Raw genomic sequence first — 131,961 nt, 5'->3', positions numbered from 1 at the left:
AAGTGATTTAAGTTGTTAATTTGTTTGGTAGGATATAAAACATGAATTCTCTCATATATAAACATGCAAGGTTAAAATTAGTATGAAGATTAAATTATTGCTTTAATTATTTTTATATACCCAAAGGGAGAAGAATTAGTAATTTAAGATATACAAAATATTATGGAAGATCGTAATTACGTAATGTTTTCCCAACCTATAATCTTTGGTCAATATTAGCACGCAACGTAATAAGACTAAATAATCTGTTTAGTGTTCACTTTATTTAGAGAAAAGGAAAAGGAAAAAAAAAAAATAGAAAGTTTAAAAAGATTGAATTTAAAATATTGGTAGACAATATTCTAAGTAAAGCTAATATTGTAGATGATCATAGCTAATCGTTTGTGTACTAACAATAATAATTTAATATGTCAAATAAATAAGATAGTCATAGTTTTTGTGATTTATTTTCTTTAATACCAATTTAATACCCATCTCCATTCTTTTTGCCAAATAATCCGATTATTTTTTTTCTTGGGATTTGTTGAAAATAGTGTTTCTTTTATGAGTGTATTCATTGATTTTTAGCATACAATCCAGTGTATTCATTAATTTTTTAGCATACAATGCAATGTTTGGGGTGTATTTTATTTCTTGTATTCCGTATTTGAGTGCATTCGTTAATTTTTAGTGCAAAAAAGTGTTTGGGGTGTATTTTTGTTTCTTGTATTTTGAAGGATATTATTTTGTATACAACTAATTTTAAATATAATAAAGTGAATACAATGTAAAAAAGTAGATTTTTTAATACCTACAAATGAATACGCGTTGAGTTGAATACATTGACAATCTCTACAATATTATTATGACTGACTTGAATACAACTTAGTTGAGTTAATTTTTACATTTAACTTGAATACTAATTTTAAATATAATAAAGTGAATACAATGTAAAAAATACGAATTGAATACCATTTAAAATACGACTCAAACAAATTTTGAATACAATTCGATTTTTGAATACATTCTACTGTAGCGCGCGAATACAATCAACTGTAGCTACGAAATATAATTAGCTAAAATGTAGCTATGTCCAATTAAAAACCCCTAAATGTTAGTTATTTATGTAAAATTCCCAAACATATTTGTCCTTTGTCGGCCCAATTCATCTTTTGCGTGTATGTGTGACCGCCACGTATTGCTTACACGGTTTACATTTGACATAAGGCAAAAGACATAGATTGACCCCTAAACTATACCCCAAATGTCGATATCACACTTAAACTTTACTAGTGACCTATTACACACCTAATATATGAAAAAGTGACATTATTTACCCCCTAAAAACTGATGTGATATAAAATATAAAAATAATTTTGAATTTATTTATCTTTTTTTTTTTTTATATACATATTTAGATCCCCTCTAAACACCCCCCCCCCCCTCGTTCAGCTCCTCCTCCTCCTCCCCACCGCCCCCTCTACCCCCCGCCCTCCCTCACCGCCGCCCTCCACCTCCTCGTCACCCCACTCCCTATTCCCGGACGCCCCACACCCTTCTTCTTCATCTGAAATATGCCAACTTTCTTCTCTGTGTTGTCAAAGATAAAATGTATCCAGCAATTGTTTAATTAATCATTCTAAACTCCAAACACCACACAAGACAACCCACTGCTATGGCCCATGAACAGCCACAAAATCCCTCTTTTATGAAGGAGATCACCTTTCATCTTTTATAAAGGGACAACATCCAAATGTGGCCAGAAAATTTATCTAGAAAAATTTCTTCGTGATTTTTTTGCCTAAATCCATCGGAGAAGACGATTACTCCCATCGGAAAATCCATTATTTTGCACACAGAAAATTCCGATCTTCGAAGAAGAAAAAAATTACAAATTGTGAGCAAAAGTGGCCAGACTTTTCAATGAGTTTGAGCAGAAAAATCATGAACTTTTCTATGGAAGTCATCATCTTTTCCACTCCTTTCAATTTTCTTCCATAAAATTTCTCTCTCAAAGTTTCAAGGGAGAGGTCTAGAGATGCTTCCATGGGGGACGAAGTGAAGAAACATGGGGAAGACAACTGTTGTTGAAGAAGACACAAAGAAAAGGGAAAAAGTTTTTTTTAAAAGTGGGGCCCACAAATAAATAAGAAAGGGAAAAAAGCAAAATTGTGAAAAAATAAATAAAAAAGAAAAATTGTGAAAGAATAAATAACGTGTCGCGCGCATGTGGAACATTTCCACACCTGAGACTGGTTATATGTGCGTCGGGGGTAAATAATATCACTTTTTTATATATTAGGTGTGTAATATGTCACTAGTAAAGTTTAAGTGTGATATCAACATTTGGGGTATAGTTTAAGGGTCAATTTATGTTGGAATTAATTATATCTCCGATGTATCGGAGAAGGCGAAGGAAACAAAGCCACCATTAAAGACCTTTTGCAGAGAAAAGGAAATGCAATAGAGTACTGTGAAGACATTTGATTTCCTCCAAAGACACGTGGCCACAAATAAAGCAAAATGATCACATGATGTGCACGAGGTCTTTTTAAAGAATTCTCTAGAACTATGCTGATGTAAATATTAGTAGTATTCAATTTCCATTTTATTTATTAAGTGTAAATATAGTTTGTTATGGCAAAGACCAATAGTATAGGGACAGGTGTATAGTTAGTTGCTCTCAATTATTCCTTTTCATTGCTATATAAACATGTACTGTGCAGATGAATAAAGACACAAAGAAAATTCACTTCAATTTGTTTCTTCGTCATTTTTTATTTCTATCATGGTATCAGAGCTTTCGATCTAAATCTGCTCTCATTTCATTCCTTTTGTGTTTTTTTGTTTTTATTACTAATTTCTTGACTTTTACAAATCTGTTACAATGGCAGATGATAGTAGTGTTGCTTCTGGGACCCAAGTTCCCACTACAGTGACCAATACTAATCAAAATGAATTTAACAATACCTCTCATTCTTACTTCATCTCACCATCAGACTCTCCTGGCACACTGCTAACCAATGTAGTGTTTGATGGGAGAAGTTTTGGTGGATGGAAGAGAGGTATGTGGATAGCCTTGACAGCAAAAAATAAATCTGGCTTTGTTGATGGTTCATCCCCAGAACCAAGTGCAGGAACTGATAAGCACAGAGCTTGGTCTAGGGCCAACAACATGGTTATTTCTTGGCTTTTAAATTCTCTATCTAGAGAAATTTCAGAAAGTGTTCTATATTACTCTACTGCTAAAGATATCTGGACAGAGCTGGAAGCCAGATTTGGCCAAAGCTCAGGTGCTAGGCTCTTTCAACTCCCAAAGGAGCTTAGTGACTTAACCCAAGGTGCTTCTGATATTGCTTCCTATTTCACCAAGATGAAACAACTCTGGGATGAGTTGGATACCTTGGACACGACTCTGGAATGAGTTGGATACCTTGGACTCTTTTTCACCATGCCTTTGTGTTTGTTCCTATGGAGCAAAAGAAAAAAACGTCAAGTTCAAACAAGATGAAAGATTGCTTAAGTTTTTGATGGGTTTGAATGATACTTATTGTGGTGCAAGAGGAAATATTCTCATGATTTCACCTCTGCCCACTGTATCAAATGCCTATGCACTACTAATTCAAGAGGAAAAACAAAGAGAGGTCCAAAACACACCTAGATTCCCAGGGGAATCATCCTCTTTTGTTGCTGCAAATGCAAATAATGGAAACAAGACTTTTACTACTGATTTTAGGACACAAAGGCAAACTTATGAGAATAAGAAATCTGGGATGGTTTGTAAATATTGCAAGAAAACAGGACATCTGATTGATAAGTGCTATAAACTACATGGTTTTCCCCCTAATTTCAAGTTTACTAAGCAAAGGAATTTTCAGAATAATGTACAAGGAAATGTTGTCTCATCAAATGATTATTCTGGGGAAATTTTTGCTAACAACACAGATGAAGGAGTTCAGGGAAAACTCTTATCTACTGAACAACTTGCTCAGGTTATGCAGATGCTGCAACATATGAACAAAGGTGATCAGGATTCTACCTCTGAAGTCACTGCATCTGCCAATTGCACTGGTATAAAATTCACTCCTAGTCCATTTTCCTTAAATTCCAAAATGTATTCCAAGGTCAATCATAGATTATTCACAAAACATAGTTGGATCATAGACTCGGGTGCAACAGAACACATGAGCTATAACAAAGAATTTTTCTTTAATCTTATGCCTCTGCCTAAGTCCATTACTGTTAGTTTACCCAATTCTCAAAAGGTTAAGGTTTCTTCCTCAGGATCCATCAAGCTTTTCTCTAATTTTATCATACACAATGTTCTATTTGTCCCTAGTTTTCATTTTAATCTTCTATCTGTCCATAAGCTGTGCAAACAGTTTTCCAAGTTTTTATTATTCACCACTTCTCATTGTTTTATGCAGGGCCCTTCAATGAAGAGCCCAATAATGCAGCTTGGTGAAGAACAAAATGGCCTCTATGTCCTCAAAGATAGAATTCCAGCTGTTCCAGCTTCTAGCAGTCTTATTTCTAGTCTTTCTAGTTCTAATTTTTATTCAAAGAAGGATGTATCATCCACTCTATCTTGTAGTTCAATTTCTGATGTTCAAGGCCAATTATGGCATGTAAGGTTGGGCCATATGCCCCTTTTAAATATGAAAAATATCAGTAATGTTCCTTTTAATGTGTGTTCAAAATTTTCTGTTCCATGTCCTGTTTGTCCATTAGCAAAACAACACAAGCTTCCTTTTCCTAATAGTAATATTTCCACTAAATTACCTTTTGATCTAATACATATTGATACATGGGGACCTTATCAAACTCCTACCTATGATGGTTATAAATATTTTCTTACTATAGTTGATGATTTTACTAGGGGAACCTGGACTACCTTATTGGCCACTAAAAGCAATGCTTTCCCAATTCTCAAAAGTTTCTTAGCCATGACACAAAGACAATTCAACAAAAAGGTTAAGGTTATCAGATCTGATAATGCTTGGGAGTTAGGGTCAAGTTCAGAAAATTCCAGTTTCTTGTCTTCTCAAGGCATTTTACACCAAACATCTTATGTGGCAACACCACAACAAAATGGTGTTGTTGAAAGAAAGCATAAACACATTTTGGAAATTTGTAGGGCCCTACTTTTTCAATCTAACCTTCCACATAAGTTTTGGGGCGATGCACTCATGACTGCAACCTACATCATTAATAGATCTCCTACAAAATTGTTATCTTTTAAAACACCTTATGAAAAGTTATATGGGACCAGTCCCTCATATTCTCATTTAAGGAGTTTTGGATGTTTTGCTTTCACCTCTACACTGTCACAAGGTAGATCAAAATTGGACCCTAGAGCTGAGCCATGTGTTTTTCTTGGGTACCCATTTGGAAAAAAAGGATATAAGTTGTTTAGTCTCAAAACCAACAAGTTTCTTGTTTCGTAAATGTTATCTTTTATGAAAATGTTTTTCCATTTGCTTCCGCTACTCCTACTGTGCCTCTGTTTCCTTTGGTTCCTCATATTCCTCCTATAGATTATGCAAATGATACTCCTATCAGTGTTCCTGCTCAAGAAAATGTCAATGTCCTACCTTCTGCTAGTCATCCTTCTACAACTACTTCTCCCTCAGTTTCTCCTAGTTGTTCATCTTCTCCTAGTTGTTCATCTTCTCCTATCTCTACTCTTCCCACTGATGTTTTAGAACCTGATAACCCTGCTATTACCACTATTCCCAATGCTTTCAGAAGATACATTAGGTCAGTTCACACTCCTGCATACTTGGAAGATTATGTTTGCAACAGTATCCAACTCTCTAATGTATCAGATTTCTGTTTTATTCCACCTGAAAAATCTCCTATTGCTTTTGCTGCCCTATCTAATCCTAACCAATGTTACATAAATTCTTTATCACACATTCAAGAACCCACAACCTTTTCCCAAGCAATTTTATATCCAGGATGGAAGGATGCTATGACTAAAGAGTTAGAAGCTTTAATCACTAATGATACTTGGGAAGTGGTCACTTTGCCTCCTGGCAAGAAAGCATTGCCTACAAAATGGGTCTACAAGGTGAAATTAAACTCCAATGGCAATGTGGAGAGACTCAAGGCTCGTTTAGTTGTTAGGGGAGATATACAGATAGAGGGTATTGATTTTACAGAGACTTTTAGCCCTGTTGTTAAAATAACCACTATCAGATGTGTTTTAGCATTGGTAATAAAGAAAGGTTGGGGTTTATATCAATTAGACGTAAACAATGCGTTTTTACATAGAGAGTTAGAAGAAGAAGTTTATATGCAGTTTCCTGCTGGTTTACAAGTTACTGATCCAACTCAGGTGTGTCGACTTAAGAAATCATTATACGGTTTAAAGCAAGCATCGCGACAGTGGTATTCGAGATTAACGGCTGCTTTAAAGTTCAAAGGGTTTTACTTATTCGTTGAATGATTATTCATTATTTTACAAGACTCATGATTCTTCTATTTCCATTTTAGCCGTTTATGTCGACGACATACTTCTTACAGGGAACAACAAAGAGGAATTGGATGCCTTGAAATCATTTTTAGACTCAGAATTCAAAATCAAGGACCTTGGGGACTTACATTATTTTTTGGGAATTGAGATTATCCGTGAGCCTCAGGGATTGATTCTAAATCAACGCAAGTTTCTTCTTGAGCTCTTTTCTGAGTATGATTCACTTGGTTTGAAACCCTTTCTTCACCTCTAGATCCTTATCACAAACTCCAGGCTAACATGGGTGATCCTCTCTCCGATGCTACTGCTTACCGGAGGCTCATCGGTCAACTAAACTTTCTTACCCACACACGCCCCGACATCTCTTTCTCCGTTCAACACTTAAGCCAATATATGCAATCACCCCACAAAGCATACCTTGCAGCAGCACATCATGTACTCCGTTACCTTCTCAACGATCCCGGTCTTGGCATTTTCCTTAATTCCTCTCCTTCTCTTTCTTTACTTGCTTTTTGTGACTCCGACTGGGCCACTTGCCCGGATTCCCGACGATCCATCAGTGGTTTCTATATAACCCTTGGCGGCAGTCCTATTTCTTGGAAATCTAAAAAACAAGCCTCTCTCTCCCTTTCCTCCGCCGAGGCCGAATACCGCTCCATGAGACGTGTTGTCGCAGAGCTTACTTGGCTCGTTCGTCTCTTTTCCGATCTAGATCTACCCATTTCCCTTCCTATTCCACTATTTTCCGACAGTCAGGTGGCGATTCACATTGCTAAAAATCCCGTCTTTCATGAACGGACGAAGCATGTTGACTTGGATTGTCACTTCGTCCGTCAACAGTACTTAGATGGCCTTATTTCCCTCTCTTTTCTTCCTTCCTCTTCACAACCAGCCGATCTCTTTACTAAACCTCTTCCAGCATCTTCTCATCGTTTTTTGTTGAGCAAATTGGGTGTCCGTTCCTTCCCCTCCAATTTGAGGGGGGGTGTTGGAATTAATTACATCTCCAATGTATCGGAGAAGACAAAGGAAACTTTTGCAGAGAAAAGGAAAGGGAATAAAGTACATAGTTGAAGACATTTGATTTCCTAAAAAGACAACGTTAAATCTCAATTAAATAAAAATTAGTAGTGTTTGTGTCACGAGGTCTTTTAAAGAATTCTCTGGAACAATGCGTATGTAAATATTAGTAGTTATTCAACCACATTTTATTTATTAAGTGTAAATATAGTTTGTTATGGCAAAGACCAATAGTATAGGGACAGGTGTATAGTTAGTGCTTTCAATTATTTCTTTTCATTGCTATATAAACATGTACTGTGCATATGAAAAAGACACACAGAAAATTCATTTCAATCTGTTTTCTCAGTCATTTTTTATCTCTATCAATTTATGTCTTTTGCCTTTGACATAATAAGAAAAGTAATTCTGTGGCTCTTTTTTCCCTTGCATATTTTCTTCTGAGAGCAAAATTGCCAAACATACTTTTGGTATAGCACAGCGCGCATAACATTTCTGTATAGAGTTTACTTATGTATTTTAAGTTTGATTAATTATATAACTTATATGCTAAACTGTAAAGATGACATATCACATCAAATTAATTACTCTCAATTTGCTATTTTACATGTAGATTTATTTAAAGACAAATTAAATTCGGTGTTATGCATAAAAACTTGTACACATTTATGTAGCATTTACAAAATAAAATCCAAAATTTCTTCAAAATAATAACTTCTTTAAAGTGCAATTTATAATACAAAATAAAGATTATCTTACAGTATCATCGAAAATTCATAAAAAATTTAATCATCGATTTACATTTTCACTTGCGTTGGGCCCGTGCACAGCACGGGGTTTTATATCTAGTATATTCAATAACTATGAAGTTAAAGACACCTGTTTATCTTCTTTGTGATTTCGTACATGACTCCTCCACAAACAAAAGAATTACCTGCCATTTTGAATTCATCCTAGAGCTAATATAATTAGGTAGGGTAGAGAGAGTAAATTATTTTAGAGCTTCTGCTATCGGCTAAAATAGTAAAAAAAGACTTCAAGAATAATTTTTATACAAAAATGTAAATACACATTCTAAAAAAATAACAAAAAATGTGTTAATTGAAATGAGTACAAATGTCATGCCCTTTCATCTGATCAGTACCAAGGCTTTTGATTTTCTCTATCTTCTAATGATGATGATAAACAAAAATAACTATACATTCAATTAAGTTGGAGGAAAGGGAAAAATCTTTATCTACTACTTAGGGTGTTCCCATTTTTAGTATAATATGCTTTTTCGGGATTTCAAATTGCTTAAATAGTAGATAATCCTTCAGAATGTTTGATTTAGTCGAGACATCAAAACTCAAAGAGTCGGAGATTATCGAGCAGAGAAGACATATTGAGATATTATGCTTCTTTTTTTTTCTTTTTCTTTCACGCTGATATTTCCTTTAAATCAAGTGGTTGGATCTATTTTGCAAGATTAAATCATGATTTGCTCACATTGGGGGCTTTTTCCATGCACTTGATAGCTTCTAATTGATAATAAGTACTTTGCCAAACACATCCGGTAGCCAGAAACTTCATGTTTGATTGATCATAAATGATGATAATCACCTGCATCCATATTTGAGCAATGTATCTATCTGACATGCCCAGTTAGCTACGAAATCGTAATATTTGGTGTCCATCTTAAGATAAGTTGTTTCCTTAGGCTGAAGTTTTTGCATACATGACTTTGTAATGTGGATGTCATTGCTATGCCACTAGGAATTTACAGTGATAGTAACATTGTAAAAATTTGACATTAAAACTTAGATTGGTAATGCTGATTATAAGCACATGATTGAAATATTTGATTGTCAGACCTTGTAAAAGACGAGGATATAATTAATCTGAAGAGCCCCATTTATTTCAAGAGAAAAATCTGATAATTTGACTTTGGTGGTGTAGACTCCAGTGTCACTGCATTTAAGCAAAGTGAATAGTAAACTTTCACTCCTTTCCTCAGCTCAATTCTTTCTCTTTTCCTCCGAGGTACATAGAAGAAGAACCTGTATCTTCGACATCTCCGATTGATGACTTCAAAAATACTAAGTCCGAAGGTAGCATTTCCACAAACTTGCCCAACTGATAAGCATGGATGCCACAAACGTCCTGGTCTTTTCTTGATCGTTCTTTAAGTTGTTCCAGTTTGCTTACTGCATCATCCGCAAGGCTTTGATCCAATCGACTTCAACTCCGAAATCACCAGGCCCGGACTTTGCACCTGGAACTCCACCTTCTGCGTTGACAGATAGAGACATACCAACGATTCGAGCTGGATTCATCTCCATCTTTGCATTTATTATGTTCCCTCTCCACGTAGGTGCATAACGAGTAAGTGGGATCTACACAGCCAATAAAATCAATCTACTTATCATTCTCTTTCCCGCAAATTGAACAAGTATTTTATTTGAACCTTCAGCAATGCGATATAGCTTCCATATCACATGAAGGATGAAAGAAGTGAAGAACTTACTTTTGCGATATACCAGTTTTCTTTTGGCACAAAAACGAATGCTTGCCATGAATTATCTTCATCTTGTCCTGGATGATTGACCCAATTCTCTGTGTATATCTGCAGTTAACTTTGAGTGAGAAAAGATTATTCCCACAGTCCATTCACATACCAATACCAGCAGTTCAATGAAAACACAGACATCTGAAGCAGGCAAGCATCCAAATAAAAACGTGCTCAAACATCTCCAAATAAAGACAAGACGCGGGAACTTACTGTAGAAATATAGCATCTTCCATCCCCTCTAAGTTTAAGAGCTATTGTGTCATATCCATCCAAATCAATGAAACCATCAAACTGCAAGAAAAAAGAATTAGAAGGAGAAGCCACGCTACTAACAGATAAAACAAACCATTTCCTCTATATAGTAATATCGTGTTAAGGGCAGTAAGAAATGACATGTGAATATTATACAAAAGGCATTAAGGCTAAGGCTTTTTGTGAAGATTCACCACTAGTGCCTGCTATATGAGAATCACTCTTCTGATAAAGCCAACTAAAGACATAAGAAAAAGAGAGAAAGCATATATTAGGATGATTAAGCAGCATTCACCTTTTTAGACCGCATTCCACAAAAGCCACTGCGAGTCATATTCCATTTTGATCCTTCCATAACATCCAAGGAGAGGTTTCCAGAGAAAACACCTGTCAAAAAAGCACCAGAAATGTGTCCATATTCCATTTGCAAAATGCAAACCTCAAGAAAAGTAACACTAATTATCTTTTAATATATACATTCACAGTTCCACAATAGAAAAGATTGAAGGGGGCAGGTGTGACAGAACAAAGAGATTACTTAAGCGGAATTTTAGGCTCAGGGGAATTCTCAGAGGTCAATGGCTTTCTCCACATACAACACTGAAGGCCCCAAATAATGCTATTCCAATTTAAGTACTTTTATAGCAGCCACATGGAAGAGATCAATCAATTAATTTTTCTTGATCACAAAGTAAGTTGGGTCAGCTATACAAATCATTGGAATTTGACTATTTTTACGCTGCCTGTCAACCTACTACAATGCTGTTCCCAAATCCGGGACTTGAGACCAGCTATGCTCTGCGGGTATAGGTAGAAATAGAAGAGGTCATGGTTTAAATATTTTTCACCAATTAATTCTCTGCACACCCTAGATAATTCAGTCAGAGAATTAAGTCAGTCTGCTTCCAAGGAGATGAATTTGCACATATAAACACTAACACCAAATGCAACAATATCATTCCAACAAACTAAAAATTAAATATTTTCAGTGTCATAGGAGCAATTAAAGCCTAATATTTAAAGTCCACCAAGTGGCGATACAAAATCAACTTATATATGTTTGATGCAGAAACTAACCAAAAGAAAAATTCAGACATCTAGAGAAGCCACTGTGTCTCAATACTTTAATAAAGTCTAAGATAAAGGCTCAAGGTTTTAGCTTACTACGACAAATTTCAAACTGCTTGCAAGCAGTGTATCTATAGTTTCTTACCTGCGAGGAATTTGAGATTGTAAAAGCTCTAATACTTTTTTTTCTTTTTGTTAAGGATAAGAAGAAAAGCTCAAATACTTGCATCGATATTTTGGCTAAACATCACCTCCATACATAAAAAAAGGTCAGATGCTTGTGGCTAAATAAATCTATGCTAAGATAAAGGTTCAAGGCTTTTAGCTTACTACGACAAACTTCAAATAGCTTGCAAGCAGTGTATCTATAGTTTCTTACCTGCAAGGAATTTGAGATTGTAAAAGCTATAATACTTTTTTTCTTTTCTTTTTCTTAAGGATAAGAAGAAAAGCTCAAATACTTGCGTCGATATTTTGGCTAAACATCACCTCCATATATAAAATAGGTTAGATGCTCGTGGCTAAATAAATCTATGCTAATCTTTTCATTATTAAATCTAACCAACAATAGCATTTGTCAACCAAGGAATCATTCCAGCGGTGGGAATCTTCAGACAGTTAAATCACGTGTTTGTTTACCTAGGTATGATTTTAGAATATCTTACCTTCCCTTGTTAGACCAAAGGGAACCAAAAACAAACAAAATAAAAAACAAAGATTTTTTTGACGGACTCAATTTATTGTGGTATGGAAATCATACAAAGTTCTTTATTGATGGTTTGAGAGCACTATTGCATAAAACTATAAACTTTGATGGGTTGAGAGCACTATTGCATAAAGCTAGCAGCTTTTCGCTCTGACAAATACCACCATAGCCAACATAATTAACCGTTTGATTTTCCTTTCCAACCAAGTGAGAACTCACTACACTCACTACCTCACAGCAGTACTTTGAAAGCCTAAATGCTCGTCTAAGCCTCGAAGTCAGCTGGATGCTTCACCTTTCAGGTGGCCCTTTAGTAGAGCCTCAGCACATCGAAATGAGCGTCATGGGCTTTTCTCAAAGCAATATATCTACAACAAATATAGTTGTCAATTTAATGTATTAATTTAACAAAATGTTAGTACGGAAAAAATTAATCACTGAAAACTTGAAACTGCATCTTTCCATCTACATCAGGAATTTAAAATGCTTTTTGGTTGATATGATTTTTACTTCATCTATATCGCTTGATTATAGTTTTTCAATTCTTCGTCCAAATTATTAATTTTTCTGTTTTAGTTATTTTTCTAGCATTACGTATATTGTTATAATTTTGTTTATTAGTGTCTTTCTTTGCTAAAATCTTCTAATTGTGCTTTGTGCTAAAAGTGCCAGCAGATTTTGGCGCTTTTTTACAAGTTTTTGGCCAAATACATACCTAAAGTATACCCATCCTCAAAATATTCCTGCAAACAAAAACATCCTTAAGGTTTTCCGAAATGAGCAGGTTCATCCTTCTATTATCCATGGTTACAAACTAATGGAATCCCATAAAATAATGCGCAAGACATGTTATATTTGCCAAAACACCCTGCTTTACAATTCCCTTGCCCAATTAAAAAGGGAAGCCCGGTGCGTGAAGCATCCTCGGTTGATGCAGAGTCTGTGGAAGGGCCGCACCCAAAGAGATCTTGTCATGTAGGCAGCCTACCCTAATGCAAGTGTCAGTGCTTGATTCCACAGCTCGAATTGGTGATCTATAGGACACATAGAGACAACTCCCTTGCCCAATCTTGAACTAAAAACAAAAAATTACGGCACACACGGGGATGTTTGAAGTCTGTACTTGTAAAACCATTAGAACCACATAATCATGCTTTCAATTGACTTATCACTACTGAATTTTAAGATAGAGATGGTAAAGATGAGGTCTCAAGAGATTGATCTTTCAAATTGTTCTAGAATTTATTGGAACTAATTCATCTTTTTCATCACCAGCAATGTGAACAATTAGAACATGCAGTACAGTTGTAGCAAAACCAGAAATCTTTTTCATCCTTTCCAGTTTTCACCATTATTAGTCACCAAAACAAAAGTTAGAACATATTCACAAAAAAAAAATTCATAGTTAAACCATAAACACCAACAAATTTCAGAGATTTTGTAACAAGCTTCCACCCCATCCCATCCTAAAAAATTTAACTGATAGTCCAGAAATGCAGAAAGTGCAACAGAACCAGAATTGCAGAAAATTCAGAAACCAGAAATGAACTCCGGAAATACAGAAACTCCAGGAACCACAAAAACAAGAATCAGAAACTCCAGAAACAAGCTACAGAAACGAGAAATAACACTAAACACAGCTTCATGTCATATAAACAACAGTATTTTCTTCAGTAAGAAGAGCAGACCTCTTAGGTTCTTGTTCACAGTGCGCCATAGTTTTTTAGTCAACAATCGGGAATACCAAAGCACGCTTAGTTTTTTAGTCAACAATCTGGAATACCAAAGCAAGCGATGCTTTGGCAAATGAGACATCTATGTTTTATGTGTCTTCCGCGTGGTACTGTTGGGGTGGGGGGTTGACAGTTTTGTAGTGGTGAATTATGGAAGGATGAACTTGGTGGACATAGTTATCCGGTATCTATGCTGATGGGAGATAGCAGATACCCCGTGGAATTAGTCGATGTGTGCACAAGCTGGTTCGACCAGTTATCAAGATAGAAAAAATGGAAGGATGAAATCTCTCACTTTGAAACTCTAAGAATGTTTTTAAGAAAACACAGCTCGAATTGGTGATCTATGGGACACATAGAGACAACTTCCTTGCCCAATCTTGAACTAAAAACAAAAAATTATGGCACACACAGGGATGTTTGAAGTCTGTACTTATAAAACCGTTAGAACCACATAATCGTGCTTTCAAGTGACTTATCACTACTGAATTGTAAGATAGTGGTAAGATGAGGTCTCAAGATATTGATCATTCAAATTGTTCTAGAGTTTATTGTATATGATACCAACCAATTCATCTTTTTCTTGTTCACTATGCGCCATAGTTTTTTTTCAGCGATTGGAAATAGCGAAGCAAGCAATGCTTTGGCAAATGAGACAACTATGTTTTGGGTGAAGGGGTTGTAGTGGTGAATAATGGAAGGGTGAACTTGGTGGACATAGCTATTCAGTGCATGTGCTGATGGGAAATAGCAGGTACCCATGGAATTAGTCGATGTGTGCATGACCTGGTCCGACCGGTTATCAAGAAAGAAAAATGGAAGGACGAAGTCTCTCACTATGAAACTTTAAGAATGTTTTTTGCTCACAGGGATACTTCAAGAATGTAATTTAGGTTATGGTTATACTTTAGGGATGTTTTTGGCCAAAAGCTCCATATTTTCCGATTTTAGCCTTTGACATCTCTATCTTGAAGGTTCTTTTCATAGGAGACACTAACTCTTTTTCAAGGTTATGAGTTAACAAAGTTATTTGGACGGTAAAAATAATTGCTCGTATGTTTTCAGGGGAAAACAAAAGTTCTACAGCAAAGAACTATATGGTTTCTAGAGGGCATCTATCTAGCACATGCAGTCAATAATCCAAGATAAAAGTGAGAACTAACCATTAGCAGTTGAGGTTGGAGAATTAGGCCTCATTTGTTTGCACTTATTGGAGGTCTGAATCTAAATGGTTCAGACCTTAAGCCATTAAGTGCATTTGTTTGCATTAAGATCTTAGCACTTATTAGGTCTGAATAGGTCTTAATCATTAAGATCTTGAATAAGGTCTTAATATCATTAAGAGGTATTTTTGTATGGAACTTTTTTATCACCAGCTCCAACCCCAACCCCACCCCCACCCACTCTCCACTCCAACCCCACCACCCACCCACCCTCCCCTCCAACCCCACACTCCCTATAACCTCCACCCCACCACCAAACTCAATCCCACCCCACACCACCCACTCCCCACCACCAATCCCTACCCCACATCACCCACCCCCACTCCCCACCACCAACCCCTACCCCACTCCCCACTCCCCCCCCCCTCCCCCCGCAGCCCACTCACTCCCTTGAGTGAACATAAATGTTTTATTTTTTTTATCAAATAATATTTTATTTTATTAAATTTGTATTTATTTTCTACTATTTAGTTACTTTTTAATTTGAATTGTATATTTATTATGTTTAAATAAATACATTATGCACACGTATATTGAAAAACAAAAGTCTTAATCATTCGGTGTTCGGACTTAGAGACAGCATCTTAATCATTCAGATGTGCATTTAGATTCAGACGTCTTAATCTTAATGAAAACAAATGAGGCCTTAGAACACTTAAGACTTTATAAGTGATTAAGAACAATTAAAAAGGAAAGCGAAGATCAACAAAAATAACCCAGCACAGAAAAGGAAGAATAAAAAGGAAATAAAGAAGACAGTATGCATGCTAAAAAAAATTTACCAACACTAGTTGACCCATTTCCAGTATCCTTAATCTCCAAAGTTGCTGAGGATAGACCTGAGATATTATCATCAGGATATTTATTAGTCACTAACTTAATCTTTGATTTAACGAACACTTGTACAAAAGAAAAGTAATTCCTCATTCTATAGATGTCTAGCATGATTCTTGGACACTGTAGTCATTGATTAACTTTGTAACTGCTCCATTTCTTGGGCATTCTCCTTAAGTAACATCATTCCGGTATTAAAAATAACAATTACGAGCACCTCACATAATAGATGCTGATATGAAAAGACAAGTGCATTGAGTAAACCCAAAGAATCCAGGCTTCGTAATTAGATGCTCAAGAAAATAAAGCAATTTTCCATTATTTTTATCTTTTTTTTTAATTGGAGTAATCAAATAATAGATTCATCTCAAATGGAAAACAATTTGTTCAGTAAAGCTGAGAGTCCACCTCCACTAAGAACCCTGTGCAACATAAGGCAATGAAATCTATAACTAAAGGAGAATAAGGGTGTGTTTGGTATGAAGGAAATTATTTTCCATGGAAAATGTTTTCCTTGAAAAATGTTTTTTTGGAAAATAAGTGAGTTTTTTACCTTATTTTCTACTATTTTGTAAGTAAACGAAAAATATTATCACAACAACATTTATATGTAATCTAGCAAAACACTATAGGGGTGGGATGGGGTGGGGAGCGGGGGTGGCAGGGGTGATATGATCAAGTTGTGGGGGTGGGGAGCGGGGGTGGCAGGGGTGATATGATCAAGTTGTGGGGGTGGGGAGCGGGGGTGGCAGGGGTGATATGATCAAGTTGTGGGGGTTGGGAGCATTGGGTGGGTGGGGAGGAGACAATGAACTTGGAATGTATGTTTCCCTACTTCCAATAGGGAAGTCATTTCCCTCATTTTTAAGGAACTTGTTTTCCTAGAGAAAAAGGTTTCGAAAACATTTTGACCTCACCAGACATGGGAATTTTGGAAAACACCGTACCAAACACACCCTAAATCAGGAAAATTAATTCCACTAAAGCAACAGGTTGGAATATACCCAAAAAAACTCTTGCTTGGCTGTTACCAAGTACTCGCATTACATGTAAGAGAAGTATGTATGTTTGTGTACCTCCATATTCTGAATCTGAGTATAAATGCCAATTCTTGAGCTCATCCTTTGAACTAAAGTTGAAAATATATCTTTCACTGGGTGGAACTAGGTCTTCAATGTTCCACGTGAGTGCTACAGGTGAAGAAAGTCATTACCAACTGAAAGTTATTATAATTGATAGAAACAAAAGTAATAAAGAAAGAGCACCATTTTACTTGTATGCTGATTCAATGAAGAATATACTGTACATGCTTAGCATAAGACTGGTCAATTACTAGTCAATTTGAGGAAGCTAGATAGGGATTATTGCAAACCCAAAAGAACAACAACCACCATGAACTAATGAAGCAAAAACGGAGGAAAAATAACAGAACATGAAAAGCAAGTTGATTAATCTCTGCGGCTAACCACGTCAAAGGAGTTGTGCAGCTCAAAGAGGTTCTCTATGCTCTTGTTCTTCTTCCATTTACATTAGTTGCATAAATGCTGTAAAAACTCCTGGGGGCTGGGTCAATCATTTCGTTTCTTTAAACCTCATTCAATTCTTTTAATACATACAGGCCTCTCCATTGTACATCAGTACATGTGAAAGGATACCAGAGCAGAGAGATCTCTAAGTTTCTAAAGATGACGGGAATTCTCGCGGATCACCCAGCCATTTTAACAACTTATGTCAACTAATCTGTGAGAAATGGTAAATGAAAAGAAAGGATGACCCATCTTAACTGTCAGACTACCAAGAAAAGACTTATGAAGCAAAAATTCCATATATTTCAAAGTGCTCTGACTAGCTGAAATTAAAACGGCTTCCAAAAAACATAAACTTGTTAAAATAACTGAACAATCAGAATCTGAAAGGCAAACAAGCTGATGGGCCAAAATAAGATGGTGAATGCAATTAATAAAGATGTATCTCAAGTGCAGCACATAAAAGGTTTGTTAGTGGCAGTTCGGTGAATTTGGACGGAGAAGTGGTTAGGAGTTGGTTGGGATTTCATTTGTAACTAAGTGTAGATGTCAATCTTTATTCTTAGTTGCTCTGTTCTGTTGTATAAATACCATTTCACATCAATAAAACTCATTCTTTGGCTGCCAATTTAGATTTCCTTAGCTCAATAGTCAGTTCATAGCTTAGTCATTCCGAAATCTCATTGCTTTTGGTCTTTTTCTGTGAGTTTTTCAACTGCGATTCTGTATTCTTGCATCACAAGCTGGGATGAATATATATTACTCCCCCCGTCCCAATTTAAGAGACACTCCTTCCTTTTTAGTCAGTTCAAAAAAGAATGACACCTTTCTATACTTAGTAACAGTTTAGCTTTAAAATGCCCATTTTATCCACACAAATATCTATTACTCCCCTATGTTCCAATTTATATCGTACACTTTCCTTTTTAGTTTGTCCCAAAAAAGAACGATACATTTCTATAATTAGAAATAATTTAACTTTAAAATTCCCCTCTAACCCTTAATGAAATGATTTACAGCTACACAAATATCTATGCCTTGCACCACAAGTTTCAAAAGTCTTTTTTTTCTTAGACTACGTGCCTAGTCAAACTATATCACATAACTTGGGACGGAGGGAGTATTTATTTTAGACCACAGGTTTCAAGAATCTTCCTTTCTTTCTTAAACTCCCAGTCCAGTCAAACACCATCATATAAATTAAGACGTGGGAATATCTCTCATGTCAGCTAAGAGGATAAAGAAATGGGTCGAACATCAAATCCTAGGAGCATTTGGTAACAGCAAATAGAAATGAAAAACATTTGCTATAATAGAAAGGAAGCAACATAGGGATATTGATGACAAAGTTCAAGAACAATCAGGTTGGTTATGATGTGAAATACCTCTTTTGGTAGCATTCAATGATGCTTGCAATAATGAACGAAACCTGGACATATCTAACTCCTGTAAAACATTGAATTGTAAATTCCATCAAATTTCAGCTATTAGAAACAGGAAACTACACAATGAAAAGCAAGGCATGGTTACTGTGAAATTAAAGCCTTAGATTTATACCAATCTAATGAAGGCAAGCCTTGTCTCTCCTTACTTTACTGTACCTCAAAGTTGAACTAGTTGAAAGTAGTATGCAAAGGATCGCTGAATCTTTTCAAGAAGGAGACGGGGTTGTGAATGTGAAAAAAGAGAGGAAATGATCAAAATGGTCCCTAATGTATAGGAGTTGACTAATTTGGTCCTTAATATATGCGAGGTAACAGATATATCTCCCTCAATATCAAAAAGAAAAAGTGTTCACAGTCATTTCAACATTCTTAAGAGATTACTAACTCATTAAAAAATAGTTAATTTAACTAAATTATTTTTAATTAAATAGGTATTAAAATTTAATCACATAACACTTAATAGAAGCAAATCTGAAAAAATAAGGTTAATTCTTTCGTAATTTGATAAATGGACACTCTTTTTTACCCAATAAAAAAAGCCAAGTGGATACTTTTTTGATCCGGAGGGAGTACTATTCAATGTATGCAAGAAAATAGACACTTTTTGTACTCCCTAAGAGGCTGTTTAGATTAGCATATATTAAGTTTTTTTTTTTTTTTTTTTTTTTTGCTTTGTAAGCTCTGTTCTATTTTTGTGGTTTTTTTAGAAAGATAAAAGTGTTTTTAGACATTCATTTTTAGGTAAAAAATATAAAAATAAGCTAAAAGTTGAATATTCCAACTTATAACTTTTAGCTTTAGCTCATCGATTACTTTCCAAACCACCCTGTAATGGTTTCCCTCAAAACTGGGCCAGCCTACCCCTAAGATAAAATGGACAATTTGCACGATTGGCCTTATTCGGGGGTGGTCTTTAATTTTTGTCCCTCACATTGGTGGTCTTTAATTTTTGCATTTCACTAGAACCTTTTGGTTTCAGGTTCGAACTCCCGCTCAGTCAAAAATTAATTACTCAGTTGAAATTTTATAAAACTCTATCTTAAGGCCTAACTTTGCTACAAAATGCTGCCTTGCGAAATTGTCATTTCTTTTTACTGAGCCGGGATTCGAACCCCAAACCTCATGATATTAAGTTAAGGACAAAAATTAAAAACCACCAATTTGAGGGGCAAAAATTAAAGACCAGTGCATTTGAATGGCAATCCGCACAAAAATAATAAAATATTAATCACTATTATGGGTCATTTGCATGATTGTCCTTCAAAGGCACTAGTCTTTAATTTTTGTCCCTCAAATTGTTGGTCTTTAATTTTTGTCCTTCGCTTAATATCCCGAGGTCCTGGGTTCAAATCCCGACTCAATAAAAAAAATGAATTTCGCAAGGCAGAGTTTCATAGTAAAATTAGGCCTATTCGGGCAAAAGTTAGGCCTTAAGGCAGAATTTTACAAAATTTCAAGTGAATAACTAAAAAGTTAATAATTCCTTAATGCAAACCTTTTGCTTCAGGTATAAGGCAAAACTCTACTTTAAGACGGAAGTTTGTCTCAAACTCGCCTAATCGTGAGAGTTTGCGATCAAACTCGCGCCGATCAAGAGTTTTAAGTGAATTTGCTTTAAAACTCGCCCGATCGAGGCGAGAGTTTGCTAAAAACTCGCCTTGCGAATCCAAACGCTATCTTGCGAATATTTTTTTTTAATTTTTGACTAAATGAAAGTTTGAACCAAGAATCAAGAGATTTTTAGCGAAGGCCAAAAATTAAATAACACCAATTTAAGGGACAAAAATTAAAGACCAGTGCCTTTGAAGGACATTCCGCACAAAAAACATGAGATGAAATTACACGGGCTCACTACTATAAGTAGGCCGAAGGCTAATGATAGACTATTTGGATAAGGACTTCAGAAGGGACAAAGCTCAGCCTTTTAGAAACATTGTTTAGCACGGATTGACCTTCAAAGGCACTGGTCTTTAATTTTCGTTCTTCGCTTAAAAAAGTGATCGAAAATATTCTAAGATTCTGCTTTCGAATCCCCGTTTGTTTAAAAAAAAAATCGCAAGGTAAGGCTTCGCGAAAATTCTGCCTAGTAAGACAGAATTTGTCTTAAGGCAAAAGTGTGCCTTGCAAAATTTTGCAAGACAATTTTTATTTTTACTCTGCTAGAATTTACAAAAGTTAGGCCTTCTAATTTTGCTACGAAATTTTGCCTTGTGAATATTTTTTTTTTTAACTGAGCAAAGGTTCGAACCTGGAACTTCGGGATATTTGACGAAGGACCAAAATTAAACACCAGCAATTTGAGAGACAGAAATTAAAGACCATCCCCCAAATAAGGCCAATCGTGCAAATTGGCCTTTTAGAAATTGATTAATTGAGATCTATAGTACGGAGCTAGTGTAAAATGGAGAGGGAACTCGGGAAGTACTGGACTTGGGCTTCTGAATAAGAATTAGTGTTGGGCTAAGGCTAATGATAGGCTATTTGGCAAAGGAGTTCATAAGGTACAAAAGCTTAATCTTTTAGAAAAGGCCAAACCCATCGACAGACTGCCGTCCACTTTGGGACTCTTGTTCCATTTAGACACTTCAAAGTGGGTCATTCCTATTCCACTTAGACACTTTTGTACCGTTGTCGGAGCAAAACCAACACTAAAGGGGCGCCACCTCATTGCGCATCCAACAAAACCAAAAAGCCCCAATTTTTAATGGTCAAAACTCCACGAATTTACAAATTAGTGCATTTACAATTAAAATGAGTTGGCACAATTTAATTGAGTTGACACAATTTAAATGAGCCGGCACAATTTAATTGGCCACTTAATTAAGTTGGTTTTGCTACGATTGCAAGCAAAAGTGTCTAAGTGGAATAGGAATGGCCCACCCGAAGTGTCTAAATGGAATAAGGGTCACTTTAGGTGCTCAAGTGAAAGAAGTGGACGACCACAGGTGTTTGTCGATGGGTTTGACCTTTAGAAAAATTCATGGGATTACTACATGACATAACTAACATTAGTACATATTTATATTTAGTAGCTATAGTTTAGATAAATTACATCCTATAACTAAGAGTAATATGTTAAATACAATTAATAGCTACATATATATTTAAAGTAGAATACCTTATTATTATTATTATTATTGTTATTATTATTATTTATAAAAAAATTTGAAGGCTTCTTCGCTCTCGCCGTAGCACTCCGGCGAACAAGCTCGCCACCCTCCTCTCTCTCTCTCTAACGTCTACTTTCTCTCTCTAACCTCATCGTTCTCTCTTCCTCTCCATCTTCGCGTGAGTCTAATAGTTGAACTTTTGTGCCGTCGAATCTAACCTTAGGTTTTGGATTATTGTAATATCATGATTTTGTTGAAGGATTTGTGTGGTAGACAACAAAATAAATGAACGGTGAAGTATAAACTCCATCATTAGCCAATATTGTGGATATTTCTTGTACTTGGGAATCACCGATTAATTCATGTTGTTGCGTTGTATAACCTTAATTTATCTATCCGTGGAATCTCATATATGTTGTGGTTCGCCGAAAAAAAAAAACACACAAAAAAGCTCATAATAGCAACAATTTTATTAAACTGAATTCGAGAATTTTTTTGAAATCTTTGTATTCATTTGGAGACGGTGGTGTTGTTGTTGTTGGAGAAGTTGTTGTTGTTGCAACGTCTCTCTCTTTATTTGGAAATACTTTGGAGGATTGTTGTCGACGGTTGTTACAAGTGGCGGTGGTCGTGGAGGAAGATCCGGAGGTGTCGTATCCGATCCACCGAAATCTTTCTATTTTTGAATAAATACAATGTATTTTTCGTATGACGACGACGGTGAAAATACAATGTATTTTTCATATCTAACCGGAAAATACAGTGTATTTTATTTCTTTTTGTGGTGTATTTTATTTCCTATATTCAGTATTTGAGTGTATTCGAAGGAGATCTTTTCGTATACAAATGAATACAGCGAATTTGAAGTGTATTTTATTTCTTGTATCTCAAATTCGAGTGTATTTTATTTCATGTATTCAATATTTGAGTATATTTGTAAATTTTTAGTGCAAAATTCAGTGTTTGGGGGTGTATTTTGAAGGATTTTTTTTTTGTATACATCCGATTCTAAATATAATAAAGTGAATACAGTGTAAAAGTAGCTACAAATGAATACAGTTGAGTTAAATACATTTGACTTGAATACAGCTGACTTGAATACAGCGAAATCCGACTCAACTGAATTTTGAATGCAATCCGAATTTTAAATATAATCTACTGTAGCGCGCGAATACAATCTACTATAGCTACGAAATGTAATTAGGTAAAATGTAGCTATGCCTAAAAAAAAAAAAAACCCTCAAAATGTAGTCATTTATGTAAGTTGGCCTAAACTATACCCCAAACTTAGACCACATTTAAAACCCCTAAATGTTAGTCATTTATGTAAAATTTCCAAAATTCATTTATTGATTAATCGAAAAATCGGATCCATGAAACCAACAACCGAATCAAAGAATCAAAAGTTTAAAAAATTAACCATGAATAGATTGAATAAACCGAAAAATCGAAACAGAAAAAAAAATTGATTGGATTGTTTGTGATTATACCCACCGAATCTTCATTATCTATAAATGTCATGTAATCTTCGACCTGAGTATCACGCGTCATTAACACCTTCGTACAGAGCTCTAGCCACATGGATGACCACAAAAGTGATCGTTGTCTACAAAAAAAATTACATCAGTATAACCCTTATGAAAGTCTTTTTGATGTAACAGATGCTCACTCTTCAAATTTTTATCAACGCTTTTTTCTTTTTTTCCTTCATAATTATATTCACACACAAACGAACAGTCGTTACAAACTGTTAGTATGTCCTTTTCCAAAATCGAAACAACAAAATTAAGTAGCTGGCGCAAGACAACTCCATTAGTCTCTCTAAACTTGTGATTTAATGGAGAGAATTGAATGGTCTACGTTTTGCTTTATTCTTTACAATAAGGTTTCAAATTGAAGGATCAACTTGGCCAAGCATTAAATAATAGAGATTCTGGATAGATTTTAGATGAGGTATTTTAGTACAAGTCTTTGTATGTTTATAATATTATATATGGTAAGATCAAGTGAGATTATGAGCACGAGTATGACCGTCTTTTCTTCAGATCGGGGATTGCACCGTATGTGGCCGATCCGAAGAAAAGATAAGTACATCTGTTGGTCGGGTGTCTCCGGACCAAACTCTGCGTTGCCGTTAGTTCGGTTTCTCCAAGTCAAGTTCTCGTGGCCGTTAGTCCGGTTTCTCCATGTCCGAATTGATCGTGGCCGTTGGTCCACACACACACACCATTCCTGGAATCGCCACGCGTCAAGACCGTTCGCCATTTTGTACTGACAACCGTACGGTGTCGACCGTACGGTCCTATCTTATCCTTTTAGGGTTTCTTTATTCCAAAAGGGCTTTGTGTAGTATGAAAGGCCCATGAGGCAAAACTATAAATAGAGGACATTTCCCTACTTTGAGGGGTTGATTTTTTGAGATCTAGAACATTGTAATAGAAAATATATCGAAGCACTCTCTCACTCTCTTTCCCTTTTTAGTCCAAATCAGTGGATCCGAATCGTTTATGGCGTCTTAGCTTTGTTTGTCGTTCAATATGATTAGCTTAATCATCATATATATATATATATATATATATAACACATATATTTATACATACATATTATTGCATACGAATCCAAATCCATACATATTCCACATCAACCCAAGATAGATTAAAGTTTACCACATATCCTATACCTCACTTACAAATTCAATTTTTACCCAAAATTCGGGGTAAACAATTTGGCACCTACTGTGGGGCTAGGATAATAGTGATTTTTTAATCTTAGCTTCTATCTCCTACCCCTTGGATTAAGGAATCTTTTGTTGATTTCTGTGAAAACGGACCAAATGGCAAGCACTGGACAACTGCCATGTTAACAACAACGAGATTGTGGCCGAAAACGAGAACGGTGGGTTACGGACCTACCGGATCCCATCGACCTAAATTCTGTTGATTTGAGGGAAGGCCTCAACCGGCAGAATACCGTGAACCAGGAGAATGCCACCCAGCCGGCCACTGATCCTTTACATACTCATAATTCAATTACTTTGTCTCGTGCACAAGGCCGAAAAGTACCGGACACCCCGGATGAGGTTAACTTACGTTTAATTTTTGAAATGTTGCAGGAACAGAGAACCGCCATCGCCGAACAAGGAATCGCAATAGCTCAGCTGCAAAGTAAAAATGATAAAGCGGCCCCGGAGAGGTCGAAAGGCGTCGCCGAACCAAGAAGGGACGAAACACGGATAGTCGAGAGTAATGGATCGAGAGCCGGTTCATCCACCGAAGTTCTGACAATGTTCGAAACATTGGCAAAACGGGTAGATTCAACTGAGAAGAGGGTGGAAAGATATAACTCTCGGGTAGATCAGATCCCGGGCTCTCCTCCGATTCTAAAAGGCCGGATTCGAAAAGAGGTACATCCAAAGGCCTTTCCTCCAAGTGCGGCTCCGAAATTGATCCCGAAAGGTTCAAAATGCTGGATATCTAAAAATGCGAATAACGGACCCATTGGAGCACGTGACTTCATACACCTGTGCCATAAAAGGCAATGACGTCGAAGAAGATGAAATTGAATTCGTGTTGTTGAAAAAGTTTGGGGAAACCCTATCGAAGGGAGCATTGACTTGGTACGACAATCGGCCCGAGCATTCAATCACTTCTTTCGAAATGCTTGCGAATGCGTTCATAAAAGCCCATGCTGGAGCTAAAAAGGTGCAGGCCCGGAAGGCGGATATTTTCCGTATAGCCCAAAGGGACGATGAGTTACATGAATTTGTCAACCGGTTCCAACGGGAACGGATGGAGCTCCCTCCGGTTCCGGAGGAATGGGCTGCATAAGCTTTTACCAAAGGGCTTAATCCTCGGAGCTCGACGACCTCATTCAAACTAAAAGAAAACTTGCTGGAATACGAGGCTGTGACCTGGGCAGATGTCCATAAAAGATACAAATCAAAAATTCGGGTAGAGGATGACCAACTGGAACTTCTCCCGGGGCCCGTAAATATGAGCAAAAGCTTTGAGAGATCGAGGAAAAATTATGAGCTGAAGTCAAAACTATCGAGGGAAAGTTATCGGCCATACTCTCATTCGGAAAAGCTAAGCTTCAGGTCCGAAAAATCAAGGGTTGGTCCCAGTCAATTCTCCGGTAGGGGTGATAAACGGACCGAGCTCCCGTCGAACAGTCGAGGTCTATCATTTAGAAGTGATGTCGGGAGTTCAGTTAGCAACAAAGACCTACCGAGGATATCGGAGTACAACTTCAGCATCAATACCTCAGATCTCATCTCGGCCATTGGTCGTATCGCAGAAGCAAGATGGTCGAGACCATTGAGATCAGATCCGGGTCAACGGGACCCGAGCTTGATGTGTGAGTATGACGGAACTCATAGGCACAGAACTGAAGACTGTCGCCAATTGAGGAAGGAGGTGGCTCGGTTACTGAAAAATGGCCTCCTTCGAGAATTCCTGAGTGAATGAGCTAAAAGCCACCACAAAAAAAGGGAGTCCCACAAACGAGCCGAACCGGTGGAATCTCAGCATATAATCAATATGATAATCGGAGGTATAGATGCTCCTCGAGGGCCGGTGATGAAACGGATAAAGTTTTTCGTTGTGTGTGAGAAGCGTAGCCGAGATTACGTACCCGAGGGATCCATCTCCTTCAGCAATGAGGATGTAGAGGGCATCATTCAACCACACAATGATGTGTTCGTAATTTCTATTCTCATTTTTAAATCACAAGTTAAACGTATTCTGATTGACCCAGGTAGCTCGGCCAATATCATCCGGTGGAGAGTGGTTGAACTGCTAAGGCTACTCGATCAGATTGTACCGGTAGCTCGAGTGCTCAGTGGATTCAATATGGCGAGTGAAACCACGAAGGGGGAGATTTCTTTGCCGGTCAACATTGACGACACCATTCAGCAGACGGTGTTCTATGTCATCGAAGGAGATATAAAATATAATGCATTACTTGGTAGACCGTGGATACATAGCATGAGGGCCGTGCCATCGATATTACATTAGCTGCTGAAATTCCCGATACCGGAGGGGATAAAAACCATCCGAAGTAAACAACCCGCTGCAAGGGAGATGTTCGCGGTCGAGGAAGCGCCACCCCTTCCCAAAAAATCGGATAAAAAAAGATGATAATCAAGTCGGAGGCAAGGACGCCCAATAGCAACTAAAGGGTACGGGTTCGGGACGGAGCGTATGGGTCGGACTTGGGGAATGAAGAGGATGATTTCGGCGTACCTGCATCGTTCGTCTTACCGAGATGACTCGGATGCAACCAAATCTACCGTAGAGAGAGAGTTAAGTCATCTTGTTCGAATATCTACCGGATAGAAAGGTATACCTAGGCACTGTTAACCTCGGAGCTCGGGAATAAGTTAATTAAATTTCTTCAAACTAATGCCGATTGTTTCGCATGGTCCCATATAGATATAACGGGTATGCCACCGTAAGTGACGACTCACAAGCTCAGCCTTGATGGGACATTTCCCCCGGTGAAGCAGAAAAGGAGGCCCATGGCAGAGCCAAAACACGCCTTCGTATAGGATGAGGTAACAAAGCTTTTACAAATAGGCTCTATCCTGGAGGTAAAATACCCGGACTGGTTAGCTAACGTAGTGGTAGTGCCGAAGAAAGGTAATAAATTTAGAATGTGCGTTGATTATAAGGATTTAAACAAAGCATGCCCGAAGGATTCATTTTCGATGCCTCACATCGATAGAATGATTGATGCGCAGTAGGGCATGAGATGTTAAGCTTTCTCGTGCTTACTCCGGCATAACCAACCGGATGCATCGGGATCAAGAGAAAACATCCTTTATTACCGTGCGGACGGACTTACGTTACAATGTCATGCCCTTCGGGTTAAAAAATATCGGTTCAACTTACCAACGCCTAGTTAATGGGATGTTCGAAGAACAGATAGGGAAAACAATGGAAGTTTATATTGATGACATGGTAGTCAAGTCTCTGGAAACAGAAGACCATTTAAAACATTTGCAAGAAACCTTCGATGTACTCCGTAAATACAATATTAAGCTTAACCCGGAGAAATATGCCTTGTCCGATCGACAAGTTCTTGGGTTTCATGGTGTCGGGATTGAAATTAACCCGACAAGATCAAAGCCATCGAGGATATTGAGGTGGTAAATAACGTCGAAAGGAGTGCGAAAGGCTCGAAAGAACAATAGCCGAGCCGTTTCATTTGAGTTCTTCTGATAAAAGTCATCGTTTCTTCTCCTTATTAAGGAAGAAAATGACTTCGTTCGGATGCCAATCGAAATGCCAAAGAGTCCAACCCACCTTGCGCACACGTGAGCGGTAGGCAATTGTTTCTCTACCTTAAATAGCAAAAATCGAAAAATCGAATCGAACCGATACCGAACTTTGGGGGATGCGAGACCCGTTAAAACCGAACCGAAATAGTTTGGTTCGGTGTTCGGTGTCCACCTTCAAAAAATCGAAACCGAAATAGCCGAACCGAACTTTGGACTAAACCAAATGGAAGAATCGGAAAATTTAAACCCGAAATTTAATACATTACCCAAAAAAAATTAAAATAGTCCACGCCCATTAAGTTTAAGCCAAAAAAAAAAATCCAATTGTAACAAGCCCTCTTTTGCTTTTATATCCCTAATTTTTCACTTCAATTGAGAAAATCAAATATCCTTAACAAATAAAGGTGACTAAGATGTGTCTTTAGGATTAATGTATGTCTTTTATGTGTTTTAATGTATGTCCTTTATGTGTTTTCTTAATTATTCTTCTCGTATGTATATAACACACTAGTAATCATATATTATTGTTATGGTTTTCTATTCTTGTGTATCTGTTTGTATATATATATATTGATTTTAATTTGTCGAGCATTTTATGTTTTGTTGCTTTTGAGAATATGAATTAGTGTAAATGGAATCGCTTCTAATATCACATCAAAAAAACCGAATTGAAAAAAGCATGAAATCAAACCGAACCAAACTTGTAAAATCGAAATTTCACGAAGAACTTGAACCAAACTAGTTTGGTTCGGTGTTTAGCATGTCCATCTTGAAAAACTAAAACCGAAATAGACCGGATATTCATGAAATAAGTTCGATAAAATCGAACCGATGGAATACAACGCTTTTCCCTTGCGAGGAATTGAAAAGATACTTGTCAATTCAAGCATAATATGCCGCACATCATGAGCATAGTATAGAATGAAAGCAGTTTTGTGTTTCTCTACCTTACCGTATCCGACGTAGCGGTAAGTGGTGTTTTGGTCCAATAAGAATCAGGTACACAATTTCCTATATACTATGTGAGTAGGACTTTGGGGGATGCGGAGACCCGTTATCCCACCTTGAAAAGTTGGCTTTGGCATTGGTAAGTGCTTCAAGAAAGCTCAGGAAAACACCAAGTTTGCTCAATGCCATCCGATATGCGTAGTCAACTTTTTACTATCCCTAGGGTAAAGAATATCATGCATAAAGGCGATAAATTGAATACAAGGTGGGTAGACTAACGAAACCTTGGGCCATAGAGATTGAAGTGGATATGATATCGAATATAAACCAGTGCACGGTTCTTAAGTCTCAAATCTTCTTAGGGTTTAGATTTTATGGCGATTTTACCAATAATAAAATGATCCCGAGGTTGAGAAAGAGCCAAAATGGCTCGCACCCGGGATAGTAAAGAGGTATTTGGTCTTTACACACTCCGGGACGGGCCTTTCTCGAACCATCAAGAGGTTGCGGCTAGGCATCGTCCTTAAAACCCCGCCGGAATACCATTAGACAAATCGATTAGAACTATTAAATTGACTAACAATGAAGCCGAGTATGAGGCTATGATTGCAAGTTTGGAATTAGCTCGGAGTATGGGGGCCAAAAATAATCGAAGCAAAATGTGACTCTCTCAGTCGTTAACAAGTGAATGGCGTCTTCGAGTTAAGGATGAACGAATGCAAAATTATCTTGGAGAAAACCCAAGTCATACTACACCGGTTTAAAGAGTGGATGTGCGATGTACCCGGGGAGCGAGAACAACGGCTCGACGCGCATTGGCAATTTGGGCTCTTCGATCGAAGAGGAGGAAATCAACCCCGCGACCATAGTGCGATTGATGAATTCGGCGGTAGAAAAACGGGCGTCTTGAGATAAACACGATGGGTCTAACTTGGGATTGGCGCGATAAATACATCGACTGCCACAAGATGGAAAGCTCGAGTGACAAAGAATCGCGGTCGCCTAAGGACAAAAGCATCACGGTTTTGTTAATAGACAGTCAATTGTATCGGCGGTCTTTCTTCGGACCCCTAGCCAAGTGTTTGGGTCCCGAAGAAACCGATTATGTGATGAGAGAAGTCCACTTAGGTACTGCGGTAATCGGCTCACGTCGGCACGCCTTAGTTCGAAAATTATCGGAGCCGTTATTACCGGAGCCGGACGGAGAAGGATTCGAAGAATTTTGTCCGGAAATGTGATGGGTGTCAAAGGCATGCCCCGATGATCCATTAACCGGGGGAGTTGCTACCCGGTGATATCACCTTGGCCTTTCGTAAAGTGGGGAATGGATATTGTTGGTCTGCTGCCATGGGCGCCGGAGTAAGGCCCATTTTATTTTGTTTATGGCTGACTATTTCTCCAAATGGGTTGAAGCGCAGCCTTTCGAAAAGATTAGAGAAAAGGAGGTTATTAACTTCATATGAGACCACATTATTTGTCGTTTCGTCATCCCAGTCGAGATAACTTGTGATAACGGTCCTCAGTTCGTTGGTAGCAAGGTCAATAATTTCCTCGAAGGGTTGAAGATCAAGAAAATTGTGTCAACTCCGTATCACCCAAGTGCAAACGAACAGGCGAAATTCACAAACAAAACAATAATTCAAAATCTAAGGAAAAGACTTGAAGCATCGAAGCATCCGTTTGGAGGGAAGTTCTACCAAAGGTATTGTGGGCTTACAGAACCACATCAAAATCAAGCACGGGAGAAACGTCTTTCTCGTTGTTCTACGGGTCCGAAGCCCTCATCCCAGCAGAAGTTGGTGAACCAAGACTCCGATTCAGATATGCCACCGGTGGGTCAAATGAGGAGGCCATGGCCATAAAACTCGACCTTACGGACGAACTTCGCGAAAACGCGTTGGTCCATATTGCAGCCCAGAAACAGAGAATGGAAAGATATTACAACCGGAGGGCCAATTTTCGACATTTTCGAGTTGGGGACTTGGTGCTTCGGAAAGTTACTTTGAACACCAAGAATCCTAACGACGGAAAGTTGGGTCGGCGAAGGAAGGCGTACAAGATAACGAGAATAGCGGGTAAAGGGTCGTACTCGCCGGAATCCATGGACGGACAACGGTTGCGCAATCAACCGGAATGTGGCTCGTACGAAGAGATACCACTTTTGCTAAGATATGGACGCCTACCCTTGTGATTATTTTTGTTGATCTTTCTTTTTTTGCGGAAGTTGAGTAACGGATGAAGTTAGGCCGAAACACGTGTTGCACTCTTTCCTTAGTACGATTTTGTCCCGAAATGGGTTTTCGACAAGGTTTTTAAAGAGGCAACAAGTACAACGTGTTACTTGATGAAAGCGAGGCTAAGGGAACTCGGGGTATGCCCTCGGTGGGGACTTGATAGTGCTTACGATCATGCGGCCGGATAAACACTGAGAGACTATCGTACCCAGCGTGAGAGGCTTATCCCGAAATATAAACGAGCGACTCAGCAAGCGGATGAATCTTTGCTAGGTGCTACCCGGAGAAGTCCTCGAAATTTTATATTTCTCACCTTTGTCAAAACTCGGACCTTACGTATTAGGTTTCGATGTAAGGACAAACGATCGAACGAATCGTGTCCACTTAGTATTTGCTACGGCAAAAACGAAGGAAACGAGCCGAAATCTTCATATCATGTACGTACAAATACTTACTTGATATAAAGAAGATTAAAAAAATTCATTTCGGATGTGTTTTTGTTAAACACACACCGGGGGGTTACCGTCGAAGTCGGCGTCATTTTTATCGAAATACCTACTTCTGGGGACTCGGGTCGAAATTTAACAAAGGCAACAAGGTCGCGTTGAGCAGAGCCAAAATCTTTTAACACCCTCGAATGGGGACTACCATATCAAAGTTTGACAAGGCAGGGATTCAGGTGTCCGAACCTAATCTATAATAAGTAAGTGGTCGGAAAACATCGGCCCTAAAATGCCTAACGTGATTCGGAGACGTCCGAATTCACAAAGCATAAATAAGTCCCACCGGGCAAATCATTCAATTGAATCCTCGGATAAAAATGTACCGAACAAAGAGGAAAGCCAATCCTCAGGCACAGTCTGGAAAAAATGGTTCCGAACCTTTTAACGGAATAAGCAATTAAGGCAAATGTCATAGCAAGCATTCGGATAAAAGAATAAAGAGACAATCAGAAGGAAAAATGCACATTCCATATACGAAGGGTTTTACATCTGAAATTTCTACAAAATAATAAAAAAAAAAAACAACAAAATCAAGCCAAAAAGACAAAAGAAAAATAAAGGCTAGCGCGGGCCCCTGGTCTACCCGGTGCAACCGGAGCCGGAGTGCTCGGAAACTATTCTCTCGGAATCTTCAGACTCTGTGTCAAGGGATTTCGTAGCCTCCTCCTCGGTGTGTTACGCTTCGAGTATCGGAGGCGGGAGGTCCCAATCCTTGTTGAGCTTGTTCTAGGATAGCCCTCGGGACTTCCTGTTCATATTCAACCGCAATCGTGGTATGAGCCTCGGCAACCCCGCGTCCTTGAGAGACTCTTCTATTCGGCCCTCGGCTTTGGCCGATTTGCCACTAATTCCGACCTCTCTTCGTCGAGAATTCTTTGAACTTGAGTAACCGACTCAAGCTCGGCCTTAAGAATGTCATTGGCCTCGCCTGCCTCCTCGAATTTACTTTTGAGCTCGTCGCAAATTCGGGCCCTATCCTCGACTTTCTGTTCCATTACCCTCAATATCTCTTTGTTCGTAGCATTCTCGGATTCAAGTAGCCGATGCCTCTCGGCTATCTTCACGGCATCAGTCTTGACTGAATCAAGCTCACTTCGGAGTTGGGAGATAGTGGCCTCGAGTTCACCGAGCCTCGAAGAAAAACGGGCATTGTCTTGGCTAAGGCCGAGCCGATTCTTTTCAACCATTTCGGCTAACTCAGCCTTCAAACGGAGATTTTCAGCCTTCGACGCTTCGAGCTGGGGTTGAAGGTTGGAAAGGGAAGCTGCCCGGTTCAATTGATCTTTCTTTTCTTGCAGAAAATGCTAGAACTTCTCCATTTCATGACCCCGGGCATCCAGCTGGCCCTTTAGGTCGTCAACCTCTTGCTGAGCACGGATGAAGGCCTCGTTGACAAGCACAACACTCTGCAAAAGAAATGAGAAGTTAAACTTGGATAAAGCTAGAGCTAAAGTTCACATTAAATTATAGAAGGATTGGATGATAAGCTTACCCGATTACCCGCGTGCTTGCCCTCGTTAATGAGGCCTGCCCGGGGGACTCGGCTATTTTCTCTTATCGAGTCGAAATGAGGGGCCTCGAGATAGCTTGCTATTGCCACGGGATGGGATAAAAGCAATCCTCGGGGACGGTAACCGCATGGCCGACCTAGTCTCTTCGGTTCCACGCTCGGGGCCGGAAAGAGACACGTACTAGGCTATCCCTTGAACCAGTTTCGGTGGCCCGGCTAGCTGCCCTCGTGACTCGAGGGATAGGGAGATGTCGAAAGCCGGACACCCTCCCGGTTGCGGTGGTGTGTCCTAGAACATGTCATCGAGGTTATCAACCTCGGCGCGAGAAGTTGGAGCGACCCCAGGCGGTCTCGGTAGAAGCGGTGCCTCGGATGTGTCGCCGGGCAGTGGGCTGGCATCCATTGGAGCCTCGGTATCAGGGACCGACTCAGCTCTTCGTTCGGCTTCAGCAGTTGAAGCAAGCCCGGATCTTCTAGTCCTTTGCAGGGGAGTATCTTCAGATGAAGCATCACCTGAAATGTCAACGAATTCAATTGACCTTAGAGGAGTCGGATAAAGAACTTCTTCCCTACTTGTGTGCAAAGCCGGAGCAGAAGGTCCTTTCTCAGCTATAGGAAAGAGCGAAATGGTGGCTTCCTCCTTCGGAACGGAGGCGACGGAGGGGGACACACCGACCCTTTGAATAAGAAAGTCGGGCTCTGATTCATCCTCGAGTCCGAACCGCTCTTGCCACTTTTCTTTGGCACGCCGCTTTGTCCGAAGGGCTCTGCCTCTTATTGGCAGGCGACAATGAGCCGAGATGTCCTGTTTGAATCGGATTCGAGCCAGTGCGGCGACGGGCTCGGTTCTTGGTTGCCGGTCTCGGCTGCACCGTGCACAGGTAAACCTGAATACCGAAGGGGTTATAAAAAGAAAAGGAAAAAGGAGGAGATACAATATATACCAAATCAAGGAGTGTTACCGTGATTTTGGGCAACCTATCGGCCACGCGATAGGTCCCCCCATGTCCGTTTTTCATGAGTGTGTTGACCGATGATTGCTCCAACCGATTCAGTCATGTTCCGGACGGCCGGAAGTATCCATGCCACAGCTGATAAAAAGAGTGAAGGGGATAAATCGTGTGAATACAAGGGAGCAAGTGTTGACAAAGCATGGAAGAATAATTATTGAAGGGAGAACTGAGAAACTTATGTCTATCGTTCCACCTCTCCGAAAAAGGCATATAATCAGCCGGAATAATGTCTGCGGTCCTCACGCGGACATAGCGTTCTAACCAACCTCGATCTCTGTCTTCGTCCATCTTGGAAAAGATCGGGTTCCGACCTCGCTTGGCGAGCTTTATCACACCCCCTCGGAATAGCCTCGGGGAATATAACCGGATGAAATGCGTCATCGTGAATTCCCTATTGACGTTGTTGGCAAATAACCGGAGGCAGACCACGGTCCTCCATATAATCGGACCAATTTGGGCCAGGGTCGTGTACGTCAGCATCTCTCCAAAATAACCGGGTCAATTGCGGGAACGAGCTTGAGCGTAAATGGATAGGTGTAAACATACAAGAAGCCTTCTACATGATCGGTGATAGATTCGTCGGGCCGGGGGCGAACAACACTTGCACCGGACGGTTATCCCGTCGCGATCGGCCGGACACTGGTCAAGTTTATCCTCGGTAATAGACGAAGGATATCGCCTTACATCAAAACCTTTATCCGCAATCGGAGAGGCTTCTCGACCTCAAATTCTTTGTTGTAGTTGGGTTTGGATGGCCTTATGTCAAAGCGGTAGGTTCAACGAAGGTTTTTCCATTGGGTTGTGCGGTTGGCTCGGCTCCTTGAGAAGAAACCGAGGGAACATCCTGGGAAGTAGTTTCGGTGTTGGCAGACATTTGGAAGGTGTGAAAAAGAAGATTGGTGAATTCGCAGTAGGAGACGAAACAAGTTGGAGGAAGTGTAAGAAAGATTGAAGAGGCAGTTGAAAAATTCAAAACGACGAAGTGAAAGAAGAAACAAAGCAGCACTTTTGATCAAAGAACAACAAATGGAGAAGTTGGCAAAGTTGGCTTTTCTTACGAACAAAACAAGCAAGAAATTAAGAGAAGACAGCGATCAAAACAAGCAAGAAAATGGGAGATGAAAACGATCAGGAGTAAAGGAAGAAAGTGAAGAAGTGAAGAAGTGAAAGTGGTAAAATGAAGGGGTTAAGGGCCTTATATAGGCATGGTAACTGTAGCGGTTACAGAGGTCAGCCAACCGGGGGCGCCACGTGTCCCACCATTAATGAGACGTGATATGAGGCGACGTGCGTTACGGCGGTTCCCGAGGTCGGCCATTCGGGGCGAGACACGTGGCCGATGTCAGAGGGACGTGACATAACTGTTCCCGCCAAAATTAAAAGATAAGAACGAGCTTATGGAACTATAGGGTTTGTGAGTTATCCACTTCCCGTTACTCCGGTAAAACCACGGTCCGGAAAGTGTGGGGACTAGCTGTATACGGTAAAAATCGAATATATGCAAGCAGAGGTGACACAGGGCGAGAGGTAAGATCAAGTGAGCGCGAGTATGATCGATCTTTTCTTCGGACGGGAGATTGCACCGGATGTGGTCGATCCGAGAAAAGATAAGTAAATACGGTGGTCGGTGTCTCCGGACCAAACTCGGTGTTGCCGTTAGTCGGTTTCTCCAAGTCAAGTTCTCGTGGCGTTAGTCGGTTTCTCCGTGTCCGAATTGATCGTGGTCGTTGGTCCGGTTAACCGTTGCGGAATCGCCACGCGTCAAGACCGTTCGTCATTTTGTCATCGACAACCGTACGGGTGTCAGACCGTACGGTCCTACCTTATCCTTTTAGCGTTTCTTTATTCTAAAAAGGCTTTGTGTTGTATGTAAGGCCCATGAGGCAAAACTATAAATAGAGGACATTTCCCTACTTTTAGGGGTTGGTTTTTTGAGATCTAGAACATTGTAATAGAAAATATATATTGAAACACTCTCTCTCTCTCTCTCTTTTGGTCCGAATCAGTGGCGTCTTAGCTTTGTTTGTTCGTTCAATATGATTAGCTTAATCATCAATATCTACATATTTATTCAAGGCATCAACACATATATTTACACATACATATTATTGCATACGAATTCATACATATTCCACATCAACCCAAAATAGATTAAAGTTTATCCACATAATCTATACCTCACTTATAAATTCAATTGATTACCTAAATTCGGGGTAAACACTACTCAACAGACATCTGCAATCATCAATTAAATTATAATACGTACATATAACACTATTTTTTTGTCTTTTATTTTTTGTGACTATCTTCGACTGTTTATTTCCAAAATGCATGCGATGACAATTTCCGCGGCAGCAATTATATAAATAGTTATGCGATATATTCTCATTTTTCACTGTGGTATGTGACCTTTTTCCAAATAATTTTCTCACTGTCGTCTGTGACCTTTTTGTAGTGATGTGCAAATTAAAGAATTAATACTTCTATAAAATTTTAGCCAATTATATTTTCCAATAACTTGCTTCCTGTAAGCAATTCTTCTGAAATTATTATTTGCTTAATTATCTCTTCCATATAAAAATCCTGCATAAATGATAAAACGATCAAATATTGTTCTCATTCGGTCAATTGATACTTTTTGTACTCACAGTCACATGCATGGAGCCTTACGATATGATGAATCAAGCCACTGCTTCAACAACATCTATCAATATAAAAAAAAAAAAAAATAGCGAATAAACAAGTCAACAATTATTTGATCGAATAACCAAAATACAGATGGTAAGAGACTGAAAGGTACTAATAAAAGTACGTATCATCAATGATTAATACAAAATCCAAAACCTATGTTCTTGATCATACGGTCAATATTAGCTGTAACCATTAATGATGAACCCTAATATTCGGACATTCAGAATAAAATCAATGGTCTAAAATACAACAAGTGTTCAGTTTAAAGTGTTAACCGAAGGTGGCTCAGGTACAAATTATATTATCTCTTAAGTCTCTGACATGTTACCAGAAAGTTAATTTTTATTCTATTTTTCATTAATTGTTTCAGTTCAGACCCCATCTTTGCCTAAATTAACTTAAGGCGTTGACAACTTTAGGTATTAAATTTAAATTTTAAATCAAAGTTACCTCCTTCCTTAGACCTCAAACTATGCCTAGGAATTAGTGCAGATTAATTTAATTAACTGATCCCTTTTACATACATTAGCATGTTGTGCTTTATCAAAAGTCAAAGGCAAGGGGTTGGCAAGATAACTGTATGGTCAACATGATGACGGTGCCTGTCGGCAGCCATTTTCAAATTACAATTTCTGAAGCAATTACTACATCTTTTTTTAATTTTTTTTATTATTAATCATACTGAAACTCTTTAAAATTCGTTAACATTATTCACTGAATATCCAACGGTGTTGATATAACTTATGACCTTGAATTAAAATGTCAAATATTTATCAAATTTAAAGAATGTCTTTATTGGTATGTCATTTTTGAGTTAAAGATAATTCCTTATTTTTCATTATACAAAAAAGAAAAAAAGGAGTTAAGATATTCTGTTTTGGCTAATTAAAAGACTAATACGTAACAGTTCTGAGTTAGAGACAATTTGTCCAAGCTTTCAAAATATGTTAACTTTTTTTTTTTTTTTTTTTGTTTAAATGGAGTTTTAGAAATAGTTACCTTTGGGTGATAATAGTTTGTGTTTGGCAAATGAAAAACACTTTTGTCAGTGTTTCAGAAGCAATTTACATTTGAACAATCTTTTTAAAATGTACTTTGTGCATCAAATTGCCAAAAAAGGACATGTGAAGATTCACTTTACAATATGAGACAAAAATAGATTCATTTTACAAATCATTTAAATGTATAAATGATTTGAACAATTTTTAATTAGGAGATGCTTCAATTAAGTTTTTTTTAATGTCAATTAATTTTTTTTTTTTTTAAACTACATAATAGAGAAAGGGAGTATGTTTTTGAGACTTTGGTCATAATATGTTGCCGACACTCCACAATGCATATGTTTAGTTTTTTTATATGTATTGTTAGAATAGTTTGGTAAAAATAAATTTTGCTAATTAGGGCATGTCATAATTTTTAAAAAAAAAACCACCTTTGTTTTCTTCTTTTAGGCAAAGCTATTTTTAATAGATTCTACTATTATTCAACGTTCAATTTTTACCCAAAATCTCGGTTAATTAAGTGCCTTGCCGTTCCAAAATTAAAAAAAATTCTTGGAAAAATAAACACTTCTGATCTCAAAATAAGTTTGGCCAAATTGGCTAATAAATTAGTGTATCTTTGTCCAACTTACAATGGTTGAATTCAAATATGCAAGCGCAGCCCACGAAGACTCATGTATATACAAATGTATTCAAAGGGACCAGTACTACTACTACTACTATATTATTTATGTCCTTAACTACTTATTTAATAAATATTATTAAGTATTATTATGGGATGGAATGCACCGTTAATTATATCTCATGACGAGAATGCTTCTATTATGGGCAAGCAATGACTCAAAAGACATTTACCCTTTTTAATAAGTTAATATCATGTCACCGTCCAACTTAACTTACTCTAGCGGCTACACTCTCTTAATTTGTTTATTTCTTAAAATATTGGGTAAAAAAGAAAAATAAAGTAATAAATTATTTAGAGAGTTGACATCCAAGGTGGCTGAAATTGTTTTGCCTATAAATAGGGCTATGGTAATCGTTTCCTATACTATAACACAACAGTACCAGCCTAAAAAAAAAAAACAAAGAACTGTTCTTACTTTCTAGAATTATTTTTCTCTCTTATTCCTCTTTTTTTCATACTTCTATACTCTGTTATAATTGAACCAATGGCTATTCCAGTTATTGATTTTTCAAAGCTTAATGGAGACGAGAGAGCCAAGACTCTTGCTCAGATTGCCACTTGCTGTGAAGAATGGGGATTCTTTCAGGTATTGTATTTTCTCTTATTTATTTACTCTATCTCTTAAAAAAAAAGAGAATGACATTATTTTCTTGTTAATCATGTTTAAGATCACAATAAGTTTCAAAAGTCTAATATCCATACGTATTAAAACTCTTTCTTTCTTAAAGTTCGTGTCCAATATAATCAAACTATGCCATATGAATTGAAACGAAATGAGTAGTATTTCTTAAGATGGAGGCATATTGTATTATTGCTATTTCTTTGAACAATGTTTATGTATATACAAGTATAATTAAAGCCAATGGAAATGTGTGAATAATTAATTATGATTTGCGCAGTTGGTGAATCATGGGATTCCTGTGGAACTCCTTGAGAAGGTGAAGAGAGTTTCCTCAGAGAGCTTCAAGAAGGAAAGAGAAGAGAAGTTCAACAAGTCAACAGCAGAGAAATTTCTGAATGAGCTGGAGAAGAATAAGAGCAATGGCAAAGTTCAAAATGTTGACTGGGAAGATGTATTCCTTCTCACTGATGATAATGAATGGCCCTCCCATGTTCCTCAATTCAGGTGAATTTTCACAAATATAAATCTCACAAGAATTTCCTCTTTTTGTTTTCAAATATCTTTACCTTTTTCCTCTTCATTTTTAAATAAACATGGAAATAATTAGATGTGCATCTGAGAAGTTGCAACTTGCAAACCATCAGACCTAGCTACAAGATATATAGAAAAGAGTTTCATTTCTATATATTGATGGTGATTACCTTAAAATATAAATATAAATATATATATATATATATATATATGTAACTGCCCATAATGAGTGGGATATGTAACCTAAAAACAATATTTAATTATTGTTTACTTATCCACTACACTAAAAATAAATTTTCACTTTTACTTGTCCACTCAAGCATATCAAGAGAAAGGTAATTTTTTTTTTCTTGTTTTACCCTTAACATTAATTATTCATTCCAATAGATTTTTTCTTTTTTCCTTCTCATTGTCTTTTCTGTCAGTAATGCAATGTCGTTAGGATTTGCCAAGTATTGATTCACATTAACAATAATATTATCTACAAGATTCCATCAACTTATATAAAATACTGCATTTTCTGGTAATCAAGAGGAAAACCAGATAAATTAGTAATAAAGAACATGCTTTTATCATTTCGATGATTTACACTAACAAGACGTGTACATTTTTATTTAAATAAACAGGGAAACAATGAAAGAGTATCGATCAGAACTGAAGAATCTAGCAGAGAGAGTGATGCAAGTAATGGACGAGAACTTAGGTTTACAAAAAGGTTACATCAAAAAAGCCTTCAATAACATTGGAGAAGAAGCTGAAGAAGGATCAGAAAACGCATTTTTCGGGACTAAAGTCAGTCACTATCCACCATGCCCAAATCCCGAAATGGTGAACGGACTAAGAGCACACACTGATGCTGGTGGTGTCATTTTGCTCTTTCAAGATGATCAAGTGGATGGTCTTCAAATCCTTAAAGACGGCGTTTGGATCGACGTTCAGCCTATCCAGAACGCCATTGTTATAAATACGGGTGACCAAATTGAGGTCCTTAGTAACGGGAAATATAAGAGTGTTTGGCATCGTGTTTTGGCTAAGGAAAATGGGAATAGGAGGTCAATTGCTTCTTTTTACAATCCTTCCTATAAAGCTACTATTGCTCCAGCACCTCAGCTAATTGTGGAGAATCATAATAAGGAAGATAATAAGGTGGAGTTAATTAGTAATTATCCAGCTTTTGTGTTTGGTGATTACATGAATGTTTATACTGAGCAGAAGTTTCTACCCAAAGAGCCAAGATTCCAAGCTGTTAGAGCCATGTGATGATGATGAAGAAGGAGACAATTAATTATTCTATTTTAGCTTAATTTTTTACTCTTATTTTTTCTTTGTAAGGTGTGAAGTCAATAGCTTTATTTTTTCTCCTTTGTTTGGTTCGTGGGAATTACTATACCTGGCTTGTTAATCTTCAATATGGCAGTGCACAATATTGTGTCTGTTTTCTTGGAATATTTTGTACTTTTGCTTTTCCATTTTTCAGATTTCGTCTGCGAAATGCATCGATGAATTCTGTCTTTGTAAATTACAAAATATATTAATTTCCATTTCTCAGATTTTCCTTTTTTTTTTTTTTTTTTTTTTTTCTGGGGGTAACATTATTAACATATGTGAAAGTGTGAATATTATCATACCAACAGACCAAAATTTTTACACAAAAAGAGCACTTCAGTCACAGAGATGCCTCAGCAAAACATAACCAACAACAAACAGCCAGCTAAGTATCAAAGAAAAAACAAAACTGAATCTATGTCTAGTTACAAATTCTTTGTATGAAAAGTCTTCAATTCTGAGCCCATTTGAATTGCTTCTGCTCTCTCCTTAACGTCTGGTTTAATCTGTATGCTATATCTGTTTTCTGTACAGATGATTCAATTTTTCATTTCTTTCTTTTTGTTTTTCTCCCTCTTTCTTTTTCTATTTCTTGTAATTATTTGTCATTTTTGTTGCATTTAATTGTGACTATAAAGAGTCAAAACTTTGACCTATACCGACCTTAATTATGCTTATTAATATTGTTCTCATTATGAAGTCAAGATACTCATATCTTGAGATTAAACGTTTCTTTCGTTGTTGAATCTTGATTTCTTCTGCACTTGATATTAGTATGTTTTTGTTTGTTAGTGTATTGATACGTCGATCTAAGTTTAATTTCCAAGCTTCTGGATTGGGGGTGGGGGGGTGGGGTGTTATGTAAATATTTATTTTTCTTTTAGAATAAGATGTATAAGGATGATAGAATATTCTTTTTAATGCAAGAGTAAATTTTACATAACCCCTTTACCCATTTGGGTTTAGAAAATAATATCCCCTTCACCTTTAGAATGAGATAATAAATTCTTTTAAAATGCCAAAAATGATCATCTATTGAATAATGCAATGGATTTATCATGAAACAATTCATTTCTAGCCGTAGATTAAGGAGGTTTATCTCGTTCAAAAGGCAAAAGGGGTATTGCTTTCCAAACCCAAAAGATTAAGGGGGTAAAATGAAATTTAATTACTCTCAATGCAAAGAATAATGCAATGATTTTATTAGTATTATTTTCTCTTTTGTTCTCTCTAAAATTTTCTGATTTTCTAACACTACATGCAATATATATTTTACAGCATATAAAATGTTAACATAGGTTGTATTAGTAGATTGAGCCTTTGAGAAAATATAGATCTTGAAATTAACGTAATTAAATACTCTTTAGCTTAATGAACAATAATGATTAGCCATCAGAGAGACCGAGCTGAGTCAGCAACCGAATAAGGAAATGGAGTTTGTTGACCTTGACCGGCAAAGAGCCAATGTGAAATTAATAAGGAAAGATTAGGCACATTCTTTCTCTCTCTCTCTCTCTCTACCAAGCAACTCGTAAATATCAACCAGATAACCAATACATCATCCATTATACATAAAAAAAATTGGTGTGGAACTGTGAACAATGAACCTAGGTACAAATCCGAACTCATGACTGAGACCATACGACTATTTTTACGCATCAATAAAGAAAGAAATAAATATATCAGCAGACCAACGTAAAGAAGGCAATTAAAACAGATGTACAGCTAGATTTGAAACCTCGATTGTCCCCTTTCTATGTCGGCTAGCCGCCTTAATCCACGTTCAGTCAACTTTCACCGGCTCTATATATGCTCCGCAGAGAAACCATTACGTGACTAGGTCATAGCCTGTTTGGCTTTGTTTTTGGGAGGTCAAAAATACTTATTTAAAAAAATGAGGTGTTTGATCAAGTTTTTAGGAAAAAATAAGTGATTATGGAAAGTAGCAGAAGATATTTTTCAAAAGCTAAAAAAGTAAGTTTTTCCCCAAAAACTTTTGGAAAAATACACTTAGAGCACTTTTTAAAACTTTGATCAAATACTAATTGTTGCTCAAAAGAGTTTTTTAAATGAATTGATCAAATACAAACTGCTTCACCAAAAGTACATTTTTTTTTGTTTAAAAAAATCAAAATGTGTCGGGGTCTACTGGAAACAATCTCTTTACCTCCCACGGTAGGGGGTCAGGTTTGGGTACACTCTATCATCTCTAAACCTCACTTTGTGGAAACTTCTTGTTGTTGTACTTTTCAAAATGAACTGATTTTAGAAATTTGGCCGAACAGTCTATTATATAGTAGAACTATGCTGGGACAATGTGTACACTGTATTTTCCGTAGGCAATATCAATATTTGAAAGCCACAAGTACTAAATTAATAAATTACTATAATAACTAGTATTATTTTTTTATATTTATACCCTAATATTTCATTTATAAATCACGATTAAAGATTTACCCTCGAAATTCGAAAGATGCCACATAAATTAAAGTAGAGGGAGTATTAAACTAAGACCATATAAGATCTGACGGATTTAAATGTATTAAGATCAAATAATAAGTGATCGATCATAAAGGAAAAAACAAATGTATTTCATGAACCAAGATATGAATAATTCAGATTCGAATTTCCTTTAAATGAAAAATAAGCATGACCTTGGCCCATTCAGGCCAGATTGGCACAAATGATACACAGCCCCAATGGATTTCTTCTAAGCGCGCGTACCTTCTATGTCTAACACGAGTAGTGGTTCAATTTAATGGGACCATTGGTCCAAATTAAGCAGTAATTAAAGAAGAAATCTGAATTATTCTGAGTGATCATTTCCGAGTTTTGCTACAAACACATAAAGACATGTTGAGAATCTTTTAGTGGGACTTTACATATACTCAATGCTATGATTTTGATATGTAACAAGACTAACTAGACCTGCATATTAACAGGAAATATATAAGGAATGAGATTATTTTAACTTCTGTGTACCCGTTTGATGTACGATAACTATAAATATGCGCATTTAGAATATACAGGCATGGTCCTCGATTCTCTATGTATCAATATAAAAGTAACGATGATAAGAAAGACTAGGATATGGACCGAAATCAATATAAGTTTGGTAAGTCAGCTGAAAAGATGAATTATATTAAGACCAAGTTGGCCACGAGACCATTAATTTGTCTATATAGATAAGCCTCAGAAACCAACTGAAATATATTATGATGTTAGATTAACATGATAATATATATGATTTGGTTATGTATTCCTATACATGAGATCTGATTAGGTTATGATGCTTCGATAATGTGATCTACATGATATCACGTTGAGTAGGGGTGTATATGGACCGAGTTGGTTCGGATTTTTTAAACACCAAACCAAACCAATTGTGTCGGATTTTTAAATTTATACAAAAAACCAAACCAATAAAATTCGGGTTTTCAACCTCGGGTTATTCGGATTTTTTTTTTGGGAATAGTCTTGATACAAAACATGTAATTTTTACTTCAAATATTTCTTTAGTCCTAGTAAGATACAATTATGTAATTAAGGTGTTTTAAGAAAATAACACAAAATGTGAGAAGAGTGATGACATTGTATTAAAATATTCAACAAAATATAATAAAATCGGTTAAAATAAATATTGCTAAATTAATAAGCCATAAAGAAAATGACCATAATCTAAAAATACTAAGTCATGCTAAAATAAGTACGACTAATAAGTGTTAATTACATGAAAAGAAAAAAAACTTAAGTTATGTATTTTCACTCTCTAAACCAATTATGCAAAACTAAAGAATAGATATCCAACATTATTGTCATTCTTAGTGGTAAATTGAATTTCTTTTGTTAGTATTAATGTTGAGTTGGTTTTGGTTTGGACTTTATATGAGTTACTGACATCTAGAGGATATAAAACTTATTCACATTTAAAATTTTAAATTCAATCTTGAATAATATGATAATAGATGAATAAAAAATTACGAAAAAATTTAAGAAATATTTATAAATTACATTACAAATAAATATTTTTATGTATAAAATATTTAAAAATTGAATACATAGTAATGTCGGGTTGGTTTGGTTCGGTTTGACTTTTTTTTAGCTAAAACCAAACCAAACCAATTATGGTCGGGTTTTTTTTTTTTCAACGCTAAATCAAGTCAAACCAAACTATTAGTCAGGTTTTTCTCGTTTAACTCGATTTCGGTTTGTGCTTTGTCGCATTTACAGTACACCCCTAACGTTGAGTAACAATCATATTATTCAACTTTTTGGCTTTTTGTTATTTTCGTCCAAGTTTAGTTGAGATTGCCGTAGTACAACAAGATCATCGTAGTCACCAGATTTTTTCACTTTATATCCCTCGAAGGATATTAAAGAAGAATATTTCATTTTTCAAGCAAGAAAGAGAATATTCGCTTTTACTAATTGAGGAATACTTTCTTTATACATTTGTCTTAAGCCTTTGTTTATTCAGACATCATCATTCATCAGGTGTGCAGCAGTTGGAGGTTGTTGAAATGTCACCTTCATGATCAAGAGAAATACGACTCTGCCCCGACAAAGAAACCCCACTGTTAAATTATTGACCTTAACTCTTACCTTCTTTTTTGGGTGAAATTTGACGATCTTGAAAAAGGTGCTATAATTGCGGCATAGTGAAGAATAAAAAATTATATACTACTCCCTCTGTCTCAGTTTATGTTGAACCTTTCGGATTTTAATATTCAAACAAGTTTTTTTTTTACTGTAATTTTTCATGTGTCATTTAAATATTTCGAATTGTCAATTACTGTGACTAATTATAGTACTTTTTATTTAGTTTTCAAATAAATAAATTTTATTTCAAATCAAGATTTCATGTGCAAATTTCCGGTTAAATTAAACAGTTTGACGTTCGTAATCAGAACTATGCCACATAAATTGGGAAAGAGGGAGTATAAGAGATGTCCGTTGGAAGTCAATACATGTCGAGAATATGATAATCTACAAAATGTCAAAATTTGAAAGTCATCTTCTTGAAGATTAAACAAAAAGGTATTTAATCATTTAGAAATTAAGTCAGATACTTCGTAAAGAGAACCGACTAGTTAACTGAGAAATCAGAAGTCAACTCTCATATTGAGATGGAGGTCAACTCCAATAGTTAACAGTTAAAAGTCATGAGACTTGCGAAGGAACCAACTAGTTAACTTAGAAACCAAAACTCCACCCTTAACATGATCGTAAATCGAAATGTCATTAAATTAAAAACGAGGGTTCCAGTAGACGAACTCGCACGAAGGGCAGTGATTTAACTATAAGAGAAAGTTCTAATGATCTCGAGGTAACTCAAAAATACAAGCATTTGTGGGTTCAATGCGAAAATTGCGAATACTAATTTGTTAAGAATTAATCGGATTGAGGATATGGCGTCATCATTCGCTGGAATTGAAATATCTGCGAGATCGGGGTCACAATTTGTATCGGCAATCCGAACTGAGGACGGGTTTTTGGGGTTAGCTCGCCTCGCGGGATCGCGACCCTTTGTCCCGCCATCGTAAGCACGTGTGTCGCCCGGGGCAAGGGCATGATGACTTGACGTCATCCTCACCTTCCTCCGCTTATCACCTACCGTTCGTCGGGGTTCCAAACTCAACGATGGCAACTAAACACGAGGGTTGCGCTCGTTGCGGACTTAACCCAACACCTTACGGCACGAGCCGACGCAACCTACGCACCACCGCGTGTCCGCGTTCCCGAAGTCACCCTCTCTTTCAAGAGGATTCGCGGCATGTCAAGCCCTGGTAAGGTTCTTCGCTTTGCATCGAATTAAACCACATGCTCTACTCTTTCCTTTTTTCGCCCCCATGTCGCCACACGGGGGGAACATGGGGACGTAAAAAAGGGGGTATTCCGAATCCTCATTACTAATGGAATCGAAAGGATCTATGAATTGATCAGAAGATCCGTTCAATTGGCTAGAATCCGTTACTTGAACGAAACTAGATCTTGTAGAATCATATTGACTATTTGACGATACATTTCGTACCTTGCTAAAAAATCTATCCTTGTTTACCAACCACACATTGTCTAACCAAATCCAATTCTCTCTCGATATTTTCCTCAAAAAATCCGAAAGAGGAACCGCTTGACGTTGCATATTAGAACTCATTAAAGCTCGATTCGCATCATTATGTTCGATAAAAGGAATGAGGGAAGCTCGATAGAAAAATATTGAAAAGGAAAAATACTTCGAAGATGTTCCCGTATGCAATAGTCAAGAATTCTTGACGGTATCGAGCGGAAGGGGTGCGTAAGGATGTTGTGCTCCACTGAATACAATCATGAAATTGAAAGTACGTAAATTCCTAGAGGCATACCATCTAAAAACTTCCTTGACCGATTGGGTAGATCAAGAAAAGCGGTAGCTAAAAGTGGTCGCGATCCCGCGAGGGTGAGCTAACCCCAAAAACCCGTCCTCGGAAGTCGCAACCTCGCCCGCATGAAGCCGGAATCGCTAGTAATCGCCCCGGAATTGTCTTTCATTCCAAGGCATAACTTGTATCCATGCGCTTCATATTCGCCCGAAAAAAAATATAGCCATCCCTGCCCCCTCACGTCAATCCGTTTTAAGGCCCAATCGACGAAAGAACAAATCGGAAAATAGTAAATTTGATGAATATTCATTTTATACGGTCTCATCTTTATCACACTTCTTTGTCTTCCAAGTCAAAAATAGTTTCGTTCTAAGTAGCCAGAGGAAAAGAAAGCAAAAACGATTCCCGTAGTAGCGGCGAGCGAAATGGGAGCAGCCTAAACCGTGAAAACGGGGTTGTGGGAGAGCAATACAAGCGTCGTGCTGCTAGGCGAAGCAGCCAACCTTTTCTTCTGTATGAATCGATATTATTCCATTCCAAATCTTTCCCGATACCTCCCAAGGAAAATCTCGAATTTGGATCCCAAATTGACGGGTTAGAGATGAATACTATATGGTAGCGGCAGGAAATTCTTTAGCCTTAAATCGGGATATTCAGGAAGAACAGGTTGTTCCAGCTCGATACCGTCAAGAATAATCGATTTGAACAGGCCGTAAGAACGGAAATGTCACAATATTTTTTTGACACATGTAAAAGTGATGGAAAACTAAGAATATCTTTTACATACCCGCCAAGTTTATCAACTTTTTGGAAAATGATAAAAAGAAGGCTATTTATTGTCACTCCAAAAAACGCTCCCTAATGAATAATCGGTGGGTTTCTACTAACAAAGAAAAAAGTAATAATCTGAATAAGGAAGTTCCTGGCACATGATTAATTTGTATGGGTCTCTCTTCCCTAGAATAAATTTCGAATTAATTGATATGAATCAACATACATATTCTTTTAGAGTCTAGATTAGAATAATAGCTTTATCCAGTTTGGCGAGATATACCCCATCTATGTTCTAGATGGGTAGAGTCCAACTCTCTCAAAATGGAATCTATTCCAAACATATATGCCATGGTTCCTTACTTCGACAGGGTACAAATATCTAAATTTGATATTTTTGGATACTTTTTCAGACCTATTGCCAATACTAAGTAGCGATCAAAAATTTGTATCCATTTTCCCCGATATTATGCATGGATCGGTATATCATGGCGAATTCTTCGTAAAAATTGTGTCTTCCACAATGGAATGGCAGTTATTCTATTTTCATCATAGAATGATTATTCGATCTTTTTTCTTCTTTGTAATTTGTATCATGATTCAATCAAAATTTCTCGAGTTCTTCTAATTTGTAACTTCACCGAAATCGGAATAGTTCCTATACTACTACATTAGTATGAAATCGAATCGCCCTGGGGGTAGGGTACTACGAAAGGAAGTTGATCATGGATTACCAATAAGTCTAAAATTGATTCTTCGGGGTCGATGCCCGATATTAATGGGGACGGATCGTAAATTCGTTGGCAATATGTCTCACGCCGGTTCAAATCCAGCTCGGATCTGATGAAATAGGATGAATTGAGACGGTATTTTGTAAATACGTAATTATCTTGAATATATTAACCATTTCTTTCTTTTCCGATTCAAAACCCCAATTGTGACATCCCTTCTCTCCCACTTCACACCTCGGAACGCACCCTTCTTATAGAGATAAACGCGCTTTCACATCTTCTTAACCCGAAATGGCTGGGGAGGGACTCGAACCTCCACGCTTTTTAGCACGAGATTTTGAGTCTCGCGTGTCTACCATTTCACCACCAAGGCATCTTGAAAGTGAATCGTATTCCATAAATATGATATCTATCTAGTACGGTGTATTGAATATATGACAAAGGTGGATCTATTGATCGGTCAGAGCAGGCATATGCCAAACGTGAATACCTCCTGAAGCCACGGGTAGAACACCTGGTAAAGAGACCCAATCTTGAGTGAAATAAATACCGCGACTTCGATCTTGTTCAACAAAATCATCACGCGAAGAAATCAACAAAGCCCGCAGTTATGTCGGCGAATTACGATCTATCTATCCGTATATAGATATATGATCTAGCATGCCCATTTGTGAAATAAAAAAGAAAATTCTATTTCCCCCCACCCCACTCCATGTAGGGTGGATCTCGAAAGATATGAAAGATCTCCCTCCAAGCCGTACATACGACTTTCTTATCTGTCTCGCCAGGAAAATGGATATCTCCAGAAAAGATTTTAAGTTCAATTCGTTTGCACATACTTATGCATATATACTTATGTTTATAATATATGTACATATAGATATTTTATCCACATAGTGAATAATTCCGGAATTAACTAAAAAAGGCCCTTTTAACTCAGTAACGCCATGGTAAGGCGTAAGTCGTGGCTCAAATCCGATAAGGGGCTTTGTAAAACTCCAATCTAGATCGGCTAATTGTTCTCGGATAGCACTGCGCCGGTAGAGATTTCTCGATTGCGAAATGTATCGAAACCTCGGGTAGTAAAAAAAAAGCGGGATGTCGTATTTCCAAGATTGGATTTCATATTCGAACAAACCTCGTAATCGTAAGAAAGTGGGTTTTTTAGTTATGGGCCTAGCAAAAGAAAAATTGGGATAGGATTCTATAGGATCTCCCCCCCTTCAAAATCGGACGTGAAAGGCGGCGCCATTTCCGGACCTGAAATTCAGACGGGCGGGCCGTGCCTGAATTCAGACCGGACCTATTGATAGTACAGAGAATGGGTCTGTCATCTTGATAGAGATGGTTCTACTTCGTCAGATATTAATTGTCTTAAGAATAAACTTAGTATCATCAGTGACATGATATGTTTGATTGTGTTAATATAGGTATATGTAACTAAACATGTATATATATTAACATATATAACCAAACATATTAGGTCCTTAATGACACTTTCCTCTTGTACAAATCATACTCTATAGTAGGGGTGTTCATGGTTCGGTTTGACTCGGTTTTTGGTTAAAACTAAACCAAACCAATTAAGTCAGTTTTTTTTAATATTCAAACCAAACCAAACCATTATAGTATAAATTCTATCGGTTTTGGTTTTGTTGGTTTTATCGGTTTGGTTCGGTTTTTGCGGTTTTTTTGGATTTTAAGAACGTATTAATACAAAGAACCTTTGAATTAAATGGTAACTAAATACGGCTTTGACGTGATCCATTCAAATCTAAGAATCTTCTTTATTAATTCATTAACTTTATTTTGGTATAGGCCTATGGCTATGGGTATAGGAATTACAGAAACATAACATCTACTTTTCATGATTCTAATTACCTCCCTTCATATAGCCTTTTGATATTACGCAGTCGTGCGGAATTTTTGTTATCTAGACTCATCGTGTTTATGAAGCATTGAGAAGAAAGCACATAAGTTAAAACGGAAAATGATAAATAGAAAGACAAAGTCATCTACCAAATCTTTTTAAATTCCAATTGCCATTTTCTTCCCTTTAATTTGTTACGGATAAAATGCTAGTTTATTAGTAGTAATTCAGATGACATGTAAAAGAGGAAACCGTAAAACTGGATAAGGGGAAAACAATTATTTTACCTTTAACAAATTTTTATTTTATTTTACTTTAAACTTAAATGGGCTACACTTTTCTTTCTAATTATTTGAATTTATATTGGACTTGGTCCGAGCCAAAATTTTGAAGAAGATATATATATATATATATATATATATATATATATATATATATATCATATTTTAAATATGTATGTATCTATCGGTTTGGTTCGGGTTTTTTTGGTTTAACACCAAACCAAACCAAATGTTTTCAGGTTTTTAAAATTTAAAACCAAATCAAGTCAAACCAAGCCGGTTTTCGGTTTATTAAGTCGGTTTGACTCGGTTTAATGGTTCGGATCGGTTTTTCGGTCTCATTTGAACACCCCTACTCTATAGACATTAAGCCTGTCGGCATGTTGATCCTTGAAAACTACTGATTTATGAGGTTAAGTCCATAAACTCCTACATATACACACACCAATTCTGAGAAGGGGTTCACTCTTTTGACAGGGGTTAATCAACATTTTTATTTAATATAAAGAGCCTCAAGAAAAAGTATGTTGTAATAGATAATTCTCATTGAATATTTCATGATGCAGTAAGGCATTATCAAGAGTATGATTTCACCGAGGTCCATGAATAAGAGTATGGAGAAATGAATTTTATACTCTAGTGTAAAGTGGATTTTCTGTATTTCTGATCTTCTCATGACTGTATAAAAATATGTGTAAATGTGGGAAAGAATAGCTCAAGTAGCTTAATTCAGAGTGCCTTTATGGCCTAGTCTCTCATTCCAATCCAGGCAACGGTTGAGTGTTGCGACAAATATAGTATCAGTGTAGTGGTAAAAATTAAATTCACATGAACTTTCAAAAGAAGAACGTGTTAATGATTCTAAGACTCCATATAATGAATGATTCAAACTTATTAAGAGTATTTATTTAATGAAAACAAACTGGACCTTCATTCATTCAGGCCAGATTTTCCACAAATGATGCAAAAGTTTCCTCTAAGCGAGTGGTTCAATTCAATGGGACCATGGTCCAAATATACTTAAGCATTATTGAAGGTGTTTAAATTGTTCTTTAGTTCCTGTCCAAGTTTTGGTGTTTTAACAAACGCATAAAGACATGTTGAGTATATTTTAGTGGGACTTTACTAAAAGAATACCACCGCAAAAACTCTTCCAACAAGAAAAAACATCAATAGGAAGAAGAGTTTTAAAAAAATGAGGCTGTGGAGAAAGGTATCCCGATTGCTTAAAGATCAAAAAAGCGTATGGATTGCTAGGTTATCGCAACGAACAGCTGACTGAATCCGGACATCAAGGCTGATTTCATCAACGCCACGAGCCACGATGAATTCTCCATGAACATGAAGAAGGTCGATCGCGTTTTGACATGGCTACGTTTGCCATCGACCAATCTCAAGCCCCTCATGCGGTCCATCTCCAGTCGAATAAAGAAAACGGGGAGTTGGGTTGTTGCAACTGAAGTTTTAATTCTAACGCATGGCCTTTACACCACCAGGCTCCCCTGTCTTGAGAGAATTGGGAGGTTGCCATTTGATCTCTCCAATTTATAAGACGGGCATTCAAGAAAATCCGAAATGCAGGGAATTAACGCGTTCGTTCACGCTTATTTCACGTTTCTTGATCACAAATCGATCCTCCTTTACATAAAATCGCGTTTAAAGAGAAGAATGGTGAATTTGAACAACAATCATGATATAGAAGAAAAAGAGAATCACTTAATGATTCAAGATCTTGTTCATGTCCAAAAATTGCAGACTTTGCTTGATATGTTGCTTGAGATTAGGCCATTATCGGATTCTGCTATCGTTCTCGAAGCCATGGATTGCGTTATGACAGAAATTTTGGACGTTGACAGCAGCATTCGCAATGGTATTGCTCGAGGATTAATTTCTCCACTATGGCTTGACTATGAGGGTGTTTGGATCGCTTTTCAAAAATAGTTTAAAAGTTAAAAGCTAAGGGGTCGTTTGATTGTAAACAAGTTATCCCGGGATAAGTTATTTCACCCTCTTACAGGGATAAAATAACATTACAATCCGGGAATAACTAATCCCGGAATTAGTTATACCGCGATTTTATCCCAACCAAACGTGGTATAAAGTCATCTCAAATATAATTCCTAGATTATTTATCCTTATCACTCGTACCAAACGAGCCCTAAAAGTCTTAAGTTGGAATACCCAACTTTTGACTTTTAGCTTATTTTTGTGCTATTTTTTTAAGAGCTTAAAAACACTTGTTATCTTTCCCGAACACCACTAAAAATAAAAGAAAGAGCTTAAAAGCCAAAAAATAATTAAAATAAGCCAATCCAAAGATTCTCTATATCCAAGTTTAGTTGAGATTGCCCTAGTAGTACAACAAGATCAGCGTAGTCACCAGCAGAATTTTTCATTTCATAGACCTCAAAGGAAATTAAAGAAGAAAAGCCAAGCAAGAAATTAGTGGAACATTCGCTTTTACTAATTTAGGACTTTCCTTATACATTTGTATTAGGCCTTTGATTATTCATGAAATCATCATTCATCAGGTGTGCAGCAGCTGAAATGGCACCTTCTTGACCCAGAGAAATATAATAAAAAGAAACCCCATTGTTTCTTATTTCGTGAAACTTAGACGATCTTGGAAAATGTTTATATAAGGCTGAATACAACGCAGCCCCCTAAACTTGTCCGAATTTTTCATTTAGACACTTAAACTTAATTTTGTTTCTATTGAACACCTGAACTTAACCAAATTGTTTCTATATAAACAAGATTAAGTTTAGACGTTCAATAGAAAAAAAAATAAATTCAAGTGTCTAAATGAAAAATTCGACAAGTTTAGGGGCTGCATAGTGAAGAGTGAAACATTGTATGTAAAAAGTGTTCGATGGAAGTCAATGTCTCGAGAAGATGATCTATACCAGAAGTGTCATTCGCAAAGGATGCTGCAACTTGCAAGCAGGTGGTCCGTTGGGTAAACCAGAAATTCAGAATATAAAAGTCATTTTCTTAAATCACTTGGAAAGTCAAATGAACCACCAAGCTAACTAGAAGAAATCAGAAGTCTTAACCGTTGCACATGATCTCGATTTCGTTTGACAAGTGAAATGAAGGTCAACCCCAATGAAACAAGTAAAGTCAGAATTAACTTAGAAATCAAAAGTCCACTCATAAACTTGATAATGTCATTTATGGAGGACAACCTCAACCAGAAAACAGTCGCAGAATGTCTAGGAATAAATTAAAGTACCATCAAGGTGTTTGATACTTTTGGATTTGCTAAAGGCGTAATAAGGTATTGCCCTCAGAGATTTTATGGTTGTGAAGGGTGAAGTATTTTCTCTGTATATGTTCATATAGTCATCATTGGTCTTGTTGAATTTTTATACGTCGAAGCAATTAGACGTCCCTTCAAGGACATGCATTTAAAATTTAAAAAAAATTTAAAAAAAACAAGCAGGTGAAAGTCCCCTTGCCCCATTCTCACTTCACGAAATCAACATTTCCATTGAACAAGCAGGAGCCTCCAGAAGAAGTATGATGTAATAGATAATTCTTTATGAGAAATTTAATGATGCCGCAAGGCATTGTCTGCAAAATGTATAATAGGTGATCAAGGCTTAATAACAGGAGGTTGACACACTGTTGTCAAATAATACAGGGAACAGTTCAACACACTTTTGATGTTTGCTCTTAACAGAACATAACCTTCTGGAGCTTGGGGGGATGGGCATGATACTAGGTAAAAGAGGAAGGAGTAGTATGATATCCATAAACAATGAGTATGGGGGAAATTAATTTTCTACTTTGTAAAGTGGATCTTCTGTAATTCAGTTGTTCTAATATGACTCTACAAAATTTTACATAAATGTGAGAAAGAATAGTTCAGGTAGGCTTCAGAGTGCTTTCTGGTCTAGTCTCTCGTTCCAATTCAGGCAACGGATCAAGCTACCAAACCAATCACCCGTTTGGTCAGACTTATTGACTGTAGGAAGCGGATGCTCACTCATACATATTCGGATAGAATCTCCTCTAGACAGTTGTTGCCGTCTCTTCCCATCGAAGGAGACCCATGCATTGCTCCGTGCATCCTCTGGAATCTGTTTATACACAAATAGCTAAGCTTCTAACCAAATAGTATGAAATAATATCCACAAAAGATCAAAAAGTTCAGAAAGGAGCAGTTTTGCCATGGCTTCCTCCTAGACACATCTCACCGAAATCACGGACATTTCGTGGTGTGACATCAATAGATGCATTGATCAAGGTGCCAATCGATAGTTGTATACAGGCTTTTGCACCAAACCGTACTCAATCGGACAAAACTTAAAGCATCCTAAGAAGCCTAAAGTAATTAAGGAATCACGTCAATCTCCTTCTAAGAATATTGACTCCATATTCTAAGATGGCCAATAAAAATCAAGCACAGCTTCAGAAGCATTTAAAGAAATAAAGAGCCGAGGTTGTAGCTTCTGTTTGTATTTTTACAGTCTCAAAGTATTAGTAGTTGCATAAGGTGCTTCAGATATGTGAACTGAAGGCAGTGTTTCCACAACAAAAAATGCATAAAAAGACAACACCGATGGGGCTTTAAGTGAAAACTGGAAGTGAAGCACACACTTCCTCAAAGTGAAGCGCTCAATTCAGGAAGTGATGGAAAAGGCCAGGAAAGATAAAAGTAAAAAAAAAGCGCTCAATTAACGAATTAGTTAAAATATCTAGCACAAACAAATTACAACATAAAGCATCATATTGCAATTGAAATTACTAATTTCAACATCCAGTATACACTATTGACTATAATAATCAATCAACTCAAATTGAACATCAGTGAAATGTAATTTCAACAACAATAAAACTTACTTCTATCATAAAATTGATTTTCAACTTCTGATTCTGATTAATCAAACATAAGAATGAATTAACTAGCAACATTCAATTTCATATTTAGTTGCTTTAGTAACTGCCACGGGAGTAGAAGAGAAATCAAAGAGAAGTCAAGATCAGAAGCAGCAGAAGAAAAGGACACATTCTAGAAGAAAAAAATCATTGATGTTGTGAGAGAATATCCCGTGGTACAAGTAGAGAACCTATACAAGAATATGGTTCTCTACAAAAGACATCGAGTGGCATGTAGAAGACCAGTCCTCATTTGTAATAAAGTATATTCTATCCCTTCAAAACTCTTCTATTTCTCTCTCCAAACTACTTACATAAGCGCCAATTATGCTACATTTGCCTCTTCTTTTCATCATTGTGGAAGTCTAGCTGAACATTAATAGCGGCATTATCGTGGCAGACTTTTCTCACTGTATGCCGAACAAATTCTGCATTATCTCCCATGATCCACCTTAACTGGCTAATAGGTGGTCCAACATTTAAACTTGTAACACCACCAAAATATGCAATACTCTTTCTCAAATTTCAGCTGTAAGAATAGCCCCTTATAGCTACTTGCCAAGTGAATGAGCAAAAGTTCATCTGAGTCTTAAAATCTAATAGTTAAGAATATGGAAATGCACTTCCCTCTCTCCTAAAATTAGAGGTAGAAGGATTCTATCAACAAGCACCATTCTTTTTTTCTTTCCATCTCAGCGTATCTTGGTCCATTTGTGAGATGTCCATTTATATAATAAAGTGATGAGGTTTTGGAATTCATCCATCCCAGTTCTGTAGGATTCTTCTGAACCTCAAGCCCCAAAAGAGTTTCTCCATCGTGTATATATGTACTTGAGCAACTGTCTTTTTTTTCTCAGGTATCGGTATACCAAATACAGTTGGGAAAGCATTACTCAGAATGTCATCACCACATTATTATGCTTTCAATAAGAGACTTAGTGTCTACATCCAACATTGATTTCAAAAACAGACTGTGCCATCATAACAAACTCTTCCCTTCACTTTCATCTTCCTCATTTTTCACCTTCATCTAGCTCGCTCTCTCCCTCGCTCGTCTTGCATTCCCCAACTCATTCATTAATATCCAACATTGACTACCCTTAGAGACTAACTTATTCCATTGTCTAAGATACTTTTTCAAATTAAATAAAATAAGTGCCAAAAAAGTAATAACACACACTAGAAGTTAAGAGTAATTTATTCCATAACTGTTTTGATAAGGAAAAAAAAAAAGTTACGCCATCCTTAAAATAAGTTGACATTTATTTCATAGACACCCTTGCCAATAGAGTTAAAATAAGGTAAAATTGTTTTTAACAACTGATCAATCTGTTTTTTGCTCTGAATGGGTCCATCCCTCTACTCTTTTTCGCTTAAATACCCCACTTGGCAGTCAAGATTCAAACTCATGACAAGGCTAGCATACATTCCACGTTTTACTACCTTAATCATTGAACCAAAAGCCTGGGGGCATAGTTCAAGACATTCTCCTAAAGCATACAACTCTAGGATCCTGAGTTAAGAGATCACTAATAGCCAAGATACAACAATGCTCCTATTATTCTTCTCAAATATTCTTTCTCAGTTGTGGTTCTTTTCTTCCAATTCAGTTTATTCAGTACAGGGTTTATATTCAGGAAATTAGGCCCATTAAGTACCACTCACCAGAAAGTACCAACGAATATCAAGGTACTAGCACTAGCAATTAAGAGAAAACTTATTTATTACTATTTAAATATTCACTGAGAAAGTCACCTTTAATTCCAGTCTTGCAGAGTCGGGAAGAATGACAGGTCTGAATGAGAGTGAGTGTGGGCAGATTGGTGTGAAGAGCATGCAAGGAACATTTGGGTGCACCTGCATGACATAAATTTCCTTGTGATACACTATTCTAGCATCCACTTGGTCAAGACGAAACAATCAATTACAGTTGAACAGAAGGAGCACAGTTTTGAGTGATATTTCATCATCAATTAAATGAACGACAAACATACGACTTCCAAAATTTACAAATAAATCAAGAACGATGTGTGTAAAATTCAATAACAAAACCATCTTACTGCAAGATGCAATTTCAAGATTGAGTGCGTGGAATGAAACAAATCAGAAGGAAGTCTTCACAAAACTTGCTAAAACTGCTTAGCAGCACACTGAAAGCTCATTTGTTTAACATAGAGTTCTGCTAACTTACTTTCGATGCCGAAAAACAGTTCATACTTGCCGACGACCTGATTGACGTAAGTTACGGCTTTATTGCACACATCAACACTAAGAGTGACATTTTATGAAATAATTTTATGATCTCCACTTTTCTCAATCAGTACAATAAATAGGAAGTGGAAACAAGATTATGCATTTATTGCTTTATCACAAATAATAAATAGGAAGTGGAAAGGAGTAAACCACTTGACCAGTATTAGATTATGTAACACAGCTAAGAACCATAAACATCAATACCACTGAATACAGAATCATGCAAAGAAGTATTGACGTCAGTTTTTTTGGTATCAATGATAGGTTTTCAACCTTTACCCAAAAAAAGAACATCAATAGTAGGTCTTTTATGAGGAGCTCAAATGTGACTAACTTAGCAGCTTTCTCTTACATCTTCAGAGTGATCTTTTCATCTATTTTAATTTCACTGTCTCTTGACAGGAGGAGCTTCTACCCATAATGCAGTCTTCTCTTCTCCTATTTCTTCTTGAGAAGGGAAGGGGTAGTGTACTGGTTCCCTGTGGTTCTTTTTCAGTTGTTCATTATTGCCACAAAAAACTGCTCAAGCTGTTCATCACATCTGCAATTCAGGTTAAACTTATTCTTTGCTTTGGATACAACTCATTGCTTGTGGCATTTCAGGACACATGTTCAATTATTCATGTAGGTTAAAAAGTGTTGATTTGGTATTAATGATTAAGATTGAGATGTTGATTTGATATTGATGATTAAGATTGATAGCTTAATTTTAGGAATATATTGTATTGATGTAAATGCTTCTACCAATACCCATTATGGATTGTCAGGAAACTTTCTTCTTGCTAAAAATCTTCATATCTTTACTAGTTTTCTTAAGTGCGTGTTTTATAGGTCGATGCAGATTATTTTTCTCTGTTTCTATCAGTTTTTCTGACCTATTTATTTTTTTCTGGAAAGGGCCTATTCCTAACCCTTCCCATCCAAATAATATGGGTGACACTGGTTCGAGAGACTTTGTCTGTGGATGAAGTTCAACTTTCGCTATTTCTTCTTGAACAAGGGAATTGTTGGGAATAGACACATCACAGGCTCTTCTAAAGGCCTTCAAAAATTACTCTCCTTGTCCCAAAGGGGATTATGTGGTTCGGAACGGTTCAATCTTTTTTTTTCAGTTGTTCATTATTGCCACAAAAAACTGCTCAAGCTGTAAACCCTCACATCTTGCACTATTCTGCAATTCAGGTTAAACTTATTCTTTGCTTTGGATACAACTCATATATTGTTTTGTGGATAATCCATGTTCAATTATTCATGTAGGTTAAAAAGGTTCACATCTTTCAGGGATAATAGTTACCATGGAACCTCCAGCAGCCGTAGAATAAGCTGTACTTCCAGTTGGTGTGGCTATTATGACCCCATCAGCTTGCACCTGCCAAATAACATAAAATGGCGTCAGGTATCTCCATATTCTCTAGCTCCCTAATCAAGTGGATGCTTGTTGAAATATAAAAGTTGGTTAGGAAGATCTACAAAGCCTGAAATATGAAAAATGGGATTCTTTGGTTCTTCTGCAGGGACAGTGGGGTGGTTGGCACTGCTTTACAAAAATGTACCTTTGTAATGAGGCGGTCATGTTCATAACACTCAATTTTGGAGAGATATGGATTAGAACCACGATCAACTACAACTTCATTTAGGACATCGAACACCTTTCCAGGCATTGCTTTCCCATTTCTGAATATTTCACATCGCTGTACTTCCAGTTGGTGTGGCTATTAGATCCCATCAGCTTATATAAAATGGCGTCAGGTATCTTCGTAGAGTTATATAGACACCATCCAGAGTGCTGTTCCCATGAATGACTTGTCTTAGATCCTTCTTATAATCCTCGAACTTTATGGATTAATAAGAAAAAGTAAGAGGAGAGACTTCCCAAGTGAATTAAAGAATTAAATCATAACATTGTCAGTCAAGAAGCATACTGTATGGGAAGTGAGAAATCCAAGGGATCCTAGATTAAATGACACAACAGGTGGGATAGCACCTCGAAATAATTTAGACGCATGGAGTATAACTCCATCTCCTCCTAGGCAAGCAACAAAATCAACCCTTTCATGAAGATCACTGCATCAGGTACATCAGGCAAGGTCAGCATCTTTTAGTGAAGTAAAAGAAGTGAACCGAGACGAACAAACAAATACATGAATTATGCTATCTGCACAAATAGTTTACGAGTCATCCCACCTGGTATCTTGACTATAAAAGGTCTGAACAAATCCGAAGCCTGGAATTCGTGCAAATATATCATGCACCTCAGGTTCAACAAGAACATTCATTTTCTCTTGGTAATACAAGAAAGAAGCAACCTTCAAAGAATAATTAGAAAGAAAATAGAAAAGCAATTGAGTTAAAACTATGAGATAGTAAACTACTTGCTAGAGATACTTATCTAAAGTAAATGTAAAACCAAGTATTAAAGAACAATAAGGACGCAGTTTCCACTGTATCAGCATGCTGAAAAAGAAAATAGCAAATCTGCTAGAAGCATATATTTTCTGAAATATGGAACCTTCAGAGATAAGTTCCATACATGGATTACACAGCTATGTTTAACAAGCTAAAATTAAAGGTTCTCAAAATGAAACAAATGGAGGAAAATCTCCATGGCCTAAGCTAACCAAGAGTCACTTTGGCAAAATTAGGACAGAAAGTAGATGGATTCATATTACAAATGATTGACACTGACTAAATTATGGCAGCTTTTGTAATGTATTTGTATATGCTGACAGGTTGGACTAGTATGACACAGGAACATATGTGGAGCATATTCTGTTTTTCTTTTGTTGATAAAGAAAAAAAACAGGAGCAAGCAGGCCTACTTGAACACTCAATCTGGAGTTTTCAAAATATCTACATAGAGTTTAGAGAGTAGATAAGATGATTGTGTAGCACAGAAATTTCAAATGAGCCAAAATAGGTGTCTTGCTCTCAAGGAAAATCCTTTGTGGGTCTTCCTTTCATTTGTAGAAAACACAAATGTGAGCCTTACTAGAGTAAATTAGCAGCTCTATTAAGCCTACTGATAACTGTATGCATCCTCATGAAAAACAAACAGAACGAGCATATCCAGCATTAACAGAGTAGTCAAACAGAGTCCAAGATCGATTAATGATAACTGTGTACACACCTCTTTGGCTTCTTCCAAGAGTTCTTGTCCCAGCTTCTTTAAAAGTAGAACAGTCTTTGGCGTGGATTTCCATAAAAGCATCTGCTGCTGGGTGCTAGGATGAGTGAATGCCAAGGAAGATTCTGTTGCCTTTTCTCTGTTGCACAAAAACCCGTCTGTGCGAACCAAGAACATCTCTGCCTTCCTTCTGGACTGCACCCTTACCACACCAGTTGCTGACGTGCACATATTTCCTTCAATCAGCTCCATGTTAGCATCAACTGAAGGTCTGGGGGCCTCAATGTTCCTCCTTTCCGTGGCTGTGGCTGAGAACACATCACTAGTATCCAACTCGCTAGTTGCATCAATAGGACCACAGCTTTTAACGGAAGTATGTACTTCACCAGTGTTAAATCTATTCAAAATTGGAGCTGCAGAGCCATTTTGGGTCCCATACTTTTTCGTATTCGCAGAGGGATTTGAAGATCCCATTGATAAGTGCATCTTGCTAGATGACCCTTTTGGATTTCGAGACACCATAGCTCTGTCCTCTGCATAACTGTCTATGATTTCATTCCCTTTAGGTATTTCCAATCTTTTCTTTTCATGAGTGGAATATGTCACCGGTGAAACCTTCCTACTACTGAAATATGTAGACATCTCATTTCGGGAGAACAAATTAGAGGGAGGCAGTTGAGACTTAAGAGGGTTTTCATTAGTATAGGATACTACCCCACTATCAGCTGCAGGCAATGTGCCTTTCCAAGTGGATGCAACAGTATCATCAGCTACATTCTTGTTTAGGTATTTGTTTTCCTCAGCTTCAGGAATTTGTCTGAAAAGTTCCCCAGCAGAATTTATGCTGTTTGATCTTGTAGGTAGTGTCCCATTTTCATGATCAGCTGCACGAGTCATGTATTGTCTCCATCTAGAGACCATAACTGATGTCCTCCAAACTCCTTCCCTGCTGTGGATGTATATGGGTCTTTTGTATAAATTAGAGACCACTGCTGCAAACTTCTCAACCTGCTGCACTGAAGGTGTTGTGCCAACTTCAACAGGAAGTTTGAATACTTCAATATCTCCGGAGGAAATGGCTTCATCTAGCACTTTTTCATACAAGTTGTCCTTTATAGTCTCAGCTCTGAGATCTATAATAGTTTTGAACCCTCTCTCCAACAACCATCTAAGACCTTCTTCAGTTACTTGGCCACCTCTCCAAAAAGCAACCTCAGAACTTGCAGACTTTGTCTCTTCTTCTGGTGAAAAATAAACAGGATCCCAGTTAGCAAACAATGTATGGCAGGGATGATCATCTCCACGGGGAAATCCAGAATCATAACATACATTCTTGAGTCTGCACAGCTTTCTCCATACATCAATGCTCCTAGGATCATCAGGTGTTAAAAAGTTTTCAAGCGCAACATGCAAGCTCTCACAATACCTCTTCATTTCACCTCTAAAAAAAGCTAGTGGAGGAAGCTTATCATCCATTACATGCACATCAAAATCACTAAAGGAGTTGACGATCAAGGATCTCCCAGATAGGACATCCTCCCTCCCTTTGTTTAGAAGACATACCATGCATCCTAGAACAGAAACTATTTTGTCCTCCAGTAAATGTTTATCTTCTGAGGGTGCATCATATGAGATACTACATTCTCCAGTCACTGGATTGCATAGTGTGTCCATTAATGTGTTATGAAGTTGTTCAGCAGCTCGAAAGATTCTACAATAAGCCTCTATCTCAGCAATGTCCCCAGGTAGAGGGCCAATCCAGGGTAACTTTGATATACCACGGGGCTGGGGAGTACAAATTTCAGGAAAGCAGTCAGCTAACTATATGGAGTTCAAGCCACAACTATTCAAGTAGAGATTATAGTCGGAAACGATTTAGAACTTCATAATACCTCTATTATACAGGCTAGTCCCTTTTTTTGTCAATTGAGTTACTTATATCAGAAAATAAAAATATAAATTTTGACTAGAAACCATTCCGGATCAAGACTTGTAAAAAAAGAAGTCCAGAATCAAGTAAATGAACAATGATAAAACAAAAGGCAAAACTTTCAAATTAAGAACTAAATAGAAACAAAAAATAAAGGTAACGAGAACAATAACATAGTAGAAAGATTTGTGTGCAAACGTTAGTTTGCTTAAGAAATAAATCAATCAATTAAGTTGTTTTCTTGCTTCGAGTTTCAAGCAAGAAACACTTGGTTTTTATATCAGTCTATGCAAGAGACACAAAAATAGTGAAACAGGCAGTCAGATAGTCTATGGCACCTTACTGGAGCGGAAACAAAATAGCTAGAAGCGTATCTAATAGCTAGAAAGCTAAGCCTATCATTGTTGTGTTAGATCCACTATATGAACAGTGGCGGAGCCAGAATCTTCATTAAGGAGATTCAAATTTTATGGTAATAGCCTAGATCAAGATTCTGTTTCAAGTCATGGGGATTCAACCCTTGTATTTATTGTGCATTTTATTATTTTTGACTTGTAAAATACAATGTATAATAAGTAAAAAAAAAAAATTAGCAAGGGGTATCATTTGAAACCCCCTTGCTTCATTGCTCCAACCCTGTATAGGCAACCCAAGGAAAAAGAGCATTGATTGGTAACTGAATTCAATAAAGATAGGAAGAATACATAATAAAACAAAAGTCTGAACTTCTGCTTAGAACTAATCTCTTTGTTTTTTACTTCCTATTCCAGGACATATCAAGGCATAATTTACATTGCTAACTGAAACACAATCTCAAGTCTACTCAATTGAAGAATCATTGGCATATAAAGTCTTTATTGGTGCATATAAAGAAGGCATAATACATAGATAAACACCTTAACTTGGGCTCAACTGGCAACTAAACACTCCAACTTTGAGAATGGACATCTAGACACCTCAACTCGTCCCCACTGTGTCTCGTGGACACCCGACGCTGACATGACACATATATTTTGGAGGTGTTTAGATGATCATTTGTAAGTTGGAGTACATTTCAAGCAAAGATCAAACATAAGCTTAATACCATCCCTTTACAATTTAAAAAAAAACATAAACAAGAGGGCAAATATTAAAGCTTTAACTGACAGAATGACACTAATAAGTAAAAGGAGAAGAGGAAAATCAACCTGAGAATCCAAGGCAACATTAGCTGAGAAAGCATTGGAAAGCTCAGCACTGACAAGAAGCTTCAGTTTTGGCTTTTCAAGACATGTCAGCTTCCTCCACAACACGGACCCATATGAAAACCCAATTCCAAACACTGAAATATTTCCATATCTTGTTAGCTGACAATCTTGAAAATGTATTGCCCCACCAGCAACAGTCCGTCCAATACCAAACTGGCATCCACAATAGGCTGCCATACTACTATTATACTCCAATTCTTTACCAGCAGATTACTAAAATGAATGAACAATTCCCAAGATTTTAGCCTATCTCTTGAATAAACAATAGTAGTCTTATGTTCTTGCTTCTGACAATATAACCAACCCAATAACCAAGATTTTGGAGTTCGTGCCTGTGTGTATAATTCTAATTTTCAAGGAATCTGTCTCCCACAACTGCTTATTTTGACAAGTAATTTTTTTTAGAAGGTGCCTTTGTGAAATGCTTTTTTCTTTATAATAAATTATTATTAAATGTTAGCTCGCACCATTTATGCCAAAGCAAATAATTTAATTTTAGCCGTCAAAAGTTAGTTCATATATACATATTGCAAGTTACAGTAACATCCGCATATAATAACACATCACAATAACATCTAAGATTTTTCGGAACTAATTTTTTATGTTATATTTTACTTCTCTATGATAACATTTTATCTATAACAGTAACGACCAACTTTTTATAACAATACGCTCTTTGTAAAATTAACCCCCATATAACAACTATCTTTTTTTTTGTAATATAATAATTAATCATCTTTATAAAAATAAAATATCTATGATTACTCATAATAAGTGTAGAGATTTTGACTAAATATTTAATTTGATACAATGAAAATGCTGACGAAGAACCTGAACCTATTGTTACTTGGACCGGGATAGAAGATTCAACGGTTCAACTTTTACATTCCATTCAAGGAAAGCAGTTGGATAACCGTTTGCTGAAAGTTTAGACGCAAATTTTCAACAATTCAAGTGTTATGTCACTACTCAGAGATTGAAATCTACAAAATAAGCTACAATTATAAATTTCTTCCAAGAATCTTGAAAGAATTTAATTTTCAATTATTAAATTTAAAATGTGTGTCTTAGAGCTTAAAACTTTATACATTCAATTATGAATTTATTGAAATTGTATTAGCTTTCTTTAATGTTTAGTTAGTGAAGTATGCCTATCTTTGAGATTTAAAATTTAAATAATTTTGTCATTTTTTTATAAAATAACAAATAAATTAGATTTTATGCATATTTTTTGCCTGTAACAACCAACTTATTTAAGTGTCAAATGCCGTTATAGGTGTATAACAGCCATTTTCTATAACAGCCAAAAGAATTCAGACCCAATGATGCTGTTATAGAGAGGTTTGACTGTACATGTTATGCATTTATTAGTTTGATATAAATACCAGCTGTTAGATTTTTATTTAGACTAATTTTTTTAAAATCTTTTCAAAATGTAATTTGGGTGTCCAGCTACAAGAAAAGACAAATCAAAGTTCATACAATTTTTTTTTTTTTGGTAAATTCATACAATTATTATTAATTAAACATAGATATAACATTAAAATATTCATCATGAACAATTTTAATTATGATTTTTTATTTCTATTAAACAAAATATAAAAGATTACTTTTGATGCTAATTAAAAGTATTATTATAAATTTTTGTCAAGTACTTTAATTAAAAATTTATCTTTAAAGCTGATTTTACCTCCAAAAAGCTTGAGCAAATAGGTAATCCTTGTAAAGAATTTGATTTTGAAGCTGACACTAAATTTTATGTCTGGGTTTGGGGAAAAGAAGAGAAATTGGTAAATTTGATGTGGATAATATCTGAAAGAGGGAAAAGTTGGACAATGTAATTTGTGCTAATCAATGATGAAATTTCCAATTATTTTGTAATATTGGTACTAGCTTTCCATTTTCTTTGTTATTGATAATTCTATGTGTTACAGTACTTTTTATTTTTTTGATATCGTTCATAGATATTAATAGTGAAGGAAAACTTTGAAAATTTTCAGTTTTGTCGGTGTTTTTGTACCAATCAAGACGTCAATAGAGAATGATTTCATTTTCGGAAAAAAAAAATGCAACATAAAAGTCATTTTCACACCTTTCTTTATCGGACAACTATCTTTATTGCCGTAACATGTTCTCGTGCGATGACTTCTAAATATGTATCCACTAGTCATTTTAAATGACTAGAAAGACCAAATTTGACTCGACAAGTGATCATGTCTGTCTTCATTGCATAAGGACAAGCAAGAATGAACTAGTAAAGAACAAATCAAGCCACAAAAGTAATCCAAGAAAATAAAAAATGTTATAATCAGCATTAGACTTGGGACAAAGTTCGAATAAGAAAGCATGATGCAACCATATTTTCTACGACTATGACCGTGCATATTGGATGCTTTCTCCCCGACTCTAATACTACGTGGGAAAAGTGACAAGATATGCCACAGATGAGAAATTTTACACTCTGACAAACCACTAACCCAAACTTATTGATTTTTTTTAACAACTATATTAATCAAGATTCGAATGTTATCTCTCTTTAGCTTTGATACTATGTGAGAAACAGACCAGATGAGAGAATTATTTTTTGGATGATGAAACTCAATAAAATGGAGATCTATCCCTGAGAGGCTGTTTATAAGACAGACAGATTAGCAAAATTCGGACTAAATTATTAAGCAAACATTGAGATCATTTGAGCAACTCGCTCAATTTCTTCCTAGAAAAGATTTTTGGGTATTTTTTTAACTTTGGCCCCTCAAGAACTCATGTTAAGGAAAAATGCATCATTATGGACGAAATTCCACTTATAGGTGCATAAAGGTATTACCATACAATCAAGTCTATCAAATACATCGAAAGTTCCATCTCTGGTCGCAGCTCCTTTGATATGAAATAGTTAAATGTTTTCTACTCTTACCGTAATATTAATTCTAGTTTTAACATACAGAACTTCAAATATAGGAATATGAGACGCTTGCAAACTCCGTGGTTGTCCAAAAACGTTTAAAGATAATGGTTTAACAAGAAGTATAAACTAAATATTACATGAATGCTTCCCTTTTAGAATAATGTAGTGAAACGAATTAGATACGAGACGCTAACACTCAGTAGGATCAAAGTGGTTAACTTCCTGAGGTAAAAACTTACACACACCGAGTGTTTACATCAAACCAATATATGCATGCCGTTTGTTTGGATATAGAGTTCTTTTACTTAATCATGATTAATTAACATGTAATTTTCATGACATCTCTTTCTCGACTACTCATACTCTTTGTTACAAAAACCGTATGTCAAACATACATAGGATTACAACTAATAGCTTTCTATACAGCGGCTGACCTATGCTCCTAAAATAGTCCCTGTTTCTTAAGTTTGGAAGTCTCTCCTCTCTCTATCTCTCTCTCTCTCACAAAAGAAGAAAGAAAGAATAATTTAGACACTATAGCATTTTTGGAAGACTCTTTCAGCAGTATGTCAGGAACATCAAGAAGAATATCCATCATGCCTGAACTTACAGCCTCTACGATTAGAATGTGATGTTTAGCGCCTGGTCATATAGCAACTTCAACTGGAAAACTTCCCTTTCTGTGAATCCTCCCTGAAACAGAAAATTGATTTGACAGTTAAAAAATGTGCAGCAACTGAGTTCTGGTCCGCTAACTCCATAAAGGGCTGGTGGGTGGGGGTAGAGCTGCTAGCGCCAATGTCGATGAACCAAAGGTGTCTGTTTATGGTATGGAATAGGAAGAGCAAGAACGGAACCACTATCATCTGTCCTATCATCCGCGATGAGCTTCTGGGACCAAGCACTAAGCACTCTTGATTTTCTTGTTCAATTGATCTCTAAGAGGATTGGCAAATGTCACTGTGCCTAACACATCTAATTGAAGTGGAATGAAGATAATGCGCTTTATTCTTTCATGTGTAGCCAAACTGACAATGTCAAGAATTTCACTGAGGGACTACTTACTTTAAGCAAATAAATATAACACAGTAGCTTAAATTCTTCAATCAGCGTCACCCAGTCCATCACTACCATCACCTCTCTTGGATATAGGGGTAAAATTCGATTTAGGATTTTTCCTTTGAGAAGCAATTTCAGCATTTTTACGCAAGACTGCTCCAGGAGATGGGTAAGGGCGCTGCTGAAAGAGAGGACCCTGAAATTTGAAGAATTGGTAAGATATCATTTTATGTTAAAGATATACAAGGAATAAAAGCATATATATATATATATATATATATATATATATATATATATAAAGCAGGAAATTGGATATGAGTTAGCCACTAATGTCTGCAACAGAAGGATGGAACCTTATAACCACAGCCAAGACTATTGGTCGCACCACATACAATGGTAATAAGATAAAACCAAATCAAGGTTACTGCAAATTGCAATGTCATGGGTCGACTTTACTTTTAAACAGAATTTTCCACATGATTTTGATTTTAGCCAATGGCACTCAAAGATACCAATAAAATGTTATTAATTGACAACTGATAGCATGCTTCCCCACACGTCAACTATGTGACCTTATCCATTACTTCTTATGGACACAGATGAAGGAAGTTCTCAAGAAATTGCAAAATAGGACAGATAAAACAGCGAGAAATTCTATTAATTCCATCCGTCCCAATTTATGTCAAGGTGTTTGATTGGGCATGAAATTTAAGAGAAAAAGAAAGACATTTGAAACTTGTGGTCTAAAACAAGCCTAAGAAATTTATGTGGCTATAAATCATTTAATTAAGGGTAAAATTAAAATTAAATTTATACTAAACATAAAAAGATGTCATTCTTTTTTAGACTGACTAAAAAGGAAAAAGTGTCGCATAAATTGTGATAGAGGGAGTATCTTTTTTTTTGCAATCCTTTTTCTTTGTTGGATTATATGCTGCAAAACACCGAGATGAATTTACAAAGCAAAATATCATCCCTCATCAGAAGTTTTGGAGTCTTTTTAACACCTGTCTGGCCCAATATGGGCACAAAATTAGACAGACGTGCTAGTGCATGTCAAGCAGTCCAAATGCTTAAAGAAAAAAAGCAAAGATATGTTAACTGTGAGCCCATAATAGGCATACAGCTAGCACATGAGTGCTTCAGAGAAGTTCCATGTTAGATGGTTGTGCATGATTTGAAGTTTTTGGGTTCGGGATTCTAATCCTTTTAAGTTATTGGGTTCTAAATTAATAATTTGCACATATTCAATGGATTTCTTAAGACAAATACAGGGTTTGGACTAAAGCTATTGGGTTCGGCCGAACCGGTACCCGTATTTTAGCTCTGACCCTGGTTGTGTTGTTCAAGGAACTCCCTGCTTTACCCCTACCAGGGGAGCTGGCGAACAATATCTCTATTATGGACAAGCATCGCTCTGCTATTGAATTTTTTTGAATCAGCTTTAAAGAGTGCATATCAAGTGTGGTTTTTAGAAATTGATCTTTCTTTGGCTCTTTTGCATTGAAGTAAACAACCTTGTGCCCTGCAGATCTCATGATTTACTTCTGACTCTAACCTCTTGTAGTTTTGAGTTTTTAGGAGTTCTTATGTCGGCAATATTTCAGTTTTCGGTGAAATGGAAGAGAAGCTTAAGCAGGTTCGTTATTTCAGATTTAGGAGTTTTTCTATTAAATTATTTTGTCAGAGTGGTTCTGTTTATTATTTTCTTCCCAGCTAATGTAACAAGAAATACGGCAAACCAAAATCAACTTGGAATGAAGAGAACCTACCTATTATTTAAAGAGCAAGAAAGCAGTAGAATGAGTTCAGTAAAGCATCTACTCCCATCACCAAAATACTTGACCATTTTAACCAGTAGGGAGTTTAAGAGTGGAATGCTTGAACAGATTGTTGTATGACGTCTATTAGAGAGGTGTTAAGATATGAATAAGTAGAGAAGTTACTCAAGGAAACGTCACATTGAATTTGAAGAAGGTTTTCCAATGACGTTAGTGTCCGAGGAAACTTGTGCATACATCGACTAATGAGTCGGACTACCTGATATAAACAAGAAAAGGTGCAGGGTAGACACGCCTACTAAGGTTGGATCAAATGGGCTTAGTGGTGTCATTGTCGAGCTAAGTTGCTCGGACTCTTCACTTTCGGTGCCGCACCCGTGTCGACACGACATGGGTGTCGGATCCATACCGGATATGGTCAACTGATTTTGGGTACTTTGACCAAAATCGACGGAGAAATTCAGGACAGATACAATGATTTCTGTAATCAAAACAAAAGCTAAGTTTTCCTTGTATATAGAAATTTCTATGTCAGTCCTCAGTCCTCATTGTATCTCCTGAAATTCTTCTCTTAATCAAAATTTTCTCCTCATAATACCTTGTAAGTTTTCCACATAATGTCGCATAATTTAGACATATAACTCTATTTTTCAATATTGAATTATTTTTAGTCGAATCCCTGCACCCATGCCTGGATCCATACCCCTGGAATCTTAGAATTCAGATCATGAAGGATCCGACCTCTAGATCCGCACCCCTATCGGACAGCCGCACCCAAGTCCAAGCAACTTAGCTGTCGAGCCTGGGATCTCAAGGTTGTTATTCGTATGGCTCAATCCCTTAACCATCACATTATTGATAATATCACACATGATATGAAATATAAAGAGTTAGTTTGAGTGGAAAATTTTGACCTTAACAGAAGATTCCAAATTTATTTCAAAATTCAAGATTCCATATTATAGGTTTGCTTGAGGCATACGTAAGCCATGAAGCTAAGAGCAGCAGTTTAGGCACTTCGCACCGTTTAGGCGGCGTAATGTGACCAAACCATTGTGGCATGTGTCTCAACAGCTATCTCTACTGAAGAAAGCAAAACTAAACAATAGCCATTGTTGGCCAAGTAATAATATTTATGGTATAGATTAATGAGTAGAAATAGAAAATTAAAATTCACCATAAGAGAATTAGTCATTAAATTTGAATGGGGAGCTTAAAATGCATGTTTAAAATCCAAAACAATGATTTTTTAACTCAATTGTAATAATTTATATATTTCATTTTACTGTAGTTTTTGAATTCTTTTACCGTAAATTATTTTCCTTCCAAAACATATATATCTTAAATTGTTCTTCGTTTCTCCTTTCTTTACTACGATCTGCGCTTTAATTGGGAGTTGGGCTTAAAGCACTAGCAGAATTTGGCGTTCTTTATGCTTTTGTCCTTACAATGTGGCAAGACATATCCCTTGCCATAGTGAACGGACACATGGGCACATGACTCATGAATCAATTATGGTAGAATTAGTTGTGATTAAAGAATCCCAGTACATATGGTATTGTAATGATATTCTTCTGTTTGCAGGCTACAATCTTGCAGGTTCTTCTTTTTCCCTTTTTAACTTTCTCTGTTTTGCAGGCTACCATTTCTTGTGATGAAATAAAAATGTTTTGTCTTAAAAATGGACATAATATATACTCCTCCGTCCCATATTAGTTGTCCACATTACTAAAAGTATCCGTCCCAAAGTACTTGTCAATTTACAAAACCAAGATAGAATTAATTAAATTTTTCCTATTTTGTCCTTAACATTAATTGATTTTTAAAGTAATTGATTAGAGTGCAATTTATTGGAGAGATATAAGGGTAATGTAGTTAAAATACACTTCTATTTATGATTTCTTAAGAGGCGTGCAAAGGGGAAAAGTGGACAAGTAATATGGGACGGAGGGAGTAGAGTTAAGCCTTATTAATTAACTTGACATGAAGCAGTCAACATACCGTTGCGGTGGTATCTGCTGCCCGTGGTTGCACTCCTTTGAGACCTACAACCCTACAGAGTCAGCAATAAAAGATCTGATCAGTTAATAACTTCAGAATTTCTAAAATCTCCAAAATGTGCAACCATGTAAGGGGAACAAGCAGCAGAGTGCAAGAAGCACTACTGCCTTGGAATACGTACCAACCACCCCTAGGAGCATCTGAATAAGAGCTTGGATCCATGGGATCCAATTCATCATCTTCATCATATGTGCGTTTCCGTTTGTCTTTTTTGTTACTTTTACTCATTGGTGGTTTGAAAGTGGACCTGCAGCCCGAATGATCAGATAATCGACTTAGAAAATTAAACAGATTCTCCTTTCCTTTTGCCTTGATCTATATGCATGAACAGAATTCTCAATTAATTTCAGGTAATGCAGTTAACAGTTTCCCCTTAAGCTAGTCCTAATGGTAGTTAATTATTACTACACCTAACATGACGTAATTGTTCTGACATCTACTTCTGTCATCATCTATAATATCATCATCATTGACCTGACAAACTGCTTACCTCAAGTGCTAATAAAACAGGTATGAGAATTCATCATGATAAACAAGCAACACAGCTAGTTAGCTTTTTCAAGAAAAATTACCTCCGCTGTCATCTATATCTACTGTACGCCAATATAAGTTCCAAAATAGTAATTTGGAAAAATGAGATAAAAACATTTATTAATTTAATGTTTAGAAGGATAAAGCTTTTGGTTCGTTCACTAACTGGCATGATGATGCACCACTACTAAGTGCAAAACTAACATACAAGGATTCCATGCGAAAAAAATAAAGGATCATTATCATAGACAAAAAGGACTAATGAAACATCAAAGACCTGAATTGCTAGTGGGATGCACACATATCAGGAGGACTACATCAGAAACTAGTGAAACACCAACTGTGCAGAATCAGGAAATGATGCTTAACTTTTATCCTCTGGCTTAGTTCCTATCAGTTTCTCTCAAACATCCAAGTTGGAAAAAGATAAGTATATAAAAAGAAGAAAATAAGATCTTGTAAGAAAGTCAAAGTTCCCTATAAAGTATCTTGTTTTACATGGCTACTAGCTAGAGGAAAAGCACTCACACTGGACAATCTGTGTAAGAGAGGTCATAATCTATGTTCCAGTTGTTTTCTATGCGGTGAGGAACCTGAGACAATTAATCATCTGTTCTTGCACTGTAAACTGACCGAACAACTATGGAGGATGTTCCTCCATTATAGGGGGATTCTCTGGACCATGCCAAGTAAGATAGTTGATGTGCTAGCATTCTGGAACAGAGAAGGCAGTAATGCAATTCAGGAAATGAGATGGAAGATTATTCCAGCTTGCATTTGGTGGACAATTTGGGAAGAGAGAAACCAAAGATGTTTTGAAGACAAAGCCAACCATTTCCAGAAGATTAAAATGAAGTGTTTAGGGCTGTTCTACTTTTGGTGTAAAGGAATAGGTTTAGAAGATAATGAATCAATCTCTGATGTATTAGAATCCTTGTGAGATGACACAGGATCAGATGCTTACCCTTTTGTAATCTGTAATTAGGGGGACCACACAGTTTTTGTGTAGTCTCTATATATATATAAATATACAAATATGTTACCTTCTCAAAAAAAAAAAAAAAAAAAAAAAAAAAAAGAGAGAAATTTGAATTATGTGACCTCAATTAAGGACAAGAGACCATACTTTCTGAATCCATATCAGACATAATATTCTTCCAGTTCAATTCCCAGAAAATTAGCTGGCTCTTTTCTTTCCCCTTTCATTATCTTCATGAACACAACTCCCTCAACACCACCAACCAGCCCCTTCCCAGGGGATGTTGGGAAAGAAAAAGGGATAAAGGAGAGGCTTAATAACTGTAAACAGCACCAAGAAGCCCATAGGTTTTCTTTAACCAGAACTAAAGTTTAGCAGCACAGCTGTTTAAAATTATAGACTTGAACTGTGAACAGGCAGCATACCTCTGAGTCTGAAACTTTTTCTCAGGGTCTTCTGTGGCACCTGCATCGCCAGAAGTTGGCTGTTGTCTCTCCACATATGCTGACAGATACTGGCTTTGAGGAAGCTTGAGAACTCTGCATCCAGAACAATATCAAGACTCAGTCAAATGATGCATCCTAGATAATTACGATCCTTGAATTTGAGCAAACCACTACTTCAAATGCTTAGCTATTAACCAGAGAATACTTGTATTTATTTATTTATTTATTTATTTAAGGTCTACCAAAGGCCCCCTGAAATGTGGCCTAATTCTGTTTCTTGAGCCAAGATTGTGTAGATATTTTTGTTTCTGGATGACAGTGAAACTAAAGATCTTTGCCTGCTCTAATATCATGTTAAATTTGATTGAACAACCTCCTCTATAAGCTTAAGTGGTTTGAGAGACAATACTTCTATTCATTTGTTTAAGGTATATGACAAATTTGAAGATTCAAATGATGCAAACTTAATGGTTTACATTGAGTTACTTGGACCCTTCTAAAGCCCTGCCGCATCTGTGTCGATCCGACACAATTTGGGTGTTGGTATGTGATCCACACCGAATTTGGTCAACTTACATTGGGTGCTTTGACTACATCTATAACCAAGAAGTATAGATTGGTTGGGTATTTGGCTTTTTTTTTGGTTTTAGGTGGCAAGGGAGGAAGCGGAGTAGATGAAAGCGGGTTAAACTACAAAGAGGAATTTAACCTGGCACAAAAAAGAGGAGGAGGTGTCTATTAGCGTACTTCTGAAGGTGACGCTTTGGTAAAATTTAAAGTGATGGTGGAATTATTTGCGACTCCTTATTAAATATGAGAAAGGCTAAAATTTTACAAAAAAGAAGAATGCAAATGCAGGATTTTGAGATATGCCACCTTACCGGGGCCATGTCCCTTCTTTAGGAAAAAAAACGCTTTACTATATATGTGTGTGTGTGTATATATATATATATATATATATATATATATATAAAACACTTTACTATTACACGAGATATCTTATTAATAAAATATTAGGTATTAGGTGTTTATAAAGTTTTAGTTCAATACTTTGATTAATCGAAATATATACTTATAGATGTTGTAATATACATCTATTGCTTGTATCGCAACACCCATATCCGCCCTCAGATCCATACTGAATCCTAAATTTTACGTGATGAAGAATTCGACCTCTAGACCCGCACTCCCGTGTCGGGTACCAACACCCGCGTCTGAGCAACATCATTTCACGGACACTATGATCCGAGGGTTTTACATGTTATTTTAAAATCTATAGTACCACTACTAACAAAGGAGTAATATCAGAACATAGTTATTTGATATGGATCAGCTTTTTGATTCGGAGTTCGTTGTATATCTTAAACAAAACAAAGGAGGAACTTGAAATTTAAACAAGCAGAGGCTCTGGAATTCCTTTAAACTTTATAAACTAGTTTCTCAAACTTACTCATTTTCTTCTCAAAGGGTCAAACTAAACAAGGGAAGGACTTTCGAAGGAAAAGCTGAAAAGAAGCATTTTTTATGAATTGAGTAGGTTTCATAGATGGCATCAAACAAATGTGGAAATTAGAAAAGATTACAAGGAAAGGTTAAGTCAATACTAAATACAAAGAGATTAAGCTATAACAAGGGAGCTGACAAAATCCAAAATATGACAAGAATTCTTTACAAGGGTAGATTGGACAAGCTAGCAGATTAAGTAAACATCTAGCCTTTAAGGAGTGGTTTGGAGTTGAGATTCCATCAAAAAACATCTGCAATTTTTATGACCATATGCACCAAAATATACTTGCATGAACCATAATCCGCATTTTCTTGATGGCTTTACCAACTTTTCATGAACCCCAGCTTTCATATGCATCTTTTATGCTGAATGGCATGACTCAACTTAGTCAAAATCGAGAAAAATATGTTTCAAAGATCTGTTGCTATTGAATTGTGAAGGAATAATTTTTTCTATTGTGAAGGAATAAACGATTAATATTTTTGAGCTTTTCCGACACATATAAGCCTGACAAGCTGAATACCTTTTTCGCCAAAGTAAGAAAAGAACCTGTTTGAAAATACACTTATTCCTCGTTTATTCTGCAAGGGTTTTCAAAGGGATTTACAACGTCTGGGACTACTCCACCCATTGATTTAATGCCTTGAAAAAATTGCTCAGACTATTTCACATGGTATCAGAGCCAAACTTTGGTAAGCCCATGTGCACAACCATCTTCTCTCTACCTACTTTGTTGTTATATGCTTTATCACAACTCAGCCCACCGAGCCATGAACTTTATTGTTGTCCTTAGCATATTAAGCCGATTCTCTCTTCTCTCTCAGCTCGAGGCCCACTATTTAGCCTGATGAGTTTGATCTCTCTTTACATTTATTGTTTTCCGTAGCATATTAAGCCGATTCTCTCTTCTCTCTCAGCTCGAGGCCCACTATTTAGCCTGATGAGTTTGATCTCTCTTTACATCAGGTCCACTCTTTAGTAATTAAAAATGACGAACATAGAAGTCTGCAATCCATGTGTAAACTCAATAACTGAGTTACACGTATAGAAGGGTGCTAGAAAACACACTTGTCTGTCATTGATTGAGTAATGTCTTGTTCCACCCCACCATTCCATAAGGTTTTGATTGGATACTCAAATTATTTCATCTGCATCAGTTGGTGTTACATGTGTAAGGAGGCGAGCGAGGACGTGGATCAACTTTTTATACATTGCGGGCTAACCATGAGATTATGGTGGGATATGTTTAGGTGGTATGACAGTCCTTGGGCAATGCCAAAAACTGTGAAAGATTTGATATTCAGTCGGAAGAATGGGAGGACGAAAAGACAAAGGGCTTGGAACGTGGTTTCGCTTGCGTTAATGTGGGTAGTTTGGAGAGAGAGAAATAGGAGAGCTTTTGAAGGAGTAGAGTCGAGATTCTCTCAGTTGAGGAGTAGTCTCCAATCCCTTATTTTCTTTTGGTGTTAACAGAAAGTTCCCGATGATTGGGTGGCGTTTGTAGAGAATCATATTTTGTAGATGATATACCCCTTGTATACGACTAAATTCGAACAACCCAAGTCAATTGCATGTGTGGTAGATGTTGGACTGCACATATAGACAGTGCATTTAATTAACAATAAAGTAGGAAAAAAATGAAAGCCCTAAAAGTTGCAGCACAAGTTTAAGTTCCATTGGCATCTTACTCTAGCAAAAGTAGTCGTGTGCAAGCATTTTACGAAAACTAAGACAAGACAAATAAACACAAAAATATCAAAAAGAGAAATGTATGCAATGACAACATACCGAGTGCAATGTTTGCAATAACCCCATGACTGTACAAGGCCCACACCCCACCCACCACATTCAATGCATCTCTGGATTGTGGAAGCTTGGTCAACCCAAGTTACATTAGTTGCATTGCTGGCAACTGCTCTATCATGGTGATGAATGGCAACCTGCTGTGGCTTAGAAGGATGTTCCCATTGTGATACATTCGTCTGTGAGTTATAGTAATACTTTTGACCTGCAAATACAGTTTGTAAAATAGAAAAACATAGGTTCAATATGATATGAAAATGTGAGGAACTCATACAACAGAATTTGCACTTGGGGATTGCTTTGATGGTTAGGTACCAATAACAATCAAAATTGTGACTAGCTAGGTATAGGGTTCTCTTTGTTCATTTGTCTAGCAGTAAAGGAACACAAAATGTACTACTAGTTACACCCCTCACCAATTAAATAGGAGAATGAAAAAGAGGCATGTCAAACATATGATGCACAGGGATCCCCATAGTCGTAAATTTGTGCCTAGTTGGGAGATGACACAATGGAGATGCCCCATTACGATAAAGGAGAAATGTAACAGGACCTCTGGATTTAGTAGTCGGAAAATCAGCACATTTATTCCAAGTGTTACTGCACCTTCCTTTATTTTGTATTCTAAAACAAAGCTTTTATCTTGATGTATCAGGATAATAATCACAGCGATGAGAAAAATATCTTTTAAGAGAAAAAAAAAAAAAAAAAAGAAAGAAGAAGAAGAATATCAACATAATGGACAGTAGATCATGAAAGGTTGAGAGACCAACTTATCAAATTGCAGTTTTCATTTGTGTTTCGTGCTCTGAGCAACATTGTACTTCACATCCAAGTGCTTAAGGTTTATCACAACTTTAGTCCCTAGATTTAGAAGTTGAAGCACTTCAGGACCTTTTGGTTTTATGAGATATATACAAATGTGAAAGGTTGTATATTCTCCAACTGAAGAGGAATTTTTTTTTTTTTTGATGAGGTAAATTTTAAAAGAGGAATTTCTGTTTCTAGCACGGAGAATAGATTGCTCCCAAAGAGATCTATTTTGCACTTATAGAAGATACAAGTACTAAAATAGTTTACTTAACAAGCAGTCCATATGGAATGTAATCATTTTACTCTTAACGACCTCGTGTAGCACATGTAGAGTGTAGACAAAGAAGGATCATTTAAGCTGAAGTTGTGGAGCATCTACAGAAAATAAAGGCTTATATGTTGTGTTGCTCGGACTCTTAAAAATACCACCGGTTGTGTGTAGCATCCTCCAAAAGCATTCAACGTTCCATTTGGAGGATCAGACACAGGTACGGCAACATTTTTGGAGGGTGCGAGCAACATAACTTATATGTACATGTATAAAAAGGTTGTGATTGGTCAAAAATCACTCAGCTATATCTCCAAGTCCTTCCATTTACGTCAACGATCTTTGGACTTACAAATATCATTCTCTGTACCAATATGACACTTATGTTGAGTAACTAATAGTTTCATTTGTCGTAACCTACAAACAAATGACCACTTGGATCTTGGCTTAGGTCTGGTCAGTCGGGAGAAGTTAAGGATTGTTGCTCCTGGCTTGGGCCCATAACTATTCTTGAATAGTTCTTCACTTGAGTTGCAGACTTGCCAGCAATCAGTGCCTCATTTCTTAGTAGCAATAAATGACAATCATCTCTCTTTCTTCAGATCCTTCGATATTGTCAACTTTTTCACATCCATTGTGCACTTACGGTCTTTCCAAATGTAAAAAATAAAGGTAGATCAGGAACATGACCCTAGCATGTATTTGTAAACCTGAATCACCTTTTTTCTTTCTTTATTATTTTCTTTTTCTTCTTACATTTGAAAGGTCCAACACTTATCAATGAAGAAATATTAGTGCAGTCTCCCCTCTTTACTTTCTTTGACAATGATAACGTCGTCTCCTCTTTTTACTTTTTAACTTCTTGAAAAGGCCATTTCCATTACAATAAGTAATAAAGAATAAAACGAGCCTCACAAAGCAATTATCCAGAAAAGGGGGAAGCAAAAATCTTTTAAGAAATAGCAACATCAAGATTCATTAGAAAAGAATCATCCTACAATGAAGAAACTAAATTGAATGTAAGAAAAAAAACTATTTTAACTCAATTTTTACTATGAGATAAATTCTGAGTGTTCTAATCATATCTTTCTCTATCCATAGTTACATGTAGCAACTCAACAACTAGCAAAGTTATGACAAATAGCATACCGGTTGATTCATCAAGAACTTCCTGCCAATATTCAGGAAGTCCCGAACACACCCTGGCAACTAATGCAGGAGCCTCAATAGGTCTTTCCCACTGACTTTTCCCAGAACTTTCATTATAATAATATAAAGCACCACTTGTAGGGTCCCTGGCTTCAATCTACATTCTCAAATTACAGAAAAGTATCAATACTCAAAACATCAGTGTTTCTAAAAGTGAAAACCGCAAAAAAGCTACAACATCTATGGTAATTGAAGCGAAAAGCAAGAAGTAAAGTTCGTGCCTTTGAAGTGAAGTGCACAATTTATTGAAAATTAAAACATACAAAACACATGAGTTGAGTACTACAATAATCAAATTGCTTTTGTAACTTATTTCAGCATCTGCGGAGAAGAGGAATTGCTTTAAGTAATAGGTGCTATATGTGTGAAGAAGAACTAGAAACAGTCAGCATAAACTCATTCACTGCAAGGTGGGGCAAGACAATGCTGGGAGCTCTTTTTAAATATGTATGGTATCAAATGGGTAATGACTCCCGATATTATGAGCTTATTGGAGACATGGCATTATCAAAAATGGCAAAAAGTAAACTGGCAATGTGGAGAACAATTCCTCTTTGCATTTCATGGAAAATTTGGCTGGAAAGGAATGATGTCTGCTTTCAAGGGAAAAGGCAGCATATAAACACCTTCAGTTGTCTAAGTCTTTCAAGGGCCAAACAAGAAAGAGGAAAGAACTAGAGAGTACAAATGCTCTAATTGCCAAAATACCAATAACTAAAAAGTAAATAGATAAGTAAAGAAATAAAAAGAGAAATTAGACTGAAGCTCCTAACAGAATCATAAATTAATATTCCATAATTATATTCAGGTATAGCTGTCTGACACAAAAAACAATAAATCAAGAACTTCAAAAGGAATGCTTAAACAAGTATATTAAGCCATAACTCACCCATCCCACAGGCAAATTGGCATCTGGTGTCTTTGATAACTGTGCCTTTAAGCTCTGAAATGTGCAGATTTAGTTCAGAAAGAGTTGTTAGAAACATTTCAGTTTCAAGAGACTAAAAGTATGAGGAGGATAATTGGATAATGAGAAATGAGATTTTGAAAACAGAGGTTACTTAGCATTGACAACAAGAATCCCATAAGAACCAAAAGAAAAAAAAATCCGTTTATCACAAAGATCAGAAGACAAAAGGAAGCCTAATTCAAGATTCTAGTAAGCCAGGACCATCTGAAGTATGTCAAAATTTAAACAGGGACTAGGAAGATAATCGGGGAAGATAACAGGCTTACATTGCTTGATATGGCATGGTTCTCTACTTTTGAATCATCTTTCAGAATACCTCGAGCCTTCAACTTCTGCTTGAGGTACTCAGGCAACTCTTTACCAACAGAATTATGTTCAGAACCCCCATTATGGTCTGTACCATGTTGATTTGTTCTGTGACCAGTGATTGTACTTGTCTCTGAACATGAAAAAGCAAAAACAAATAACTCAAAGAATCTAATATAAAACTTTGAACAAGAAGATAAATGCATTGCCCACAGAACAGGAAGCCATTCTTACTGGAGATCGGGGCATCGGGATTTGAAGCACTGTAATAAGCACCTCCACCTGGCACACCATACCCATTTCCAATTTCCACATTACCTGGCAAAGGAAAAACTTAACCATTTCTCATCCTGTTGTAATAACACGAAAATTTGAAGCAAGATCGAACTAACTCAAGAGAGGATAACTGAAGAGGATTGTCCATCTTTAACTGTTTAACACCGCTAGTTACACTTCCAAATTTCATTATATGATTCTATAACATAATATTTTGTGAAGATGAAAAGAAGCAACCTCTCTCTCCAGTACGTGAAATTCTGCCTCAAAATTGGTGATATTTGAGCATAATTTCCAAAATTAATCGGTCAGTTGATGTCTTTTTATGTCTAGAATAAGAACTCTTTTTTGATAAAAGTAATGTCTATACTAAGAACTGTATGGTGGTTTAAATTCCGTGCTATTACTCATGTAGGAGCAGCTCCCACGAAAGAAAACTGTTTTACAGAGCCATGCCAAATCGAAAGCCCTGTCTATTTTGGTGGCATAATATGACAATACTCTAGTCTTTATTTACTTAGATCTAGACTCCACTTTGTATAGATTTTAGTCCTGCTCTACATTTGTTCAATTTAGGGAAGAGATGGAGTAAGCAAAATCTATGTCTACTTTGATCCTACCGTCTTTTCAGAGTCAATTCCACAACAATATAATTTCACCATATACAACATAGTAGGGTCAACTATAGACGTTGGAAAGACTTCAGCGCAATTATTTATGGGACACAGCAGAAGGTGTTAGGAAACATCATCTTGTGAATTGGAGGGTTGTCACATCTCCAAAGGAATGGGGTGGTCTCGGAGTTAAGGATCTCAAGGTGTTCAATAGAGCGTTGTTGGGGAAGTGGGTATGGAGATTTTGGGTGGAGGAAAGTGCTTTTTGGAGGGGGGTAGTAGCGGAAAAATATGGGCAAATGGAGGGGGAGTGGAGGACTAGAAACATTATAACTCTGTTCGGGTGTGGGTTATGAAGAAGTATTATGAAGGGGTGGGAAGACTTTTGTGGACATATTTCCTTTAAGGTTGAAGATGGGAGTAGGATTAGTTTTTGGGCTCATAAGTGGTGTGGGGTGTACGAGTTGAGGGAAGCCTTCCCAAATATTTACCATGTCTCCTGCCAGAGAGAGAAGACAGTGCAACATATCTGCAGATCTTACGGGGGGTTATCCACTGGGACTTAAGATTCAGAAGGAACCTTCAGGATTGGGAGATGGGAGAATTTCACAATTTGGTTGAGCTTTTGTATGGGCTAGAAACTCCTAACTTATCGCATATATGGTGGTGGAGGGAGAGTGGTGATGGTTTATTCACTGTTAGCTCTTATCATAAGAAGCTACTAGTGAGAGATGACTGTACTTTCCCCCACCACTCTATTTGGATCCCTAGAGCTCCGAGGAAGGTGTGTTTCTTTGTATGGTTGCCGGCAAGGGATGCAATATTAACAGCGGAAAATTTGAGAAAGACGAGGATCACTTATGTTAGTTGGTGTTTTATGTGTAAGAGTGGAGGAGAGAATGCTGACCATCTTTTATTGCATTGTAAGGTGGCTAATCAGTTATGGAGAGTGACCCTAAATTTGTTTCGAATGCAATGGGTGATGCCGGGCACAATGAAGGAGGCTTTGTGAAGTTGGACGCATAGGAGGGGGAAGAGAAGCCCAAGGGCATGGAGTGCTGCCCCCTTAGCAATTATGTGGGTCATATGGAAAGAGAGAAATAGGAGAGCTTCTTTTTTTTCTTTTTTTTTCTGAAAAAGGTAACAGTTACTCTATATATCCACAGGTATACTACATCAAAACATGTAGTCCCCCTTCAAAAGTGTTACATCTTACATATTGTCCTCCTATATTCCACTAGATTACAACCAATCTAAAGCTGTAAAACTATCTTCTGTTTGACCTAACACCTCCTGTTTACACCAAAAGTAATAAAGAGCTATACAATTCATCTTAAGGTTCTGAATGCTGCTCTGCTTGTCTTCAAAACATCTCTGATTTCTCTCCTTCCACACTGTCCACCAGCTACTTGCAGGGACAATCCTCCATCTCTCCTCCTTGTTTGCTGCATTGCCATCCTTGTTCCAGCTCCTCATCAGAAATAGGAGCGCTTTTGAAAGGGTGGAACAAGAGTTTGTAAAGTTGCAACATAGTGTTTTGTGCCTAGCTTCTTTTTGGTGTATTTATGAGGTCCCTATTTGTATAGAGGATTGGATCTCTTTTGTTGAGAACCGTATTTTGTTGTAGGTTCTCTTCTTTCGGTATACGGCTTGTCGGCTTGTATACGGGATTCCCATTTCTTAATAAAATTATTTACCTTATCAAGAAAAAAAGAGTTGTTCAATTCCCAAATTTTGCCAAACAAGAAATAAAATCTATTTCATACGACTACAGCTTAACTCATTGGAGGAGGGGTTTCAACGTTTTTCTCTAATGCATGTAAATGATGTCTGCTGTCATGATTAGTTGAGTTGCTTTAGTAGTTTATCTGAGTTCTTTGCAACTCAGAGCTAGGGTTCTCTCTAGGATTTAGGATATAGATTAATACTCTACTTTATCTTATAAAATGAAAGTTATAAATTGATACTGTTAACATGCTGATTTACCAGTAGTGGAATTACATTTTTGTCTAAACAACAACCAGATTTTACTTTAGTCCAGATTAGCGTGCTCACTCTAAGCTGATATCCTGTGAATGCTTTCACTATGTCATAAACATTGTCCCAATATGTTAGGTAGAATGTAAAGTTTCTTCATGTTCAATGTTCATCATATAAACGGTAAACCTGATTAGACCTTTTTCTATAAGACATGTATTATCATTAAAAATAACCCTAGCAGATCACTAGATCTGCAAATAAGAGGTGAAGAGGTAAAGCAGTCCAATCAACAATTTCACCTTTTAGTACCGTCCTTAATTTTTATTACTTTATCAACAAAAAAGAAAAGGGTGAAATCATTTACACCCCCCAACTATGCTTTCGTAATCAAACTCCCCCCTCAACTTTAAATAACAGACATTTTGCCCCCTTTATCCTAATTGACTTTTTAAATGCCTATTTTACCCTTACATTATCAACTTTTGTCTTCTTTTTTTACTTCTTTAAGATCATTATATTTTCCTTCTTTTTTTTTTAATTTATGTAACAAATTTCTTATAAAAATAAATATTATCTCGTAGGCAAATGAAAAAGTGAGAAATACTAATTGAGTATATTAGTTAATGATGTACTATAATAAATAAATTAGCAGAATAAACAAAAAATTAATTTTAATAAAAAAATCAAAACTTTAATATTTATTTATACAAGTGAAAAATAACATGTCATAATAACTTTATAAATATGTTTCTATGCAGGTAATGCAAAAACAATTAAAAATTGGGGCAAGTTTTAAAAATTTATCTATTTATACTGTAAATGAATTTTAATATATTTAAGAAATATTCCATTTGTGACAACTAAAACTTGTTTATTTATATAAACAGTAGAGAATAAGAGAGAAGTGAAACTAAAATAGACACACATGCATGTACATACATATATACATGCTTAATGCATATAATATTGAACTAACAATCATAAAAAATAGCATTAGATTTTGTCACAAATTCATAAAAGTATTATTCTACTTATAATTAATGAACTTAAATAAGAATCTATAAATACCTAGATTAAAAAAATAAAGATTATATATAATATAAAAATGTATTACATAATAGAGGATTAAAAAAAAAAAGGGTGAAATAGTCATTGCATAGGATAAAGGGGGAGAATGTCTATTGTTCAAAGTTGAGGGGGGAGTTTGATTTTTAAAGCAAAGTTGAGGGGTGAAAATGATTTTCACCCAAAAAGAAAAAGGTAATGTCCTTAATTTTTCTTTGACCGGTAAAGGATATGTGTATCGGTTAGCAGCATCAAGTGAGCGCGGGAGAAATGTACAATTGGCAACCTTAAAAGTTGTGTAATATGCTCAAAAAAAGTAACATCTTGAATTTAATGATATTACAATTTTAATCCTAATCATATGATATTTAATTGTGACTAGATTATCATCTAATCCATGCCTTCCCAATGAATTTTTTTGGGAAGAGTGACCACACACTTACTACGAAAAAACACAAATCAAACTTATTAATGACGATGGTGTCCGAGCCATAGCGCGTACATCGACTATTGCACTGGATACCTACTATCTCCCACCAGCACAGATATCGTGTCTACAAAGGCTTGAATAGATAGGAAGAGATCACCTAGAGTTTATTTTGCCTCCGGTGGGATTTGAATCTGTGAACTCATAGTTCTCCACCAACTTCGTTGACCGCTAGGTCACACCCTTGGGTGCTGAACGTATATACATACAGAAGCTGAAAGACCGGGTCTAATGCTATAGTCTAGTAGGATTTAGATTTTTTTCCCACCAATTTGCAAGCAATTTTCAGTGTGATAGGTCATACATTAAGATCTACAATGTGTTTGTTCCTAATTCAACTATATGCCAATCAAACAGAAATATGTGCATGAATACCATCATGTTACCAAGTCCAAGAGACACCGATTAATAGGCATCAAACACAATACACATGATATTCATCCAATGTGATACAATTTTTTAACCAAAGTCTTGATACTTCTAACATATTAGCACGCAAGTGTTTATATCTATGTTTGTGAGGGAACAGTAGGGCTTTTCTCAATGCACTGCTAGAAAGTTTCAAAGGGCCATTGGTAACATGCACATTTCAATTGTTTCATGTCCTGGAAAATATTAGAAGTGGAAAAGAAAAGGTTTTGAATACATTATTGCATGTTTTGATTTGTGACACCGTTACAAGGATATCAACTGTTCCATATAAATTGAGGTAAGATACCAACCTAGCTCAGGCTGTGTCGCCTTGCCACGCTTTAAGGCCATTTCCACACGATGATCTGCCGTCATTTGGAGTAAATGCTCCTATAAATTGCGGTTAGCAGATAGATTCAGCAAGGCCAGCTAGAAAATGTGCTACCGTAAGGGATATCACAAGAAAGGTAACAAAGAATCAAAGAGACTCAAAACACCTTTAAAGCATTTGGGTCATGACGACCAGAGAAAATATCTGAACTATCCTTAGATCCACTTGCATCCCTTGCTTCTCTGGTTTTCAGAAGTGAAATTGTCGTAAAACATCCATTCCTCTTGTATAGTTCAGTTTAATAAAGTTAAAAATAAGAGCCAAATAAAACAAACCTTTGACTTTGTATTACTTTCTGTGCAGCAATTTCCTGTGCAGGCAAGCAAATAAATTAGACCAATGAGTGAAGAAAGAATAGATCACCTAAAGGGTACAACTGACCTGTTCATGCAAAACAGCATTCTGAGCTGCACTCTCAAGATCATTAGCACTTTGTGGCTGCAGCTTAAATCCATTAACAGATTCCAAATTGGACGGTAATGTATTGAGTATAGCCTCAGAAGACTCGTGTTCAAAGGTACGAAAAGTTTCAGAGCTAGGTTGAATAGAAGGGACAACAGGGAAAAGAGTTCCATCGCCATTGCCAGCATGGTAACAAGAATTAGCAGTTTGCTGAAAGGACTGGGGCAAATGGCCAGCAGGATTCAAAGTTGGCACAAGTGGCGAAGATTTTGACGTAGAAAGAACCCCAGGTGGAAGTGGCTGTTCAGTATAGTCATCCATAAGCTTCAAATATCAAACCTAAGTATCCAATAACTCCCAAGTTTCAGAACTTTGAAGGGTCAAATATTAACACGATACCAGAGCTGACCAAGAATCAGTCCACCTGCATGTGCAAGCTGACCGGTGAGATAAGGACCCATAGTTGGCCATAACCAAAGTCTTCAATAAACAGAAAAAGGAAGAAATAGATAAACTGAGGTGTGTCTTTAGCAATGGTTGAACTAATCCAATTTAGGGTTCCATTTTTTCAAAAGAAGGAGAATATTCTCACTGAATGCCTTTCTGTCAACCCATATTCTTTCCTTTACCCAAGTGGGGAAAATTTGAGAAATCTGTTCTCAATTCTATAAATCACTAGAAGACATGGTGTCAACTGTTCATAGTATAGACTTTCATCCTGTACTCTGAAAACAGCAAATGAAATGGAATCACTGTTCTCTCATTGATTTACCATTTGAACTCAAGTAAGCACCTCTGCGTCATTTATCCAAGATAGAATGGATTATTGTTACTCATACAACAAGCAGAAAAGATTTGATCTACAACAGCAGTGAACAGTTGGGAAGGTGTAAAGAATGTGATAAAATCTGCAAATAGTGAGCCTTTCCTAAATGCAAATATCAGTATGCCTGTCTTCTACCTGTTAATTGAAAAAACTTTCATGCCAATACTCCATTGTCTTTAACTGAATCTAGCAGTTTGAAACCAGGTTGCCATTCTAAGGAAGTATCTATATCTTGAAAACGGTATAAATTCAAAAGATGGTACTAAATCCTCAGAAGAATGTCATTAAATCGATCTTCCATCCTCTTTCGTCTGCTCGAATTCCTACCTCTTCAAAGCTCAAGCCCTCCTCCTTTCTATTTCTCAAAATCTTCCAAACACCCTTACTTACGTTATTTGGAAGTAATATTCACGGTATTTACGGAAATAATATTCACGGGATTTACAGCGGAATAATAATGTAGCACCGTGATATGGTTAATCAACAAGAATAAAAAGGAGCGATAATGACACCAAGATTTTTACGTGGAAATCCAAAAGGGAAAAAACCACGGGCCGAGAGGAGCAACTGATATCACTATAGCAAGGATTTTACACTTTGTAGGTTTGAGTAAATGCTCCAAAAGACCACTACACACTCAAAAGAAACAATCCTCTTTTAAGATTTTCCCACCTCCCAACAATATAGCTCACACTCTTCTTTTACCTCACAGACTATTTCTCTATCTGTGAATGCCTCACTCTTCTTTCTCTCTTTTGTTGGTGTGATTACATATGGAATTCTCCATTTATAGGAGTCCAAACTTGGCCTCCAAGCACAAAAAAAAGGGAAAATTTAAACAAAATTTGTCTAGCACAAATTTTTCCTTTGGCTCCAAGTAAGAATTCCAACCAATTAAAATTGGCACATGGGAATAACAACCAAATGGAATGGACTTCATCAGATCCTACTTTACAACATAGAAAATGGATTCCTTCACTTAACTCATACATGATTAAATCACTAATACTGCACACCAGTCCAGTAAAGACATGGGGCATTAGGGGAAGTCTTGCATAGAAAAGATTATGGAATCCCTACCTAACAATGTGATCAACCTCTCATCTAACACCTACATGAACCCCATCAAAGCCGCCCAATTCATAGAGGCAATATGTCTCAGAGGAATTTTATCGAACACCTATCGTGCATATTGAACACAGCAACAAGCCTTATATAACAAAAGTAGCATTATTGAGGAATGTATTAGACGGTGTTTTGAGGCACATGGTAATTGCCAATTCGTGGTGCTTATTGTCCACGTGCAAAGATAAATTTTTTGGCGTATTTCTCACACATGAGACATAAACACTATGGTTCGCCAAATTATGATGGAGTCTAATAAATAATCTAGTTCTAACTTTAGGAGGTGTGTAAAATTACAGCTTAAAAAACAAATTGAAGTCTTATAATTGGATGAATAGAAAACAATATTGTGGAAATCTCACCTCAAAGGACTAGAGCTTACTTTGATTGCTGATTTAAGCTGGTACTTTGATGTGTTGATGGAAGCAGTGCGGTGACAACTCCCCGGACTCCAGCCCTGTAAAAAGGAACCTTTTTTTCTGTTTACCAATTTTTGCATATGCTTTTTTAATGTTTTAAGTTATTAATTATTGTAATTTATATTAGTGTAGACAATTTTTAAATATGTAAATTTTCTTTTAAAAAATTTAAAGATTTATATTTAAATATGTAAAGAACTTTTCTTGAACCGGTCTATCGAATAGCTTACCTCTGCGGGCAGCACTTCGTAACCCACTTTATGAGAATATACTGAGGCCCCTTTTGTCCATAGATATCAAAAAAAAATTCACTTTTTTTTAAATTTTGGAGTTGGAGTTGTGTTTGATCATAGTTTTTGAAATTGTAGTTTTTGGTGAAATATAGTTGTAAAAAAGTGAAAAATTTTAAAAAATAAGTTTTTTGAGTTTTTGGTATTCCGAAATACAACTTCAAGTTGTATTCGGAATTCTCATGGCCAAACGCTGATTCCGTAAAAAAGTGAAAAATATTCCAGAATAAAGTGAATAACTCTTATGGCCAAACAGGGGCTGAGTTTATTGTTGTTGTTGTTGTTGGTTAAGGTTAAAAAAGTTGACTTTCAAAACTCCAATTGTGTTAGATAAATTAAGACAGAGGAAGTAATATTTTATTGCAATAATAAGATTGCTAACCATTTGTCAAAAAAGGGGAATTTCAACATTATTAAAGGATAATAGGGATAATATATTCTTTTTATAATTTTAGTATTAGAATTATTTTGTTAGCATCTCGATTGTTCGATTGCTATATGCTACTTTGTACAGGTAACGTAACATTTTCAGTCAAGCCTTAGGCAAACCAAAAGAAAAGTAGTACTGTCATCGTAACAATTTCAGTGTCTTAGTAGGCATTTGGTGGTGCGATATTTTGATTCCACATCTGCATTTGTCTTAATCACAAGATCTCGAACCAAGTCTTAATATCATTAAGAGATTTTTGTAACATTTTTATCACCAGCTCCAACCCCAACCCTCCACCTCAACCCCATCCCCACCCGCTCTCCACTCTAACACCCCCCCACTACCCACCTACGCCCTCCACTCCAAACCCCCACATCCCCATACCACCACCAACCCCATCCCACCCCACACCACCCACCCCCACTTACCCCCACCACTAACACTACCATCAACCCCTACCCCACACCACCCCACTCCCCACAACCCCCATCTCCCACCACCAACCCCACCACCACTCCCCACCAACCCCACCACCATCCCCACCCCCACTACCTCCCACCCCTCACCCCAACCAACCACCACCCACTCACCCCTCCAGCCCCACTCACCACCCATCCGACTCCACTATTACCAGCGAGCATAAATGTTTCATTTTTTCTATCAAATAATATATATTTTTAATTAAATTTGTATTTATTTTCTACTATTTGGTTACTTTTTAATTTGAATTGATATTTAATGTTTAAATAAATACATTATGTATATGATTTCAATTTTTTTTAAATATATTACGTCTTAAAACTTAGTAGGCATTTGGTGGTGCGATATTTTGATTCCACATCTGCATTTATTTATGCAATTTGCATAAAAATTCAACTTCAACTTCATATCATGGTTTCAAATCCTAAATTCTCCAAAAATTAAAGGTATGATATGGAATTCCAAATCATGGTTTCAATTTTTTTTAAATATAAAACTTAACCCATAAGTTTATATTTTATATAAAAAGATTCATAAATTGTAGATATATTTACCAACCATTTATATCAAATATTTAAAAAGGTCTGCAAGTTGATAGTATATATATAACAAATTTACTCTTACCAAGCATTTGTTATTATCTATTGTTCCTTTACTTTTTAGTTATTTCTTTATCCGGACTGCTTTTGTTTGCCTTTCTTTGAGCCGAGGGTCTATTGGAAACAACCTCTCTACCTCCCAAGATAGAGGTAAGGTTTGCGTACACTCTACTCTTCCCAGACCCTGTTGGAAATTCTTACGGAAAATACTTGATCATGAACCTTGTCGGAAAATACTTGATCACGGACACTGCACGGAATTCTTCAAAGCTTGAGGCATGTCAATTAAGACAACAACCTTAAGGATATTTTCACTTTGTTCTTATGGAGATCGAATACTACTTATGAAATTCTTATGGACTTTAAAAGCAGACAGTAACATCTTCCACTTGATATGATTTTGCATAATATTACATCTAAGTGTCAAGTACGCGTAATTGAGCTAATGCCTCCTCAATAGTTATTATTTCATGTTTATTCTCGTGAGAATACAATAGGAAGATAAACTTTGGCCTTAAGATGATACATATAATTTCCTTTTCATTTTATTACTGTTTGGGGTTGTACGTTATAATTTACTGATGTGGATTTGTTGTGTGTTATTATATATGTGCATTTTGTATTGTGAAAGAAACTGCATGTTATCTCTTTAGTTTTATACAAGAGTTGCTTTTTTTTGGTTCTCATTATCTTGTGTGTTTTAAGGTTTCTTTCTTAACATTTTAAAGAGGCAATATATTATTTTCTTTTAAACAGTGGAAGAACTTAATTTTATATTTTACAGTTTACTTATGTTGCTAGAGATCATGAGTGATCAATGAGTAATTCTAAATCTGAATTTATCAAAATAGCCTTTTTAATGTCAATATGGAAGAGCCTTACGAAATTTTTGGTTCTTGTGGCGACACTAATATATATATTGAAGAACCAAAGTATATTACATTTTGGTGGAAGTACTTTATGATCTAAAAATAATATTTACATAACTCTTGGTCATTTGGGTGAATGCTGAATAATGACTGATTTTTCTTCATATAACTATGTGTTTGTGTTGTTGTAATATTATTTTAAGTTGCTCCTGATAATTTCCAGCTTGTTTGAGTATTTGTGAATATTTATATTTGAGGTGTTAATTATATAAGCCGGATGCAGATGCATATTTTTTAATATATATTTATTGTGATGAAATTCTTGAAAAGTTATTTTGAGTGTGGCAAAGAAACTGAGCCATCATACACCTCAATGTGAAGAAGATTCGGAGAAATGATAATCCCGCTAAGTAAAAATAAATTTGACTGAGCGGATGATATAATTACTGTGGTCATTTTTCAAGCGAATGTTGTGGCCAATGTGAGACATTTGGTGTTAGACGACTTTTTGGTGTTACTAAGCATCTTTGTGCTAACAAAATAATTTTGTGTTCTACACCCAAAGTTAAAGAAGAAGAGTGATTTATTTGTCTTGGTGATTCAAGAACTTGAGAAGTCATTGCAAAGGAAAAGTTCTTCTTAAACTTATGGTTGAAAAAAAAAATGGAGTGAAGTTTTATTTTGAGTATGATAAGGTTGCATAAATAATAATCTTTTGAGCAATGAATTTGCAATCATGATGTATTTGTGTGTGCTTACAATATTAAAAAAATAATGTTCTAAATGCTAGTATATGTAGTTATTTTTTTTTCACTCATGTGTGTCATATCAACTGTACATATTCTATTTTTTAAGAAATCTCTTAGTAAGATTTATTCATTTCATTTTTGATAAAAATGTTACTTTCTTAAATATTAGTTGATGATGACATAATGTGATTATTAGTTGAATATAATATTTTGGGTGAAGCTATATTATTAGTTTGTTATTTATAAGATGAGTCTTATGAGAAATTGATAATACTGATTATGAGTTATGAAAATACTTCCCCTATATTAAAATTTTTGAAAATGTGGGGGTCGTGGTGTCTTACTAGAGTTGTGTCGAAAGAACATTTCAAAAGAGATAATATTTTATTTGGTCTTGTTATTCAAAATGTTTTTGAAAGTAAAGTTTTGGAAAGAAGCCGTTGATAATGAGATCAATCCTAATTTTTTTAAAAAAAAAATTGAGAGGTACTATGAATTATGGGGTTAAATGAATTTTCCGTTGTATTAGAGAGATACAATAATGATAACTGGATTTTTGGTTCAGATGAGACAAAATCCACTAGAAACTACGTGTTCACCTTTTGTGGGGGTGAATAACATCTAAATCAGCCAAACAAAGAATAATTACTCTATTAATAATAAATCTGAATTGAGACTTTAGAGTTGGCTGGTTATGAGGCAGAGTAGTTAAGAAACTACTTAGTGAGTACTTAAATTGGAACAAACTCAATATTTTGTGTCGACACAATGTGATAAAGAAGTTGCTGAAAGATGGAACTATTTCCATGAGTTATGTGATGTCTGAGGTGAATTTGGCCGATTCACATGACTAAAAGAAACATCGAGGGAATGAGACTTTTGTCAATTTGAGAAGATTAACAATGATAGTAACCCAACCTATGTGATTGGAGATCTCATGAATTAGGTTCATATGGGTAATAACAAGTCATTAGTTGATCAAAAGTGCACTATTAAATTATGTCTCTTCCTATGGTGTGTGAATATAGTGCAAAACTGCAAGGCAAAGTAAAGTTGAGTTATAAACTCTTAATCCAATTCATCCTTTATAGGTGGTGTATTGCTCTGCAGAATACACTTGATGATTGGAACTATATGAGTGTGGAGTGGTGCCGCTCCTATGAAATTGTGATGGATTTCTAGAGCACTCACGAATACCAGGACACGCGCATGGCCTCTTAGCGCAAAACCGCGATAACGACAAAGATTGTGCGAGTATAATGTGATAGAATAAGATCCTGGGCTTACAAAAGAATTCTTGATTCATAGAAGTTCTAAACTTCACCAATTGTTCTGTACGTTTAAACTTGTTCTATCTAGGTCTGGTTCATAGTCTACGAGACACCAGATTCGACGCATTGTACTCATATGTGAAAACCCAGCAAAACTTCTTATTTCTTTCTATTCCTCAATATTCTTTTTGAGATATGCGGGGGATTGTTGAAAAAATTGATGTGATATCTCAAAAAGAATAGTTCATATTTTTGACTAAATAAATTCTTTTAAGATCATATTAATGGGGTCTTTGATAACTGATTTATAATATTGTAACATACCCTTTATTTGATGTTTAACCGCACCTTTATTTGCATTAATCCTCATTATTAGCCATTACTTCTAAAACTATGAAACGTACAACAAACTTTCTCAACCATTGTTCCAACTCTGATTCTATATAATACCAAGTCTCTTTCTTTGGTGTAGGGTGCCATTAAGAGAATTTCTTTCTTCTATCTTTTGCACATATTGTACTGGGTTTTCTTTATATTAAATCTTTCTTAGATTTTGGCTCCTAATTTTGTACTAGAAGAGCTTGTTGAATTCTGAGGGATACATCTATATCGGATGAAATATCCTTAAGGACGGTGTCTTAATTGACATGCCTCAAGCTTTCAAGAATTTTCTGCAAAGTTCGTGATCAAGTATTTTCTGACAAGGTTCGTGATCAAGTATTTCCCGTAAGATTTTCAACAGACCCCACTTATGGGATTACACTGGGTATGTTATTGTTGTACCAACCATTTACCCACTGCATTAAAGAGTAGTTACACTACAACTCATATTCAATTTTCATCACTGATTTCAAATCATGTTCAAACGGCTTCTACCAGGGGCGGAGCCAGTAAGGACCAAGGGGCCTTCGGCGAAAAATTACACTGTATATACAAAGTAAAAATTATTTTTTATGTATATATAGTAGATGTTAAAACCCGTTGGCTTCTTCGTTTCTCTACTTCTTTATATTTTTGAACCCCGTTAATTAAAATCCTCACTCCGCCACTGGCTCCTACTTTCTTTTTTGTTTGTTTAAAAAACAGCGTATTTCTATATCTAGTAAGTTGACAATTCAAATATCATACATGAAAAGTTTATAACCACAAGATTCAAAGGACATTTAGTACATTATACACTTCTTTAATTTAGAACCACAAAATTCAAAGGACTCTATTTATTTCTTAAACTTCGTATCTAGTCAAACTAAAACACTTAAATTGAAACGGAAGCAATGTTTCGGACCGTTGTGAATTGAACCTCAGAGCGCACTCACTTCACAATGACGAGTAGGTTGCCCTATAAATTGGATAATACATAATTACCCATAATTTGTTCGTGAAAGTTCTACTCCTATCATCTCTTTTATTTTTGTTCAAACTTAAATTATTACCACCTTAAATGCCCACATAACATATATTAACACGCGCTACTATAAACACGATTTGCCATGTATCACACTCTATTATCATGTAATACACTCATTATTATGTTCCCGTGACTAGTTGTTTTCCTCAGTTTTATATCTTAATTTCGTATGAGCTTTGGCTTATTATCACTTTAAGTGCCCACTATTAATGTAAACACGCTCAGAAACATGTATCACTAGAAATATTATGTCATGTTTTCTTTTTATGTCTTTCTTAAAAAGAATATAATAAGTTTTTTTTTAAATTTAGAAATAACTTCATATAAATTTTATTTTTATTCTTAATAAGATGATTAATAGTCATATAAATGTCTATAGTTTTGTTTTAAACTATAAAATTTTAAAAGTCTTTATTTTTTTTTAAATTTGTGGTCAATCAAATACCGTCACATAAATTAGGACGAGTTGAGTAATAGCTTTTATTGTAAGCTTTTGCTTGAATTGAAGAACTTGTGTGGTTTAAATACAGGGCTTGCCGCCTCCTTCTCATACTTGTTTGTCTTTAGCCTTCCACTTTGGTCTAAGATTCTCCCTTATTAATTGATAAAATTTCTTATTTTCTCTTTGTTTAATTATATTCTATCTAATTCTCCTTGGGTGAATGGGTGTTGATTATGAGCCTGATTTGAGCAAGGGTTTTGCCATATATGCTTGAGTTTGTGTCCAATTTCATCCCTCACATGCATAACCCTTAGCTTTATATACCCTTTAATTGGTGTTTTCCTTTTGGTTTAGTTTTCATAATTGCTTGTTATTCTTGTTACACACATTTAGCAAATCTGTAGATGCATTTGATTTCAATTTAACTGTTCATATTCCTTATTGACAAGTACACGCAAAATCAATAATCTTCTGACTTGGTGTTCTAATAAGTTTGCATGTAGAATGAAAGATGTGAATAATATAGTTATAAATCAATACCTAATAAAATAGAAACAATCTTTTTCCAGTCTCACTCTAGAGAAGTTGTAGAACTATAAATCTATTACGCACCCAAGCAAATTTCCTATAGATAAGATCACTTATAAGCATTTCTAGTTCCTATCCAGTCTCCGCTAAGATTTAGTAAAACTTCATTGTGAGGTACGCCCACAATCCAGTATATATGCATAAGTAGAGATTCTTAATTAGTTATAATATGTAGATCCTTAAAATGCATAATATTTAAATAAAGTATATATGCTCCAAATTATGTCAAAGGAAATGTAGAATTATCCACTATGAATTTCACAGCCCAGCAATTGCAGCTCCTCATAATTAAAGCATGATCAATCTGCAAATATGTATTTCAAAAAACATTAGTAGTAGCTAGTAATAAAAGATATGTACCATTTTACGAATATCAACAGTACTCCCTATATGAAATATTGAAATTGATAATTATTTTTATCGGACAGCCACATGTTTACATAGTCACAAAAAAAAAATCCAAATTACTAGTTGCATATGTACTAATTCTTTTGTTTTTCTAGATTATAAAAGTTTTCTCTATCCTTTTAGTCAAAAAGAATATGTTATATCCTTCTGTACACTTTAGGATGAAATAAGGCTTTCCTAAAAGCTTTATATACTTTAGGATATGGTTTCATAACCAAAGTAAGATAGGGAGACTAACCAAATTACTGGGAGATATTAGTACTGCACGGACTAGATGCTAAAACAAAGAGGAAACTATTATAGTAATTTAACATGTTATCGCATGTTACTTATCATTCAAGATTACTAATCAATGCTTATTAAATATAATTATCTGTAATCACCTCTTAAGTGACCTAATCAAACAATATTTTTTACAACTTCAATGCATAAAATTCAAACTCACATAGAAAAAGATAGTGAAGTATTAATGATACCATAGCTAGTGCCAGGAAGATCAGGATGTTGAAGATTAGGATGAGAAGGTTGAAGGCGATAGGCTGAAGTACTGGCAAGTTGAATTACACTGCTACTACTGGGTTGCTCTTCTCCAAAGAATGAAAACTGAGCTAACAGTGGCTGTTCTCCTAGTAGATTTAGTTCAGTAATTGCTTCTTCTTCTTCTTGTTGATCATTCTGCTGCTCCATCACTGCTGACTGTTGCTTGTACATTTGATTGGCCATCAACTTCACATCATCAAAAAAAAAAAAAAAAAAAAAAGTTAAGTCAATGGGATAAATGATCAGCACTCCCTAATTAGTCTCAAATTATCTGTCGTGGTAACTAGAAATAATTATCTCAAATTATTTGTCGTTTTAGAAGCTCAATGCACAATTAATTATTTTTTCTCCATTTTACCTTAGTGGAATTTTGTCATTAATGAAAATGACACACAAATAGAGTAAACATTTAATGCAGAGAGATTATAACTTAGACATAAATAAAGGTAAAGTTAGTCAAATACCCTTCCTAATTAATATTTTTTAGGGGATGTGTAAAGCAAAAACACTATAGATATTTGAGACGGTGGGAGTAATACATGAAATAGTTAGTGTAGCAGTTCAAGGACTGGACGAGCTATTACTTGTACTAATTATCTAGAGACTTCAAGATTTTGCTTTATGCTTTTATTGTATTATTATTGGCAAGTTATGAAATTAATGGGTAACATATTGCCAGAGTGGTCAAAGCATTTGGATCAAAATGAGAAGAGAGAGTCAAATAATTGACGTGCGATAAAAACATACCCACTGGTACATATCTTGATTTTCCTTCTCCAGCATTGTCTCCTAGGACATTAATGAACAATACAGAAGAGAATCAAGATCAACAAATTAAAGGGACGGGAAATTTTCTTGTACATACTTTTTTCTGTTTTAAAGAGAAGACATTTTTTACAAAATAAGTAGATCTTAAAGGGTCATAGGAAAAATATTACCGTTCTCTTCAGGTTTTCCATCTGTTGCTGCATGAGATCTAGCTGCAACCATTGTGAACTTTATTAAAAACATATCACATTTTTGGGAAATCAATTCACACTGATTTTCTTTTTGTGTCATATATAATTAGTACGTACTCCTATTTCTTAATTTTGATTGTTTCACCTTGTTATAATTAGTATATTAAATTAGAATGTATAATAAATGAAATTAAAAGAAATAACGATTTTTACGTACCTTTCTAGCTCTAATCTTGTTAAGAGCATTTTCAAGCTGCTTCTCAAGTTCATTTAGTTCCTCATACTGTGCTGAGTTCAAGTCATCACCTTTGTATCTTTGAAGGCTTAATTGAAGGTTCAGTGTCTCCCTTTTCATTTTAGTTATTTCATCATACAGTTCCACCTATAATATTTAAATTAATTTCAAGTGAAATAAAATATACTCCATTCAAAACATAGACCAAGAAAAAAAAAATAGTACAAGATTTCTAGCCATACCCTACGATCATGAACTGGAAGTGAGGCTCCGGTGGTGTGGAGATACTTACTAATGATCTCACCCATGCTGTGAGGTTCAAAAATTAAGAAAGATCATATTAAGAGGGAGGATAAAAATCACAAAAGGAAATGGAGAATTAATTTGTTACTACTAAGAATATCTAGCACACATTAGTTCAGGAAATTTAATTAACAACAAAAAGAAATGGAGATTAAAGGGGAAGGATATAACCACAGTAAAAAATAAAAATAACACCACAATTTAAATAGAGATTTTTAAGGAATTACCAAGAAAAAAAAAAAAAAAAAACCTATACTCTTGTAGTTTCATATAAGATGTTATGTACTCAAGAAAAGAACAACTGATATTATTGTCTAATTAAAATTCCTTAGTAATGATTCTATCAGAACATCACTTTCTTGGAACTACAGAAAATTGATGTTTCAGAAGATTAATAAAAATAATTAGTTTAAAAACAAAAGAAAGAAGATCGAAGAAGTTTAGACTTCAAAAAACCCTAATTTTTTTTTACAGAACTTGATGTCTTGGCACTCGAGTTGGTCAACGACACTAGTGGGTTGACTGACTTGGAAAAAAAATTATGCTAAGCATATTATTGTAGAAACACACACATCTACGCGCATGTAGACACACAGAGAAGTAGAAATTTAGTACCATCAACAAATAAATTAAGGCATAATTTGGTTGGGGGTGGAGGAGGGGGGAAAAATAGGAGCATAAGAAACTCATAATTAGTTTGAAATCTACCACAAGAAATTCAATTTAATTAGTACCATCAAAAAAGTAACAAAACTTGATGCATGAAAATGAAAGGAAAAAAGAACCTGTGGGGTTCACTGTTGTACTGAAACATTTTGCCTTTGCTGGAGAAAATGATAAGTCCAATTTGAGCATCACAAAGAACTGAGAGTTCATGTGTTTTCTTGAGAAGCCCAGCTCTTCTCTTTGAGAAAGTAACTTGCCTACTTGTTTTGTTCTCAATTCTCTTCACTTCTATCTTTCCTCTCCCCATTATCACCAATAATTATTTAATTTCTCCTAATTAAGGTAAAAGCAACAAAAATAAGAAACTAATCTTTGCGAAAATACAAGAATGACAATTTTACATATGTGAAAGCTTCTTGTTTAATACCATGCTTAAAAAAGACTAAGTACAATATGCATCATATTAGAAACATAGACTTAAATAATGGAGATACAGAATTCCTTTTCTACTCTTGAATTTTCTTGTTTAAGGTTTAAATGCCAATTATTTCTTAATTTCCTTGAAAATGCACAAAGACTTGTGTTTAAAATAAACTAAGATCCAAAAGGTAAAAAGTTTTAGAAATGGAAAACTGAAAATTTGCAGTGAATATATGGAAGCTTACTAGAGGAGATATAAAAAGGAAAAGCAAGGCTGGCTAAGAGTTTTACCTTTGTTCTTGTTGTGTTTTTTCAGGTTGGCTTTCTGATTTGGGGTACTCAGAAGTTAGAGGTGAGGGTCTTCTTTGCAATATCATCTATTTATGTAAAGTAATTTCTCAATTTTGCGAAATCTTCATCACTTTTTCTTTATTTTTAGTGTTTTACTCGGCTATAAAGATTAAAAAAACAGCTTATTAGGCCTTCCTTGATCCTGCCTATAAAAACCAACTATCCTGATTTAGTTTTATTTCGGAATTATTAGATGGCCAGTGCTTGTGAAATGAGTTTGACTTTTGTACACTAAGAACGTAAAAGATTTTTTATACTATCAAATCAACTACTAAAAGATAATTACATGCAATAGTCTATAAAAGGTGAGGATTACTGAAAATTAAGCGAAGTCACCTATTACAATACAAGTTATATTATATTGATAGTGTAAAATTTTGTTACATTTATAAAAGTTAAAATCCTTCTGAAAAACTGAAACTTTTGTTAATTTTCACACACATATATATGATATGATGTGAGAACTCCTTAGGTTATAATTTGTCAACAATAGTCTTAGACGTAATTTTTTTCTCTGGACGACGTAGTTAAAAACTTTTTAAAGATCACTAAACAGAAGACCTGCCAAAGACTGTTGAGGCAGCTTCATTTATTACTTAAGTATTGATTCAGATAATATTATATTGTGTAATTACTAAGTTGCGCGTAAAGCCTTATAATTACATAGTATGCTAAATTCAAAGACACGTTTATTTGTAATAAGATAATTGTTGGCACCATTTTTTTGGGTACTAATTACATAGTTCCAGAGTGGTTTTTCTTATTTCGAGGAAAGTAGTTGCAAGTTTAGAAGAGAATAATATAAAGTACTAATTGATGTTGTTGTTGACGCATAACCACTACTGACAGCGTACTATCAACCCTCCTTGGATGATGGGGGGAGAAATTCTACCAAAATTCTTGTGTATTTCCAATTAGGGTTTCTTGGGATAGTGATCATAAATACTAGACACCCCCCAAAATAGAAAGTGAAGAACGTCTCATGAGAACACCTTTTTTTTCCTCTCAAATGGACAAGACAAAGTGTTACTATAATGCACTCAAGACTTTTAATTTTTTCCCATGTCATCTTCACTCACATTTAATAGTATTCTTCCACAATTCACATGCACAAGGCCAGTCACTTTTTCCATTTATTTGTTTTCTTTTTTATTTGTTTTCTTTTCATTTAGGTCTAAAAATACTTAAGGTTTGTTTTTGGCTCAAATATACCCCTCAAACTAACAAGTTAAAATTAACTCTTTTAAAAAGCCAAATGGCATTTTGTAATTGGTCAATAATAAAATTCCGTAATTTAAAAAAAATTCCAGATTTAAAAAAAAAAAAATTCCGTAATTGGTCAATAGTAAAATTCCGTAATTGGTCAATAATAAAATTCCGGGGGGATTTAAAAAAAAATCCAGATTTTTTTTTAAAATTACGGAATTTTATTATGACCATTACAAAATGCCATTTGGCTTTTTAAAAGAGTTAATTTTAACTTGTTAGTTTGAGGGGTATATTTGAAGGGTATTTTTAGACCAAAGGGTATTTTTACAAAAAGGTGGAAGGAGGGACCCCTGAGTCCCGTTTTTTTAATTTGGGTGGGCCGGGGGGGGGGGGGGGGGGGGGGGGGAGCACATAGAAAGAACAGCACAATTTGACCAAATTATTAATGATTTAATGTTGGTTCATTAGAACCATATAAAGCAACACCCAAAACTCCCATTAAGAGAACCCCCGCCGTGTACAAAATAAAAAGTTAGAGGGGGAAATTATACCGTAAAACTTGAATGAAAAAGACATATATGGTAGAATCGTACGTAACCATAGAATACGACAAAGACCCCCCGAGTCTTAATTTATGTAACACTATTTGATTAAGCATGGAATTTAAACAAGAAATGAAAGTTATAAATTTGAAACTTGTGGCATAACTTAAACATTTGTATGACTAAATAATAAATGGGTATAATTATTTTTAAATATAGAAAAATGACATTCTTTTTTTATGAAATTAAAATCTAATATTGGTCATTTTAACCAAAAAGAAAGTTAAAAAAAGATCAGTCTGATGGTTTGTAAATTAAGCTGGTCAAGCTCACAAACTCTTTCAAATTTTTAGGGTTTTGACCAATTAAGATGTTGACATATACATGAACTCTTTCATAAATTATTGATGTTGTAATGTGCATGCATCAGCTTTTGAATTGGTGGGTACAAAAAGAATGCTCTGTCAAATTCTTCTCCTGTGTGTGTCTGAAAATCACACATGGGACAGCTAAAATTTTCTATTTCGATTTTTCTTCGTTTTTACTTGTCAAATAATAATAAGATTTTCCCTTTTGCAGATTGTTCTTTAAGATGTGTAACAGTGTGAGTGCTTATTTTTAGACTTGCTTGCTCATCCATTTCTTTTTTCTTTAATTTAGTTGGCGTTTGGTCATATGATACGAAATCATGATTTCATATTTTGATTTCAAATAGCTTTTGTTTATGCAATTTGTACAAAATTTCAACTTCAACCTTATATCATGATTTCAAATCCCAAATTCTCTATTAAAGGTATGATTTAGGATTCCATATCATGATTTCAAATTTTTTTAAAATGTAAAACTTGACTCATAAGTTTATATTTTGTAAAAAAAAGATCCATAAGCTGGTAAATATATTTACCAACCATTATATCAAATATTAAAAAAAGATTTCCAAGTTGTAGTATATTTATAACAAATTTACTCTTACCAATCATTTACCAACTAAATTTACTTCTACCAAAGTTCGATAAATAGATGTTGTATTTTTGAGAAAGTTACTCTGGCGGAGCCAGGATTCGAAGCTTGTGGGTTTGAGATTCTAATTCGTTTAAGCTACTGGGTTCTAAATTAACAATTTATACATATTCAACGAATTTTTCAAGACAAATACATGGTTTAGACCAAAGTTACTGGGTTCGGCCAAACCCCCGAGTACTATGCTAGCTCCGCCCCTGACTCTAGTAGCGTATTAACTTTGTTATGAATTATGATTCTTCATTTGGTAAGATTGTGTAAGAATTGGGGAAGTTTTGATGGTTTTCACAACTTGTGGAGTTTTTATGTTTATGAAAAAAATACAACTTAAAAAATTCAAATTGCATGTCCAAACAAAACTTCAACTTCAAATCATCCTGATTTCAAATCACTGATTTCATAATTTGTTTTTGTATGTCTACGGTATATTTGCCCGGAAATTTTTTTTATCAATCTTTAAGTGGAATATTAGAAAGTAACCTTTCTATCTCAATCTGTCCTTATATGATTAATTAAATACCACTTAACTAGTAATTTTCCAACATAATTAGAACTTTAAAGTAACCTTTCTATCTCAAAAAATCTGTCCTTATAGGATTAATTAAATACCACTTAACTAGTAGAATAATTCCAAGTTAATTAAAACTTTAGTGAGTAAACCATTCACCTTCTGATTTACGTGCTCACCTTAACTCTTACACGGAAAATTCAAGTTAGCTAGCGTTTGGCCATAGATTCCCCAAAAAAAAAAATTGAAAAACTTGATTTGGGTGAGGTTTTTCAACTTTTTAAGTGTTTGGCCACAGTTTTTCAAAACATATTTCACTTTTTGTTTTGGAAAACATGAAACATTATTTATACCCATAAGTTCTAAAAAGTATCAAGAATACCCAACCATACAAACACATACATACTTGCTAATCCCAAATTATGCAGAACGTGATATTTCAATAACAATTGCTAATAACACACTTACTAGCTACTACAATTCAAATTACAATACAAAGATCCATTTTTATCTTCGCAACGGATTTCTACAGTTGGCATAGCAATTTTCCCTAGGATTTCTTCTTCTATTGTTTGGGCACAACTTAGCTCGTTCACTTTATATAAGATCGCTTTAATTGTGGAAACATGGTAGATACGGCCTTAATGGAGGAACATCGTCGATAGAATTAGTTGGGTCATAAATAGATCGAGCTTTTTTATAAAATACAAAAGTTTGGGGTAGTTTTTAAAAAATTTGAAAAGGTCAAAACATAGATCTTGGCCCAAAAACAGGTTTGAGCCAGAATTTGGAATTTGAAGATTTGTTTTCAAAATCTGTCAAAATTTTATGGCCAAACAAAGATTTTAAAAACAAATCTTCAAAATATGCTCTCAAAATCCATAGTATCATTTTCCACAAAATTACATGGATTATTAATCACTACAAAGCAAACCATCCAATAAAACACAATATGTGGATATTTTATATTTACCCTACATAGCTAGCAGCTTAATAAAAGCTCACGACAAAAAAATAACCCTAATATTTATTTTTACAAATTTTAGCCACTATGATTTGTATATAATCAGTATCTATATGTTATATAGGCAATGATTACAGCAATTACAACTAGGCGGGTGATTTTATTTTTTTTTTCCCCATCCGTCTGGCTAAAAATGTTAAGAACCCATAAAACATTTTATAACTTGACAAACGATACGTACATAAAAAGATGAACAAAAGCAACATACATGGTCAACACGGAATGCGGACTTGTGCAGAAAGAATAAAAGAATGATGACTATGTTTTTATGTACAGGTTGTTTGATGTCAATTCCAAACCACCCACCCCTTTTACCAAATTTGGGGTGGGAGACTTGAGTATACGAAGGGAGAAATAAATGTTGTAAAAAAGAAAAATACAATAAGTATGCAGTTTCATTCACATGGTAGCAGGCTTTCTTGAATCCAAACTATTTTTGGCCTATGACTTAGGTACTTACTCCTTGCCACATTAATCAAATTCAAGCAACTGCACTCTTAAATATCTAATCTCTACACTCTATATTAGCAAAGAATTATTGTAGTCACAGACAATGGCGGAGCCAGAATTTTTACTAAGGTGGTTCAAAAATATAAAAGTAAAAACACACGGGGGTTGCCTGCATGGCCTCAACGTCTACTATATATATATTAAAAAAAAAAAATCATGTATATACAATGTAATTTTTCGCCAAAGGTGTTCATCCGAACCCCTGGCCCCTGGTCACAGAGGGGAGAGAGAGAGAGAGATTGTGCGGGGGTGGGGGTGTGGTCTATAAACTATACATACGAAGTTCTTGTATTAATTAGCTAGGGCATTTCTATTATTTGTTTAGTAAGTCTACTAAGAATAAGAAAAAGAAAAAGTTGATAAAAATTAAATGTTATGCACTATGTTAATAAATAACGTACCAAATCTTGATATTTAATTTTACAGGAACCATTAAGACGGTGTCTTTTTACTATGTTATTTTATGAGATGTTCCATGCAATTATTTTTTGTGTAATCTGTACTATGTTAGCATCCGCAGCTAATAGTGCGAATACATACAATTTCTAACAGTAGGAACATATCACCTTACGAGCGATATGTTATATCTATGTGTACAAGGAAAGTACTTCATAAATGGATCAATCTTTAAATAGAAATTTATTTACTAATCATGGGATTATGTTTTGTTTATCTGTTATGTTGAAAATTTATTAATGGAGGATATAATGAGTTATAGAATACGAGCTTGGTTATGGGTGGTTTTGGACTTATGGCCTTGGTTTCCATCGCGAAATAGTAACTCAAGTTACTTCACTAAAATAAGTCCTCTATATGTGAAGTGTGAACCACTTACTAGCTCGAAGAAAATAGTTCCATTGATGGAAGTGTTCCATCTTTATATGAAACTATTTTTGATAACTTCTTCTTATATGAAAATACATTTATTATTAAACGCGACTTCTAATTGATTTTTACTTTTACTAACATAATCCACCTTAACTAGTAATATTGCTTATTTTGCAACATGTTATAATAAGGGGAAATCTAAAGATTTTGTAGTCACTTAGTTAGATTCTATCTAATTGTTAGGCTTTCCTTTTGACTTTCTTAGCCTATTCTCATTTTTCACTCTATTTTCTTGTCCATTTCTATGTGCGTCCCTAAAATTGGTGTATATTAATATTTATAATACTTTGTGTGAATCTTTTTTATATGGTACTTTTAGCTTTTATATTTAGTCCAAATATATATATTTTTTATATATAATTAAGAAGATATTAATAGTTTTATATATCAAATTTATCATTATTTAGATAAGTGAATTTTTACACAACCAAAAAATCATATTAAATGGGCACTCTTTAATTAAGGTGATTTAGCAAAAAATGCTTCTTATTTTCTAAGGATAAGTGATTTCTTAAGGGGTGCGCCCAAACTAATACGGACCGAGTCGACTATTAGATTACCCTTTATATTATTTGTCATTGTACATTTTGGCAAATTTTAAGCAACTTTGGAAAGTGCATGCATTTGTTTGAAAATAAAAAGGAAGTCTAGACATACTCTGACAAAAATATTGTTTTCTAACTTACGAAAACTTCTATATGATTCAATATATCAGAAACATTGAGAAAGTGTCGAACTACTTTTACAACTAATATAATGTAAAACAAAATAAAAAGCAAGAGTAGCAAAAAAAAAAAAAACACAAAAAAAGGTTGTAAATATAAATTTTAATGTAGTTTGGAGCACGGGCCACATGACACTAGTAGTTGTATACGGGAGAACTCCAAAATTGATATTTTGAGTAATTTAAATCACAAAATTTTGGACTTACAAATTTGGCAAGTTTTATATCCCTATCGCATGTTGAACGTTAGGTTCTTTCAAACTTTTAGGAGATACAATATTAGCATTATTTTGGAGATTTTCATCCAAGCACTTAAATGGAATTTTCATTATTCAATATGGCATGCCAAATACGATAATTAAGAACCATCACCGCTGGCACTTTCATCAGTAGATTAGACAAGTAAACTTGCATCGACAGCTGCTATTATATAGTATTAGTATTAGCTCATCTTGGAACGAAAATATTTACATCCCTCTGTGATTTTCGTTTCCTTTTCCATTTCTATTTCTTAAAGAACTTCGTAAGACCTCTTGAGTCCTTTATATCCTATCTCAATTTATGTGATACAAATTAATCTGTTGGGATCAAATATTAGGTGTATTGTAGGGTAGAACTGTTATAAAGTTTCATCTTTCGAGTGATCAAAATTTGAACTTGATGCTAAATCCTAATACAAATTATTTCGTACTCAACGCGCATCACATCAAAACTGAGTGCTTCTCATTAACATACTACTGCAAATGCTTTCTGGAATACTTCATACTAGATTCTTCTTTGTTTGGACCATAAAACATGGTGTTGAGTTTATTATAAATTTGTTTTTTTAAAATATTTTTCATAGAACGTTAGAGAGAATAAATCTTAGTTTTGAAAAAAGAAAATACCCAAAGGCCAAAACGCAAACATTACTTGAGACTCTCATTACTCGTATTGGTTCTTAAAGTTATTAAACGTATCTGAGAGAAGTTTTTTTTTTTTTTGGTTCTGCTTTACGGGGAAAAAACAAAGAATGTAAGGTCATTTCAGACCTAAGAGATAAACTGGAAATCAGAAAAATGAAAAATGTCACATTTTCTTTTTGGGTGGAGCGCAGGAAAATTCTGTTTTTCGTTTTGTTTTCCAACAGCCTCTGACGAGAACAATTTTGCTTATTCTAGAAAATATTGTATTTGTGTTATATCCAACCAGGGTAAATGTTAGATCACACTCACTTAGAACAAACTATGGAATTTTAGCTTGTACAGAATGAACTATGGAAGAGAGTAATTTCCAGGCCACAAAAACTAGCATCAAAATGCCCCAAAAGAGAGCCTAGCTGCCAGTGCCAATAAGAAATCAATTTTCTAACTTCAAAATAAGAAACTCGGTTTCTTATCGGTAATGCGCCATGTTAACAACTATATACTTACAGAACTAAAAAAGTGCGGCAATTACTGCAGCCGCTAGAGGCAGAACTTACATCATGGCAGCTGCTGTTCAAAGCTTGAGGGTGCAACATTATTTGGTTTTGGAGGAGGACAAGCAGTATGCTTGTTGGTTTTGTTCTTCTCCTCTGCCTGCGCGGAAGTCAACTTCCCGGCATGGAACTGATTTTCACCCAATTCCAACTCCTGTTTCCTCTTGATTTTCTTTTTCGGCAGCGCATCTGCAGCTCGTGGATCAACAGAGCTTCCAGAAACTCCCTTTAGTTTCTCCTGCTTTAGACGATCCACATCAGAACCATTAGCTAGGGAAACAGGCACTCGCGCAGAAGCATTTACTGCTGCAGCATTGGATACTGGCTTGTTTGCTGAAGTTGAAGAATGATCAACAACAATCTTTTCTTGGATATGCACCGACTGAGCAATAGGTCCAGCGTCTACTCTACTAGTATCCTCTGCCTTTGTGGCCAATAACTTGTTCCTCCTAATTTTCTCTCCATCCTAAATAAAGAGCACAAATGAACTTTTATACATTGTAAAAACTACAAAGAAGCATTTAGGCACAGGCATTTTGATGTAATTTATTTGAGAGATGACGATGAGAACACCCAAAATCTGATTACTATGTGAAATTCAATATTTTAATGGAATCTCAGACAGCGTTCAGATATAGACTAATACCTCCAACATCCTTAACAAGACACGCAGTGCACAGGGTGTACTATCCCTTTTTGCCTAATCAGAAACATCACTTCATTTATAATACCAAAAGAATAATTTACTTACTTGAAGTCGTTTCCAAATCTAATATGTTAATTCTCATTTAATATCTAAAATCAAGTTAATTTGGCTATCAAAAGGTCAGCTACGTCCAGAAAACCTTTAAAACCGTCAAATTCCTTCATTCCTCGCCTAAATTCATAGTAATAAAAATTGATCAAGCAAGCATATAGATGATCTGTTATCTCAAATATGACATGTTTGATGGTAGACTTAATGAGATAGTGAGGTTAATTGGTTTAGACTTGAAGGTACACTTGTTCAATGTGTATATGTAATATGTGCCAAAATTTATTTGTTACTAGGAAAACTAGAATTGTTAAAGCACATTAGCACCACCTGTATTACTCTTTCCTCTGTATGGTGCAATTAATTACTTACAAATGGCGTGCTTGATAGTGGACTTAATGAGATAGTGAAGTTAATTGGTCTGCAGTTGAAGGCACACTTGTTCAACGGTTATATATTTAAGTGCCAAAATCAATTTTTTATTAAGCAAACTAGAAATCATTAAAGAATATTAGCGCACCTATTTTATCTTGTCCTCTTTCTAATAAAATATCATTCCTTAGTCATGTCTTTAAGAAAAGATTGAATCTTTATTGACTGCAAAATTTTCTGTCGAAGCAACATCTTCTCAAGAGCATTCTTTACTCAGACTGATTATAAGCATTTACCTAAAACAGAGTTACACTGTGAAATGCAAGCTCACAGGTTAAGAGCTACAAGACAAAATGAATTTAATAAACTAAACAAAGAAGAGAATAAAGATAAACAGGGTATTTTTTACCTTACGACGTGCGTTCAATGCTCTCCTTCTATCTTTTGCTCTACATATAGCACGTTTAATACCATGATTGTCCATAAATCCATTTGGCCAAAATCCTGCAAGCTGCATGAAAACAGAAAAAATACAGTTAAAGAACCATCTCAGGAAAACTAGGAAGACTTTGGAATCCCCTAAATGTCAAAGCAGCTCCTAATTCACATTTCGTGGCCAAAATCCTGAACATACATCAGAGTTTCGCAGTGGAAAATTTCATTTAATGGGGCTAAGAAGAAAGAACACAGATAAGTGACCACCACAATAGAGAATAGACTTTTTTTTTTTTTTTTTTTGATGAAATAGAGAACAGACTCTTAAATACACCAAAAACTGTTTTCTGATCTAGAGTCTACCTTCAGATAGATAGATTTAGAACTTAGTGTGCATCAAGTACTAAATTTCCTAGATGGCCCAACGGCAAATGAAGTAGATGACATAAAATAAAGACCAAGCATACAAAATGAGGTGTTCTTTCTTCAAGAAATAGCAAAAGTTGTATGTCCCCTAACCTCTGCATACAACTTTCTGACTTGTGGACCAGCATCTTCATCCAGGCCCTACAAGTAAAGGCTAAGTAAATCTCCAGCACGAACTGTTTCCAGTAAGAAACAATCTTATCAAGGACATTTTTGTTGTGAGGGAGGCAGGGTACCTCAACAAAATGATCATAAAGGTCACATATTTTGTCTTCTAATGCAACATCCATGCTGTATTTTCTCTTAAAGGCTTCTTTCTCTTCAGCACTTGCTTCTTGGAAGTCATCAGAAGATCCAGCTTGTTGTTCAAGTAACTGCAAACACACGTCAAACATCAATAAAAAGATATTTTGTAGCTTTTTCGTAAAACCATCTCCCTAACCTGAGGGAGGGGTATTTTGTTTGAGATTTCCTATTGAAACATTCACTTTTACAAAAATGAAAGACACTCCGTTTTCCTGACCATTAAGGAAAAATAACAATTTCACAGGAAGACTTGAATCTTCCATATGCTAGCAGAGACAACATGCGCTCATGGTAAATAATAAGCATAATATTACAAAGTGTCAAAGTCATACCTTTGATTTCATCAATGGAATCTTCAACTTAATCATCTCAGCGACCTCCCTCTTTATGTGCTGAACCCTGTTATCTTTCTCTTGTTTTGCTGACAGCCCCATATTGACCATGATTTTCAAATTCCTCTGCAGCCAGACAAATATTAGATCAATCATAATTTCTAAGACAATGATGGGGACCAAAATCACCTATGACTTGAAGCATTAGTAACAGTTAAACGAGAGAAATATTTAAACCTTAATATATGTGAACATAGACAAAAACCGCCATAAATTTCTCTAGCATGGCACAAGCTTGTGCAAGATAGGAAGGAAACATGTGAGAAGATAGGAAAGAATAAACTGTGAGAAGAAATCCAACATTAATAAACACAGATTTACAAGAAACTACAACACGTACAAGAGGGTGCCTGCATCAGACATAACGTAAAAGCAGTTTACAGCATTCAGCCAAGAAACTAGAATTGCCTAGCACTTCTCTTCCAATTTCATCTTTCAAATTTTCTTAGAAAGCTTACTCTCATTCAGATTTCACAACCATAATACTGAATACTCGTAGGTATTTACCTAAGCATTCATTTCCTCGTCCCATATAACAAATTCAAATTGAGGAAACTCTGTTTTTTTTTTCTTTTTGAGAATGGTAATGTTGTATTCCTCAGCATTAAGGACATGCTGGCGACCTCCAAAAATATCAGCCCAGAACAACAAGAGTAAACTAAAATAACTATAGAGAACCTAAGAAATCTACTGACTGTTCAGCTTCTTCTAAACCTTGCTCTTTACACCAAAAGAAAAAAATATTGACACAATTCTCTTTGATTTTCGGGATTGAACTAGAAGTATTCTCAAAACATCTGTTGTTTCTTTCTCTCCAAATTGACCACCATATGCAAGGTGGTATTATCTTCCAACATTTCTTTTGGCTTTTGCTTCCTCCTCTCCTTATCGAGCAACTGAGTAGGTCTGCACTGTGTTCTGGCATTATCCACTTATTTGAGACATGCTAAGGAATAGTGACCATAGCTGTGTTGTAACTTTGCAATGAAGAAACTTGTTTTCCTCAGTCTCCTTGCAAAGGAAACATCTAGAAGCAATCTCAAATCCCCTTCTTTTTAATTTTTCATGAGTGAGGCATGCTCTTCTAGCCACCAACCAAGTGAAACACTTTACCTTAGTTGGGACTTTATACTTCCAAATCTGTTTCCATGGACCTGATATACCCCCTGGTTGTTCCACCACTTCCTTTCTATATAGCCTGCCCACAGTGAACTTTCCATCGCTGTCATACTTCCATCTTATTGTGTCTGGTTCTGTAGAAATGCCTTTAAATCCACTTAGCCGTTGTAGTAACTCAGCAACTCTACCCACTTCCCAGTCATTCAAGTTTCTTCTGAATGTAAGATTCCAACCTTGAGGGGACCACGTGTCAGCTACTGATGCTTCTGCATTGCTGCAAAAAGAAAACAAATCTGGAAATGAATTCATCAGAGGCTCATGTCCAATCCAGTTCTCTTTCCAAAAAAGGATCTTGGTACCATTCCCCACCCTGTAGAGAACACTTCCAGCCAGCTTAGTCCACAGATTTCTGATTGTCCTCCATACTGAGACACCATTGGTGCTACACACTATGTTAGAACGCCAATGGACACACTGCCCATATTTGTTGATAATTACTTCCTTCCAAAGTGCATGATTCTCATAAACAAACCTCCAAAGCCACTTTGTCAACAAGCATTCATTCTGTAACACCAAATTTCTAATGCCAAGTCCACCAGAATGTCTGCTTAGTTGGGCAGTTTCCCATTTCACCAAATGCATACCTTCGTTCTCTTTGTTGCCCGACCATAGAAAATCTCTCCTCAATTTATCCAGTCTTTCTTCCACCTTAGAAGGAATGGGGAATAAAAACATGACACAAGTTGGCAATGAATCCAAAACTGAGTTAATTAGAGTGATCCTTTCTCCAAGAGATAAATATTGTGCCTTCCAGTTAGCAAGTTTCTTCTCAGTTTTTTCTACAATCCCATCCCAAATTCCAGCTCCTTATGTTTATTGCCAAGAGGCATGCCCAGATAAGTTGTTGGAAAATTCTCAATTTTACATCCCAGAATGTTGGCCAGACTTTGTATTTGTGGGACTTCTTTAACAGGGAAAACACTGCTCTTCCTCCAATTAACAGCTAAACCAGAAACACCCTCAAAAACCACCAAAACCAATCTGATAAAGTTAAGTTGTTCTGCCTTAGCTTCACAGAAAATAACAGTGTCATCTGCATAAAGCAAGTGACAAATCTGCATCTCCTCACCTGCTTGGTTGCCTATCCTGAAACCTTTTAACCAACCATTTTGAATAGTCACCCTCATCATACTGTTGAAGCCTTCCATAGCTAATATGAAGAGAAAAGGAGAAAGAGGATCTCCCTGTCTGAGTCCTCTTTCTGAGGGAAAAAAACCAGCAGGTTCTCCATTAACCAGAATTGAGAACCTGACAGTTTTAATGCAAAAACCAATCCCCTTCAACCACCTCTCACCAAAACCCATTTGTTTGAGAATATTGAGAAGAAAATCCCAATTGACATGGTCATAGGCTCTCTCTATATCTAGCTTACACATGATCCCTGGATGTTCACCTCTGAGTCTGGAGTCCACACATTCACTAGCTATGAGTGCTGCATCCATAATTTGCCTTTCTTTAATGAATGCCACTCTCTTAATTAACTATACATGCATGATGGCGTTCAAATTTGATTCTACAAAGTTCAACACCCTAATACCTCGTTTCCTCGCACATAAAGGTACATTTGGACCTCTAATATTTGCTAACCAACAGGAGTGTCTTGACCAAGTTTACTATTTCTCAAAAATGCTGATAAGTATCTCTTCTTTTTCTTAAAATCCAAACTAATTTATTTGATATTTTACATTAAAAATTGATATCATGAATTTTAAAGAGAAAAAATCATGTTATTTGATAGTTTACATTAAAGAGAAAAATCATGTTACGAAAGATTCTACTATATAAAAAGTTATTCGTTATTTTCTTTTCTTGGCATAAATATACTAGTCATTTAGTAAGGCAAAAAGGACTATCCTACTACGCAAAGATCTTAATGAACTTTCTAACTTAAACCCAAGTGTCTCATTATTTTGACACATATTGAGAAGATATTAGCCACATAACTGTTAAAGTTAATGGTGGGAACTCGGGCATTGTAGGTTTCAACCTTTTTTAGCCAAATTAGTCATGTGATATGTAAGAGGCATTGTCAGCAGTACACAATAGCAATTATACGAGAGATCAGGCTGGCCTTGATCTCTTTAAATTGAAACAGATTCAGCAATGGATCACATTTGCCAATGGATCTGATTATATTTCTCTTCCAGCTTCACAACTATGATTGCTTTAAGATTATGCATTACAAGATTTTAGATGTCTTTCTGCCTTCTAGTGTGATATGCCACCAACGTAGAGAAAGAAATCCTCACTACAATTGATTGCCATAACAACCTCACAAGTCTCCATAACATAATTGAGATATGGACTAATTTATGAAATAAGTACAGTCAGAACAACTCAAATAGATATAGTCAGTACAAGATGCAATGTCAGCATGTTAATAAACTTTATCTAGAACATCCAAATGATACGCAAAAGTACCTTCAAAGTGCGAAGCTGTATCAAGTGGCCGACAATACTCATTAAACGATTAATTAACTCATTGGATATTTTTCCATGACTAGCCTGCTGCAACCATCAACAGAAATATTTGGATTCAATAAGTACACGTTATGGAACACAAATTAATACGTCAAACAAAAAGACAGAACTAACTAGACCATGTAGCTTAGTCTATACCGCCAATCTGGCAACTTTAGCCAGTTTCTGCTTTATTTCAGGTGGTAACCTCCTTTTGATAGCCTGAGATGAATTATCCGCATCCTGAACCTCCATAGTTGGTGGCCTTACTGTGATATTTTGAGATTGAAATAAATGACCAAATTAAAAGAAAATGAATTATCACCAATTAAAAACGACAACAGAACCTTGGCCTTACGGTGTTATTTTCAAAAATTAAAATGGATGAGCAATGTATAAGAAATTGAATTAGCATCAATTAGAATAACATATGTGAGAAGTTTTGGGCATACATTCTGCAACAATCTTCTCCAAATCCCTGATGGCCTTCTCAAGCATTGTAACTTTTGGTCTACCACTAGATCCTTCCTTTCTCTGCATGGCAGCAACTTTCTGCATATTTATAGGCAGCACCTGAGTGTCAGTTACAGCAAGAACAGAAGTTTATTGGGAATCTTAGATATGACTGCTTAACCCTGCACTATATGTGTGTCTCTAAATCTTATATGGTGCAGGGTTAAGCGGTCATATCTGAGATTCAAGGCAAACCAGCTGAGAGGAGAGGAAACAAGACTTGCTAGAACTAGAGGTCTTCTTGGTTGTTATGTATGCTTACACCTTAATTACTAAAAACTTATTGTACCGCAGGGCAAACTGGCTAAGCAGAGGGGAAGAATAGACTTATTAGACCTTTAGAAAGTCATCTTGATTATTATGTACGTTTATCAAGTTATCAAAGCATGAGAAAATTCTTTTTGATAATGGACGGCAACCAGACCTCTGTTTGATCTAATAGATAAATACCATGTTACCATGTTGAATTGTGTGACCATCTCATCTAAAAGCGTACGTTGTTAGAGTACACAAGGTCCATTTTTTTACCATGTTATGTTATCAAAGTCAAACCCATCCTTGATATTGGCTTACCTAATGTTCAGCCCCTATGTGATGTATCCATGCTCCAAATCCTAGTCCAAGTCCTGAGCGTGCGAGGATGTTAAAATCTTACATTTGTTAAGGGTATAAATTGTAGTCTCTTTAAGCGCTTATGGACAATCCTAACCTCTAGCTTTTGAGTTTGAGTTTGCGTTTGAGTTAGGTCTACGGTCCGTTTTCTTAGCACTTCCATTTGATTTTCTCCTATCTGTTAAGGTGAAGGCCTATTTAGTATCTTGTTAGAGGCAACTGGTTTGATTTTAGACTACTAGGACCGTGAAGGATGAATAACTTTTGCTAACGCCATAAGAGACCCTAAGATTTCGTGGCAGCGTGCTTTTTCTAGCATCTTTTGAGATTATTTGGCTCATAATAAGCGCAGCTCTATTTTATTTTATTTTTGATGAAGAGGTTGTATTGAAAAGGCATCAAGAAGATGCAAGAGAGTTACAAAGAAAATAGATGATAACTCCAGAATTGCCAAAAAAAAAAACAAATGAGATCTGGGAGTTAAAACCTATAGCAAAAACTCAAAGCTGTTAAGCAATTGAGAGGGAGCTAATGAAATCTACAAGGGAAATCACATCATTTACAGGGGAATATTTGCTCCAACTAAAAAGATTCATCAGACTTTTAGATTTCAAGGAGCAATTAGGAGTTGAAGTCCCACCATGCATAATAAGCGCAGCTCTACTTCGTTGTAAACATTTCAAGGGCTTCACTTCGTCATTAATAAGTGCTATCCCTACTTAGAACGATGACTTAATAGAAAAAGTTTCCTTCAGCAATGTTCTCAAACAACCATTAGAAATCAATCTATAAATACCACGGAGTAATGATTCATGCCATTAAACATTTGGCAGATAGCACAGAAACACAATATCGCAGGAGAGTACAGTAAGCAACTTACCGTAGTCTGAACTGAGTTCTTGCCCTCAAAGCCACTGACATTAAGCTTTTCATCACGTCGCTGAACAGTATGGTCTACTCCTTCAGAAATGTTTACTGATCTTCCAACACTAGATTTCTCTTGAGCATAAGAACTTTTGTCATGAAGCCTCTGAGTAGAATTCCCAGATATTTCAGAACCATCTTTTAATTTGTCAACTAGATTCTTGGATTGGATAACTCCAATTTTCTGCTGGTCAAGGTCTTTTTCTTGTGCAGAATCGCCACGCAATGATGCTGATGGAGATAACTCCAACATATTTTGGGTATCTGAAGCTATCTTTGTTATTGGTATTTCAGAAGCATTCAACTGATTCAGGAATTTTTCTTCATGAGGTACATTTTGCAAAGAAACACCATGAGATGGATGAGATGTTTCACTAACAACTGGTACTGGTTTCCCAGCCTTTTTTCCTACTTTTACAGGTTTACTTGGATTATGTCCCTCATCTTTCCCAACATGGCTTTTCGCCAGATCTTTTCTTCTCCTCTTTTTTGGTTGCTGGTTCTTTGGTGAAACTGGTTCACTAACAGAAAATCAGGTCAGTTAGAAGCGCCCAAATGAAAAGAAGCATTCAGTTTTCATATCTGAGAAAAATAAGCAAATAAATCCTTTCCATTTTGCAGATTACAGATTCAATAATGCTATGAACAACAGATCTTTATATTTTTGATAGGTGAGGGAAAGAATAAGGGCATCTGCATCGATACAAAGACGCTAAAACAAAGTCCCAAAAGAAACATAGATCTGAATTCCTGAATCACGGAAAACGTAACTTATTGGACAAGGGAAAAAAGAAGAAAAAGAATTTCACAGGTAAAGAGATGCGGTGGTTTAACCATAGAAAACCAGCAGTTGGTCAATACTTGGTTAAACAAGAGAAAACATTTCCAAAATTGAGAGAACCTCAGGAGGTTTCCTCACAGAATGTTATTAATAGCCAATTTGCATGTTAGAGAAACCAAGATATCCCAAAATTGATACTTACAAAAATCATAGAAGAGTTACTTAGGAATTGACTAGTATTTTGGGCTGCAGGGTAGAGAATCTGCCAACAGAATATTTGGGCCAGCCATTGGGTACTAAACATAAGGAGCTGGAGATCTGGGATGGGATTGTGGAGAAAAGAGAAAAGAAGCTAGCAACCTGGACGGCACAATACTTATCACTAGGGGGTAGACTCACTTTGATTAACGTTGTGTTGGATTCCTTGCCAACTATGTAATGTCTTTATTCCCTGTTCCAGCTAAAGTGGTTAAGGAGCTGGAAAAACTTAGAAGAGATTTTCTCTAGGAAACAAGGAGCGAAAAGTCTATCACCTACTGGAAGACTACTCAGTTAGACAAGAAAGATGGTGCGCTGGGAATCGGGGATCTGAGAATGCAGAACAACCATCCACTTATGAAATGGTTATGAAGATTCAATGGGGAAGCGCAGGCTTTATGGAAGGAGGTACGCTTGAGCAAGTATGGACAGACAGATCAATGGAGTACTAATGCAGTCTCCAGCACCAATAGAACCTCAGCGTGGAGATCTATTAGGAATCTCTGGCCCAAACTAGCAGAGAACAAATGCTACAACGTGGGAGTAGGCAGTAAAATATTTCGGAAAGATCTGTGGCTTGCCCAAGAAGCACTGATGTATGCTTTTCCCAACTTATTTAATATCTGGAATGATCCTAGTGTTACTGTGGCTGAAGGATGGTCTCATCAGGGATGGGATATCTCTTTCAGAAGACATCTGAATAACTGGGAAGTGGGCAAGGTTTGTTGAGCTAATGCAGGTGTTTGATGGTTTCAGAGGTACTTCTACAGATCCTGAATCCTGATACAATTAGACTGAAGCATGACAAAGATGGCATGTTCTCTGTGAACAGATTATATAAAAAGGAAGCATCCATGCAGCCTGAGAATAGGACAGGACCATGGAAGCCAGCCTGGAAAAGCTGGCTCCAACTAAAGTCTAGATTTGTGACCAGGAAGCTTGTCCCAAACATGAGATTTTGCAGATAAGGGGGTTTCAAATTGTCCGCAGATGTTTGTTGTGTTTATGCTTCATCTTTGAAGACAATGTTAAGATTAAGGTAGGCAATGGAAGGAAAATAAGATGTTGACAAGATACATGGTTGGGGATTTCTCCACTAATGACCAAGTACCAGACTACCAGGATCTCTATTCTTTTACAAATACTGCAGGTTTCGTGCCTCACAGTGCTGGACTAGTAACTCTTGGTGCATATCTTTTATAAAAGAACTGCTTTGATTGGGAGATTCCCAGAATTACACTTCTACTGAAAGATCTGGAGATAGTATCTGTCAATGATAAAGTTGAGGCTGCATTACATAGAATGGAGAACAAGATGGGAACTTCACTGTTAAGGCATGTTACATCGCCCTTAACAGTGTGGAATTGACCCTATCAGGTGGCCCTGGAAGCTGATAGGTTTTATCCTATTAGGACCAGCTTGGTGCTATGCAGATTCTCCTTTGCAATATACAAGCTGCTTATCTTCTTTCAAAAAAAAAATGATCTTCCTTTCCCTTCCGGCAATCTCCCAACAATGCTAATTAAACATCACTAAATCTAATGAAAAAAGATCTGAAAATATGAAAAGAAATAGATAGACCAAAGAAAAAAAGAGGAAGAAAATTATTTTGACGGAATAAGAGAGAAGACTAAAAAAAGAATGCCAAAAGTGAAAGTGACAAAGAAGAAGAGTCGCACACGGGGGAAGAAAAATAAGAAAGAAGCAATCAAGAAACAAAGAAGAATAGAAGAGTCGGATTAAACCAAAGATGAAGAAGAAAAAGACAAAGAGAACACTGAATATCACGCAAAGAGGAACCCATCAATGCTTTGCAAGGACTACCAGATTTGGGGGCGTATTGAATTGAGGGAGAGAGAGAATTAATTGTTTCTTATGGTAAAACTTAAAGTACATGTGGGTCTAATTATCCCAATCACTCGAAATGTGGGATTGCCGAGTAATTTAAGGGAATTGTTAAGCGGTATATTATGTTATTAACAACTTTAAAATGGATATAAAAACTAAATTTGGATACCGGGGGAAAGGCAAATAATTGGTTAAATTATATATAGTGGTTTTTAGACATGTCGTACTATGTAAAATCTCAAGAAAGAAACTCACACGCGCTCCAACTTTCCGCGGTTGACAAAGAAACCATCATGCTTTATCGCTGAGTTATCAACCTGAAAATATTCATCCTGCATAACAAGAAACAATGTACTAAGTACTTTGACTTCAACAAAATGCACAAAGATGCAAAAACTGGCTTGGCTTATAAAATCATCCGGATATGACAGAAAGTAATAGATACTGGTATAAGGTAGATAAGGTTAAGGAACTTGATGTGACCAACCAGCTCTGTATCATCTATGAAAGAATCTTCAGTGTCGTATTCATCGTCATCTGGGAAATCATTAAGATCTTCCTCATCATCACTGTGTTTGCCCTAAAAGGCATAACAGTTAATTAGCAGATCAAGTGCAAAATAAGTATATATATGTGTGTGTGTGTGTACATATATACATATATATATGTGTGTGTGTATATCACTAACAAGTTTCATTTTTTTTAATTAAGTAAACATAATATGTATATACCACTGACAAGTCTCATAAAACGAGTAAACAACAAAATGCATACCACATATAGGCTCTCAATCTTTTCTATCACAGCATTTAAACGATTTCCAGGAGGTGCATCCTTGACTTCCTTATCAGCAGGTTGTCCCTAAATGGGCATTGATAATAAGCATAGAATTTATCAAAGAATGTTCCCAAAATGAGCAAACTAGTGCTCTATAAAATCACGTACAATAATTCATTACAAGCATGGCAGCATATGCATGAGTATCATTCTTGGGCAGTGAAGTGGTATCAATAGAGTTGCGACATCAATTCTGACCAAAGCAATCCTTGCAAATTTCACTATTGCCCCTTTAGTTTGTTCTTCCTTAGACAAGATCTTTGAAACACTTATCATTAACAAGAAAAAGATTTCAGAAATGAATAATTCTAATTATAGAGATCACCAAACGCCCTATATACTACAGCACACAGTTCACAGGAAAACAATAGAAATCTTTGAAAGACTTAAGCAAAGACCACTAGCCAGTAGCCGCCAATATACACAAATAGTGCCGGATTCACAGAAAGACACTGGAAAGTCACCCATAATAATTCTTTTAGTATAATAGTTTGTGTCACCCATAATAATTCTTTTAGTATAATAGTTTGTGTTACATAACAATCCCCATCCATTGAGTCAAATATAGTTCTAACCCCAAATTTCTAATTTTCTATAATAAATTTAAGCATGACTTATAAATCAGATCAACTAAATTCAAATTTCTAATAGGCTTGAACTACAAATTTAGTACATATGCGAACACTATAAATATTTAAATATTAGGTTAGAAGTAAGCGGTACCCAAAGAAGGCAATTATTGTAACCTTTGAAGGGAATAGTCAGGGTTTGCCTCTTCCCTGCTACATATTTTTTTTGAGAATATACCTAATTTATCACAGAGACTTGTCAACTGAAGCACAATATTAAGCTCTGCAGCTTGATAATTCTTCTGGATTACATAAAGAAACTCCACTAAAAGAGACCATAAGAACACAGCATGTCACACTGACAATATCTTCCCAACTCTTTACATTCAGATCACTCCCAGAACAACATGATGGAGTAATCCAACCAGTTTCTAAGATCCCAGAATCTTTTACTATTCCAAAATACTATAAATTATTTTAGTCATTATAACGAAGAATAATGCCAATACTTTATTAAATGAATAACATGAAGATAATGCCAATAATAGTTCCTCTAATCATGCACTTCATCTCTGACTTTTATATTTATCCCCATTACATTACACTGTGGAGTATAGCTCCACAAAAGAAACCACCTTCATATCCCAGACGCACTATAGTTTTGGTTTTCGCACGCGGATCCAAGAACAGGAACTACTGAGACAGGTGAGCAGGGCCACTCTAGTACCACTTCCAAGTTCCAATTAAGAATTTCACAATGTAATCTTAAATTTCCCATACAAAACAAAGGAATTGGTTACAGAGAGTAATTTCATCTTGGTTATATTCGGACGCTAAACCAATCATTCCCTCCACCCACCAGTTACAAATCAAGAAACCTAACCAACAGTATTAGAAGTGCGCAATTGCAAAAATATACAACTCACTCAAGTAAACGCAATCATGAGCTGATGATATTTATGCAGCTCAAATACTACAGCATTTATTGCTTTGACTTTCTATTATTGTCTATTGTTCCTTGTAATTCGACAATAGTATTTTGTGGTAGTTACTGTTCTTTATAAGAATGCTTTGTCATGCTATCCTTAGAATTTTGCCGTGGATTCTTTACTTCTGTTATTTCTTTTCCGTACTGCTTTAATATGCTTTTACTCGAGCCGAGGATCTATCGGAGGTAAGGTTTGCGTACGCACTACCCTCCCCAGATCCACTTGTGGAGTTACACTAGCTATGCTGTTTGTTTTGTTTATACTGCAATAATGATACTCATTTGGTAGTATTTTACAGGATGCCTTCAAGTGAATTTAACTCATATTCTAGATAAACAAAAACCAGCAACTAACTCAATTAAGATTAAATAAACTGAAATGACAACCAATTACCGGAGCTAATTTCGTCTCGAGAGAAGAAGGATGCGGTAAGGAAGATTGAATACTAGCAGCAGCAATCTTTGAACCATTAGTAATATTATTTGACTTATTAGTAGCGTCCTTGAGAAGCTTCTTCCACGACACAATTGTTGTTTCTCCTGGCCGGAGCTCCACCGTGAAACGCCGCCGTCCGGCCGCCGCCTCATACGACGTCGACGTCGTAGTCCTCCCTACCGCCGGTTCTCCGCCACCCTCCATATGGGGATTGTAATCTCAATTAGGGTTCCGATGTGTGAGATTTAGACATGGAAAAGAGAGGGAAATACTACTGATTCGAAACCCTAAAGTACCGGAAAATTACGGTAAACGAATTCTAAGTGAACCTTTTCGGAATTGGATTTACAGGGTGTTTGGATTCACTAAACTAGAAGGTTGGGAAAACCTACTTCTTCCGGATAAAAAAAGAGTGTCCATTTAGTATTTGTATACCCTGAATAAAATATTAACTTGTAGACAATACATAAGAAGAAGTCATTTGGCTAAACAGATTCTAATTAAATAGATATTAAATTTGATCACATAGCACTTAATAGAAGTAAATTTAAAAAAAGTGGCCAAAATTACCCCCAACTTTAAAAATAAGCTCATCCATTTTGACTAAATTGATTCTAATTAAAGATCATTCAGCTTCTTCAAGATATTCAAAAATTTTTTATCCATATAACACGAATTTTTTTTTTAATACTTGATAATTTTTTAGCAAAAAAAAAAATAAAAAAATATAATTAAGGTTTTTTTTATTTGATAAGTGCTATGCTCATTAGACACAAATTTTTATAATTGGCCCTAAAGATAAAAAGTGATGAATCTAACTATTTTTAAAAAGCTTCAAGTATGCCCTTTTTCCGTTTAAAAAAATATGATTAATTTTTTTAATTTGATAAGTGGATACTCTTTTTGACTCAAAAAATAAGGCTATGTAGACACTTTGTTTTATGCGAAAAGGGTAACTTTTGTGGCTTTTGGCTTATTTTTATATTTTTTGGCCTTAAAATAAGTGTTTAAAAATACTTTTTGTCTTTTCCAAACATCATAAAAAGTAGACAAGAACTTAAGAGTCAATAAGCACCTAAAATTTGGTAGGGAGGCTTCCCCGAATGAGGCTCTATGCGGCGTGAATCCGGATATAATCGAATTCCAGTGGTGATAGCGGACATCAGGTAAAAAACCAAGGAAAAAGAAAAAAAAGCACCTAAAGTAAGTCAACCCAAACACTTTCTTATTTTAGTTATAGTAAACGTTTGGTCACAAAAATCAAATATTTGAAGTTGGAGTGTTATGTTTGGTTATAGCAGAAAGATATCTTTAGTTATTTGAACGTATCGAAAGTAAAAAAATAAGATTTTTGTGCTGTTTTTCAAATTTCAAATAACATCTTGAAGTTGTTTTTGGAATTGTCATCGTCAAATAAAGTGACCAAAAAAAAAAAAAAAGTGAAAACCAAACAGGTCCTTATCTTGTTTTTATCTTTTTCAGTTGCTTTCTGTTTTGCTCTTATTTGAAGTCCTTTTAGTTTTATTACGTGTGACTGCCGTCTGTTTGTCTCGCATTTGACACTTCGGTCAACTCCTCTTGTTTCTGGGAAAAAAAAAAAAAAAACTCCTCGTCTTTTTTTTTCCCTCTTGAGTTATTTCTGCCTCAATTATTTGCATTTAAAGGACTGAATTTTAATTATTTAGATTTTTGTTAATAAATTATATTTTTATGTATTTATATTTATTAAATGCATATTTTTTACAATCAATTATCTGAGTATATTTGAATAATTTACACAACAAAATCTTAACACTAGTAAGATACATTCGAGAATATTTACCAACATTTCGTCACTCTTTCATCCACTTTCATGTCCCTAATGTCTACCATTATTAGTTACTGTCATTTTTCAACCATGACCATTTGGTCATCAATCACCACAAACGGTCGTCATTATCGTTAGTAGTAGACTAATTAGTATATAAATTATATATTTATTAATTTTAAATAGATACATGTTCTATATATTCACGTGAAATAAAAGTCTTAATTATTTAATATTCAAATCTAATACTACATCTTAATATTCAAATGTGTCTTCGGATTCAGACGTTTTAATCTTAACATATACATTTGAACATTCATAAATCAATAATATCTCCACTAGTTGAATTTTTTTTATTGATGATTTTATTAGGGAAAAGGGTTCAAAACACACTTCAACTTTGGCCGAAATTGCTATAACACACTTCAACTTTGCGGGGGTCCTATGACACCCCTGGACTATTTTAAAGTGGAATTATTACCTCCTTAAAAAGTTGAAACGAAATTTATGTCCAGGGGTGAAATACACACGCCTGGCACTGTATTAACCATTAAATTTTTTTTTCAGAATTTTCCCTACTTTTTCTTTATTTCTCTACTCTTTCTATACCTTCCTGGCACTGTATTAACCATTAATTTTTTTTTTCTTCAGAATTTTCCCTACTTCTTCTTTATTTCTATACTCTTTCTATATCTTTTTCCACCATTAACACCCAACCTCCCATGTCACGACCCGAGCCGATGAGCCGTGACGAGTGCCGGACCACTACTGACCAAGGACCCCTAAACTCGTACTTGCATCTCGCTGAGCAACATGGTGACCCATATAATTTATAACTCAGCTATACTAACTCTTGTATGCATCAAGAACTCGCAACCAGTATATATATACATATACATACGTGCTGAGGATAACAGTGCAAGCCGACTAGGCCGCTACATATGATGTACAACAAAATAAGAACCAACAAGGATACATAACATCTCAACTACACACAACCGTTACGTACCGCGGAGTATGAGCCGTACACGGAGACAGACAAGGAAGGCCCCCGCCATATCTATATATACACGTCAAAATGGCATACCAAAGCGGACTCAGCCTCCCAGCCGTGGAGCGCACCGTCCGTAGCCGAGCCGGGAAGGCCTATTGAGCCGGATCGCCCGTCCGGCTACTCCGAACCCGTGGCACGAATGCAGCCGCCCGCCAGTAAAAGGGGACGTCGCACGAAACAATGTACTGAGTATGTAAGGCAAAGTATAACTGAAACTGAACTGAAAACAATACAATCTGGAGGCCAAAGAATGCCCTGAATATCTCATCTAACCTGTCTCACATAAATGCAATATAATGCTATTATATATCTCACTGACCAAGCGGCTGTAATCGAAAATCTCATCGACCCGTAAGCGGTGCAATTTGTCTCACCAACCAAAGGGGTCCAGCAAAGAAAAATATATGTATATCATGCCTATGCTGAAAATACTGATACTATAACATACCTCTTCTGTCTCTCTATAAACTCAAGGACATAGGGAGGGAATATGGCCCCTCTGAAAGAACAACATAACACTCGGAACTATGCAATAATATGACAAGCTTTACTTGACAAATCTCTAGTCATAAGATTCATTACATTCTTACCATATATGGAATCATGCCAAGAAAAGAAGGAACAGCCTTAACATACCTTGTCGTTTCCTTAACTACTTAACGCTTATCCTTCCGAACTTGCAAATCTACATTCAAAATAATTCATACCAAGGTCAAGCCATTGAAACTCTCATAAGATCAAGCTAGGCTAATAAATAAGCCAACGAAAATCAGATAGCATTTTCCCTATATCATCTACTTCCTCCAAATTCCAAAACAACTCCTAAACATCATTAACAACATCAACCATAATGTAATCAAGATACTCCATGACAAATATATACAAATTCTTCCGAAACTTCCTTCGAAAATCAGTCCATAAGCCAACAACATCAACATATCTATCTACGACCTTTATGCCATGTTTTTCTTTACTTTAAGCCATTAAAATCCTCAAAAGAAATGACTTAACATCAAACTCAAGATGAAAAACATACCTTATAACTTGAAGAACTTCACCTCACACAATCCACCCTAAATCTTATCCACCACAACTTTAATTAGAAGTACGAACAAGCTCTTTCCATGAACTAGTTAAGGGTTTTATGGCTTGGCCTTCTCTTGATTTAATTTGGAATGGTTTGGAGTGTTAGAGAGAGCTCCTAAGGTCTAGAAGATTCTATTTTGGTGAAATAATGAGTCCCAAAGTCGTGGCCCTTCTTTGATTTGGCGAGATTCGTTGTTAATCTTACAAACCCGAGCCCAATTTGATGTAGGAACTCTTAAATTTGTTATGTTTTGGTGTAAGGATATTAGATGAATGTTGTGGGAGGTTCTACGGAGAAGTGTGGGGATGAGAAATGGTGAAAAATGAGGTGATTTAGGTGACTTGGCGGGGTATATATAGTGGTCCAAAATCGGATGGGCCGGGGCCGAAATCGGCGGGCCCGCAAGGGGTATTTCTAGAATTTACGCGTAGGTTCGTGAGCTTCTGGCAGTCCGTTTTAAAATGCTCATAACCCCCTACTCCGATGTTGCATTGAGGAACGGTTTGTTGCGTTGGAAACTATACTTGACGAACTTCATTTTAGGTTCTTGAAACACCTCAAAACTCCTGATATACCAGGAGATATATCTCTTTGAAGTTGACCCAAAATTTCTAACCAAAATTTTGTCAAATTTTCGACAAACTTATTTTGTTCGATCTGCTTGATCTCGGAAACTTTAGACACTTTCTCAATACTTGTTAAGAGTATTCCTTAACCTTATAAGGGTTCCATGACCTCTCCGAACTTACGTTAGTTTACTCACGAAGCAAACGATGCGAAAATTTTCGAGGTGTAACATCTCAATTTAGACCTTTACTACGTAGAGGATCTCACATTAAAATCCAACAAAAATATCTCAAAAACTCCCTTTTAGACTAAATTAGCAGAAACTCCATTGAGAAATTCAAATCAATAGAAAACCCAAATCATCTGAAAAACCAAATTCACATTTTCGGCCATTATCCCTATTGATCTGAAGATTCGAGACTCCGAATTTTATTTGATTTTATCTTTTGGGTTTCGAGGGACAAAGAGGAGATGAAATTAAAGAAACAAAGGGTCCGCCGTGAGTTGAAGAGAGAGATGGCGATTTCGGCGGATTTTCGATTATCCAATGGCGATTAATGTGTTGAAAACTCATAGGTTGAGTTCCCTGAAAGCAAACTTGTTGAAGAGCATCAATGCTTCATTTGTTAATGGTGGTTGAGAAACCCAACAAAGGGAATGAAGAGAAACATATGAAAAGGAAAATGAAAAAAAGAAAAATAGATATTTCTAAAAACTGCTTATAAAATAAATTTTAAACATTTTCGTTTCTTCTTTCACTCTCTTTGAGAGTGTGACATACAATCTATTTGCCACTTCAGCACCTAGGGAGCTAATAATTCCACTTTAAAGTAGTTTAGGGGGGTTATAGGACCCCCGCAAAGTTGGAGTGTGTTATAGCAATTTCGGCCAAAGTTGGAGTGTGTTTTGAACCTTTTTCCCATTTTATTACACCACCTCTCCACAACTTAAATGATTTTTGTAAGGGTAGTATGATCAAGTATCTTTGCTTTGGAGGCGATTTTAGTTTTAGGATTCCTTATCGAGTTGAAGCGGTCATTGCCGGATGGTGTATTGTCAATGTACGTACTAGATATATAATCAGTGTATAATATTTATATATTGATTCTTTGATCTATATGTTGAGTTTTATTCCGAATATATATTGCAGGAATATAGCGTATAATTAGAGATACATCAAAATATGTTGAGTTTTGTTCAAACCATTTCAGCATCACATCTCAATTTTGTGAACTCGAGCTATGACAGAAACATACCCAAGCATAATAGAAAATTACCCTTTTTTTGCGTGTTGTGGGACTTATATTCTTTTTCCTCTCGAAACTCTTCAAGGTGGTTTGCAAATAAAAATATTGTATATGGTTTGTTACAAATCTGAGTGAAAATCGATTTGCATCTTAACTCTGGTTGAATCATTTATGAGTTTTACCATTGCTACTAGTATTATGTTCGGTGTAAAATTTTATGGAGATTACATAAAAAAAAGAAATCATGGTTTAATTTTTCCATTTGACGAACCTAGCTCTCTTGATTTTTTTTCTAGCTATTTGGAGTAAATAGTAAGTTACTGCTAGTACATATGTACAAATGAAAAGTTGCATTATGTTTTTGTTTTCTATCTTTATTTATTTCAAGACTCAATTTCTAGCCATGTGTCACTTGATTATTCATTATTTTTTTAACCTCTATGTTGAGATTTGATATAAATTTATTTGAATGCTCTAATTTAACCTACAATCGTTTTTTCTAAAATATTTAATCGGTAGCTCATGTAAGCAAACTTTAGATAAACTTGCTCATCTTCCTCCTTCTCCTTCATCTTTGGCCTCTCCTTCTTCCTTCGTCTTTTGAACGATCTCACTTAACCTCATTTTCATCCTCTTCCTTCTTCTTTGGATACTCTCATTTAACCTTCTCCCCCTCCTCCTTCGACGAGTTTTGGACGCTCTCATTTAACCTCCTCATTTTTCTCTTTCTTCGTATTTTCCACACTTATTTAACCTCCTCCTCTATTTTTCTTCGTCTTTAGGACACTCATTTAACCTCATCCGCTCTTCTTCCTCGTCTTCCTTCTCATCTTCTTCTTCCTCCTTCTCATCTTCTTCTTCCTCCTCCTCATGTTTTGTCTCCCTTTTTTTTTTTTTTTTGGTTGTACAAATTCACATTAATTTTACCAACAATAAATTTCGGACGTCTAATGATAAAGAAATATCCTTATACTGAGCAATATCTATATAGTAATTCATGTATTGTTATTCATCATACAATAATTTATACTTATTATTTACATAATAATTTTTATATTTTACTCGCCACACAAGTAATTATTACATTACAATTCCGTAACTAGATCACAAACCAACAAACCTTTAGAAGTTCCCTTTCCTTTACAATGGTTTGAAGGTTCGTTTGATCATTTCAAGAAGTACACGTATTCAGTTGATAAAAAAAATGACATGACAAGTGACATGGATCAAATGCGTCATTCAAGTTAAATAAGTTAGGAACATAAGGAGTTAATGGTCAAAAACATACATAAACTATTACTTTTTCGCTAGTTTCATACCTCCACTATCCATTGTTTCATTTTCCTATATAAACTATCAGAAAATAGTATTAAAACACACCTTGTTGTTGAATTGACCGAATGTTTGAAATCACTCGATAGTAGGCGCATGGTGGCTTAAAAAATCCATAAAAATTGGTCCATGTGGCATCAATAACACCTAATTAAACTGAATACTTCTTTTTTCTATTTTACTTTAAATCATTCTCTTCTTACTTTTCCTTCATTTCTCGTATTTTCTTTACCTCTCTTCTTCTACATTCTCAAAATTTCTTCCTCTTTTTTCTTCTCCATTTCTCTATGAACCTTTGTATTATGTCCAATCCTAAAATTTTATACAATCCAACAATGAATCCTAAAATTTTACACAAACCCCTTAACTTTTACCCATTTAATTAAATCACTAAGAATCGTTTTTATTAGATTAGGCGGACAAATTTAGCCACATAAAGTGCCACTTGACACTCCTTTTTAGCGAAAAATAGAGACTGTATCAAACGCATGAGCAACTCAGCATCGACGTGTGTTTTAATGTAAATGGAGTGATAGTTTAGATAGGAAAAGGAAACGATAGGTAGTTGAGGTATGAAATTCGCAAAAATAAAAATAAATAGTAATAGTTTAGATGTGTTTTTTTTACCACTAACTCTACCACACATATTAAGGGGTTTAAATACTAATTTTACACAAGTTCATAAACAACAAAGGGAAAAAGATGTAAATATACCCTTAAACTTTGCAGTTTAGAGTAGATATACTCCTCGTTAAAAAAATGATGCATATATACCCCTGCCGTTACACAAATGACACAAATATACCTTTTCGCTAACATAATTTTAAAAAAATCATTTAGCTTGTTTTTAATTAAGAAAAAGGCCACATGACTTTTAGAAAATAAGTCTACCTATTCATTTAAACTTATTTTTTTTTAAAGCCTTGGCTGGTGATTCAGATTTGGTTCGTTTAAAAAAAGGGCTTTTTTTTCTAAAGCCGCATAGATTCCTTTTTTTTTTTTGTTGAAAAATTTTAATTACAAAAAAAGTATATTCGCACCATTTGTGTAACGGCAGGTATATCTAAATTGCAAAGTTGAGGGATATATTTACACATTTGGCCAAAGACAAATTGCATTTGATAAATCGCATGTAGGCATGTGATTAAGGCGTTTGGGATATGTAAAATTAGGAGCCCGTTTGGATGGGCTTATAAGTTGGTTTGACCAACTTATAAGCCCTTTTTAGCTTATTGTAGTGTTTGGCTATCAACTTAAAATGCTAAATTTAAGCAAAAAAAGTTGTTTAAAGTCACCCAAAAATGAAAAGTCGGGAATCCTAACTTTTTTTTTGATGGCTTAAAGCTATTTTCGTTGACCATAAAAAAATTACTTTTATATCTCTTATATTTTATTTTAATTCCCAAAGTACCCTCTCGCCTAAAGCCCTAAAATTCACATTTGTTCCTCATTTCTTCTACAACGCAGCCTCCACCATCTCTGTTCATCATCTTCTACAACAACCAGCCTCCAAAACGGGCTCTTTCTTCACTCCCCCACTCACTCTCTTTCTCTCTCTAAAATTTCCCCAAATCGCTGAGTTTTTAAAAAATGTAAGGTTGTAAATCTAAAATCAATGTTGAAAATCGCTTGAGTTCTTCAAGTTTCTACTGATCTAAGGTATTCTTCTTCCTTATTCTTTGATTTTGCTCTACAAATTGTAATTTAGCTTTACACTCAACCGGATATACTAACCACATGGGGCCGGTGGTCCAAATTTTCGGGTTGGTTCTACAACATTGCCACTAAAAAAGCTTCATCCGATTACTCGTCATTTTGCTAAACAAGACTTTCAATCTTCAGTGACCGTTTGAGTAAGTTTTTGAGCACCCTTTTTGGTCTTTGTTAGTTCTTGATTCACGGGTCTAGTCAAATCGTACGGGAACTTCTATTATTTGATACTCTAATTAACTTTTCCTAATGTTCCGAGTTTTGAGCGCTTTAGTGGAGAGAGAGATAGCAGTCGATTTTTTTTTTTTGGTTTTAAATCAAGATTACTCGTTTTGGATTATTATGATTGGAGGAGTTGAATCAGTGCATTTTGGGGAGATAGACTTGTTAATAAAACTTATAATCTTGGCTGTTAGTAAAACCTGGAGCTACTAGACATCATCTAAATAGTGATTGATTTGTGTTATGCCTTTATTTCGAGTATATATATTGTTGAAATTTTAAGAATGTCACAAAGGAGTAGTGAAGTCCGGTGGTACCTCAAGTTCCCCGGGATCCGTAAACTCAAAGTGTAGATGAACTAATTTAGACCACCGATGCAAACAAAAGAAACTTGCACATTTTGTCAGTAAGGCATGCACTATACACATGACTCACATACCACATCCGTCATCGATTCTCTATCGCCCATGCCAACATTTAGATTTCCTTTTACTTATAGCCAATGAAGGTGTCCATGGCTCGTGGAAAGAAGAACAGAGTATACTTTTTTGCTTACCGATAAGACTAACTCTTCTTTAATGTCCACGTGTGCACGCA

General features: G+C 35.8%; 7 protein-coding genes across 14 annotated transcripts; 2 read left to right on the top strand and 5 right to left on the bottom strand.

The window, feature by feature from the left end:
- The first annotated feature begins 2,866 nt into the window (after positions 1 to 2,866).
- On the top strand, positions 2,867 to 3,403 carry LOC132034956 (uncharacterized). The gene has a single exon (XM_059425281.1). It carries the CDS (start codon positions 2,867 to 2,869, stop codon positions 3,401 to 3,403), a length of 537 nt encoding a protein of 178 aa, XP_059281264.1.
- Positions 3,404 to 9,242: 5,839 nt separating this feature from the next.
- Positions 9,243 to 19,067, bottom strand: LOC132034055 (probable complex I intermediate-associated protein 30). 3 transcript variants are annotated; one of them, XM_059424275.1, is made up of 8 exons: positions 18,928 to 19,067; positions 18,756 to 18,816; positions 16,921 to 17,034; positions 15,793 to 15,849; positions 10,576 to 10,667; positions 10,239 to 10,319; positions 9,984 to 10,082; positions 9,243 to 9,852 (listed from the first exon to the last, which is right to left on the bottom strand). In XM_059424275.1, the coding sequence occupies exons 2-8, from the start codon at positions 18,805 to 18,807 to the stop codon at positions 9,661 to 9,663; spliced, it is 687 nt and encodes a 228-aa protein (XP_059280258.1). In that variant the 5' UTR covers positions 18,808 to 18,816; positions 18,928 to 19,067; the 3' UTR covers positions 9,243 to 9,660. The 3 variants fall into 3 exon arrangements, 2 of the variants coding, with proteins under 2 accessions (XP_059280258.1, XP_059280259.1); XM_059424276.1 differs by having other exon boundaries at positions 18,972 to 19,066; XR_009408931.1 differs by having other exon boundaries at positions 9,711 to 9,852; positions 9,984 to 10,092.
- Positions 19,068 to 39,152: 20,085 nt separating this feature from the next.
- On the top strand, positions 39,153 to 41,493 carry LOC132034054 (1-aminocyclopropane-1-carboxylate oxidase 5). The gene is made up of 3 exons (XM_059424274.1): positions 39,153 to 39,376; positions 39,690 to 39,916; positions 40,570 to 41,493. The coding sequence occupies exons 1-3, from the start codon at positions 39,275 to 39,277 to the stop codon at positions 41,201 to 41,203; spliced, it is 963 nt and encodes a 320-aa protein (XP_059280257.1). The 5' UTR covers positions 39,153 to 39,274; the 3' UTR covers positions 41,204 to 41,493.
- A 13,292-nt stretch (positions 41,494 to 54,785) lies between these two features.
- On the bottom strand, positions 54,786 to 65,162 carry LOC132034053 (NAD kinase 2, chloroplastic-like). The gene is made up of 9 exons (XM_059424273.1): positions 64,660 to 65,162; positions 61,546 to 63,327; positions 60,603 to 60,724; positions 60,341 to 60,482; positions 60,166 to 60,251; positions 59,972 to 60,110; positions 59,713 to 59,787; positions 57,921 to 58,022; positions 54,786 to 55,366 (listed from the first exon to the last, which is right to left on the bottom strand). Exons 1-9 carry the CDS (start codon positions 64,894 to 64,896, stop codon positions 55,163 to 55,165), a joined length of 2,889 nt encoding a protein of 962 aa, XP_059280256.1. The 5' UTR covers positions 64,897 to 65,162; the 3' UTR covers positions 54,786 to 55,162.
- A 2,716-nt stretch (positions 65,163 to 67,878) lies between these two features.
- LOC132034050 (uncharacterized) lies at positions 67,879 to 89,353 on the bottom strand. Of its 4 annotated transcripts, none has more exons than XM_059424270.1 (15): positions 89,320 to 89,353; positions 86,966 to 87,410; positions 86,860 to 86,894; positions 86,691 to 86,766; positions 86,505 to 86,583; positions 81,595 to 81,678; positions 81,321 to 81,493; positions 80,974 to 81,027; positions 80,025 to 80,181; positions 77,780 to 77,999; positions 74,464 to 74,577; positions 72,650 to 72,775; positions 72,469 to 72,520; positions 68,693 to 68,882; positions 67,879 to 68,320 (listed from the first exon to the last, which is right to left on the bottom strand). In XM_059424270.1, the coding sequence occupies exons 2-14, from the start codon at positions 87,305 to 87,307 to the stop codon at positions 68,730 to 68,732; spliced, it is 1,665 nt and encodes a 554-aa protein (XP_059280253.1). In that variant the 5' UTR covers positions 87,308 to 87,410; positions 89,320 to 89,353; the 3' UTR covers positions 67,879 to 68,320; positions 68,693 to 68,729. The 4 variants fall into 4 exon arrangements, with proteins under 4 accessions (XP_059280253.1, XP_059280252.1, XP_059280255.1 ...); XM_059424269.1 differs by having other exon boundaries at positions 89,300 to 89,339; XM_059424272.1 differs by lacking the exon at positions 89,320 to 89,353 and having other exon boundaries at positions 67,879 to 68,602.
- A 7,221-nt stretch (positions 89,354 to 96,574) lies between these two features.
- Positions 96,575 to 100,444, bottom strand: LOC132035515 (MADS-box protein FBP24-like). Of its 2 annotated transcripts, XM_059425806.1 has the most exons (8): positions 100,305 to 100,444; positions 99,713 to 99,926; positions 98,867 to 98,933; positions 98,607 to 98,771; positions 98,369 to 98,410; positions 98,178 to 98,219; positions 97,367 to 97,616; positions 96,575 to 96,786 (listed from the first exon to the last, which is right to left on the bottom strand). In XM_059425806.1, exons 2-8 carry the CDS (start codon positions 99,898 to 99,900, stop codon positions 96,782 to 96,784), a joined length of 759 nt encoding a protein of 252 aa, XP_059281789.1. In that variant the 5' UTR covers positions 99,901 to 99,926; positions 100,305 to 100,444; the 3' UTR covers positions 96,575 to 96,781. The 2 variants fall into 2 exon arrangements, with proteins under 2 accessions (XP_059281789.1, XP_059281790.1); XM_059425807.1 differs by lacking the exon at positions 100,305 to 100,444 and having other exon boundaries at positions 99,713 to 100,137.
- Positions 100,445 to 107,922: 7,478 nt separating this feature from the next.
- On the bottom strand, positions 107,923 to 122,679 carry LOC132034049 (ubinuclein-1-like). 2 transcript variants are annotated; one of them, XR_009408929.1, is made up of 14 exons: positions 122,297 to 122,679; positions 120,283 to 120,369; positions 119,996 to 120,088; positions 119,764 to 119,840; positions 116,578 to 117,142; positions 115,025 to 115,124; positions 114,732 to 114,841; positions 114,534 to 114,620; positions 110,874 to 110,999; positions 110,472 to 110,609; positions 110,329 to 110,376; positions 109,784 to 109,885; positions 109,523 to 109,670; positions 108,578 to 108,714 (listed from the first exon to the last, which is right to left on the bottom strand). XR_009408929.1 is itself a non-coding variant. In XM_059424268.1 (13 exons), exons 1-13 carry the CDS (start codon positions 122,540 to 122,542, stop codon positions 108,253 to 108,255), a joined length of 2,241 nt encoding a protein of 746 aa, XP_059280251.1. In that variant the 5' UTR covers positions 122,543 to 122,679; the 3' UTR covers positions 107,923 to 108,252. The 2 variants fall into 2 exon arrangements, 1 of the variants encoding a protein (XP_059280251.1); XM_059424268.1 differs by lacking the exon at positions 109,523 to 109,670 and having other exon boundaries at positions 107,923 to 108,714.
- Positions 122,680 to 131,961: the final 9,282 nt, after the last annotated feature.

Source organism: Lycium ferocissimum, chromosome 10 (genome assembly GCF_029784015.1).
Source record: "Lycium ferocissimum isolate CSIRO_LF1 chromosome 10, AGI_CSIRO_Lferr_CH_V1, whole genome shotgun sequence".
Classification (NCBI taxonomy): domain Eukaryota; kingdom Viridiplantae; phylum Streptophyta; class Magnoliopsida; order Solanales; family Solanaceae; genus Lycium; species Lycium ferocissimum.
The sequence above is the reverse complement of the archived record's forward strand: the minus strand, read 5'-3'. Positions and strand labels throughout refer to the sequence as shown.

Bases quoted from the DNA above. Each gene is read 5' to 3' on its own strand.
- LOC132034956 (XM_059425281.1), top strand. From the start codon at position 2,867: ATGGCAGATGATAGTAGTGTTGCTTCTGGGACCCAAGTTCCCACTACA.
- LOC132034055 (XM_059424275.1), bottom strand. From the start codon at position 18,807: ATGTCCAGGTTTCGTTCATTATTGCAAGCATCATTGAATGCTACCAAA. The intron at 15,850-16,920 runs GTACACAAACAT...ATAATATCTCAG, and splicing joins CTCAGATTCAGAATATGGAG to GTCTATCCTCAGCAACTTTG. The intron at 10,320-10,575 runs GTGAATGCTGCT...TTTTTCTTGCAG, and splicing joins GTGGAATGCGGTCTAAAAAG to TTTGATGGTTTCATTGATTT.
- LOC132034054 (XM_059424274.1), top strand. From the start codon at position 39,275: ATGGCTATTCCAGTTATTGATTTTTCAAAGCTTAATGGAGACGAGAGA. The intron at 39,377-39,689 runs GTATTGTATTTT...TGATTTGCGCAG, and splicing joins AAGAATGGGGATTCTTTCAG to TTGGTGAATCATGGGATTCC. The intron at 39,917-40,569 runs GTGAATTTTCAC...TTAAATAAACAG, and splicing joins TCCCATGTTCCTCAATTCAG to GGAAACAATGAAAGAGTATC.
- LOC132034053 (XM_059424273.1), bottom strand. From the start codon at position 64,896: ATGGCAGCCTATTGTGGATGCCAGTTTGGTATTGGACGGACTGTTGCT. The intron at 60,483-60,602 runs GTGGGATGACTC...TACCTGATGCAG, and splicing joins TTTTATAGTCAAGATACCAG to TGATCTTCATGAAAGGGTTG. The intron at 58,023-59,712 runs GTAACTATTATC...TATGTCATGCAG, and splicing joins CGGCTGCTGGAGGTTCCATG to GTGCACCCAAATGTTCCTTG.
- LOC132034050 (XM_059424270.1), bottom strand. From the start codon at position 87,307: ATGGATGACTATACTGAACAGCCACTTCCACCTGGGGTTCTTTCTACG. The intron at 78,000-80,024 runs GTATGCTATTTG...CTGTATTTGCAG, and splicing joins AGTTCTTGATGAATCAACCG to GTCAAAAGTATTACTATAAC. The intron at 72,521-72,649 runs GTACGTATTCCA...CTGACTCTGTAG, and splicing joins GATGCTCCTAGGGGTGGTTG to GGTTGTAGGTCTCAAAGGAG.
- LOC132035515 (XM_059425806.1), bottom strand. From the start codon at position 99,900: ATGGGGAGAGGAAAGATAGAAGTGAAGAGAATTGAGAACAAAACAAGT. The intron at 98,411-98,606 runs GTACGTAAAAAT...CAATGGTTGCAG, and splicing joins ACAAGATTAGAGCTAGAAAG to CTAGATCTCATGCAGCAACA. The intron at 98,220-98,368 runs GTAATATTTTTC...TTAATGTCCTAG, and splicing joins TGGAAAACCTGAAGAGAACG to GAGACAATGCTGGAGAAGGA.
- LOC132034049 (XM_059424268.1), bottom strand. From the start codon at position 122,542: ATGGAGGGTGGCGGAGAACCGGCGGTAGGGAGGACTACGACGTCGACG. The intron at 120,370-122,296 runs GTAATTGGTTGT...ATGCCCATTTAG, and splicing joins TCGAGACGAAATTAGCTCCG to GGACAACCTGCTGATAAGGA. The intron at 114,621-114,731 runs GTATAGACTAAG...TGATGGTTGCAG, and splicing joins CTAAAGTTGCCAGATTGGCG to CAGGCTAGTCATGGAAAAAT.